This window comes from Ambystoma mexicanum, chromosome 10 (genome assembly GCF_040938575.1).
Source record: "Ambystoma mexicanum isolate Mex_15411 chromosome 10, UKY_AmexF1_1, whole genome shotgun sequence".
NCBI lineage: Eukaryota > Metazoa > Chordata > Amphibia > Caudata > Ambystomatidae > Ambystoma > Ambystoma mexicanum.
This window is the reverse complement of record NC_090932.1, coordinates 636,835,427-636,979,605: the sequence shown is the minus strand read 5'-3', so window position 1 is coordinate 636,979,605 and position 144,179 is coordinate 636,835,427.

Here is a 144,179-nt window from a genome sequence, read left to right as displayed (position 1 = left end):
TGGCCCGAATGGGCTGGCAAATGTGGTATTAAAACATGATCCGGAAAATTGGGCACACGTACTTCTAACACTCTTCGCACGTATTTGTAGATCGGCTTTAATACCAACCTCATGGAAAAGGTTGGTGTTTATACCAGTGCATAAAAAGGGAGATTGAGGCAATGCTGGCAATTACCGACTTCTCTCCATGTTGGATGTAACTAGTAAAGTCTTCATGACACTTGTCCTCAAGGAACTTGAATCTTGGGTCACTAGTAATAGCATCTTGAATTATGCTCAGACCGGGTTTAGACCTGGTTCTGGGACAGCCCACAATATCAGGGTTCTGGACCTATTGATCAACAATACCCTGAGCAATAAAAACGCTACCTTGTACATGCTTTTTGTTGATTTTTGTAGTGCATTTGACCAAGTTAAGAGGGAGACCCTGTGGGACAAATTAAGGAACTTGAAGTGCCCTGGTTGGATACTTCATGCTTTGATGAGCTTACATAGTGACAACAGTGCCAGGGTCAGGCTCAACAATGAGGGAGAAGCCACCAACCCTATTAGTATCAACATGGGAGTAAAACAGGGTTGTGTCGGCGCACCTATGTGCTATAATTTGTATATAGCCGACCTTTTACCCCGTATGGCAGCTAAAGCAAATTGCCCCCCAAAATTGGGGGACACCCCTATTGTAGGGATGTTATATGCGGACGATTTAATACTGTTCGACCGAACACTGACTGGAGTAAGGAGCGTGCTGGAGGAGCTGTCTCTTTATTCAGCGGAGTTGGGACTTACCATTAATCTAAGGAAAACTAAGATAATGGTAATCGCCAAAAGTGGCCCTTGTCGGTCAGAAGTTGTGACAAGCCTAGGGAGTATAAGTATTGATCAATCATATCCATATTTGGGACTTGAATTTGACACCCAACCCAACTATAATCTGATCATCTTGCAAAAAAAGAGGTGGGCGAAACTCCTTACACTGCAGGCTTGTAAATTTGCCAAAGGAACAGCTGGGTTTAGTATTGCAGGGATTATTAGACTCTACCAACAGGCCTTAGCTATACAAGATATGAACTGGCTTAATATACTTGAGGGCCAGTATTGGCGAGCAGTCTTGCGTTTGGGCCCAGCTTGTTCTGTCCAGTATTTTAGGTTAGAATTGGGCTTGACATCCTTGAAAGGCATGGCATTGAGAGCACGTGGTGTGTTCTATTTGAAAGCTATTTCCTCCTTATCCTGCAAACTGCTTAGTTTGGCTGGTGCCAACTTTGATAATGAAAGGTCACCCCAAGGAATAAGATATAAACAGTTAAATGAATCTCTCTTTGTTGACATAGACTGGTCCCATGATAAGAAGCGGCTAATGCCATTTATCCATCAAAAAAATCTTTTATACAAAAAATCAATATATGGGACTGGACCCAAAACTACATACACCTGTCAACTTTGAAGGGGTACGAAGCTGTATCTCATGTAATCCATAGATACAGAAAGCCCCAACAATACCTGTTACTATGCCCAGATCCGGAGGTACGACAATTTATGTTAAGATTGCGGACGAATCAGTTAAAGGTATTAGCAGTTATTGGGCCACGATTATGTATTCTACCGAAGGACAGGAGTTGTCGTATTTGTGAGAAGGGAGAAAATTTAGAAACTACTAGGCATGTCCTGACTATGCGCCCTCGTTTGGGCTCACGGTATATGTGCATGCTTGGAAAGCTGGTAAACAACTATGAGACCATTAAGGGAGACTCCTTTTGGGATTATTGTTTAAATTCTAATTCAATTAGGACTCAACTGGCACTAAACAGGGTATGGGTTAAAGTCAAAAGTTTAATACCGAACCATCCGGTATCAGTGGAATCGTGCAGGGCTCCTTTGGAACCTCTGGAACCTTAGGAATCAGTCCCTATGTTCAAACTCGGAAGTTTGAGGTCGGATCATTATGATTATGATTGATTCCCGGTACTTAGTTCTATGTATCCTTCCGTGCCAGGCATCCCGTGTGTAGAGTTGTATATGGTATGTTTGGGACTGTGTCATACTCACCTTTTATATTCTACCTTTGCATTTGAATTGCATTGTATTAATTTTGTAGTGTATTGTGTTTGATTATGCATATATGTATAATAATTCCTTTTTAAAATTTCATATTTAATTTATTGATTGTAATATGTTTGTATTAAGTCATTTTATGTACTTGTATTTTTTGTGTAAAGTTCAAATTTTGAACTATATCACAATAAATGTATTATTATTACAATAAAGTTTGCTCTCACCTACAGATACAACTGTTCAACAGATGTATACCAACACTACATGAGAAGCTGGTGCTGGTTCCACTTTCAATCTTTACTTGATCGGGTGAAAATCCTTCCAACAGTTTTCATAAAATATCCGAAACAAGTGACTGAAAAAGGCCAAAATCGAGTTAGCCGAGTATCAAGAAAATGAAGCCACAAACAACTATGATGGAATCTAACCAGATGATCCATGGAGCAATACATCAGTACAAAACAACAGGTTTAAATTAAAGTGTGCAATTCTGATTTGATAGAGATATAAATACCCACCATTTTATTCAACAGATTCGGTCGACCTCTGAATCTGTGCTGAAAAAGTGCTGAAGAAATGTTGAATGTGAGGACTGTGTGACGTAGCTCTAGCTAACATCTAGAACGTTTTGGTAAGCCTTGGAAACAAGGAATAATTAGCCTCTTTTCAGGGAAATGTTGTATTTGAAAGTATGCACTCACAAATCTGGATTATGGACCTCATTTATATGTAACTGTGAATTAGGAACAGGATACTTTATTGTTATTTTAAGTAAGCTATTTATTGAGCATGCACCTAGCTTCGGCAAGCAAAAGAGTTCTTTACTAGTCACAGGGGGAAGGACATTGAAAGGAAAGCAAATCACAAGAGATCAATACAAGGGAGCGAGGAGAAAACAACAGGGGTGGCGAGGGTATTCAATTTGGCAGTACGGGGTCAACAAGCAACCAGGCAGGAAACAAGTAGAAGCAGATCACCTAGTCTGAGGTTAAGTGGGTGTGCTGGATGTAGGGACCTAGGTGTTAAGAAAGAGCTCCATCCTGAAATATATTGAAGCAGAGAGGCTGGTTATCATGCCGAGGAGATTCCAGAGTCTGAGGGCATAGACAGAGAAGGCCTGTCTTCTAGTTCTTTTCTTTCCGCACTATAGGAATTCTCAAGACTGAATGTGTTGTTACATGTTCTGGATTTTAGTTCGCTGAAGATGCTGAGCTTCTAAGCTTGGTAGTTCAGGGATTTGAGGGTAATGGCCCTGTAGGTGATTCTACCGATTTGAAGATGATACATACTAGCAGAGGGAGCCAGTGTGGTTCAATGAGGTTTGGGGTGATGTGGTCTAATTTGCGATGTCCTCTGATCAAGGGCGTTGCTAGGGAGGGCTAAGGGGGCTATAGCACCTGATGCTTTGGTTGTAGTTCAAGATAGAATCTCAGAAGCTATAGCCAAAAGACTAGCTAGCCCCCAGTCCCAACAGTTCCAACATCAGCGTAGCCCTGGGTCTTTTCCAGACCTAGCAACTCCCCTGCCTCTGATGAGTTGTGTTGTTGCATGTAGGACACATCTCAGGGATGCCAGGATAGTCACTGTTAGGCCATCCGGGAGGGTCCTGCCACCATCAAGGTGGGAGAGGACCAATCCTTGGACAGCAGATCTGAAGTTGTTTGGGAGTGAGGATGGATCCTTGCAGGACCCCACAGGTGATGGATAGAGTTTAGGTATATCTGTTTCCATGCCACATCTGCATCTGAAGCCAGATTGTTAGCAATGGAAGAGGTTCCTGGCATTGATGTTGGATCGCTATTGCTTTCTCAAGAACATTATCTACGGAGAGAAGATGTGTGATGGGGGTGGATGCTGAGGTCGCCAGCATCCAGTTTTGGTTTATTGAAAAGAGGGAGGACATTTGCAGTTTTGAGGGTTGAGGGAACAGTGCCTTGAGTGAGGGAGTTGGTGTTCATTATCAGGTAATGAAGGAGCACTTCCATGGTGAAGGTCTTGAAAATGGTACAGGTAGTTATGCTTTTTCAAGATGGGATGTGTAGTGTGCCATCAGTTTTGGCTTTGGTTTCTATGTGCTGATGGACCATATAGAATTTGTCGATGAATAAAACAGCTGATGGCAGCAGCTTTGTCAATGGAGTGCTCTATGGGTGTGTCAGAGGAGGGTTGATGCAAAGCCTGATGGCAATAAAGATGACTCTGGCGATGGGCAGTTGGCAGAGAGCAGTGAAATACATGTTCTAGTTAGATTATCTGATGTTTGAGGAGCAGGGGTTCTGGTTCTGAGTCTGCCAACCCAAACAAGTCCAAATAGGAATTGCATGTTTCATCATCTGCCCTCCACTTTGAACTGCCTGGTGAAAAATGGTCTTTCTTAGGATGTTGATCAGATGGAAGCTGTCTGTTTGTGTGTGCAAAACTAGGAATTGCTAGGAAAGTAGTTTCATTGATTCCGGTTTTGAAGGAGCATGCACATGAATTCCGATGGATTACAGAAATACCACTTCCTGCTTTGCAGGTGCAGTTAATGTATTGAATGATGCAACCTGTGGGGATGAGGATGTAAAGAATGCTTGGTGGAGTTGAATTTGAACCACATCTTTATTACGAACAGAGAGGCAAGGCCATGGTCATTCATGAAGTCAGCGATGCCAGCAGATTGGAGTATTGGGCAATGAGCATTGATGAACATGAAATAAGTCCATAGACACCCCTCTGTGAGAACAAACACAGCAACATTACCTGTTCTTTGGGAAGGTACCCACTCCATAGTCCCCTGCTCACTGTACCTTTCACAGAAGGGAAATTTCCATCTGCATATCAGTCTTTGTCCTGCGTGCCTATGGACTATGCCACAGCTCCACCTCACTGATAAGGTACCACAAGGCTGAAACACGTGTATGAGTTGCTGATGGTACTCTTGTTCAGAAGGGATTTGCCATAGCATTTTGGTGCTGGACTGCCCATGTGGGTGGGACAAAGACTGATATGCAAATGGGTATTTCCCATCTGTGAAAGGTACAGTAAGCTAAAGTGTGGATGCAGACTCTCGAGTGGATACCTTCCCAAAGAACAGGTCAATGGGCTGTGTTCATTCTCGAAGATGGGTGTCTATGGACTATTTTCTTATTGTTTAAGGGACTTGGGTTTAGTCACCCTAAGTTTCCTAGGGTCATCCAGATGCAGACCCCTTGCTCACTGTGCTCAGAGAGGCACAGCTCCACCTCACTGTTCAGGTCCAACAAGGCTGACGCATATGTATGAGGTTGCTGTTGGTACTCTTGTCAGAAGGTAATTGCCATAGCATTTTGGTGCTGGACTGCCTATGTGGGTGGGACAAAGACTGATATGCGAATGGGTATTTCCCATCTGTGAAAGGTACAGTGACCTAAAGTGTGGCTGCAGACTTTCGAATGGGTACCTACCCAAAGAACAGGTCAATGGGCCGTGTTTGTTCTCGAAGATGGGTGTCTATGGAATATTTTCTTATTGTTTAAGGGACTATTTTTTCATTGATCAACATGATGTTGCATCACCATTGGTGTGGAGAAGATTGTATTGTGATCAGAGAGATGTGGGTGAGGTTGTGTGGGTTGTACAATCTTGTGTGGTGCATGTGTTCTGGTAGTTCGCAGTACATATGAGTTATGGGATCTGGGCCGATACATGCAATGTGATTGACATGGCAAGGGCTTTTCTAAAGTGTGTCATGAAGATTTGCAGTTCCTAACAGGACCAAACAGGAGTCACCCTGATGTTTGTCTGCACTTTGCTGTGGCTGCCCAGGTGAAAACACCACTTTAGTCTCGGGAGGATAGCTCAGGGGCAACGTGCTCGCCTTGGAAGCAAGACAACACGGAGCACCGCAGGTTCAATCCCCGGCTACGCACTTAGAATCCTCTGGGTATTAAGCACATTATAAATAAACTATCATATCATATCATGGAGAGGTAACATGGCGATTAGTGACACGGGCACATGGTACATGAGAAAACGTGCAGTTGCTAGTTTTGATTGGCCTTCTTAGTTGGTCACATGTACAAGGGTCAGTAACGTGATCTGAGGGAATACATTGACAGAAGTGTAGAGGGTTATTAAGGCCCTTGCAGAACCTGTACCAGAGGTTCCTTTTTGCCTTCATCAACTTGATTAAGGTGTTGATGAATTGTTGACTTGTTGTCACTGGTGGGAAAAATATTATTCTATAAGCCATGTCCCTCCAACTTTTGGAGATCACATTTCAAAACTAATAAATGTATGATGCTGGATACTACTCTTTTCCATGATTGTGTGTATTCAACAATCCTACAAATGCTAGAAAGCAATTGTCTCAGCTACATTGTCCTTGTCAAAGAGTTTCTACTGCAAGATGGGAATGGGTGATTTTTGAGAACCAGACAGAGGTGTTATGAATTCAGAAACTTGTTTTAATTAAGCGATACACCCTGAAGTGAGCTAGCATTACCAGTCAGTTACTTGCCCTGTGTCCAAGTTACAGGCATGCTGAATTCAGGGCCTTAACATGGGTCTCTTGGAGATTATCTGGCCAGTAACACCCACCCAGAAATGTTTTTACATCTAATATTACCCTGGCATACTTTTTGGGTTGTTAATAGCTTTTTATTAAGTTGAGAAATTGAGTGGTTGCCATTTCTCAACTTGAAATGAAACTACAAAAGAAATTTGCTTCCATGGACTTATGGACAAGGGAACTACATGTAGTCCCTTCTCCCTTTCTATGATGGCCTTTGCAATGGAGGGACGGGAGAGACAGAGTTCCTAGAGCCACAAGGATGCAGGTAAGTGGGGTCTGGGTCAGAATGGTGCTTGTCGTAGGCAGAGGAAATGGGAAGGGGGTTTTGAGGAGGGAGATAAATGTTTACCACTGGGAGGGAAGATAGTGGCCTTTCACTTCTCAGGAGGTTCGGGACGTGGGCAGTACCATGAGTTATGGCCTGCATTCTTGAACCCTTACAGGGCCTTTTAAATCAGTAACACCTCATACTCAGGATGGGATGCATAATAACTCATACACCAAATAATAAGACAGGCAAAAAGTCTCGTCCAACTGTTTTATTTTCATTTGTCTAAAACAGGGAGTTACAACAGACGTTGCACAGCATTATCTTAACACATTTCATAAAAAACAGTTATTATCTAGAAAAACTACGGGGTTGTTATTGGCTTAAGGTGAACATCTAAGTATAGTTTCTTTAAGGGATGTGGTTGTGATTGGGTCTCTACAGTCAGATGGACAACTTATTAGATACATGGTACACCATTGGCTATAAGGCCCTTCATTATATGGCCCTCTACTATTGGTTGGCACGCTTGTACCATTCTGGAACCTTCTCTCACTAGCAGCACGTAAGCCAGGTGCCAGTGGGTAGACGTGACCATGTCTCCCCACCCAATTAGCCCAACATCTCTCATCGATTATGCTGTCTGCCATTCAGATTGTCTTTTAACTTGTCCTTGTAAAGTATCATTGCTCCTGAGAATAAAAGGGAGTATAGGCACACTCTTATCACAGTTCAGGTCTGTACTCCCAGCTCCTATTTGCATCCTGGACTCGCGTGACAGGAGACCGTATTTCGGCCTGTTTTGCAGCATTTAATCATCTTGAATTAATAAACTTTCCACTCATTGTGTTCTTTCTTGCACCTTAACAAGGGCTGATTCAGCTTCTCGCATTCTCTGTTCTTCAAGGATAGATAACCGGTTCTTGGCCGCTCCATCCTTTCACACCAGTCCAGACAGCTATTTCAGGCCTTCCCTCGATCTTCAGCTGCTTTTCTTACTGCGACACAGCTTTCCAATCCTTCTTTCTCCACGGGTATAAACTCAATAAATAAGTGACACTGATGTCCAGATTCTATATAATGGTGGCCCTGCCTGCAGTCTATTCACTACGTATGGCCAGCCTTTATCATTACTTAATCTACCTACGTTGCTGCATCTGTACAGTTATAAAACAGCTTGCATTTTCTGCAGTGCTCTTCACACATGCAATCTTCATTCCGCATATGAATGTTTACTCGATCTTTGCTTTGTCATCACATTCTAAAAGGTCAATGCATCTACTTCTTCGACCACTCTTCTCGGCGTGCCTGTGACGTCACCAGCCTCCTTTTCTCTCGCCTTCATATTCCTTCGGGGATCTCCTGCAAGAGATTGTCATCTCTACGCGGATACCTCATATAGAGCATTCTCAATGGATACCTTTTCTCGAAGACTCTCTGTGGAATTGGCACCATCACTGGTGTTGTGCATGTCGTGATTTCCAGTTTCCAGCATACAGGAAGAATGGGGGTGGGACTTCCTTCATTCAGCTGCTCCTCTACACTCTGACCTCCCTGATTGGCTGGAAGGGCCATGACACCCCTTTCTGAGTGCTAATATAAATTGCAGCTAAATAAAACAACGCCTGGTTTCATACATCTTACATTTGCTTATTTCTGAAGGGTGGAATTGAATCCAGTGCTGAAGATTTGTTTTGATGATATATAACACTTTTTTTTTAAACAAAAACCACAATTCATGAAAATAGTGTATACGTAAAGCAACAATGTTTCATTGTGAGGATTTAAAATAACACACCTGATTTCCTTGGGGTGGTCAAGCATTTCCAGAGTAACCTATAATACGTTCTGGAAAGGCATCTGTGCTTGGGGTTACAATGTCACACCACTTTCAGTGTCAGTCATTGATAGAGCCAGATATGCACGTTTATATCCTCGAGTGACAGTTTACACGACACTTATGCCAGTAATACATTGGTTTACCTATGGCAATGTGTGACCATAGTGCTACCTCCTAACAATTGTTCAGTTCAGAGACCAGCAGAGACTGAATTGAAGGTAAAGAATGCATCAAATGCATTCATGCAGCACAGTATGTATTGTAGGCTCAAAGGAATAACAAGCCTTTGTCACACATTAACCTAGGCAGTATCATATACATATTATACATATACATATACATTCACAATTTCCTTCAAATAAACGAAGGTCGAATGCACGCTTTGTGGACGTATAATACTCTCAAAATCAGTCATAAAGGGTGACTGTCCAACATGCATATCAATAAACCAATGTTGTTTTGTTCATGTAATTTCAATTGTATACCTCTGTCCACTTTTGTTAGATAACACTAGCATGCTGCCTTCCAGCTGTTTATGTGCGTTGTGTGCACCACAGAGTGCAACCACTCCTCAACAACCAGTGGCACTGTCAATATTTGTGGTTGTTTTATAGATACTAACACCATACCATTAGATAGTTGTACCATTTGCCAGCTCTTGACATTGTGCGTCAAGATTGTAAGACCATCTGTTGGGTGTTGGCAGGATGTGCTCAGGTGCTCTTATCATAGTGTCATTTATTAATTCGTATTCTTTCTTTTTGTATGATGTATTTCCGGCAGTACAGGTTTTTCATGCCAAGACATGCAATTGTTTGTAAAACAGGTATAAAAGACAGAAAACGATGTTTGTATATACATTATGCACACTTAAAACTATGCTTGAAACCTTTACTTAAACATATGAAAAAGTACTGAAATGCAGGTCCATCTAAGTGTCTAATAATTTTCCTCTACATCCACCAGTTCTCTCTTACCCTTTTGGAGGATTATTAGCTCATACTTTACTATCCAGACCACAATAAGAAATATGCATCTCAACCACCCAGAGCAAAACTAAAATCCACCATTAAATCAGAAAATATGTCAATCCGGCAGCCGAACGACTGACATATTAGTGATAACCTTCCAGGATAAATCCAATAAAAACCACACCATCATCGGAAAATACCTAGCCACCTTGTACATGCTTTACATTTAACCAAATCACACCCTAGGAACTCGTCAAAAGTACTTAGAAATGCAATGACTCTGCCACAGAGTGTGACCCATTAGGAGGCATGCAGAAGCAACCATCACACCACCCGAACTGAACCTATGACCGAATTTGGTAATGTCTCACTTACAGCTGAAATGACCCTGGTCTTCTTTAAATAAGTTGCCATTTGTCCTCTGTAAAAATAAAGCAAATGCAATCCTGACCCACGTTTTCCCCATAACCTAAAACCAACCTCAAATGCCCTTTTTATTGTCTACCAAACTCGCTTGCCGCAACAAGAACACAGAATAAAACTAACACATTTCTGCTCACTTTGAATCTTCATGTTTTGGGTCTCCAAAAGGTGGTCTTACCTGTATCTATTTTGCCTCCCATTTGGTAAGTAATAACTGTAAAGTACGGAAATAAAAGCCTTGTTAATTGTGAGGGAAATAATTAGTAACATACATGTTTACTCTCTGTGCAACTATACCTTATCAGAATCAGTGACCCCATGGATCTGTTATGTAACCCATGCCTGTCTACAAAGTATTTGTGGTGTGAGGTTTTTTGTATGTCTTTTCTCCATTGTGTTTGTACTGCATAATGTCTATATGCTTGGCACTTTGAAGCCACATCCCTGTGAGTTTGTGCCTTACGTCTGTGCCTTATAAAACACTATAAATAAAGCAAATACAATTCTGACTCAAGTTTTCCCATAGCCTTAAACTAACCTCAAATGTCCCTTTTATTGCCTACCAAACTCACTTGCCATAAAAAGAACACTGAATAAAGCTATAACCCCTGAAAGAAGACATTGGGGAATTGATTTACAATTGCACACCAACAGCTCTCCTTCAACTCGATTTAGCAGCTGTGCATGATATTGGAACCACAACACACTAATGCAAAGATTACAAATGGAAGTGGGGATTGAAGGAACAGTTCTGGACTGGCTAACCTATTACCTTGTAGACCATATCACAAGGGTCAAAATCAGAAGATTTAAAATCATCCAATTTTCTAATGATATTTGGCATTCCTCAATGATCCATTCAACTGCACTGATTATCTAATGTTCATGTTAAACCTTTAGCAGGCCCCACCTACCCTTATAGAGTAAATTACGGAGATAAAAGCCTTGTTAATTATGAGGGAAATAACTAGTAACATACCTGTTTCCCCACTGTGCAACTATACCATATCAGAATCAGGGACCCCATTGATATGTTATGTACCCCATGCTGGTATACAAAGTATTTGTGGTGTGAGGTTTTATGTATATCCTCTCCCCATTATGTTTTATACTGTATAATGTCTATATGCTTGGCACTTTGAAGCCATATTCTTTTGAGTTTGTGCCTTACTTCTGTGCCTCATAAAACACGTACAATCAAATATGATCTAGTTACCTCTGCTGCCATTTAATGTCCAGTATAATGTAATAAACTATTATTTAGATAGTATTTTATCAAAACACTTTGCATAAATCATTTTTATATAACATTATCAATACCCAACTAAAGCTCATTCATTTATCTACCACCGCAGGATGAAAGGTAGATATGCAAACCTATGCCCTACTGATCGCACAGAGAGTCCAGCAGCAAACACTTCAGCCACTGTGCGATCCTACTGGCTACTGCATTCACATGATTGGCAAAGCTATCCACAGTTAGCATATTTATTTATTTTAATTCTTATAATGCGCCACATGCCCGCAGGCCTCAGGGCGCACATAAAACAACAACGGGACGCACAAACAGAAAGCAGGCAGGAGAATGGGTGAGCAGAAACTTAGGCCAGTTATTCTGGGCTACGGTTGAAGAGGTAGGTTTTTATGGCCTTTTGAAGAGAGGGTAGTTCTGTATTTGGCATATAGCCACCAGGAGAGCATTCCAGAGAGTGGGACCCTGAGTGCCAAAGCTAATGCCAACGAACTAGGCCAGTTTGAATCTCGGATGAACAAGTTTTGTGGCCGTGGTAGAACGAAGATTCCGATTATTTGGCTTGATCTTAATAAGCTCTGATAGATATACAGAGCTTGTGAGAGACACACATTTATGAGTCAGAGTAAGCGCTTTGTGTAATAGTCTTTGCCTTACGGGAAGCCAGTGTAGAGATTTTCTGAATGTAGAGATGTGAGTGCGACCCGATAGTTTGAAACTGGTGCGCACAGCATTGTTCTGTGTGACTTGGAGTGCCTGTGTATTGGCAGCAGTAGTGCCAGTCAGCAGGCTATTGCAAAAGTCCAGCCTGGAATTTATCAGCGCTGTGGACAGTAGGGCGCAGTTGTCATTTGTTATGAAGGTTTGGATGTATTGTATCCGTTTATTAATGAGTCCACAGCTCGACCCGATATTAGATACTTGAGACTTCATTGAAAGTTCATCATCAAGAGTAACGCCTAGTGTTTTCACTTTTGTTGAGACTGTTATGACATGATCAGCAATCGAGAAGTTAGAATAGTCAGGTGTTAACTTGCTCCGACTATTCTTGGTGGCGACAATCATGAGCTCTGTTCTTTTGTCATTGAGAGCCAATGAATTACAGATCATCCATTTCTGAATAGCACAGTTCTGACGGAAGCCACAAAACCAAACGATTGCAAGGGGTGGGACAAATTGGAATCTCTGTTCTGGAAACAAGTTCTGCATCTCCCTTCTTCCACTCCATTTCCCCTAATTCGCTTTGAATTGGGGTTACTTTCCTTGTACTCTTACATAATTTGGAATTTTGTGCACTGCTGCGAAAATGTCTATTAGGATTAGATCATCCTAATATATTGGGCATAATGCCTAACCATTTATTAGATCGGAATCAGCTTTTTCCTCAAACATGGTGTCAATTTACTTTGAATGCGATGGCGGATGCCCCGATTGGCTTGGAACTTCTTCTAGCCAATTAAGGGCGTGCACAATTGAAGATCTATCAATAGGATTGGTGTAAAAATGAAGCCAAATGTTTACAGTATAAAGATTTTGACTGAAAATTGTTTGGACATAAACCATATGGAACAACCGCAGACTATTTAGTCAAATTCCCTCCGCCAAAGATTTGGTACAAGTATTTTCGCTTTCATTTAAATGTATGGGCAACATTGGATGTGCTGGCCAGAAGAAAACAAATTACAACAGATCAAAACTATTGCAGATTTTGTAAAAATGTAAGCCAAAGAGAAACTCTGGAACATTGCATAGTACACTGTCCCCAGTTGAATTTTCAACGAAAATTGTATTTTAAGAACTTAATTGGACAGCAAAACATGAGTGTGCAGATGGATACATGGCAGTGTATTTTCTTGAGTGCAAAACTGGCTATGAGAGTGGCAATAGTACAGTTCTTGGATTCAATCTATCCAGAAACTGGAAGCCAGATTTGAAAATTAATTGTGTAATTTTATAGGTCAGTTTTATCACTTGTGATTTATATATTTGAAGAAAATTATGATTTTATAATGTGTTTATTTTGGTGCGTAGAAAATGTGTTTCTTTTTATTATGTTTATTGAAATGTATATTGAAATGGAAAATTGGAATGTAATTTGAAAGGTTGATTTTATCAACTAACCAAATAAAAAAAATAAAAAAAAAATAGCACTGTAGATGTTGTTGAGGGTTGCTGCGTCATTCTTGTAATGGCCACTAAGCTGAATAATAGTGCCATCTGCGTAGTTTGAATATACAAGTTACAAAGTAACAGCGACAGGCAAGAGTCCTGCCAACACAAACCCTCACTGTACGTGGTCCTAAGAAGGAGGTGATCCATTTCGATGCCAAGGTGGAACAGTTTGCTTCCTCTCTGAGCCTTGTCCCTAGAAGGGTGTGATCAGCAAGATCGAAGGCTGCAGAGAGGTCTAGTAACATCAACAGAGCAGATTGGTTTTTATCTGCTATGCTTACCAGGGTGGACTTAAGGTCGAGCATAGCAGTCTCTGTACCATGGCGAGCCCTATAACCCGATTGAAGAGTGCCCAGGATGTTATGCTCTTCAACATGAGCTTGGAGTTGGGTATATGCAAGCTTATCAAGGAACTTCAGAATAAAAGGTACATTGTTAATGGGTCGATAGTTATCTTCCTTTGCTGGGTCTAGGTTATCTTTGTTTTTCAATAACAGGGTTATCCAAGCTGATTTCACGGCAGATGGAACTGTACCCTCGTCAAAGGACATGTTGATCAGCTTGGTGAGCCAGGGAATGAGGAGATCTAGTGATTCTTTAAAAATACTAGTTGGACAATCGACACCTGGGCAGGAGGTGGCTTTGAGATACTATATCCTAGCACAGTGGCTACTCCTAGCACAGTAGCAGTGGCAGGTTCCATTCTGCCTACTTAGCCTAGCAGAGCAGTGTTGGATTCTATTAACCCTTGTTAGCAAGGTAATGCCAGATTATGATGTCCAATTAGCAATAAGTACCAAGATCAGTTATTGACACCTGGCACACAATACAACATTCCATAACACCCAGTTTCCATTACACCAACTTAGGACAGAAGAGCCAGGTACAATCATGGCCTGTTGGCACAGCAATTACATATTCATGTTTGCCTTGACATAGTAAGACCACATTCCATTCTTCATATATATCTCAACCAGATACACCCATAGCCAGCAGGAAGCACAATAAGCTTACATTGTAGTGTTCTTGCAATGCCAGAATGTCTCTGGGGGCATATAGTTGAAATGTTGGGGTATGTTTGTCTGTGTTGGTGAGGGCAGTATGCATGTGTTTGTGTGTGTGCGTGTGGGGGGCAGGGCTGCACATGTGCTTGTGTGTGTGTATGGGCAGTGCTGGGGAATTGTGAGTGTCCAATGTAGAGCTGGAGTGATGTGTGTGTGCCTGTGTTTGCGTGTGTACATGGCCTGCTCTAATGGGGTTGTGTGTGTGTGTATGTAAAGTGTTAGGGCTGTGTGAGTGGGCAATGAAAGAGTAGTGTGTGCACAGAAGGGCTGTGAAAGGATACGTTTGTGTGTATGTGTGTGTGTGTGTGTGTGGATGTGTGTGTGCATGCTGTGCATGTTTGTGCACCTGTTTATGGATGTGTGTGCAGTTCTAGGGCTGTGTGTGTGTGGGCGTGTGTCTGTGTGTGTGTGTGTGTGTGTGTGTGTGTGCGTGTGTGTGTGTGTGTGTGTGTGTGTGTGTGTGTGAAGTGTCAGGGCCGTGTGTGTGCACAGTGTTATGGTAGGATTGTGTGAGTGTTCAATGACATAGTGGTGTGTGCACAGCAGTGCTCTGGAAGGCTAAGTGTGTTTGGGACTGCACATAAGAAGTGTTGAGGAATGTTGTGTAAGTATGTGTGACACAGGGCTGTCTGTGATCATATGTGTGTGTTTGTAATGCTAGCGCAGTGTGCATATGCAGTGCAGGGGCATTGTTCATGTTTAGTGGAGTGAGGGCAGTGTTGTATGTTTATGCAGTTCTGAGGCAGTGTGTGTGTGTGTGCATGTTTGTGTAAACCATTCCATGTTATGTGGTGTGTGTGTGTTTGTGTGTGTGTAGGCATTGTTGTAGTAGGCTCAATGCTCAATGCTGGTGCAGTGCTAAAAGAGCATTGTTGGGTCAGGGTGAGAGTGTGTGTGTGTGTGTGTGGGTGTGTGTGTGCATTTAGTGCTATAAGCTGCCTGTGTAGTGCTAGGGTTAACATTCCCAAAAGCGTACATGCACATATTATGGTTATAGTTGTGAAGTGGTGAATACATAACTAATGCATACCATTATCCACCCCAAGGCCCAAATGATTGATTGTGTTGGTTTGTGTGTCATGTTGTGCTTACCATCTCTGTCTGGTCCTGGATACTGGTTTTCTCATATATTTATGGTGGCTCGTTCAGATGCCTCTCTTTTTCCTGACTTTCAAAAGCCTCCCAGAATTACTCACTGCTACATTACCCCAACTCTTATCTGAGCCATTAGGCTGCTGCTCTTGTTTGAGTAGGCAACATCAAGTTTGTTTAGGAGCAAGGGAGCAAGCTGCTCTAAATGTTACACAAACTGCACAATGTTCTCCTGGCCTTTCTGTGTGTTCACAATTAATACCTCTGCATGCACAGTACTGAACTGAAAATACAAATATAGAAGAGCGCAAACTGCAGTGCTTTTCTTATCATCTTTGAGGACATGTTGGAAAGAGAAAGCCGGATTGTTCAGGGATGACTGTTCAATTGCAGTGCACCCACTCGTGCCATAGCAATAGCATCTTCTGAATATCAACTCATATTGTGCTTAATGTCATCTTTTGTTGGCTTTGCTTAGCCTGTGATTATGTTACACAGTACACAAGCAAACACTTGTGTTACTGGGACTTCATGTTTCATGGCTTCCTTTGATCGCATGACATCTTGGCCATTTTAGACAAGACAGATTTCTAATATATGTGAGTGGTAGGTGCATTTTGAGGCAAAAGTTGGGAAACTCATGTTTTGACATAATTAGGGTTTGCTGAATTCGATTAACCCGGTTCCCAAGCCACATCTTCAGTGTTTGCCCTTTTAATTAGCATAAGGAAACGACTGCCAAATTGCATTATTATGGAAATATATGTATTTTATTATATTTATTTAATGTATTCATTTATATACAGGAGGAACAATGCTCTTTTGATCACAAATAAATGCCTAATAGATAAGAAATCAAATTTGAGGGGAAGTAATTAGCATCTTCCAATGGGGTGAGCTTGAGGTACATTCTGACCAGGTTGTGGAGGGGAGTAAATGCAACAGTCACCGGGGACAATACCTAAGTGGACATACATAGATTAAGGATAACCAACATAGGCCATTTTTAAATGCAGGTAGGCAGTACAGCCAGCTGTGCCCCGGGAGGTGACCATGATGGGTGAAGTGCTAGAATGGAGGCAGAGGAAGTGAGAGACAGAGGGAGGTTGGAGGCGAGGGAAAAATGTAAGCAAGTAGGCAGCTGTGAGGTAGGTTAAGAGTGTAATGCAGAGGCAAGGCAGTAGGCTTTTAATTTGGTTTTGAGCAAATCTGTGTGGACTGTGGGAAGAACAGTCCAAGCGAGTACAGTAGGAAGAGAGAAAGAGTGGAGAGCATGGTCACTAAGAAAAGACTGAAGTTCAGATTTCTGAGAAGTGGTTGGAGAGGGGAGGTTAACGTCGCCTAAGAGAATGGGGTGATTTTTCGTGGAAAGGGAATCAAGGAGTTGCCCAAAGACATCAAAGAATTGTCCAGGGGGACCAGGAGGGCGATAGATGGAGATGATGTGAACCGAGTGATGCAGAGTAATAATAGAGATGGTGAATTCAAAAGAGGTAGGAGAGGATGTGCATTGGAGATTTGTGAGGCATTGAGGTGGGTAGAGAGTAGATTTCCAACACCTCCACCTCTGCCAGTCAGTCGAGGAGAGTGAACAAAGGATAGTTTGGAGTTGTGTGGGCTGCCAGAGTGGCAGTGGCAGATGGTGAAATCCAGTTTTCAGTGATAGCAAGAAGGTCTAGGAGGACGAGAGCTGGAGTAAAAGCAGTCAGTGATAAAGGAATTTCTGTTGCATACAGACTGAGCATTCCAGAGTGCAACTTTCAGTGATAAGGTAAGGAAGAGAAGAGAAGTTGTGTCTCAGAGGAAAAGAGGCAAAATAGATAGGTGTTAGAGAAGGTATGGTTAGATTGCCTGCTTCATTTGTTGTAAGAAGGTGGAAGAGAAATGCAGTAGTGGGAGTTTCGTGTTGTATTCTGGGGCTCTTCACAGCTAACTCAGATTACATTTTTTGTAATATATTTTTGTATTGTAATTGTGGCTGTTTTATGTTTCTTCTTAACAGTTGTAAACATGTTCTATTATATTGTTTCCTCTCAACAAGTGACGATGGATCAAGTGGTTTCCTTGATGAGGGGTTTGCCTGTGTATTAGCTTGTGCATATTCTGCCAACCCCATAAAGCAAAAGTTTTCAATAGTACAGCAAGCTATCATGGACATAGTGAACAAAGATAGGATGTTGTCGGATGGCACTATGACCCCATAATTTGTCATGAAATTCAAAAAGTCTTTGTAAAGGAATTGTCCAGTAGAGACGTATAAATATATCTCCAAAGGGCTTTAATCGCAAATTGAATCACAAACAGCCGACACGTATTTTGGCCCTCACGGTCATTTTCAAGGCAACTAGTTCAGTTAAATCAAGAATGTTACTTTCAGAGTCCTCACTAGATATGCGGTCTTGAGTAAACAGGCTCAAATTGCCTCAATCCTTAAGTTCCAAGCCAGATTTCTGGCCGGTCAAAATTCCCCCTTGCTACGACACATGTTTCGGCCCTCACGGCTGTTTTCAAGGCTGTAACATATTGGGTACATGGATAGATATTACATATATGTGATTCATTAAATCCATTCAAGTGTTGTGATACAAAGGAAACACAGTACATTGTCCACTTAGCAATAATAGATACATACCCATATAGGTTTGTTGTAGGAGGGGAGATCAATAGAGGAGAGACAGATCAAAAACCAGACATCAATCAGATTGACATATTATTTCATTTCAAAGAGTAGGCAATTTCATGGATTAATCATTATTACTTCCCCAACACCTTATTATAATAGCCAACTGTGTCGTTGCTAGATTGCCATATGCCAGGACCAAATATTGAATGGTGTGCGTATTTATTACAGATAGCGTGCTTGATCCACTAGCTCCACTATGCAAACGTGACCAACTTTGTGCTTATGCTGATCATGCCAAGTATAAATTGGGTCATAAACGCACATGTCAATGAGAAAAGAGTGTTGTGAACACTCTGTGTATACTAGAACTGCTTAAGGTGAAGGTGCTAGTGCATGCGTTAATGGTTGCTTAAGATTTGTCTCACCAACTGTTCAGTTAAATCTGTTACAATGAAAATTTCCAATTGTCAATGTTAGGACAGTGTTCACTAATTTTGATGCGTTTTTGAATGAGAATAATTTGGTCAGTTTATAACATGCTAACTCTTACCAAGAATGTTTCTTTGAGAATCCTCAGTAGATATGCGGTCTTGAGTAAACAGGCTCAAATTGCCTCAATCCTTAAATTCCAAGCCTGTAGAAGACATATTATAATTTAATATTATGTGTCTGTGTTTCAAAAAAGTCCAAACAGTGCTCTCTAGTACACTTCATAAGTAACATAGTGGTAAGTGAAAGGAGGGGTCAAATGTCTTACCAGATTTCTGGCCGGTTACAATTTCCCCTTGCTATGGTTGAATAATATATGCGCTCAAAGTCCTCTCAAAATAATAATGATCTTCTCACATTAAAATCGGTTCAAATACCTACAGATTTAACTTGATAGCAATTTTGAGGCAAAATTCAGTTGTGCTCATGTTAACTAGTAATTGGCCCTATTGTGATGCTAAAGAATACATATTTCATGTGCTATGTGACGTTTACCAACCAGACCCACACTCACCCGGATTAGGAGTCTTTAGGGTCAATCCCGCATGAAATGTGCCGTCTTTGTACATCCGTGCCATTTTGGAAGTGTTTATATATTATATACAATGCGTGTGACATCATACGCAACGCATGATGTCATGCGCACAAAGTATGACATCATGGCATCAAGTGCCGCGATATTCCCGGCCCTCAATTACTCACAATGGCTCTTGATACCAATTTGTGCAGAATGTAATTGCCACTAAAATCTATTTGTGTGTGTTTGTGAGTTGCCAAATGTTACTAGTACTAGTTGATAATCAGCGTATAGAACATTTTTTATATATATAGATTTTTACATGTATCAAAAAGTCATACACAGACAGATGGTCAATCGAGATTATTCTGATTTCTGTGATGGATAACTTAATTCAATGAAAGTATTAAAAGGTATCATGGTGTATAATAGTTTGATTGTTTGCTGAAAATATTATGGTGCAAGTTAGTTGAGTTGTCAATGATGGAGGTACAATCATAGTAGATAAAGTGTACCTTAAATGTTGGACAGTGCCAAAAATGGCTGATATATTGAAGATCTAATTAGGCATGTGATCTGTTACGATGAACAAGTGCCAGGGTAAGGTTTGTATGGTGGAGTCTGCAGATCACTCACACTGGCAGTTACTGTGACATATTATTATTTTGAATACATAGCCATTTATAAAAACACATTCATCTCATGGTCAGAGTTAAGCCCAACTTTGGTTCATCGTAGGTTACAAATGCTCCTTGCTTCAATTTGAGTATGCGGTCACCTGCCTGCTTGCCTAACTGAATTATTTTAAATCCGAAGAATTTTTGTTAGTTGGTATCATCCATTTGATGACAATCTTGCCAATGCATGGCTAGAGGTAATCTCTGGGCTTGTTTTTGAGACTTGTGATATGTTCCCTAATCCTAGTTCTAAGTTGTCGGATAGCACTTCCTACATAAAGTTTCTTGCAAACACAAATAATTTCATACACCACATAGTTGGTTTGACAGTTAATGAAATCATCTATCTGAATCTTAAGTCCTTGTTTTGAAATATATTCTTTACAATCTAAGTGCGCGTATCTGCACATGCTGCAGGTGCCGCACTTAAAGAAACCTTTAGCAGGTTGTAACCATTGTGTCCCACTTGGCATTTTAGCTACAGTAAGAAAAGATGGACATAGTTGGTTCCTCAATGTACGTGCTTGTGTATAAATGAAAGATGGTTTGTCTTTCAAGTAAGGCAAAAGGTCAATATACATATGTAATATTTTCCAATATTTGGACACAATTTTGTACAGAATGCTGGCATCTCTGGAGTATCTAGTAATGATATCCACATGGTTTCTCATTGCTTTGGTTACTTTTCTTGCAGTGGGATTTAACATACATTCCCTCTGTGGGTGTTCAGTTTTGTTCCATGCCCTAGTGATAATAGAGGGTGAGTATCCTCTTTGTGTAAACCTGTGTGTCAGTAGAGAGCATTTGTGTAGATATGTATTGTTCTTATTACAATTCTGTCTAGCTCTGAAAAATTCTCTCACTGGAATATTTGTAATAGTGGTCTTTCTGTCACAACTCCCCGCATGAAGGGTGGAGTTAACTTCAGTAGGTTTGCGGAAGGTTCTAGTCTCTATCTTACCTTGTTCTATATAAATACAGAGATCAAGGAAGTCTATTGAGGATCTGCTACATTTGCCAGTAAGCCTGATACCAAAGTTATTATTATTAAGAGCTTCAATAAATCTGTTGAAATCACTAGCCGTACCTTGCCATATCATCAAAATATCATCAATGTAGCACTTCCACAATACAATGTTGTTGCTGAATTCATGAATACATGAGACATGTGTCTGCTCAAAATCAGCCATAAAGAGGTTAGCTAGTGAAGGCACATATTTTGCCCCCATAGCAACCCCCTTAATTTGGGTGTAGTATGTGTCATCAAATAAAAAGACATTGGGCCTCATTACACGGTAGGCGGTAAGGGTTTACTGGTACTGGTATTTTACCGGTACCTGTAAATCCTTACCGCCTTACCACGAGGTCCCTTTGCGGGTTGGGGAATTTAACGCATGCTTTTTGCAGGCCTTAAAAACCAACCCGCAAAGCGACCAGTGGAGCTAATTACGGTACCGCAATTTGCGGTACCGTAATTAGCGCCTTCCCCATTCCCAAAGAGCCCTATGGGGCAAAAATGGGAATGGGGAAGGGCAATGGTGGAAGGGGGAATTACCGCCCCGCCAACCTTGGAATGGGGCGGTAATTCCCCTTTCCACCAAGGCGGTGCCGGTATTTAACCGGCATGAACCATGGCGCTAAAAGCGCCATGGTTCTCCGCCTACCGTGTAATGAGGCCCATTATTCTCAAGGGTGAATCTCAGGAATTCTGTCAGCATCTCCAGATGAATATAAAAAGATGCTGAATGATCTTGGAAGGTATGGTCTATAGCCTGTATAGCTGAATCATGGTTGATCAACGTGTACAATGCTGTAACATCCATGGTTACCAGAGAATAGTCGCAAAACAAAAGAGTTGATGGCTGGAAGGTTTAGAATAAATCTTGACCTCTGGCATTGCTCTGGGCAACCCTCCAAACCATCGTTCTTCGCCTGCCAAGCCATTACAAAAGGGGAAAAACCATATGCAAATCAGGCTTGGTCCCACCCCCAAAGGGGTAGTCCAGCCCGAACTGCTAGGTCACATCCCTTTTGCACGAGACCACAAGCATCCCCAGACATGTTTCAGCCTTGTTGGGCGTCATCAGTGAGGAGTAGCTTGGGTCTCTAGGCCCAGCAGGCAAGGGACCCACGTCTGGGCATACCCTTCCCACTCGGGGTGACAATAGCAAAACAAAAGAGTTGATGGCTGGAAGGTTTAGAATAAATCTTGACCTCTGGCATTGCTCTGGGCAACCCTCCAGACCATCGTTCTTCGCCTGCCAAGCCATTACAAAAGGGGAAAAACCATATGCAAATCAGGCTTGGTCCCACCCCCAAAGGGGTAGTCCAGCCCGAACTGCTAGGTCACATCCCTTTTGCACGAGACCACAAGCATCCCCAGACATGTTTCAGCCTTGTTGGGCGTCATCAGTGAGGAGTAGCTTGGGTCTCTAGGCCCAGCAGGCAAGGGACCCACGTCTGGGCATACCCTTCCCACTCGGGGTGACAATAGCAAAACAAAAGAGTTGATGGCTGGAAGGTTTAGAATAAATCTTGACCTCTGGCATTGCTCTGGGCAACCCTCCAGACCATCGTTTTTCGCCTGCCAAGCCATTACAAAAGGGGAAAAACCATATGCAAATCAGGCTTGGTCCCACCCCCAAAGGGGTAGTCCAGCCCGAACTGCTAGGTCACATCCCTTTTGCACGAGACCACAAGCATCCCCAGACATGTTTCAGCCTTGTTGGGCGTCATCAGTGAGGAGTAGCTTGGGTCTCTAGGCCCAGCAGGCAAGGGACCCACGTCTGGGCATACCCTTCCCACTCGGGGTGACAATAGCAAAACAAAAGAGTTGATGGCTGGAAGGTTTAGAATAAATCTTGACCTCTGGCATTGCTCTGGGCAACCCTCCAGACCATCGTTCTTCGCCTGCCAAGCCATTACAAAAGGGGAAAAACCATATGCAAATCAGGCTTGGTCCCACCCCCAAAGGGGTAGTCCAGCCCGAACTGCTAGGTCACATCCCTTTTGCACGAGACCACAAGCATCCCCAGACATGTTTCAGCCTTGTTGGGCGTCATCAGTGAGGAGTAGCTTGGGTCTCTAGGCCCAGCAGGCAAGGGACCCACGTCTGGGCATACCCTTCCCACTCGGGGTGACAATAGCAAAACAAAAGAGTTGATGGCTGGAAGGTTTAGAATAAATCTTGACCTCTGGCATTGCTCTGGGCAACCCTCCAGACCATCGTTCTTCGCCTGCCAAGCCATTACAAAAGGGGAAAAACCATATGCAAATCAGGCTTGGTCCCACCCCCAAAGGGGTAGTCCAGCCCGAACTGCTAGGTCACATCCCTTTTGCACGAGACCACAAGCATCCCCAGACATGTTTCAGCCTTGTTGGGCGTCATCAGTGAGGAGTAGCTTGGGTCTCTAGGCCCAGCAGGCAAGGGACCCACGTCTGGGCATACCCTTCCCACTCGGGGTGACAATAGCAAAACAAAAGAGTTGATGGCTGGAAGGTTTAGAATAAATCTTGACCTCTGGCATTGCTCTGGGCAACCCTCCAGACCATCGTTGTTCGCCTGCCAAGCCATTACAAAAGGGGAAAAACCATATGCAAATCAGGCTTGGTCCCACCCCCAAAGGGGTAGTCCAGCCCGAACTGCTAGGTCACATCCCTTTTGCACGAGACCACAAGCATCCCCAGACATGTTTCAGCCTTGTTGGGCGTCATCAGTGAGGAGTAGCTTGGGTCTCTAGGCCCAGCAGGCAAGGGACCCACGTCTGGGCATACCCTTCCCACTCGGGGTGACAATAGCAAAACAAAAGAGTTGATGGCTGGAAGGTTTAGAATAAATCTTGACCTCTGGCATTGCTCTGGGCAACCCTCCAGACCATCGTTCTTCGCCTGCCAAGCCATTACAAAAGGGGAAAAACCATATGCAAATCAGGCTTGGTCCCACCCCCAAAGGGGTAGTCCAGCCCGAACTGCTAGGTCACATCCCTTTTGCACGAGACCACAAGCATCCCCAGACATGTTTCAGCCTTGTTGGGCGTCATCAGTGAGGAGTAGCTTGGGTCTCTAGGCCCAGCAGGCAAGGGACCCACGTCTGGGCATACCCTTCCCACTCGGGGTGACAATAGCAAAACAAAAGAGTTGATGGCTGGAAGGTTTAGAATAAATCTTGACCTCTGGCATTGCTCTGGGCAACCCTCCAGACCATCGTTCTTCGCCTGCCAAGCCATTACAAAAGGGGAAAAACCATATGCAAATCAGGCTTGGTTCCACCCCCAAAGGGGTAGTCTAGCCCGAACTGCTAGGTCACATCCCTTTTGCACGAGACCACAAGCATCCCCAGACATGTTTCAGCCTTGTTGGGCGTCATCAGTGAGGAGTAGCTTGGGTCTCTAGGCCCAGCAGGCAAGGGACCCACGTCTGGGCATACCCTTCCCACTCGGGGTGACAATAGCAAAACAAAAGAGTTGATGGCTGGAAGGTTTAGAATAAATCTTGACCTCTGGCATTGCTCTGGGCAACCCTCCAGACCATCGTTCTTCGCCTGCCAAGCCATTACAAAAGGGGAAAAACCATATGCAAATCAGGCTTGGTCCCACCCCCAAAGGGGTAGTCCAGCCCGAACTGCTAGGTCACATCCCTTTTGCACGAGACCACAAGCATCCCCAGACATGTTTCAGCCTTGTTGGGCGTCATCAGTGAGGAGTAGCTTGGGTCTCTAGGCCCAGCAGGCAAGGGACCCACGTCTGGGCATACCCTTCCCACTCGGGGTGACAATAGCAAAACAAAAGAGTTGATGGCTGGAAGGTTTAGAATAAATCTTGACCTCTGGCATTGCTCTGGGCAACCCTCCAGACCATCGTTCTTCGCCTGCCAAGCCATTACAAAAGGGGAAAAACCATATGCAAATCAGGCTTGGTCCCACCCCCAAAGGGGTAGTCCAGCCCGAACTGCTAGGTCACATCCCTTTTGCACGAGACCACAAGCATCCCCAGACATGTTTCAGCCTTGTTGGGCGTCATCAGTGAAGAGTAGCTTGGGTCTCTAGGCCCAGCAGGCAAGGGACCCACGTCTGGGCATACCCTTCCCACTCGGGGTGACAATAGCAAAACAAAAGAGTTGATGGCTGGAAGGTTTAGAATAAATCTTGACCTCTGGCATTGCTCTGGGCAACCCTCCAGACCATCGTTCTTCGCCTGCCAAGCCATTACAAAAGGGGAAAAACCATATGCAAATCAGGCTTGGTCCCACCCCCAAAGGGGTAGTCCAGCCCGAACTGCTAGGTCACATCCCTTTTGCACGAGACCACAAGCATCCCCAGACATGTTTCAGCCTTGTTGGGCGTCATCAGTGAGGAGTAGCTTGGGTCTCTAGGCCCAGCAGGCAAGGGACCCACGTCTGGGCATACCCTTCCCACTCGGGGTGACAATAGCAAAACAAAAGAGTTGATGGCTGGAAGGTTTAGAATAAATCTTGACCTCTGGCATTGCTCTGGGCAACCCTCCAGACCATCGTTCTTCGCCTGCCAAGCCATTACAAAAGGGGAAAAACCATATGCAAATCAGGCTTGGTCCCACCCCCAAAGGGGTAGTCCAGCCCGAACTGCTAGGTCACATCCCTTTTGCACGAGACCACAAGCATCCCCAGACATGTTTCAGCCTTGTTGGGCGTCATCAGTGAGGAGTAGCTTGGGTCTCTAGGCCCAGCAGGCAAGGGACCCACGTCTGGGCATACCCTTCCCACTCGGGGTGACAATAGCAAAACAAAAGAGTTGATGGCTGGAAGGTTTAGAATAAATCTTGACCTCTGGCATTGCTCTGGGCAACCCTCCAGACCATCGTTCTTCGCCTGCCAAGCCATTACAAAAGGGGAAAAACCATATGCAAATCAGGCTTGGTCCCACCCCCAAAGGGGTAGTCCAGCCCGAACTGCTAGGTCACATCCCTTTTGCACGAGACCACAAGCATCCCCAGACATGTTTCAGCCTTGTTGGGCGTCATCAGTGAGGAGTAGCTTGGGTCTCTAGGCCCAGCAGGCAAGGGACCCACGTCTGGGCATACCCTTCCCACTCGGGGTGACAATAGCAAAACAAAAGAGTTGATGGCTGGAAGATTTAGAATAAATCTTGACCTCTGGCAGAGAATAGTCATCATGGCAGTCTATTGTTGCTGACGTTTGTAAAACTTGGGGGCTATCTCGTAAGTACGAGGGTATACTCAATACATGTTTGTTAATAACATTATCTATATAGTGCTATAGACCTTCAGTGGCCCAACCAATACTGCTCGTGATTGGTCGAACTTCCAGTAATGATTCATAACTCTTGTGAATCTTGGGCAGAAAGTACATTGTGGGCATAATTGGTTGTTAATTGTGAGAAAAGCCTTCTCTTCATCTGTGAGTAGTCCGATACTGAGCCATCCATCAATGATTAAGTGTACTGTCTGGGCTATGGAATTTGTTGGATTGCCCAATAATTTTCTATAGCATCCTGGTGCAGCCAAATGCCTCTTGCCCATACTAATGTAATCTGTTCTGTTCATGAGAACCACATTACTGCCTTTGTCGGCCTCTTTAATAACCAGATCCGTATCATTTTCCAAAGTCTCTAATGCTGTGTGCTTCTCCCTCGTAAGATTGCCTTTGTACTTCATTCTTCGACCTCTGATTTTGTCTATGTGTTTGTGTAGGTCGGTAACAACTGCCTGCTGAAAAGTTTTCATTGCATTTTCATTAGCAAACTGTGGTGAGAATTTGGATTTCTTTTTAAGTTCTGTGATGGGTAGGTGTAGTGGCTGGATTCCCAAATCCTGGTATAGTTCTGTGATGGGTTTAGCAGTGTTAGGATTAAGAGACATGATCAAATGAGTGGCAGTCAAATCTTGTATAGTAATTGCGCTGGGTGGGTCTTCTGTAGGTCCTGGCATGTGTTGTTGTACTTGTGTCTCAAAAAATGTCTTTAATTTAAGTTTACGGGTAAATTTGTATAGATCAATCTGGACCGCTGTGAAATCAGACCTAATAGATGCAAAATAAAAAATCTTTATTTAGTACACATTCTTCCTGAGCATTCAGAATTCTGTCTGATAGATTAACTACTAATGTGGGTTTGTTCAGATACCCAACTGATTCCTCGAACCCGATCTGGTCAGTATCCCTGTTGGAGTTCTGTTTCCTCCTGTTGCCCCCCTCCTTCCCCTGGAGCGTTGTGCCAAGTGAAGTATCTTGGATTGGTGGTACTCGGAAACTGACTTGTTTTGTGCCTTGTTGATTAAACACGCTATCTGCAATAAATATGCATGCCATTCAATATTTGGTCCTAACATATGACAATCTAGCAACAACACAGTTGGCTGATACAATAAGGTGTTGGGGAAGTAATAATGATTTATCCATGAAATTGCCTACTCTTTGAAATGAAATAATATGTCAATCTGATTGATTCTGGTTTCTGTTCCGTCTCTCCTCTATTGATCTCCCCTCCTACCAACAAACCTACATGGGTATGCATCTATTATTGCTACGTGGACAATTTACTGTGTTTTCTTTGTATCACAACACTTGAATGGATTTAATGAATCACATATGTGTAATATCTATCCATGTACCCAATATATTACAGCCTTGAAAATGGCTGTGAGGGCCGAAATACATGTCATAGCAAGGGGGAATTTTGACCGGCCAGAAATCTGGCTTGGAACTTAAGGATTGAGGCAATTTGAGCCTGTTTATTCAAGACTACATATCTAGTGAGGACTCTCAAAGAAGCATTCTTGATTTAACTGAACCAGTTGCCTTGAAAATGGTCGTGAGGGCCGAAACACGTGTCAGCTGTTTGTGATTCAATTTGCGATTAAAGAACTTTGGAGATATATTTATAAATCTCTACTGGACAATTCCTTTACAAAGACTTTTTGCATTTCATGACAAATTATGGGGGTCATAGCACCATCCGACAACATCCTATCTTTGTTCATTCTGTACAGTTTGGGAGTTTAGGGTCTCTCCCTTTGTAGTCGAGGCTGCATGTGACCAACCACTTGATTTTGGAGAATAGCACACCCAATGTTGGCGACAACCCACTTTATCCCTTTGTATCATGGACATAGTACAGTAAAGGCTGCTGCATGTACCGAAGGATGCTCCAGGACTTGAAGAATATCATTTTCATTTATCGTCTTGAAAATGTGTTAGATTCTTATGCACATGTAACACTTGTGTGGCACAAATTGTGTTATGCTCACTTTACGGACAAGAATACAATTGAACACTTACAGATAACTCAGGCACAGTATTCGAAGGAGGAAGCAGGTTTGTTTGTTTGTTTGTTTGTTTATTTATTTATAGTGCGCGCCAGACCCTGGGGCATCAGGGCGCAAGAAATAAGAATACATTAAGCTTAGTTACATAGATACATGAAATACATCAGGTACATGAATTATATCAGGGATCGTGTAGGACAACATGATTTGCATGAAGATTAAAAACAGAGTAATATGAATTAATATACAGGGTAGGTATCCAATAAGGATGAAAACACAGAAAACGAATCACTATCCAGAAGAAATATACAATGAGGACAGTAGCACAGTCAAGAACACAGTTGGCAAAGTACAAAAGCTTGGGACTGTGTGGTAAAGGCAGCTATACTATGGCTATAACATGGTATTTTACTTATCGTTTTCTTTCAGCCAGTCAATTGTGTTTTGTCTAAATTTGGCGAGGGTTTGATATTCTCTTAGGCCTGGAGGCAGGGAGTTCCACAGTTGAGCTGCCTTAACTGAGAAGCTGGAGGTTATTGTTTTGACAAAAATTGTTAACATTAGGTCACCTTGTGGAGATAAGTTATATCTGATTTGGAAATGTTTCAAAATGTTACCACACATGGTGGAATATATATGTGAACAAGGTGTCATTTGTTTTTTGCATGTTAGATAAGTGTTAATTATGCAAACAGATGTCTGTTACTCTAAAGATAATGTACACCTGGAGGTAGTTTCTACGGACTAGACTCCACCATATCTCCTCTCACGCATACTTTCTTCACATCCATACGAGTATGGGTTACTTATTCTCTCCTTTACTATCCTTTTAAGTACACATGCTCACTTGACGTTCCTCGTTATATTCCGCGCATGAGCGGTGGTTTTGTATACATAAATTCAGGCGACAGTCTTTCCATGTCGTCAGATTCATGACGTATCTCTATTATCATTCATATTTTTATGCTGATTTACACGCATCTTCTCCCATTGTTTAAAAATACGTCTTTACATTTTCTTTACTCTAAATTCAGTCTATTTTCCATCCCGCGCATGCACAGTTATTTTGTTGTCATGGAATTCTGACACCGACTTTCCTGTGTCGTCAGATCCATGACGTAGCCCAATCATTTAGTCTTGGTGTTACGCATGCGCGTAGAGGCGGTTCCCTACGCGCATGTTTTGTGCATACCTCATTCAAGTATCAGCTATTTAAGAAGGCGCACATTGAGTGTACCGCATCCTCCTCTGGTGGGACGCGGCGCACCATGATCGCTTGCACAGATTTTCTGAACAGTATCAAGTAAGTGCAATGACTGATTCTGTCAGTCTTACCAGCATGTTCTCTTGATCTTAATAAGCTTTAGCTTATCATTTTCACCCCCTTTTAGATGACTTTACTCATTTGAAGTACCGCCTACTGAGTGTTATCTTTTAAAAGATTCCTCTTTATCTTACATGGATCCGTCCGTCTGGACATTTTCTGAACTTGTTGTAAGTAGAGACTTTGCTTCTCTTCTCTCTCCTTAGCGTTACTCCTCTCACTACTTGGGGTTTACACATGTTTCATTTCTTTAGCGTTGACACGAATGATCATTCCAGAGCTTCCACTTTATGTTCCATTGGATACTTCTTTTCAACTATGTGACCACCATAGTTGGTAAGTTACATTGTTCAATCCTGCCTCTATTTTGTCAAATTGCTCTTTCTGCCTTCCTAGGATCCCTCTTTTTACAGACACGATTGGTTAGAAGTCACGTCTAAAATCCTCTTAGCAGGATTATCTAATCCTACTGCAGTTAGAAATAGCTGACTGTATCCTACTAGCTTTACCATACTTGTTGAATACATCTGCCATTTAATAAGTTGTTGTTTTTTATCGAATAAATAATGATCGAAATGGAATTGTAATGCACACTACATATGCAGCTATACTAAGATGCACTTTTTTCTATCTTTTTCTAGAATTGTGTGAAATATGATTCTGCCCCTGAAGAAGAGTTTATACTCGAAACGCATTGGGCCTAAAAACACTGTATAAGTAAATGTATGAATTGTTTTCTACATGAAATCTTGTGAGCTGGGAATTTACTCCTACTGCCCCACCAACTGAACTATGGACTGCGTCTAATGCATCAAATTGTTAATGTGAAATTATATATAAATAACACTGAATTACTGATCTGCTTCACAGATACAAGATAGTGTGCTGGGGACGGGAGTTCCTACATCTCTAGGAACAACCACTTTGTGTTCTCTCATTTATCCAACCTAGTTGCCAAGGTTGATTTTTGCTCCCTTGCACCTCAAAGAAACCTTAATCTCTAAAAGGTTACCATAAACCCGTCTTGTGAGTTTTTTCCAAAACATAGGTGTGCCCTGGTGTTTGTGCGTATTTGCTCTAGAGAGAATTAGGCAGCTGTTTTTGGAGAGAATGCTTTACTTGCTATGATTAATTTACACGTGTATGCAGTAGCAGATGCCAAGGAATTGAATTGTTTAGTAAAGTTAAGGGTGTCATCTAAGTAAAAACCTAGGGTCTTCACCTCTTTAGCTAATTTAATCTAATTGCCATCAATAGTGAAGTCAGCATAGTCTGGGCTTAATTTGGATAGGTGGGCTGTGGTGCCTAGGATAATAACCTCTGTTTTATCATCGTTCAGGCATAGTCCATGGGTGGCCATCCATGCCTGAACGATGCCATAAATTCTATTCACCAAAGCCAGGTCCAGGGAGTAGTCTCCAGTAAGAGGTAGTAGGATTTGGGTATCCTCTGCGTAATTCGTGTAGGCGACACCCAAATGGTCCATTTCATCAAAGAGCGGCTTGGTGAATACATTATAGAGAGTTGGTGACACACGGGAGCCTTGGGGTACACCGTAAGTTATAGGGATGGGGTCTGCTGATGCCAAGGGTGAGAAAACTCTCAGAGTCCTATTGCTCAGGAATGACTCATTCCATATTATAGATTCCTTAGAGAAGTGATCTGCGGAGTCTCGGTGGCTGTATAGGACTTTGTGGTCTACCAGGTCAAATGAAGCTAAGAGGTCTCGGAGGAGGAGTAGGGCTGATTGGCTCTTGTCTCTGAGTTCATCTATTTAGGCCTTAAGATCAATAAGTGCTGTTTCCGTACCATGTTGTAGACGGACAGCCGATTGGTGAGTTCCTAGTAAAAGGTTGGTTTCCAGGAAGCTCTGGATTTGAATGTATGCCACTTTATCTATAATTTTTAGGAGAAATGGCACAGTCCTAATGGGTCTATAATTTGTGGGTATGTTTGGATCAAGGGTTTGTTTTTTGAGGAGTGGTAGTACCCAGGATTCTTTCAAATTGTTAGGGACAGTACCAGATGTGAATGAAGAATTAATACATTTAGATAGGAAGGGCGCAAGTTCTCTGGCAGCGTCCTTAATGAGTTTTGCTGGGCATTGGTCGCCCTTGCAGTTAGAAGGTTTGAGCCCAAGTATAACCTTCTCCACCTCAATAACAAGCGTGTTTCTTGTTTGTAGTGTGGCAGCGGTGCTATGCTAGGTATGGTTAAGGGTGCTAGTGAAGCTTTCTTGTGGGCAATTTTAGTTTGTAGGTTGGAAACTTTGTTGGTTAGTGCATGCTAGATGCTGGAGCACCACGTTTTGTCTTTGGTACAGTTTTCTTGCGGTAAGATGGGAGTTTCTATTTCTTTTAGAATAGTGAACAATTCTTTGGTACTAGATTTAGATTGTGATATTTTGTTTTGGTATACGTCTCCTGTTTGGCTAGGAGGATGTCTTTCTTGTATTGGGTTGAGACATTGTTAAGGTTCGTTTTATTTTCTGCTGAAGGTGAGAGTCTCCAGGCAGTTTCGCATTTTCTTTTGAGTAGTCTTAGATTCTTTAAGTGTGGGGTGAACCAAGTATTGAGATGTTTTTTGGGTTTACTCTTCCTTAGTTTGAGAGGTGCAATGTTGTCAAGGGCGATAGTCATAGCTTAGTTGTATTGTTCAACTAGTGAATTAGGGTCCACGTTATCAGGTAAGGAGTTAAGGTTAGGTAGTATGTATGGAAGTAGTTTGTCTACTGTCATGTTTTTTTTGTTCCTTGTGAGAGTCGGTGGGGCAAGCAGGGTAGTCTGAGCTGTAGCCTATTTGGTTGCCAGTGTGAATGACAAAAGATAATGGCCAGTCCAGATGTGGGGAGCAATAGTAGTGATAGTGACATTGCAGTTATACTCGGCAATCCAATCGAGTGTTCGTCCCTTGTCATGAGTGGGTAGGCTAACTTTCTGGGTAAAACCTAGTTCTTTCAGGATGTTAGCAATGTCAGTAGATTGGGTATTCTTTGTATCATTGTAGCCTGAGTTAAAATCACCTAGCACTAAGGTTTGAGAGGTATCTTTTAAATTATAAGACAGAGACATGGAGATGTCTTCTGGGAAGGTTCCAATAGGACCTGGTGGTCTATAAATAAGATGGATATTCAATGTTTGGGAATTTGCAATGGGTATTTTGACAGATAGGTATTCACAAGATTTCAGAGTAGGTGTGGTGACTAATCTCATGGAGAGGTTAGTTTTGGCAATAATTGCTATTCCTCCTCCTCGAGAGACAAGTCTGTCTGCTCTCAGGATATTGTAATTATCAGGGACTGCCACTGAAAGTAACCACTATTCTGTAATGGCTAGGAAGTCAAGGTTATCTGTTGCAGTAACATTTGTGTTGCAGTTGGTGACAGGCCTTCATTTCAAAAAGGGTGCAGCATGTCAACTGAGAAGCATGCACTTTCTGCCAAATCACTGATAGGAAGCAAGACCTTAGCTCATTAATGACAAAAGACATGTGTGATCATATTCTTCTGGTTTCTCATCTTGACATCAAAGTCGGAATTCACAGGGCGGGAGTGATAGATGTCATGGCAGCTGAAGCCAAATATCATCTCAGATGTCTAAGAACATTCACCAGATCGACCTCAAAAACAAAGCAAGAATCATCCAATAAAGACGTTGCTATGATATGGTCATGTAAGAAGCTACATCAAGAAGCTGACGAAGATCACATACTTCTTGCGGATGTCTGGGAAAGGTATAAGGGGTTGGCTGAGAACTCATCTACCACAATGCAACAGTCCTACTACAGTAGAAGCACCATATTAAAGGAAAAGTTGCAGTAACAGCTAGGTAATCATTTTGCCTTCGTCCAACCTATTGACCGGTCTCCAACTCTTTATGGTGTACCTGTCAATCTCCTGCCTTAAGTAACATACTATTGTAACTAGTTACAATATTGCATGTTATAATATATTCATAACAGTATACAATATGGTAAACAATACAATATATCATATATAATAATATATGAAATAATAATGTAAAGTATCATAATTTTATAATATCAGAATAATAAGATTATGTATTATAATGACTATACCATTTGCTATATTTTAACAGAATTGCCTTCACAAGGACAAAAAAATTGTAGTTGCTGAAGGGTTTGGGGAGGAAATTGAGGTCAGCTCGTCAAAAGGGACAACTGATTTAAATTCACTGACATCAACACACAAAGAAGCTGACACAAGGCTGGCGTTTCATGCTGTGCAGCACAGCCGCTTCAGGTCAGTAGTTGTGTCATCCCAGGACACCAATGTTCTCCTGCTTTTGATGTCCTACTTTGAGCGTATACAATGTGAAGATCTTTGGATGATGTCAGGTAGATCACAGAGACAGGGTTATATACCAATCAAAGCTATTTTTGAGTCAGTTAGGTCAGTGAAGGAGCAAGTCCTTTTGATCATTTTCCCATTTATTAATAATTGCATTTTGTTACATCTGTGCTTGAACTATGGACTTTCAAGATGTTTTACGGGTTATAGAGCTTGCCAGAGCCAAGTTGGATGCTAATTGCCTCCACCCTGTGCGAAGAATGTGCAAAATGCTGATAGTTCGGCAACATACTGGAATATTGCCATCTGAAGCACAATTTACAAGTCAGAGTTGCAATATAGTACAGCGTGGGAATGGGAATCTTCCTCTTTCCAATATGTGCTGTCTTGAACATGGGGCGAGAATGGTGCATGGTACAAGGGGGAGGCTAAGGATGTCCACATTAGCTCTGAACATAATATGGCATAGATAATAATGGCATTATTCAGGTACCCTATTCTGCGTTAAATGCCCCTAATGCCCCGGCTGTTCCAGGGGCTCACGTGATTGAGACCGACCGGGCAACATTTCTGTTGCTTAATGCTATTTCTCTCATCAAACATGCCGTTGAGGTGGCCATTTATATTGGGGAGAATAATATTGATGTATGTGCTTTAACAGAAACCTGGGGCTATAGCTCAGCTGGTCCGATGCTGGGTCTGGCAATCCCAGAAGGTTATTGTATTTTATGTCAGAACAGTGTAGAAGGTAGGGAAGATGAGGTTGCACTTATTTTTTAACTTGAGTTGAAAATCTGGGAAGTCAAGACCATTGCGCTTCCGGGCGCAGAACTACTAGTAGTTGAAGATGGGCATCAATGCCGAGACCACCCCTAATGTACTTTTAATTTGTATAGCTCCAGTAGCGGGAAAGGATTTTCTGACTATGTTGAGCACTCTTTTACTACCACTCCATAAATCTCATTCAAATGTATCATAATGGGCTATTTTAATTTTTGGTTGGGTTGGGAAGATGACCCCCATAGCAGTTTCAGCAACTGGTTAAAAAGCCTACACATGACAAGGGGCACACCGTTGATTGGGTGGAGCTTGATATACTTTCTGGCCCGTAATTAATGCCATTGCTGGAGTCTGTGGCTCAAATTTTGTTAATAACAGACGATTTGCAAAACACAACAAATGTACTCCTATGCAGGCATTCTTGACATTTTAGCCCACTTAAGAAAAAGTACACTTCTGATTTACATAATAGTAACAAATTGTTTAACACAGAGCTCCACAAGCTGAAAACAGTAAAACTGAAATTGTTTTATGAACAGAGGAAAAACCAAGGAATAGAAAAATCAGGCAAGCACTACAAGACAGCTGTACTATCGGCAAAAAAGGAAACGGTTAATTAAATAATCTCTAAGGCCGGCTCTGAGTGCAAGAAATTATTTAAGATCCTTACAGAACAAGAACTACTTAAGGGGCCAAACAAGGAAATCATTTGCAGAGATGATGACTGGTGTAATAAAATACAGGATGGCATGGTAGGGAAATTAGTGAATATCAAAAAAGAAATTGATGAGCAGAAACTGTTGTGTAATCAGTCTTTAGATTGCTCAGTGCAGCAAATGCAGTTTAAGGTTTGTTCTCATGTGGAATTTAATCTCCCTCCTATTTAGGAATCGGAATTGCTGAAGGTCATCATGAAGCTTAAGAACTACAGATGAAGTGGCTCATCAATGATAATTAAAACCTGTCCAACTCTGCTCCTACCAGCTATATGTAAATTCGCAAACAATTCTTTCACTGAAAATCATGTCATGGATAGCATAAAAAAGGCGTGATTCTACCCTTGTTAAAGAAAATGGGTCTATGTCCGCTGACGGCTACCAACTATAGACCAATCACTAACACCCCTTTCTTGCTAAAGATATTGGATAGGGTTGCATACACTCAAATCTCAGATTATTTTAATCAACATCAGATTCTGAACAAACTATAATCTGGTTTCAGACAGAACCATGGTACGGAAACTGCCCTGCTCCGATTGAAAGCAAAATTGCTGGATACAATGGATAAGGGCCGAGTATCCCTGCTTATGATCTTAGATCTCTCTACAGCCTTCGACCTAGTGGATCACTCTGTACTTAACACCAGGTTGATGGAAGTGGCTAACTTCTCCAGGGATGCAGCACTTTGGAAAGGGTCTTTCTTAAGTAATAGTCAATGCAGAGTGGTGGGCGGAGATGCTGAGTCTAGACCCTGTATGGGGTGACTCAAGGAGCATGCTTCTCCCCATCACTATATAATCTTTTCTTCGACATGCTGGAAAGTAATGGTATCACCTTGCCCTCCCAGATGATTTTAGGGACATAAACTCAATCGAAATATTGAAAAAGGAATAAAAAATAAATCTTTTTTGCTAAATACAGTAACAGACTATTTTTGATAATTATCTCATGGTAATAATGTGAATTTCATTTCTGTCCTACTAGTGTTGGGAGTTGCTCTTTTCTGTTTGTCTTTGTCAGCGCCCGTAAGCCCTCGGGTCATTGGAGTACAATACAAATTCATATACAATACAATACAATATAATACAATACAATACAATACAATACAATCACCAAGAGGTTTGTCCATGACACTGATTCCGTTTCACGCTTTAACAGGGTGTGCAACCACCTCCTTTTTGCCAATCACACCAAATGCTCACATGCAAGGTTTTCAAAGAGCACCATGAACTGCTGAAGAACTCCGGCATTGGTGAACACATAGAGGAAATTATCAAATCTGCAGAAGCGTTCGTTTGCACAATATATAATGTGCACAGAACATACTCTGTTGATTCAGCACACCATAACTTGTTCTCCAAGACTAGTAAACCAGAAGCAATGTCACCAACAAGGGATGCTATACATTTCCATTTGATGAGAGTAGACGATCAAGCCATAGTGTGGAGAACTCCTTGTTGTGCCATGCCTGACATTCCTGCGCCTGTGGAAATGGGATGGAAACATGGTGATTTAGCAGTAGGACCTATTCTGATGTCACTGAGTGCAATCCCAGAAATATTGCCTCAAGATGATTTAATGTGCATGCCAAAAGCAGTGCACAAGTCTACGCTGCAAATGTCGTAAATCAGAACTGAGGTGCAGACCAACGTGTGTCTGTCAGCAACAACGGTATGATCAGGATCAGACCCCTTGTATGAATGTTCTGTAATTTGGCAAAAAAGGTTGACATTTTGTGTAAAATAACATTGATAATCGTTTGTGATTCATTATTATTATTAAACTTTATCTTACTGATGTCAGTCCTCATGTTTTGTTTGTCTATTATTAATAGGTCTATCGGATTGAATGTCTGTCTCAATATGTCCTGAGCTATTTATCAAACTATAGAGATATATGATTAAATCCATGTGCATTCATTCTGGGCTAAATGTTGTATGGTCGATGTACAATAGCTGTATTGACATTGACCAAACAAGGCAATTTGTCAGCCATTTTCTTTATGCTTTTTTAATGGTCAAACACTCAGAATTCGGTCTTAAAACAGGGCTAATCGAATTCAGCATACGCTAATTATGTTAAAACAAGAATTTCTCAACTTTTACGTCAAAATGCACCTAGAAGCTTATACATAGTCCTTTATTGTAAATCCGTCTAGGCTATTTGGGGTTTCTAGAAATACAGAGAGGCTTGGTGGTGAATTAGCTGAAGCAGACGAGCAGAGCCATGGTTGCCATTTGATTAAGAGGGGTAGAACTATTCTGTGTCACAAATGACCAAAATATGTTGATAAAATCACCACGAAAAGAATCCAAATCTGCACAATTAATTGAAATATGAAGGTTATTGTGTTTTTAGGAACTGTAATACAGAACCCCCGCCTCCCCTTATAGAAAGAGTGTACCTCAGACTGAAGTATCTTTTGGGAGCATGTAATTGTCAGAGAAACTCCATTAATAAGCAAATCCTATACAAGCTAATTTTTTCCAGAATGTGGATATGGTAAAGAAACCAAATATGTTTTGGAAAAATGTGTTTGATGTCTTCATTTTAACTGATAGAGTTAACCTAACATTGAACATTTCCACAATGAAATTGATCAAGGAGCTTCCTTCCCAGTTATTGTGTTTATTTTTCTTTGCCATTTTGGACTTTTACACCTACATTTATAAAGGGAAAGGGAAAACTGCAAGTCCCAGAATACAAAGAAAAAAAACGGACTAGACATAAGTCTAGTTGAAAGCTTTGATTCCAAAGCATTTTGGAAATGTGCGCTTGCTTCACGCTTTATGGGTAATTGAGTTGCCAAATGCAAAAAAAAGCCTCAAAACCACATTTCCTTTCACTTCTCATTACCTCATAATTGAAATGCAAATGGATGTTATGAAGATGAGACTGCAGCTCACTAAATTTCCCTTAGTGCACAAACAAGTGAAAAGTCATTCATGTTAAAGAGCTTGCTAGGGTAATTATTTTAGAAGCAACCAGGAAGGTTACATGTTTTATGTTTGTAAAGATAAAGGATCATTCTTAAACGTACGGTGCATGCACCCTCTGTTGCCTTTGCTGTAATGTGTCACTTTCCGTTTCCAGAGCTATTCTGCCAATCATTTGTCAAAATGTTGTGACAAATCATGGGGCTGGTAGGAGGAAGAACAACGAGAGATGATGGAAGGATTGGAATGGTAGGAGTGTCCATTCAAACCAGGGCTGCCTGACAGTGACATGTTGGGGTCAGCCAAACCATGTTGGACTAATGTTCAACAGGAACGAAACAGCGAACCATGCACACATCTGACCTGTTAAGTTTACAGGATTATTTTCCCCGCTGTTGGCAAGCATCAGATGGCTCAGATAAATAAAACATGCATCACTGGGTCTGTGCTACGGCTAAAGCCCCTTAAGAGGGCAACAAGAGGCAGTAGCTTTCTGGCCCAAAAGACCGTGTACGTATGTGTGTATGTATATATGCATTATAAGTGAGGGTAGGCTTCCATTTGTTAAGATCCCAATTGAGTTCAGTGCCCCATGCCTAATCTCACAGCAGCTACCTGTCCTGCCAGGTTCTCAGTAGGATTCTAATCATATTGTGATGAGAGGGAACCTCTTCCGGGAATCATCTATATCCAGCACTTCTACATTTGAGACATTGCATTAAAAAAGCCAACATGGTTTATGATGAATGTGTAAATAAGGACTAAATTAAAAACTATTATGAAACCTGTTGTTTACACTGTGTAGAGTTTGGGAGAAACCGGTTAGAGAAGTTTCTGACTATTAGCCGTTTAAATTGTGTGTGTGTGTGTGGGTTAGTATGCTGCTTTATATTTCGTCCAGCAGCAAAGGAGAAAGAAGTCCTGTTTGGTCATCAACAGTGATAAAAGAGGTGCCTGAAGCATCTCGACTCATTCAATAAGCTTATTCCTGAACACTAATACAGAAGACACCAACATCAACTTATGCCTTTGACTTTGCAGCACATCAGGATCTTTGAGGCATTATTTACTAACTTGAGCAGAAAACAAACAAGTTTGCAGCATCCTCAATCAACTTGGATTTTTAAATGCAGTCAATAAGTAGTACATGCTTATCGGGAGGATAGCTCAGGAGCTTCGTGCTTGCCTTGGAAACAAAACGACACGGAGCAACACAGGTTCGATCCCTGGGTCTGTGCTTAGAAACCTCTCGGTATTAAACGCATTAAAATACCCTGTGATATCATATCATTGATGTGGGAGATTTGGAACTTATTGCAGACTATCTTTTGGTGGCAAGTTTTGCATCTTTCAGCAACCTTCCAAATCGTCCTAATAAGATATGAACTGGCACTCCAATCACTGTAGTCAGTGGTATTATGGAAGTCTCTAAGCCTCTGTTGGAAATTCATACTGGATGAAGTAGTGCGACCCTTTGAGATTCTAAAAAGAAAGGAGGTATATTTCCAAATGGGAATCCTTGCTGAATGGAAGGAAAGATGCTTAATATGGATGAAGGAGTTGGGAATATCTACTGAGACGTTAAACCACAACCAGGAGTGGGCGAAAAAGAAACTATTCCTACATACCGGATTGCTTCTTAGGAAAAAAGAGCGAGATATAAAATGCCTCTTGACCTCACCCATGAAAGTAGAGCCATTAATCAACTAGCATTCTACCTGAGGAAATTGCCATGTTCGAAAGGGAGAGAGCTATTTATGAGATTACGATGAAACATTAAATCATGGCCGCAAGGAAACAGCTGACCCGAAAACATGCACAATGCAGATTCTGTGGAAAGGAGAACCAAGTGGAGTCAACTAAACACGTGATACTAGAATGCCTGGCATTGGAAAAGACAAGAACTAAACACATGGGTGAAGGGATGAATGAACTGACTACTCTAACAAAAGAGGAGTGGTGGAATATGTTCCTCATAGATGAACAAAACTCACTAATATTTGCAGTAAAGACATTTGTGAAAGAGATTCTAGAGATACATTGAGGGAGGGTAGAGTAAGGATGGAGTAATGAGGTAGAGGCACAGTGGAAGACTGAGGGAAATGAGGGAGGATGCCTTTGCCTTTTTGGTGAGCTTCCTTAGGGGTTAAAGACTATTATCATATGAAGAAGAGCATAAGGTCTTGTTTCTCCCTTCAGGAGCCGATTGTTGGTGAAAGTTTGCTCTAGATTTGACTTTTTAGTACTTTAATCTGAGGATTTACTGAATTGACTAAACGGAGTGATGTGAAAGGAAATCTTAGATGGAAGAATTTGTTGTTTATGAAAAGTTTGTAATAAACTATATCATAATAATAAAAATAAAAAAGAGGATAATCGCAGGGTGCAGGGGTGAGGGAGAAGTGTGGGGGTGACGTGCTCCCAGGGAAGGGGCGCAGGAAGTGCTGGGTGGACCCGGGTGGCAGTGCCAGGGTAAAAGAGGGGAAATGGAGGAAGAGTGTGATGGATAGGGAGGAATAAGTTGGACTGGTCTGGGAAAGGGTGCCCAAGGGCAAGTGCTGGCGAATGATGCTGGGGGGACTGGTAGGGGTTGGTCTGGCCCATATATGACTCTGAGGGGACCAGGCACCAGTCGCAACAGAAGAGGGAGAGTAAGGACAGGCCATTCGTGATGGTTCCGGTGTTTCCACATCCGCCTGCAGGCGGGCGGTGTTAAACCCGCCAGGTCAGACCTGGAGGGAATGACACCTCTGCCTGCAGGACTCATGATCACCTGGTATGGAAACAACGGTGGTGGCGGGTTTACCGCCACCGTTATTTCCATACCGGGTGACTTGTAATGAGGACCTGTGTTATTTGTTTTCTTAATAACTTTTTCATTTCATAGCTTATTCTTCCCAAAATGTGCAGTTTGGAGGGGCACTTGATGAACCATTCATTTTGAAAATGTCATCCAAATCCACCCAGAAATCAAAATATATTAGCAATAGGATTTTGGAGAAAAATTGCTGCTTTTATCATTTCTGAAAAGCGTCTCAGCCTCTGCTGCAATGCACCATGTGATATATAGCGATAATTTTGGGAGAAGGGGGCACCTCCTTCTCTGTCAAATATTTTAACAACTAATCAATGGAACAACCCCAGACTCCTCCTGGAAATCGAGTTAACGCTTCATGACCAGCTTTTTTCGTACCTGGTCCAATTCCATCCTGTAGTTTTCACTATGCAATGTGCAGACATTTTGTAAAAATCTTCTGCGGGGAAATGAATGTGAGTAACCCGAAAACAGTGTTTTTTTTTTTCTTTCATGATACATTTTTCATTTTTTAACCAATATGTCCCCAAATGTTCAGTCTGCGGGGGAGGAGAGGCTGTGACACATTTTATTTTGCAAATATAAGCCATATTCATCATGCATGTCAAAAGTCATTATTCATTCATTTTTCGGGTTTCCTATGGATCTTGATACTCACCTTAACTATATAGTGTGGCAACCGGCTTACTATAATAAGGCAGATTAACCAAAAGCACATATTGAGCAGAGGGGAAAAGAATGATTAAAGGGTTAATATACAATTAGGGGTCAGAGGGAGTCTGCATGTATGAGAAACAGGGAGTTTGTTGCTGTAGCTACCACAATCAGCCAATATCAGAGTTATTGTATGATAGCACAGCGAGTCCATCGCTTGCTTTGACATCTATGTAGATCCTGCTGACGCAGGTTCGAATCCCGGCAGGGCAGAACTCAGTTTTTCATCCTTCCGAGGTCGATAAAGGAGCACCACACACCTTGGGTAATAATAAACAGCACTCAGATACCTGAGGGTTCGTAGCGCCATGTACATTTTAAATTATTATCAGAGAAACAGAAAAAAAACCTTGTCAAAAACAACATTTGGTTTTATTAATTGACAAAGGCATTTTAAGAAAAATACATTTTCACATGGAACCACAAGGACATATGCCAATGGATGGTAATCGGTTCCAACCACTATAGCAGTGTGCACATGATGCTGGTGGTATCATTGGTGAAATTAGAGCATTTGATATGAAGGGGTTGAAGTGCAGAAATGGCAAGAATCATTTGAGCACTGTAACCGAGATTGTGGGACATGTATAGCGGTACCTTCTGGTCAGAGGTTCGGAATACCACTTAGTCTTTAAATGAGAGTAGTGAATTGGAGCACCATGGGACAAGATATCAATCATGCTGCTACTTCAGGCTTAATGTTAGCAGAGTTGACTTAAAGTTGTCCGCGTTTATGCTTTTTAAGATTTCTGTACCTCCTGGAGCATACAGTTTCTGAAAATGGTTTTGATGCCATAGAGGTTCTCCACTAGACCAAAGAGTGGCAAGTCTATGGTATAACAAAAAAGCAACCACAAACCTACAATAAAGATCCCCATCCAATTAAAACCAAATCTCAAGGCAATGTGTGACATGTCATGTTCCCCTCAGATTGCCACAGCTCTAGTAAGAATTTTGGTGTACTTCTAAATACATTATGCTTTCACCGGTTAAATAAATTATTGTTATTCCCCACTATTTACCTGACTCATCTTCATGAACTAGAATAGCATAGATTGTTTTATAGGACTTTAAAACAGATAGTTATTTTCATTCTTTGTTGTTAACTATCTTTCTGTTTGAAACAGCTTGTTTTTAAATAATTTCTTCAATCCTAAAACAGTGTAACACAAATTAATTAAATTAATTCATCTTTTGTAATACGCTTACCGGAGACCAGTCTCTAAGCACGGGAGTGGGATTCAAACGGTTACCAGACATTTGGTCGAAAAAAATTGGTCGACCAGACAAATGGTCGAACCAATTTGGACGAAAACCAAATGGTCGAAATTTTTTTTTTTTTATTTTCACCCCTTTTTTTTATTTTTTTGGGGGGGTCCCGCCCAACCCCCTTTTTTTCTCTAAAAACCCCTTTTTTTAAAAAACGAAACCCCGAAAAATAAATATATAAATAAAAAAAAAAAAAAATTCGACCATTTGGTTTTCGACCAAATTGCGTCGACCAAATGTCATTCGACCAGTTTTGAGTCGACCAAATGACTGGACACCATTCAAACCTGTGTTGCCTTGCTTTCAAAACAAAAGTGTTGCCCACTGAGCTATCCTCCCAACCCACTGCACTAGTTATCTCCCCCAGCACCATGCTTTCGACTGTCTCTAGCAAAGAGATAGATCAGGGGTTGTCTCTTCAGTTTGCCCATCAATCATAAGTAATTTGAGTAATAGCCAAACATCTGGTTCAAGTTAAGGAGGTGTGACAGGTTTTATGATTTGCACTTTCTTTGAACACTGTTTGGGTATGATAAAATACTACACACACATATGAGAAGGTGAAGCTGTTGATTTAGTCAGTGTTAATCTGCTGGAAGGACATACATTATTTAGGCAATAAGCCCAGAGACTGCGGGTCGTTACCACATAAGGTAATGCCCCCGGGGCCCATAGCATAGTTATGCAGTAATGGCCCACAGTCGAGGGGCTTGTTGCCTTTAATACCCCATAAGACCGGGGTACTAAAGGCATTTTTTTTTCTTTTCCGAAAAGCTCCAGCATTTTCAGAACAGAAAAGAAAATAATGAAAAAAAATAAATGGCTTCTGGGGAAGGGAAAACAAAGTCTGATTTTCCATTCCATTGCGTCCATGAAATAAAATGGGAAAAAGTAAACAAACAAAATGGGCACCATGCGAAGGAAGATAGGGACTACATGTAGTCCCTTCTCCCTTTCCACGGCGCCCATTAAAAAGATAGGACAAAAGTAAACAAACAAAATGGCCACCATGGGAAGAGAGAAGGGACTACACGTAGTCCCTTCTTCCTTTACATGATGGCCTGTCACAGATCGGGAGCAAACATTCTGGAGACTGAAGTGTTCCCAGCGCGTCCACTCTCAAAATGGACAAAAAAGAAGATAAGTGGGGGTCGGAGGGCAGTAAGGGAATTCTGTGTATATGGGAGGGGGCTGGGGGTTGCAGTAGACTTACCTGATTCCCCAGCAAGGGGAGATGGTGACCGCCGGCCATGAGGAGGCTCATGGCAGCGGTATTACCATGTGGTAATGCTTGCATTCTGAGCCTGCCCATTGGCTGAGAGGCTGCCACACCCCCCTCGGCGGGTACTAATGTTCAATAATTGACTTGCACAACAGGTCATTGTAATAGACCAAACATATGTGGTTGCTCTATTATGCCTTGCTATTGATGTGAAATTAACAACTGCCCAGTCGAAGGTCACTGAACCCCAGGTTTGTCCACAATATTTAATCAAAACAACAAACACTACCACCCTTCCATAGCTACCATGCTTGATCTTTTTCTTTAAAAATTGATTTAGTTGACATGCAACTTTTTGAATTACAGATAAATCATCTTTAAACTTAAAAATATTGTTATTTTCATTTACAGACTGGTTTTCATTGATACATAAGATACATCTCAACATAAATATACTAGCATCAGATTCACCACCACAAACCATGACATTAGAAAAAATGAGTTATCACAATCTTCCTCTCAAGCCTTGGGGCGGATCAAGTTCTGAACACCATGAAAAATAGAATAACATTAAAATTAATAGGTTTTAAAATCTGATAGAATTAACACTCATAAAATACATTAGTTAATAATTAGGCGATCGTTATAAAATATATTCTACCATCCCTCTCAAAATCTAATGTTCATATCATACAGCAATAGTATTCACCAAATGAAGAGGGACCTAGGACCTGATAACCGGGCTTTAAAAGCCCAAGAGAGAGAGTGGGATTTCCATCTCGGCCTGGGGCAAAAAACAGTAAAGTGTCTAAAATTTACATAAAAACATCTTCCGAGAGCTAGGGAAAAACTATGAATGAAATAACTGTTATAACTTCAGTTTTAAAAGAAAATTAACAGTGGAAATAATCAGAGCATTACTAGAAGCATTAAATACCTCATTCCACATTTGATCTTTAGTTAGCATATCTCTCTCTTTAAAATGCTTCAGAAAATAATTTCTCCTCAGTTCAACCAAACCTTCACATTCGGTGATTAAGTGAGCAGTAGTCTCTTGTTTATAAAGTAATTTATAGAATCTACAAGAAATAGATAGACCAGATTCTTTGGAGTATAATGCAATTCTAGATTGTGTTAGTAATAAAGTAAATCGAAACCGTAAAAATGTATCTGCGTATGTCCTATCCGGAAAGGTTTTAAAGTACAGGGGAACCTCATTTAATGCTTTGCTCAGAAAAGAAACTGCTTTATAAGCATGGCAGCTGGAACATCTTTCACCTGTAACAATTGTAGATAAGTGAAATTTCCTATAAAGTGCTATCATCGACCAATGGACTGCTACTTGTAAAGAGACTAATGCCATTTCGTAGCGAATGAGGGCAATTGGAGTACTCGCAGGAACTGGTCAGACAGTTTTCCAGTAAATGCCTTCTAGAATTTCCCATCTGACTGCTTTATCTGTAATTTTTGTTTGGCTGCCATAGGTAATAATAGGAACAGCTTTTTTAAGATAATACATGCGAGCAGGCAGTAATGAAAATCTCCCATATTTTCTCTGTAGGGCCTTAGCTTGAATTGCCAACATTCTCATTCTCAGGATAAGTTCTTTATTGTACGGTCTCTCTAGTGGATGAGCATTCATATTAACTCCTATATATTTATTGGAATTTATATGCGCTAGAGGTTTTTTTGCAAGTTCCAAGGTAAATTATCTCTATTGTGGAAGTGATTGAATACTAGGATATTAGATTTATTTGTATTTATTTCTAAATTATTGTCATCTGCAAATAGTGTCAATGCTGTTAGTTTTCTTTGGAGACCAATTGGAGTCATATCAAAAAGGACCAAATCATCAGCATATAAGTACGGAACATGATAGGAACATTGCCGAGGGGAAAATGAACGGATATTCTTCAAGGCCTTATCAAAATCACTAATATAAAAATTAAATAAGATGGAAGCAAAGGGGCACCCTTGTTTCAAGCGTACATTTCTCTCAATAGATTCAGATAAAAGGCCCCCAGTTGAAAGTTTTATTTTGATTGTTGTATTCAAATAAAAATGATGCATTAAAAAAATAATATACGAGGGGCACTTAGCTATTAAAAGTTAATTCCATAAAATGTTTCTCAACACAGAGTCAAAACGTTGTTTAAAATCTACTAGCGCCACATATACTGGCTGCTTGTTCTTAATTGATTGGGCTTTAATGCTTGATATTATTATAAGATTTAACACTGTGCCAATACCTGCAACAAACCCAGATTGGTGTGGATCCATTAAATCTTCCTTAATAAGCCATTTGGTAAAATTACGTATTAGAAGCCTTGCAATAATTTTGCCTGGGGCATCTAAAAGCACAATTGGAAGATAGTTAAAAGGATTTGCTCAATCTCCTTGTTTAAAAATTGGAATAACTATAGCTGAGTGCCAGGAGGGCGGGATAGTCTTAGTCTTGACAATATTTTTAAAAATAGAGTTTAATACTTCCGCCCATTCCTCCGGATGTGCTTTAAAGATAAAATGTGTGAGCATATGAGGCCTTGGAGCTCGAGACGAGCTAAGTTTTTTGATTATTATTAAAATGTCTATTGGGTCAAACTTGAATTGAGCTAGGTCTGATATCTCACAGTCTAGATTTCTTTTTTAAAAGGAGTTTTTGATAGTGAGACCTCCAAGCTATCTCATCAATGCTGTTTAGTTGTGTGGACATGCAGGCATTTCCAGAGACAGAGTTTATTGTTCGCCATATCTTACTAGAGGATTTCAAAGTAAAGCTTTGAGCATTAATTCTGCATCCTTTTGTTTTTGTATATGTACAATCTGTTTAATTTTATTTCTACATGAAGTTTTCAAGGAAGTTTTAAGTGTGTTATTCGCATTTGTAGGTAATTTTCTTAATGCCCTTCGTAAATCTTTTTTAAGATTATGGATGGTTGGGTTCCAACTGTGTTTGTAATTAAAAGTCAGCTTGTTACCATCTCTAGTTGATTGCGCGATGATCTGAATATAATCATTATAAAATGTCTGAGCATTTGCTTCTTTGTTTTGTGCAATATACACAACTTTCTGATGTAGACACGAAATTTGTTTCAAGTTCCACTTAATGCGGTTCTGCGAAATATTTGTCTCAAATTCTCCTTTGAAGTATAGCGCTGAATGAGTAGAATGGGGTAACCAGCGTACTTCCAGCAAATTGTGATTGCTAACTTGGTTTGGAATTACTGCAAATGCGCGAATAAGCTTATTGGCATTATTTGAAATAAAAACATAATCGAGGATAGAATGCAGAGAACCTATTGACCTGGTTGTTCGGGGCGGGGAGTCATTCTTATACGTGCCGTTTAAGAAGGAAAATTGTCTTATTTCCCTCAACATTGACCATTTAACAGGTCTAGAATTAGAGCCAGGAGTGTAATTTGTGATTAAATTCATGTTAAAATCACCAGCAATGATGGTCATTGAGTTATTAGAATTTAACTTTTTTGATCTAGTATGTTCTCAATTTTGCTAATGAACTGCGATTCTGTTGGTGATAGCGGATTCCAGTTATATTTAATGACATCATCATTGGAAAAAAGGGTGATTTTTGTGTGCGGTTCGAATAATCACAGGTTGAATACCATGGTTAGGGGATGGCAGGCACTCAATAGATAACTGAGAGTCGATACGTAGAGCGATTAAGAGATCAGCTGCCGGTCTACCCCTGGCAGGTTTGGAAGCCGGAACCAGGGTAACCTGATGATCAGACCACACCGGTACGGACATCATCCAGGTTTCTTGAAGTAAGACTAAGGCCCTCATTAGGACTCCGGTGCTAAACCATAGTGCTATTAGCACCATGGTCCATGCCGGAGTCCGCCATGGAGAAAGGGGGAATTACCACCCCATTCCAAGTTTGGCATGGCGGTAATTCCCCTTTTCTCCATGGCCCTTCCCCATTCACATTTTTGCCCCATAGGGCTCAATGGGAATGGGAAGGGCGGCAATAACGGTACCGCAAATTGCGGTACCGTTATTGCCATCAAGGTCCCTTTGCGGGTCCCTACTTTAACGGCTGGTCCAGACCAGCGTTCAGGTCGTGAGCCGCAAAGTGACCTCGTAGTAAGAATGTTGAGGGGTAAACGGCGCCGCAGCCTTTTACGGCGCTGTTAACCCCTTAACGCCAGGGTCCTAATGAGGGCCTAAATCATACTGATTAAGTAACTTCGATTTGGATGTCAATAAGTGAGAGAACCCATGAGTATTCCAAGAAACCATGGAACACTCATGGAGAGCCAGTATTGGAGTTAGCTAATGATTCTTTGCCTTTATTGTGGAACATGGATTGCCAGAAAGCTTATGATCTGCTCAAGGCTGCATTGTGTTCAGCACCGGTTTTGGGCACACCAAATTATGATAAGGCCTTCGTTTTGTATGTGCATGAATGTGATGGATGCGCTTTGGCTGTGTTAACGCAGGAACATGGAGGGAAGAATAGACTGTGCGGTTATTTTTCCTCCACGCTTGACCCTGTTGCATGCGCTTTGCCGAGATGTTTGAGAGATGTTGCTGCTTCTGCTGCATCTATAAAACAAAGTGAGGGTATGGTTCTGGGTCACTCCTTAACCGTGATGGTACACCTCACTCTGTAGAAGTTCTACTAAACAGAATGCAAATGCAACATCTCACATCAGCACGATTAACAAGATACAAGCTGATTCTATTTGCACCGCATATCAAATTAAGAGAGGTTGCACATAAAATCCGGCCGAACTATTGCCTCTTCCGCAAGAAATTGCTTGCAGTGACAAGATGTCACATGACTGTCTCTATACCACAGAGCAAGAAACTAAAGGCAGGATTGACTTAAGTCACACACCATTAAAAGATACACAAGGGGAGCTGTTTTGCGATGGCTCCTGCTTCAAACCTCCGGATGGTACATCCACTGCTGCCTATGCCATCACTACATTAAGCACTATTGTGGAAACCAAAAGAATTCTGCATAACACCGTGCAGGCCACAGAGATTATTGCATTGACTCGAACTTGTGAACTTTCCGAAGGGCTTAGTGTGAATAAACTTACATACAGTCAGTATGCCTTTGGGGTGGTTCACAACTTCGGTAGATTATGGGCAGAGAGAGGTTTCTTGACCTCACATGGAACCAAGATACAACATGGCACTTTGATAGTTTGGTTACTCACAGCACTTGCGCTTCCTACTCAACTAGCAATAATGAAGTGCGCAGCACACCAGAAAGTAACAGATGATGTGGGGAGAGGAAACGCTTTTGCTGACAGGATAGCTAAACATACTGCCACTGATTTGCATTCTGAAATGTATGTAACGAGAGGAGCCACTAACACTTGTATAATAGACAAAGGAATTGATTGTATAAAAGACATTTAGGCTGATGCCACTCCAGAAGAGCTAAAGCGATGGGCTGAGGGTTTAGCAAGTTTAGACGATGAAGGTTGTTGGGTAGATAATACAAAGCAAAGATAGATGCTACCCGGTGCTTATGTCAACGCTATGGTTATGATGGCTCATGGTCCAACTTATATATGTGCTAGAAAGATTTGTACATTGTTAGAACCTGTCTGGGTGAATGTAAATATCTCGAAAACTGGTGAGTGTTCGGTCCAAAATTGCATGGTATGCTTACAGCATAATGTGCGGAAGGGTATATCGCCACCAAAGGGTAGTTTTGGTCCCCCCTCTGTGCCTTCTGAAGTTCTACACTTTGATTTCATTGAAATGGAGCGTTGTCAGAATTACAAATATGTTCTGGTAGTTATTTGTGCTTTTAGGTTGAAGCTTTCCCTTTAAAAGATGCCACAGCAATGACAACGGCAAAAACCATGCTGAAGTAATATTTTCCTAGGTTTGGTTTGCCGAGAATCATTTGGTCAGACAATGGTCCACATTTTATCACTGCTGTTACCCTGCAAGTATGCCCAGGATTACAGATTGATAAACGGTTCAATTCGGCCAGACAGGCTCAGAGTGCGAGACTTGTAGAACGACATAACAGTATATTGAAGAACAAAATGGCGAAAATCTGCGCCAGTAGCAATTTGAAATGGCCAGATGCCTTACCGATAGCTCTATTGTCCATGCGGACGACCGCACAAATGAAAACTGTGCTCTCTCTCTATGAGATAATCATGGGGACACCAGCCAATATTTGGAATGTACCTAAACCTAAGCAGTTGAAAGATATAGAGCATTTGATCCTTTCTGAGTACTGTGACCAGTCAACTCAAAACTTGTATTTGATTTATCAACAGGTGCGAGAAGCCCTCCCAGTAAAATATGAGGGGCCAGGTCATAAACTCCGACCCAGCGACTTGGTGCTCGTTAAGGAATTTGAAAGAGCATCCCGTCTCGCACCTCGGTGGAAAGCATTGTTTCAAGTCCTATTGGCCACACAGACCGCTGTACGAGTAGAAGGAAAACGACAATGGATTCACACAATGCACATCAAGAAGATACTTTTTCCTCTGCCTCACGATGAAGGAGAAGAGAAGGAAATTGTTCACTCTGTTCCGCATCATATGTCTGTTCTAACCGACACCAAGGGTGTCCCGGAAATCCTTCCTAAGCCTGTGGGGCCTGGGGACACTGCCGTTTTGCCTTCAAGTTCTTCTTCGTACTTTCTGCACCATTGAGCAATTTTGCTTCTGCTCTATCACTTCTTTCAGGAAGCGACAACACTCTGTTCGCAGATCACACCATACCTGGAGTCTTGAGGTGCGATCTGGGTCCGAGGAATCAGACTTACAGCACAGCATCGGCTGTGCTTACAAGGAATCATTATTGAGACAGTTCCTTGTCACTCTTTCACTGGAAAAAATAAATATGAGACAGGGACCGGCAAAGTTACCTTCAAGCAAGATAGGCCACGTGGTCAGGAGTCACCAACGGATGAACTAAAAGAGCTAACTGAGAGGCTTCTAAATGGACTCTGAGAAACAATGTCCTTTCCTAAATCTACTTGTCCAGAAAAAAACTATTGGTCTTGTGGCTGACAAAGAATCTGTACATCAGAGATCATGGTCCCTGAGAACCTATTGTTTTTTAATGACAGTACTGGTCTGCCTAACAATTGTATTTGCGCTTGGGTTATTGTACATTGAAGGGGTGCATCCGCTTGAGACATTGTTACCAACTGAAATTATCTCTACTGTGTCTCCTCCTTTCGTGCATCTGCACACTCTTCCTCCTCGAGACTCCCAACATAGACAGGGTTATCGTAATAACACTCTTCTATTAATCATGAATGCGACCCATGTGATTCTAAACAGAACAAATTGCTGGGTCTGTTTACACTTGCCACAACACGGGGAAAAGGGGTTGCGCTGGTATATTCATCCTCTTCCTTTAACTACTGCATGCTATGGCTCACTAATGGCACTATTCTTTGGTCGTTGGAATGACAGTATGTCTGGGAACTTCGATGGGACTAATCTGAATGAGTTCGAAAAACGAGTCCTGACACCTTTGGGATGTTCCCTCTTTGCAAACAGGAGCAAACTCAATATTGATTCTATCAGGCCTTCTGATAGACTCTCTAGAACTTTTCAATCACTGATTTCTTTCAAGATGCTCCTGTAGGCAACCGGGAGGCCATGCCTCCTTCCTATACTATCAATCATAGCCCCAACTCTGTTTCCTTCTGTATACAAAGGAATGGTTCTCAGCCAATGGGTACATTTGAGGGTTGTACCAACATTGCAATCTAACCAGTGAGGACAGACCTTTGTATGTGGGAGATCATGTTTACTTTGTTTGTGGCAATGAAGCTTATCCTTGGCTACCTAGAGATTGGCAGGGTACTTGTTATTTGGGTGTCTTGTTACCAGGGTATCTGTGGCCAGCACCTCTGAAGTCTCTAGAGCTCATCCAAGGCGGGATGAGACTGGTGATACTCCTTCACAAGTCTTGGATGATGTAGCAAAATCCTTTGTGCCATTTTGGGGACAAATAATGAATTCCGAGAATATTAGAAGACTAGCAAGGGTACTGGAGAAAACCATCAACAGAACCACTGATATACTATACAACATGACACTAGAGCAAAAGGCCATTAGATTAGTGGCCCCTCAAAATAGGATGGTGTTAGACGTCATCCTAGCTGAACGTGGTGGGATATGTAAATTGGTGGGATCTGCGTGCTATGTTTTCGTACCTGACTCCTCCCCTACCATATATAATGTAATACAAAATATACATACCTTGAGTACAGAAATACAGGCCCCCAAGGGAAACTGGAATCTTAGTGCTTGTTTCTGGGATTTGTTGTGTTCATGGGGTTAGAAGCTCTTTGCAGTCCTAATGATAGTTTTCTACTGTTTTGTTGCTGTTGTATACAATGTCTTCCTGCCATATGTTCAATGCTAGGTACATTAGGACCAAAAGTACACTCGCCCAAGAAAACTGCTAACGCTTTTGTAATGAAGGACATTACTATCAGGGAATTTATGGCGATCAATATTTTTGAAGAATGTAATTCAGGATGTACGGACATTGAGACGTGGGGTTTTGAGTAAAGTGAATGTTTGAGTAATGCTCTTGGCTTAGGCCAAAAGGAGGGTTTGTTAAACTCTATTCATATAATACCGCCTTGTTTTGAATATTGGCCTAAAGCCATTCGCATTCCATGGAAAACCGCGTCTGAAATGCTTCGATTTTCTGGACAAATTTGCCGCCATTTTCAAGAATCATCCGCCATTTTGATTTTGACTCCTGCCTTGCTTTCTAAAATGGTGGACTGTGTTTTCAACTTGCAGCCCAGCCGAACGACCTTTGAGTTTTGTTAATGTTTAGGCTGACCGAGAGCAGACTGTTTGTTCTATGCAAAGAAACCTGTTGTCTGCGCTCACAAGCCTCATTCTCATATAAACAACAAGACAATGTAGAACACACTCAGATTGTGTGCTTTTGCTCAACTGCATTGTAGTGATTCTTCAAACAAGGCTTACAGTGGACCAGAAAACCAACAGCATCATTGTAACTTCATTGAAATACAAACTTGTTAAATCCGTTGTACAATATTGTAATATTTGACATGTAAACTGGGCTCGAAAACAAAATTGACACAGCACAGCAATTGGGGCCCTGAAAGCATCTCTAGAAAATAAACTGGATACAGTAATGATAGATGTGGGCCTTCTCCGCCAGGACGCGAGGAACCTAACAGAGAGAGTGACCGTGACGGAACAGTAAGTGCAGCAAAATACGGCAGGGGTTGCGGTAACGCAGACACAGATGTTGGAGGTACTACAGAGAATTAAGGTTCTGGAAAGGAGAGCGGACGACGCAGATGGGAGAGCGCGGAGGAACAACATCCGCATAATTGGAATTCCAGAAGGTGAGGAGGGCAAAGACCCCACTGAGTACGTTGAAAACATGCTCCTCCTGGAGGTCAGAGTAGGTGTACTATCCCAGGGCTTTGTGGTAGAAAGGGCACACAGAGCCCAGACCGGAAGACCCCAGCTGGGTGCCCCCCCCCGAGAGCGATGATTGCTAGGATCATGAACTACAAAGACAGGGAGAAAATACTACCGTTCTCAAGGAGGGGGGGGGAAATCATCAAGAACTCTTCCAAGATCACAATGTATCTGGACTATACGGCCATGGTACAGAGGCAACGGGCACAGTTCGGCCCAACAAAAGAACGCCCCAGGACCGCGGGGGTGAGATACATGCTCCTGTTCCCCGCTAAACTCAAGGTGATACACCAAGGCAAAACATGTTTTTTTGACTCCACCGAAGAGGCCCACAGCTGGATGGACTCACAAGGCTTCCCTCAGCTGAGGCAGAGAAACGCTAGCAATCCTGGAAATAGACCCGATGAGGAGTAACAAAGGCAACCTGGAACAGAGAAAATAAGCATTACGTAAGTTAAAAGAAGCTAGTAGTAAGCATGGAGGAGCAATCAGCCCCACTTTAGCTGTATTGGCTGAGAGAAGCGGCACCCCCGGGAAGAATGAACTACTAGTTTGGATGTCATTTTTAAGGCATCAAGCTGCGGCGAGTCTGCCCCCCTCACAGGAGCATGACGAGAGAAGCGGCAGAGCCCGAGCAGGGGGAGGGTGGCTGGGCTTTAGTTTTCCAGTTTTTGTTGAAGTTAAGGACGTTGAATGGAGTGAATGGGCAGTACAAGGCACAAACTACGGAAGGACTATTGTAAAGGACACTGAAATAATACAGACAATAAGCGACCGTAGTAACATGGGACAGGAACCATGTGACAGCAGCAATGGCTGCATCAAGAGGCATAGATCCAGGACCAGGACACCGAGGGAGATGGGCATGAGGAGACTAAAGGGCAGGGTGCAAGGACATGGCAGTGGGATAATGAAGCCAAGCAAACAAAAAAGATCATGGGACCAGATGAACTGACGATAGCTACCTGGAATGTGAGAGGACTCAATGCGTATGTCAAGAGACTTAGGGTTTGTGCCTGGCTAAACCGGATGAAAATCAAGATAGCGATGTTACAGGAGACACACCTCACAAGAGACAGGCAGGCCAAGGTGGACAAGAAATGCGGAGGACAGATATACAGCGCTACATATTCAAATTACGCACGAGGTGTACTAATATGGATTGCCCCGGGGGTCCCGTTCCAGCTACTCAAGCAGGAGATCGACACAGAGGGACGGCTGGTATTGGTGCATGGCATGGTAGAAAACAAGGAGGTATACCTGGTCAACACCTACGCACCGAATACTGATGCAACGGACTTCTTCAAAAAGCTAGCGCCCAAGTTAGCGCAATATAGGGAGGCTACATTCATCTGGGCCGGCGACTTCAACTGCACCTTGAATCCCCTCCTCGACAGATCTGATAATAAATACAAGAAGCCGGCGCCCCCAGCCAAAGAACTGCATAGGATCCTGGAGCAGCTACAGCTAGCAGACATATGGAGGCAGGTACATGGGGAGGGGAAGGGTTATACATACTACAGCGTACCACATGGAACATTCACACGTATAGACTATATATTCGCGGGCAGGGAATCACTACAAGATATCACGGGAATCACCATTAAAGCACGCACACTCTCTGATCATGCCCCAATAGTGGTGACATGGGCACACACCAATAGGAAAGCCCCTATCCCAACGTGGCGACTTCGAGCAAAGGCCCTGAGAGAGGGTGAGTTTGAGGAACATCTCCAGGAGGTGATCAATGATTATTTTGAGCAAAACAAGGGCATTGTTGAGAGTGGCGCCGTATTATGGGACGCATTCAAGGTGGTAATAAGGGGAGCGGCAATAGGCAAAACAGGAGGCTTGATGGGAGCGGCCATGAGGGAATTGAATGAACTCGAGAGGGTGATCGAATTGAAAGAACAATGAGCGGGACTAGAGGGGGAGGAACCTGGAGAGCATATAGAGCTGCAGGCTAAATGTATGTTGCTCTGGTAAAAAATAGGGAGGCTAAACTATGGGAGGTACCTACAGCAGTTACAGGCGGAAGGGGATAAACCTAGCAGGCTCCTGGCCTAGCTTACCAGACAAAAGAATAAAAAGGATCCCATAACGGTGTTAGAAGACCACACCGGGACAGAGATCAGGGACCAAGGGCACATTAACTCAATGTTTGCACGTTTCTATGAGCAACTGTATGCCCCGAATCCGGAAATAGACCCGGAGGACATAACAGATGCACTGGTAGAAATAGGGTTGCCGAGGCTAGAAGAAGAACAGGCTCAGCTACTGGATGCACCCCTCACGGTGGAAGAAATAGTGATAGTGATCACAGAACTTCCCACCAGCAAAACCCCGGGCCCGGATGGGGTTACAGGGGAGTTCTACAAGACTTACAAGAGCGCAATTGCCCCGAAACTGCTTGAGACATTCCAAGTCGCATATGAGACCATGCGTCTCCCGACAAGCCTGTCGGAATCAATAATTGTCCCGATTCTCAAACCAGGGAAGCCCCCTAGGAAATGCACCTCCTATAGGCCAATATCCCTTATTAATCAGGACGCCAAAATACTAACGGCAGTCCTAGCAGCCGCTTAAAACAGGTAATACCCACGCTGATCCACCCGGACCAAACGGGCTATGTTCCGGGAAGGAACACGTCCTGGAACCTCCGTAGACTTCACCACGTGATAGATGAGACAAATCGACTGCAAGACGAGAGCGTAATAGTGTCTTTGGATGCTGTCAAAGCTTTCGACTCTGTGCGTTGGGAATGGCTGATGGGTGTACTCGCCCACTTTGGTATCGGAGAGGGGTACCTCCGATGGATCAGGTTACTATACAAGGAACCCAGAGCAAGGGTGAAACCTGGCCGATTCATTTCCAAGGAGTGGAAGATACATAGGGGAACCAAGCAGGGGTGCCCGCTATCGCCAATGTTATATATCCTGGCTCTAGAGCCATTTGTGGTATTCCTTAGAGCAGAATATAGAGACACCGGACTGGACATAGATGAGGTGCTCCACCAAATCTCGCTATACGCGGATGATATGCTCCTATTCGTAAGTGAGCCAACCACTAACCTACCCTGCATCCTAGAAGCGATCGGGGCGTACACCAGGCTTTCGGGCATAAGAATTAATAAAGAGAAGTCCCTCCTCTTCCCCTTGGCAGGTCTGAAACACGTCCCCCCACATTGTCTGCCGGACCTGGGTCTGACATGGGCGCCCCTCACTTTCAAATATTTGGGTATAGGGATACATTATGATACCGCTGATACCCATGCATCCAACACGCTTGTAGCTCTAGAAAGAACACAGTGGTCAATGACTTTCTGGGGGATACTACCACTGGGAATGATGGGAAGAGCAGCCATCCTGAAAATGGTGGTGCTGCCCCGCCTATTATACTTCCTCACGAAATCCCATACAGCATACCCAGGGCCTTTTTCACTAAACTAAATACAATAACGCGTTCATTCCCATGGGGGGGAGGGAGAAATAGGATCGCAATAAGGACCCTGCAGAAGGACTACGAAGAAGGGGGTATCAGACTACCGGACTTTGAGAAGTACTATTTAGCGGGGCAGCTGCAATTTGCAGTAAAATGGCTGGGGGGAGACGAAACAATAGACACTTGCACTTTCCAACCTGCACTGAAACAGTATTACCTAAGGGAAATACTATGGCTCGACAAACCCCGGCTCAGAACCCTGCCGAACATGCTCAACATTGCAGTGGACTTATGGAAAAGAGTGTGGAAACTCCAAGGGGTAAAGGATCCGCAGATAACGCAAATCCCTTTAGCGGGTCTCCTGAGAGGGAACACAAATACACTAGCAACATATCGAGCACACTGGGAGGCTAAAGGGGTAGCACAAATTGGAGACCTGAGAAGGGAGGGAAGGTGGGCGGACTTCCACGAAATGGTAGATGAATATGAAATACATATGGGTCAATGCATCCTATATACCGGCATGCTGAGAAACATCATGAGAAGATGGCCAGATTGGGAAGACCAGGATGAGGAAATGGCATTAGATGTATGGTATGACATTGCAGAGGGAACGCACACAACCTCCAGGTTGTATGAACAGCTACTGAAGGCCAAAGACCCACAGGAACAACACACGCGGCAGCGTTGGGAGGAGGAGTTGGGGAGGCCCCTCAGCGATCAAGAATGGACTAGGGCCCTACGATACCCAAAAAAGGTATCCAGAAATGCAAGATTTAGGCAGGTGCAGCTATATGTAACGCACAGAGCGTATCTCACACCCAAGAAGATGAATAAAGTCCATACAGGAGCCCAGAGCGGGTGCCCCTGCTGCTCGTCGGAAGAAGCGGACATGGTACATATGTTCTGGTCCTGCCCAGTGATACAAGAGTCCTGGGACGGATCAGACTCAAGCGGACTTCAAATCCAGGTGGAACATCCTGAAAAGTACCTACTGGGCCACTTCTCGAGAGGGGATAAGCATGAATCACATCTGGCGAAGATGAAAAATTTGATAAGTATACTGGCCAAGAGAAGGATAGCAATGACATGGAAGTCAAAGGAGGGCCCGCGTGTGGAGGCATGGTGGTCAGACCTTCAGAAGTGGGCGCAGGCAGAGACAGTGGTGTGGACAAGAGCAGTGATAAGAGGGGAAGGTGAAACTGCGCACAAGTTGACTGCATGGAACACACTAATACAAGACCTCTTTGGCCACCCGGAGGAAGGAAACTCCGAAGATCCCTCGGAAACAGAGGATCCATAGGTGAAATAGTAAGGCCAAGCACGAAGCCCAAGAATAGAACATTATGCGTACCAGACCTGGTGCTCGACCCCATAGGAGGTCCAGACTGAACTGATAAGGTCGCTGGGGAAACTATGAAACTACAATCGAAGGACAAGATCCGTACGAAGTGCCAATAAGCCATTTATGTTAAAGTTGTTTGTATGTTATGTGTTTTGTTGTTGTTAAAAGAAAACAATAAAGGAATTAAAAAAAAAAAAGATGTCCAGCACTCTCACCTCTCACTGTGTCTGCTGGTACACACTGCGAGGTGTTGGGAGCCAGATAGCTATCTGTTTGCTTTGAATCTGTACAGAATAAAAGATACTTGTATCTTTTTTCGATCCGTGATTGACGTATTTCATTTTGTAGTAATAAAGTCTTGATATTTCTTTGTTCTTTCACCACTTCCGCGATCAAGAAAGCAGCTAAAGTCCAGTCATCCAGGAAAACAGCCTCCCAACAGCCTTTGAAGAGCCTCCCAAACAGCCTCCGTATTAGCGCCACTTGGGCTATATAAAGTGTAGAAATGTTAAATCCAGTCTTTTTCTGGAACATGAACTTGAGCAACTGCTTGCATCCCTAAATCAAGCTTGTTGTAATTCCTAGCAGTTATCCTCCAAAATTGTTGGAGTTGCAGGAATCCGAGGCCTTGCATAGTGCATCCCAATTTCCCCTCGCAATAACTGCCTTCCTTTCAGGCAATTCACTTTTATAATCCCATCACCTCTGCCTGATTAAGTTGATTTAAGGATTGGCTGCTTTGAGGGCATCAAGAAGAGCTCTCTTCTTATATGTGCAGCAGCCAGATAGCCAGGATGTATTCCCCAGGCAGTGGAATCCCTCTATTTGACTTGGTGGTACTAAAAATGTCCTTACAGTTAGCTATAAAAAGAGAAAATTTACCGACACTATTTGTGGGTGTGGAGTTAATATTTAGGCAAGTCCTAACGACATGCCTATTAGCAGTAATCACCTTGCTGGTTTGTATAGTATCATTAACAGTTTTCAAACAGAGTATTGAGCTCTTCTCCCCTTTTATCAGCGGTTGTGTGTACATACACTCCTTGTCAATGCCATGCCCATCATAGCCCCACATGAGTGACAGGGGGGTAATGATCACTGTCACTCAATGAAAACTGACTATTCTAGCCCACCACTTCATTGGAATCAAGATAAACTCAACAATGCTGCAAAATCTCCCTTTATTGGAGGTTTAGATCCTGCTGCATCTGAATGGTATTTATCATGTATGGCTCGATAACCAGTTCCGGTCAGAATGTCCCAAAGCACAACAGTGCCACATTCGTTGCAGGGTCAACAAGATATGGTTCTGAGATAGTTAGGGCTGATCTTCTTCATTATGACAGAATATAACCTCACCTTTGCCCAGGAGAAGGTTGAAATCCCACCCAAAATTGTGGGAAAAACACTTCCTTGTGAATCATGATTGTTCAGCATGAATTCTTAAGTAGCTTGAATTGAATTGCTGAGTCTTTCCCAGTTTTATTATTGTAAGCGCTTACCAAACCAAGCGGTTATTCCTGTGAGCTTTTACCTTGAATTACTGAATATTTCAATTTGCCAACTCCCCAGGTTGTTTAATGTTTCAGCCCAGATTTACTGAGAAATATACTGAAATATATACCGCCAGACCTATTATATGCTAATGTTCAAACATTTCCAGGTCAACCAAATGTGTAACTAAAATGCTGAACCAATGAAGGAAAGCTTTTTTTTTTTTTTTAAACATCACAAAAAAAGAGACAAATTAATTTACTTACATGGTATGAGTATTTTGTTTTACATTTTATTTAACACCATTGTCTACTTTACACCTCCAAAACGTATATTGCTGTTAATAGTATGTGCTAATAGTCTTACAGACCTCAGGAGGGATCATTACCGATTGGGATAATGACCTGTCGCTAAAAGATGCCCCTAAATGGCTTATCAGTGGCCAGTATCATGCAAAAAGGCTATGTAGTATATCATTACTAATAGAAACAATAACTCTTTTCATACAGTGTAGAACATATCTTATCAGCAGTACTGGAATGTATTTATTTAGAATGGGCACGAGAATATATATTTTGTACAGCCACAGTACCTGCCAGCTAGAACGCATTTCTGGCTATTATCAGGGGGCATACCATGCAGCTCCCCTTTGCTTTGTTTCCTCTACTGTGAATACATAGGGTAGAATCTACTGTCATTATTCCTATCTCTTTCCTGAACTAAAGTACACAAATATCTATGAAATTGGATGTGCTCCTACCTTCTACATCCCCCAGGCTCACATTCTTTTAGATGCTGCCATTCTCTGTGCTACACTGAAACGCTGTGTAATGTTTCTGTGAAGCAGAGCAAAATATCATTTGATACGCTTTAAGGAAATCGTCTCTAGATTGCCTCCTTGTAAATTAGATTAATTCACTGTAGAGATCTAGGGGCACATATTATGAAGGTCAAGTGATGTATCACTGCATATAAAATGAATACATGTAACACATTATATGAACTAATTACCTGGACTTTGCACTTAGCATAATTTTTAATTAGTGAAACCAACCTTGCTTTCAATGACATTTTATGCTTTCACATATTAAGCATATGTTATTTTGGTTGCATAGTTTCCTATAATTTGATAAGGAGTTTTAGTAATGTGTGAAACCCTTTAAATTACCATTTATTTAATGCACAATAATAATTTGAGAGATTTCTCAAACGTATGCTTTGTCTGATTAACATGTTTTCCTACCGAAAATAGATGTTTGTTTTAGAACAATTAATTGTGTGAGTGCTGCCCTATACCGGGGGTCACCTGAAGGCACACATACAATGCTTCAGAGCGTTATGTTTTTGAAAATGGGTGCATTTACATAAGAAAAGCCCAGGGTTCTCGTAGCATGGCCCTTTGTGTGTGATAAAGAGAGCATGGGCCCTAATGAGCAATGTGCAGAAATAATGGAGATGATGGCGTGGTGCGAGTATAATCAAAAGAAATAATCAAAAGAGAAGCAATTTAGGGGCTGATTCATGGAATCATTTGCGCTGAAAAACAGGGATTTGTGCGCCATTCTGCCCGCAAATCCCCATTTGTTAAACAGGGATTTGCGGGCAGAATGGCGCACAAATCCCTGTTTTTCAGCGCAAATGATTCCATGAATCAGCCCCTAAATATTTTGCAAAAGGACATTTATTTACTTTGGAAGCAGCCTTTGTTTGGTGTGTTTGGATTTGTGGGAGGAGGAGGAGGAGGAGGAAAAGGTCCGGCTTGACATGATTGTGACGCAAAGCTAAGTCCTTTCCTTGAGGGCAAGTAGCGGCACGATCGGTGAGCAGCCTGATACGCGTTGTGTGCCGCAGAGTTGACTGTCGACTTGGGACCCGGTGTGTCCAGGCAGCCAGGTGTCGCCCCCGGGTCTGATCAAAGCAGCTGTGCAGTAGTGTTATGAGAGTATATCTGAGACGATTACTGAGTCTGTTACTGTTATCACTTGCTCTGCGCTTTTCAGGGTGACTGTGGGGCGTTGGCCCTTTGAGCCCTGTGAGGCCCTGTTTTTGAGCTCTGAGCATTTTTTATGTCCTTCTTTCATCAACAATGGTACAAATAACAAAAGGCACAAATAACAAAAGCACATTTTTGCTTTCCAGGTTGACTGTGGGGCAAAGGCCCTTTGAGCCCTGATTGTCCTACACCAAAGGTAGTGTGAAGTAAGACAGCATGACAACATCACTACAATGGTTGTCAAACGGACTGTAGTGGGAAGGCATAGATTACGCTCTAACCTCTCCCAGTCCAGTGTGGATGGTGAGAAGGAAGGAGGAGAGGCAATTAAGAACTCAGTGACCAGGTCATAGGTCATGAAGGATAAATGTTCTTATTCTTCCTGTTTCACCCAATCTCCCCATAGGTGCCCGCAGAGGACTGTTAGGTTAAGGGACTCCAATGTCTTTAAGTAGTCTGTCAAGCCCACTCCACAAATCTCCACCAAATCTTCAAACATTATAACCAACTATTAGCCCCTACAACTGCCAGCGATCAAGGAGGTGGCCATTGATCTATGCACTGACCTGATGGGGGAACTCATGACATCTGTGCCCTGTCTGGGTTGAAAGTCCAATGAGCTGTTGGTGAACGCAATGATCACGCCAGGTGCTGATCTGTTAAAAAAGGGATTTTGCACATCCCTCAATGAACTTCTCAAAGCCTCCTATTGGGTAATAAGAGGTGTGGCTTCAATAAACAAAGACGTCAGCAATATACTAGTCCTTTTGCAAAAGGAGCCAGCTGGGGCACAAGGTGTGAGGGAGCCACTATGGCAGTGGAAGCAATAACGTTAGTAACTGGCATAATCAGCAGTGGGAAAGATCCCACATCTGGGCATATACGGCCCAGGAAAAGGGCTATCAAACAACCTGTGAGACAGGCCATGATGTACAAGCAGTTAGCTGACAAATAAAGGACAACATCAAAAGTAGGGTGTCAAATGGCTAAGGTGAACCACGGTATTGGGACATGCTCTGGAAAAGTCATAAATGGTTGCACAGAATGTATTAACTGTGTAGCTATAACTGGGGTGAAGGGAACTGGGGAACATTAGGCCCATAAACTCACTAATGGTGCTACTAACATAACACTAATAATGGAGCAGATTGATATGGATGAGGTGACCAGTGGAGTTAGTCAGGTGTGTGCCAAGGTCGATCACAGGTGTTCGGTGTTGCTGGTATGGGTGGGGCCAGGGACGGCCTGACATGTAACTTGGGAGGTACATCTGAACCTACTTGGGCTGGGGAGAAGGGAGATTATGTGGCTAAGGTGGACTTGGGTATGAATGAAGGAAGACGGTTTGCAAACCAACAGCTTCCAACAAGTATGACAAAAGCCTTGCAGCTCAAGAGTCTATTCTGTGGGGGCAACAGCTTCTTCCTAATCCACTCAAGAGTCACTGCTCTATTGCATACTGTCTTGTCCCTACGCTCCATAAACAGTGGAGATATTAGGATTGTGGACAAATGCGAAGACTCTGAGTATGCCACATCAACTGTCCATTTCTTTCATGAGAACATTTTGCCCTATATCATGGAATCTAAGGAGGCAATCTATACATTGGGTTATGATTTTTCTATTATACCTACGGTGGGTACATTGGGCTTAAAATATCCGAAGCCTGCAATTGGGAACGTGCATCTTCCAGCTCAGTGGAGGCAGGCACAAGATGAGGTAGGGGGTTTGCCACCTACATCTATTAGCTTGATGCACCTAACATAAGAGCAACCTGAAATTAAGGATCAGAGAAGACTGGGTGATGAATCCCATTGGGCATGGCTGGATTCCTTGGTAAAATCAAGGGGGATGCCATGCTCTTAGCTAGGGTTTAGGACCTATCCACTTGATGATCAGTTGGAACACCAGGGGCCCTAACCATTTATTTTAGGAAGTTACTTAGACAGTCTCAATGTGATATTACTGCAGGAAACGTGTCTAATGGACCCATTGGTGGTAGATGGTCGGAACTTTATTACAAAATCTGCGAGTAAGGGCTTGTGTGGGCGTCCAAAGGGAGGACTGGCATTGGGAGCGAAGCATCTGTTGGGGATTGTGGAAATATCTGTACCAACCACTAACATTCTTGCAGCAAGGGTGACTTTCATGCAGAGCATAGACATGTTGGACACATAGGAGGTGTTGTGGGTAAATGTCTATGTACCACCCTATGCAAAGGAAGTTGTAGCTACCATGCATAAAGAAGGTTTTTTTGGGGTAAATTGGTCATGTGGGGCCGGTAATATTATGTGGAGACTTAAACGCCAGGATTCCCTTGCCATTAAGACAGGCTATGGATGACGCAGAACCCAATATTCTATTGAGATGGGTGGGAAGCTCTGACAGGCCACTCAGTGGGGAATGGGTTGGGCCTGTCCATTATCCTCCATTGGGTTTAGTGCCATTAATGGTGCGTATCCATCCGATGACCCACCCAATTTCACCAGGGTGGGTAAAGGGGGAAGCAGCAACTTGGATCACATATTTGTTGCCAACCTTCCCGCGATTGTGGAGGATATGTGTGTTTACCAAAGTGCAGAGAACAATCACTATACACATTTTGGCACATTTAAGGCTGCAGGCAGTGTTCACAGACAAAAGAGAGTCTGGGCGACTCAGCATTGATCCTGGATTAAGTCACTGTCCGCTGTTCCAAAGATATGATATGATATTTTATTTATATCGCGCCCATACACAAGTGTTTCAGGGCGTGATGAGGCAAGAGAGACGTACAAGGGAGGAGAAAATAGCGATCTTACTAGGCCCAGTGACATTGAGAACGCGCAAGTGCAGGGGAGATGGAAGGGGGAAAGTTCCTGGGGCAGGGGAAGAGTGGGAAGTGCTGAAAATGTTATCAAAACAACAAAAGGTATTGCCGCCAGCAGGAGGCAAGTGTAAGAATAAGCGCAGACAACGGGTGTCTAATAAATGCGGTGAAGTGGATTGTAGGGTCGCAGATACAGACCCAAGTGCAAAGAGTTGCCAGGAGGCTGTGCGGGTATGCAGCTGGGTGAGCTGGGTGAGCAAGGATCTGGGCGCAAATTCAGATGGTAGCCAGGTGCCAAGTGCAGAAACAGACAGAGATCAGCAGGGTAGAGTGAAAGAGGTTTTGTCTGTGAAGCAAATTCCTATTTTGGTGGGAATTTAGTGTTCACTTACTTTGGCGGTAGTTTTTTAGTGGTATCTTATTTCTGTGGTATAGTGATGAGCATACCTTCTATAACACTGGCCTATGGTAAGACACACCTTTCCTCTTTATAATTATGACACACTTTGGGCTGACGGCAGTCAACCCCCAGGCTTAGTACACTTTTAGGGAACCCAGTAATACCATAAATAATGTCACTTTTTGCACGTAGCTCATGTCAGTGGTTAAGTTACACCAAAGACTTAAGTCCCATGAAGGACACTGCTTCCTCTTTTTGCATGCAAGGTGAAGCACATTCACACACACACACAACTCTTCTATCCTACCTAGACAAATATCCACTTTTATCTGATTTTACCTCAGCTCCATTTTATTTACCACTGTGGTGTGAACACCAGGGGCCTCTAGACTCCTTTCCCCCCTGAAATAGTGATCATCAGATGCATGGATTGAAACAAGAAAAAACAGACCCAGCCTTGTTTCTGCTATTATAATTATTATTATTATTTTCTTTGAACTCAGAGGTATGTAATTAGAAACAAAATGTTAAATTTCATGATATCACAGTCATAGTTTCTTACCAACAGTGGGCACAGCTTCGACCCTCTAAGAGATAAGACACAAACACATGGCAAAATGTGGAAAGCATTTGTCAACGTGGCATGCTGTTCTCTTTAAACATGTACAATGAAAAAACAAAAAGGAAGGAAAAATATGACATTTCGTTTTAAACCTAGTTCCCTATGCTGACTGAATTGCAATGCACTAAGCCCAGGTTCTCCTCAATTATAAACCTCACTTACAATGATTTGGGGAGTTCCTGCGTTTCACCTGGTTAATCTCTTTCTGTCGTGGCTATCTGCGCGGGAGTACAAAAGCCTTTGCACTGCCCCGAGAATACTTCAAAGCCAGGGCGCCACCTCCCCCAGCACTGTCTTCAGATTGCAGCCCAGGAGCCCATCACCGGATTGTGACGCAGACAAGAAGCAGAATCCCAGAATGACTCACTACTCCCCTCCGCTCAACTCCCTATATTATCTCTGTCTGTCCATCAAAATTAGCCCTGCCTTTTCTTTGACACCTCCTGCACTTCTGAACACATTAGCCAATCACATTAAAAGGGCCTTCATGTAACTATTTCCTACGAGAACAAAAGAAGTTTTCAGCCTGCAAAAAGACAGCTCATCTGTTTATTATTTTATTTTTACTGTGCATATTTTCTTCTTCTTGGAAAAACACTAAACAGAATGAACTTCAATCTGTGTTTATCGAACTGCATTACAATGTTAATTGGGACAATTAACTGTTACTGGGCTTTTGTTAATAGGAGAGTTAGTCTGTTATATATATTATTTCCCAATGCAGTACTTCACAGATAGAAATACACTTAATTTGTGTTTATGCACATTGAACCTCTGTCTTTTCTGCATTCTGTTTTTTTTAATGTAAAACCTAATGTGGCATTTTACCTGCTTCAAGTAATTTCCCATCTCTTGGTTACCTTCAAGCCCATTCCATTAGCCTGCTGATCTATATCCCCAAATTGTCCCTACTTGCACTCATTTGCATTTTAAAACGACTGCACACTTTGTTGTGTGTTTCTTAAAATGAGCACTCATTTTACTGGTTTGTTACTGAACACATCTTGCTGAGTGCTTTTACAATGAGCACCTCATTTTACTGGCTGCTATTGAAAAACAAAGCTATCATCTGCACACATTTCACAATGGGCTGCTTTTAAAACACTGCCATCAACATTTACACCCATTTCGTTGCTTCCCTTGGAAACACTGCTATCTATACACATGTTATTATTTGTATGTGTAATGCAATATATCCCTACATATTAGCTAGATGGGCTCAGTAACAAACCGGTAAAACAAAGTGTGCAGTCATTTTAAAATGCAAATGGGTGCAAGTGGGTACAATTTGGGGATATAGATCAGCAGGCTAATGGGATTGTATATAATAAAGAGTTGCCAGGAGGTAGTGCGGGTATGCAGCTGGGTGGGCAGGGATCTGGGCGCAAATTCAGACAGTAGCCAGGTGCCAAGTGCAGCAACAGACAGAGATCAACAGGTTAGAGGCAGAGAGAAGGCAGAAGCAAAGAGGACGGTCTTGAGGTGCTTCCGGAACCGAAGATGGTTCTCCTCAAGTTTCAGAGAGGCAGGGAGGCTGTTCCAGAGGGAGGCCCCAGCCAAATAAAGAGATCTACCACCAACTCGTTGCTTGGAGAAGTGACTGACCCTAAGGGAGTTGGAGGTGGAGGAGTGAAGAGCTCGAGTAGGAAGGTATTTCCGAAGGGAGAGTTGAAGGTATTGTGGACCCAAGCCCCAGAAGGCCTTGTGCACAATGCAGAGGGTCTTGAACTTAATCCTTGCAGCCACTGGGAGCCAATGAAGAGATTTCAGTGCTGGAGAGATACAATCCCTGGGCTTGAGACCAAGGACAAGTCTCAAAGTCGTGTTCTGGATGAGTTGCAGAGGGCAGAGAGTGGTAGCAGGAAGATTTATAAAGAGGCTGTTGCAGTAGTCCAGCCTAGATAGAACCAGAGCTCCTTCCCCAGAAGACAGTGAGCTTCTGGGGAAGGAGAGGAAAGGAAGAATTGCCCTGAGGAGGCGCAGTTGGTAGTTTGACTTCTTAGAGACATCAGAGATATGTCGAGAAAAGGAAAGCATGGAATTGAAGATGACCCTGAGGTTCTTAGCCTCACAAGTGGGAGAAGGAAGAAGGCCAAGGGAGGCCGGCCGGAGAGAGACAGGAAAGAAAGGGGCAGGAGTGCTGATAAGGAGGATCTCTTTCTTACTGGCATTACGGCAGAGGTCATTGGTGGCACACCACTCCGGGATTGCCGACAGACAGTCAGAGGTGAGAGAGGGAAAAGAGGTGGCAGAGGGCAGCCTGAAAACGAGCTGAGTGTAATCCACATAGAACTGAAAGTTGGAGCAGAGAGCATCAAAGCAGTGGCCGAGAGGTGCCAGGTATTGATTTAAGAGCCAGGGAGAGAGGTTAAACCCCCGGGGAACACCAGAGGTGGAGAGTGAGATAGAGGAAAGGAAGGACCAAAGTTGGACCTGAGAGGGTTGGTTGGGGAGGAAAGAGGTCAGCCAGACCAGGGCCAGATCAGTGATACCCAGGTTATCACAGAGTCGGTTGAGCAGGGTGGCATGGTTGACCGTATCAAAGGCAGAAGAGAGATTGAGTAGGATGAAAACAGAGGGGCGATTGGAATCAAGGTGGGAGAGCAGGTCTTCAAAAAATGTTCAGGAGGTTGGTTTCTATGCTACTGGTTGATCTGAAGCAAGACTGATGATCATGGAGACAACCAACAGAATTTGTGTGGACATTAAGCTGGGAGATGGCCATCATTTCCAGGATTCTGCCCAGGAAAGGAGTGATAGAGATTAGGCGATAGTTAGCCGGGCAGGAGGGGTCGGCTGTGGGTTTCTTGAGAAGAGGGTGCACAAAGGGGAGGGAAGGCACCAGTGGCAAAGGAGTGGTTGCAGAAGTCAGCCAGGGCAGGCGCGAGGGTGTCGAAATGGTCCTTAATGGTTTTGGACGAACAGGGAAGAACTTGTTTTCATGAGACTTCCATAGATCAGACCTGTTTAGTAATCTCATCAGGGGAGAACTGTGGAAAAGAAGAAAAAGAGGGAGGAGAGGCAGCTGCAAGGGGGTCGGAGGTAGCAGAGAGAGAGACACTGGAAGAGGAGGAGATGACGAGAGGGTGGACAGGATGTACTGGATTTTAGGGATGAAATGAGAAGCCAGAGCTATGCAGAGGGCCTGGTAGGGGACAGGAGAAGTAGAGACTGCAGCAAGATTGGCCAGCTCCTTTCAGATTTTAAATAGTGCAGCAAAGTTGTTAGATGCCGAAAAGACACAGGCATGGATGTGAGCTCTCTTCTTGGTGCAGACAGAGAGCCAGTATTGCCTTTGTTCAAGCAGCAGGCCAGTTTATCAGAGGATGCACAAGAATCCCACCATTTCCTCTCAGCCAACCTACACTTGCGTTTAAGGGTGATGAGGTCAGAGTCGTACCAAGAGTTGCACTTGGCTTTGGGCTTCAAGTGGATCCTCATGACAGGGGCAAGAAGGTCTAGCATCGGAGATAGCAGAGTGGAGCTTGGAAAGGGCAGTATCAGGATGGGAGTCAGCCAGAGCTGGAGGAGGGAGAGAGAAAGTGGCAGCAAAAGCCTCAACTGACACACGCTTCATGGGCTGGATGACCGAGAAGGTATGTGGCAGCACTGAGGCTGTCTTGGCGTGCAGGGTAGAGAGGGGGAGATGGGAGGAAAGGCGAAAGTGATCGCTCCAGGAGAGAGGAGTGGTGAGAGGGTTAGAGAGGGGGAGGTCAGAGGAGATAAGAACATCCAGAGTGTGCCCTGCAGAGTGAGTCGGGCGAGAGGGAAGAATAGAAAGAGAGAGAGAGTCGCTGAGGTCACAAAAGAGTCCAGAGGATGGACAGGAAACATCCAGGTGGATGTTGAGGTCTCTAAGGAGGAAGAGTTGAGTGGTTGATGCCAGGAGGGAGGAGGAGAGGTCAGCCCACTCGGAGAGGAAAGAAGTAGTAGTCTGACCAGGTGACCAATAGATAGTAGCAATGGTGAGAGAGTGGCCAGGAGAGAGAGAAAGCCTGCAGACAAGGCATTCGAAGGAGGATTAGGCCTGCACAGGAATCACAGAGGCAGGAATCCACTCCGGGACGATCAAGGCTTCACCCCCACCAGGATGGTTGGGTCTAGGCACAGATAGGATTTTGTAGCCATCAGGCAGGAGAGTGTTGAAACACGTGACAGAGCTGGCCGTGAACCATGTCTTGTGGAGACCGAGGACATTGAGGTCGAGTTCTTCCAGGAGGCAGCAGATGTCAGAGGAGTATTTGACAGCCGAGCGATTGTTGAGAGTGGCAAGATCGAGAAGGTTGGCAACTTTGAACGACTTCTGGGGGGGGTCCCAATCAGAGACATGGCCTGCGGAGATGTAGAAGGAGCTTGAGAGGGGGCAGAAAAGGAGGGAGGAGAGGGCAAGGTAGCCAGGGAGGAGGCAGAGGTGGGAGTCAAGGAAGTCAGAGAAGGTAGAGAAGGAACAGCAGGGAAAGGAAAGAAGTTGATAAGGCGCGGGAAGTGTTTATCAAAGAGGAGGAGGTTGGCCTGGGGGCCTTGGACCAGGATGGTGCCGTTCTGCTAAACATTAATGATGACCTTGGAGGAGTGGAAGGAGGCCAGAGAAGAGGAGAAAGGTCTTGCAAAGGAACGAAAAAGGGGGTATTGGTGAGGGTCTGTTTGAAGCAAGTGCTGGTGTAAGTGTCAGTGATGGGGAGACCAGGGTTGGAGACCAAGATATCTTTTGAACTTCATCCCGCCAGACTTAGTGAGGATGGTAGGATAGTCCATAGAAAAACAGTTGGAGAAGATAGGTGAAACACAGCGCCATAGGTTATGAGCAGGTGAAAGGAAAGAGAGAGGGGTGGGGCAGAGGAGGTGGACAAGGCAGAACAGCAGGACAGGGTAGCACAATGCAGTCACTGGGCCAGAAAACACATGCAAATCTGCAACAAGGTGAAAATACAGTTACAGCCACAGGGCTGGCTAGATTTAAAATTAGCGCTAGTTAACAAACACAGTTGCAGACACAGGGCAGGCTAGATTTAAAATGAGTTGTAGGTAACAAACACAGTTGCAGCCACAGGACAGGCTAGATTTTAAATTAGCACTAGGTAAAACACACAGTTGCAGCCACAGGGCAGGCTAGATTTAAAATTAGCACTAGGTAACAAACGCAATTGCAGCCACAGGGCAGGATAGATTTAAAATTAGCACTAGGTAACAAACACAGTTGCAGCCACACGGCAGGCTAGATTTTAAATTAGCACTAGGTTAAACACACAGTTGCAGCCACAGGGCAGGCTAGATTTAAAATTAGCACTAGGTAACAAACGCAATTGCAGCCACAGGGCAGGATAGATTTAAAATTAGCACTAGGTAACAAACACAGTTGCAGCCACACGGCAGGCTAGATTTTAAATTAGCACTAGGTTAAACACACAGTTGCAGCCACAGGGCAGGCTACATTTAAAATTAGCATTAGGTAACAAACACAGTTTCAGCCACAGGGCAGGCTAGATTTAGGATTAGCACTAGGTAACAAACACAGTTGCAGCCAGAGGGAAGGCTAGATTTAGAATTAGCACTAGGTAACAAACACAGTTGCAGCAACAGGAACTGCTATAGGCAAAGAGAGAGGGAGTCCAGGTGCAGCGTAATATGGGTGGGACAGTCAGAGGGGCAGGAGGCAATGGTGGGTAGGGGTGACTAACCCATGGAGATTTGAGGAGTCACGTTAGGTTCAGTTTCATCAGCAAAGTCCAGAAGTGCCAGCACCACTCCAAAAGACAGGGGTGTGGGAGGGCCACCCAGGCCACGGACATGGAGCAGACAGGGGCCTTAGGAAGTGGGCCTTTCAATTGTGGGCTGCCAGCCGGTCCACAATAGGTCCAATTAAATATGCAGGTAGTCAATCAGCTGCAGGGCAGGATGTAAGGAGAACCAGAGCCTCTTGGTGTTAGAGTAAGACGGCAGCCATCTTTAAATTTCCACGTGGCCGGCAAAGAAAATGCTTTCAGATGAGAAGCTGACCCCGGACAGTGTGTTCGCAGCCCAGAGGTGGTGCAATATGCACACTAAGCGGATGGCATGCTGGTGTGCACCAAAATCGTAACAATATCTGATTTTTGCAAATGAGGTTTTCCTTTAGCATTTTCTTTTCTTTAAGATTGTGCAGTCATCCTACCTCGTGAGCAAGTGTGAGGAGGAGATGCACGGGATCAGATGACACATCCAGCGTCTCATCAGGTCTCCAGGCAGGGAGAAGACCACACAGGCTCCAAGGAGGGAGGGAGAGGGAAAAGGAAATGTAATGATCACATGGAGCAAATCTAACTTGACTCCTGCTCTGAGGTTAGTGAGCATTATCCTGGATACATCCTATGCAGAGGCCACTAAATCACCTGCAGGGTTGACTCCAGGAAAGGTTATTTCCCAGTTTGAGGCAAACATGCATGACATACATAGCTAGGACTGCCTTGGGCCCAACCGTCAACATCGCCATCACTATTACCATATCATTAGGGGTGGTAAGAGAAAGCTGAGGGGGGAATTACACATGATAGCAGCCACTGAACAAGTGCCATTAGTCCATAGTGAGAAGGTTAGGAAGGCCAAGTCAATGTATTGCAAATGGCTAAAGCAACATAAATATAGTACAGAATGTTGCAAATGGTGGGAGTTGGTGTTAATGACACAGAACAAAGACAGCGCTGCCTTCTGGAAAATTGGTCGGGGCCGGGAGTCTAACATCAGAGACATAAATGGAGTCACTGAGGCAGAATGGGTAAGTTATATAGCACTGACATTGTATGGAGATATAAAGACTCATATCAAGGGGCAGCTTGTGGAGCAAACTGGGCATATGAGTTACCCAGAATGACATTGAGGGGGTTTTAGATCTTGTAAAACCTTCAGGTCCCCCAACCCGATGGAATATGTATTGGCGTTATAAAGGCGGACCACTGCACTGCATTCTCTTTTTAAGAGCATTGAGGCTCTGCAGTGCATTCCACTTCATGGCAAGACAGCATAATTGTGCCAGTATTAAAAAAAGGGCAGGCACGATGACCCCAAGAATTACCAAATGCTGGCTAAGCTTGATGCTCCAGGTAGAAATGTTGCCAGAATACTTCTTGATCAATTGACACAATGGGAAGAAAGTCTTGAAATCATCCCGCTGTTCCAAAAATATTAACTAATTAGACCTGACAGTGTTTCGCGCTTTGCAGTCAAGGTATCCAAATATTCCATCAACACGAAAAACTGAATTCCTCGTGCATGTAGGTGTCTGAATCAATTGTGCTTTAAGAAATGAGTCCATCGGTATCTTAGCCTAACTTAGATTTGAAGTCTTGCATTCACGAAAATAAAGAGACTGTTACGTCACAATTTGTAATTTTTCCCAATCTGAATACTTTAATAAAAAATGACAATAGTGTGCATTCAGGTAATTATGCAGGTTAAAGAGCAAGTTGCATGTTTACGGTTCTGGTACATTTGGTTCCAATTTGTTGTTATAAAATTAACACTGTTAACATGAATCCTGTTACATCACAGAGAGATTCACATTAACTTAGTGGATTCCAGTTTGTTATAAAATGCTGTCCTCTTAATCACTGTTACTTCACAGTTTAGGATTCCATTTGTTAAGTACCTTGGATGCACAAAGGTGATTGTTGTAGGTCTGAGCCCTATTAATCACTGTTGCTTCACAGTTTTAAGTTATTACTTAACTCAGTTTCGTGCCTTTGAGTTTAAATTCACTCAGTTTTGTGCCATTGTTTATGAAAATACACTTGTGGTGAGACTGTGCCTTGTTGGTCTGCTACCCGACACGTGTTTCACCGTCTAGTTTTCGACAGATCATCAGGGTTTTTTTATTTGAATACTAATTCATAAGGAAAATGCTGATTTGTACTGGTTGAATTAGTTATGGTTGGTCCTGTTTGAATTGCTCCTAATAGGAGTAAGAAAAAGAGAAAAAGAGGGAAAAGAAAGTGATAATTTGAATGAAGCTAAATCGAAACAGGGAAAACATTACTTCTGTTTATTGAAAAAAAGATGCTTTCGAAGCCTTGTCTTAATGTAAAAATTAGCCGAACGGCATATAAATTACTGATTGTCTATTTATAATAGCTGCACTAATTTTACCACGGGTGTTTTGAAAGATAGGGTAGAAAAGAGATAAATAGTAAATGACTCGGTTTGTTAAATGACTGTAGGCACTTACGTAGGGCAGCCCTTTTACGCGGCTTTGCATCTACTTCATTCGAATATTGTGAGGAGCGCCGGAATCAGCCCAAGACTGTTCATTTTTGCGTACATCCCGCTGTTCCAAACTGGTTTTCGGAATAAATCTACCACAGGCATCAATGTGTTGGCCCTAACCACTGCAAAACAACACTCATGATGGTGAGGAATGTCCCAGTCTTTGTGACATTTGTTGATTTAAGTGCAGCATTTGACACCGTTGATCGCAACAGGCTAACCTGCAAAGGCTGGGCATTCCTCCAGGGCTACTTAAGATGCTGGTGCTTTTGTATTCCCAAACGAGGGTCAAGGTAAGGGTGGATCAACATGGAGATTGTACCGCCTGGATACCAACTTACAGGGGACTGAAACAGGGCTGCACCCTGGCCCCAATTTTGTTTATTCTTTACACTCTACTGCGTTTCCACCTAAGCTGGGCACTAAACAACTCCAATGGAGGTAGTAAGGCTCTATGAATACTTGAGAATATGTCTGGACTCTTGGCTGAATGGTATGGTCCAGTTGGATCAGGTGAAAACAAATAGTTACGCTACTCTGGGTGGGGGGTTTGTTCTCTTGCACATAAGGGGGAAGCCATTTAGTGGGCTCTGTTCTCCATCTTTATCAAGCTAAGGTGGTTCCAACGATGACATATGGATTGGAGTCGTGGGCACTATATAAGATTGGAGAACTGTCTAAGTTGGAACGAGGGCTGGTAAAGAACTTGTTGCGACTACCATCTTGTACTACCTTTGAAATTATTCTGTTAGAATTTAATCTCCTGTTTGTTGACCAGAAGATTGTCTTGGGATGTCTATCTTTTTATTGGAAAATGGTTAATGTACCAGCGGGTTCAGCGTTAAATAAAATCCTGGATGCGTATATTCCACGAGCCAAATATATGCTATTTAGCAATCTGGCTAGAATATTTGAAGTAGCAGAAAAATGGCTAAAGATGGCACCAGGTTATATTTTGGGCGAATCGTTGAGGCACCATAAATTAGATCTGAAAGCTATCATTATCGAGCAAGGGGCGGAGCAGGCACTGGTGAACCTAGGAACAAGGAACAATGCTGCACAGTTAGTGCACTATATTCAACAAAGGAGCCACCCTGCAACATACGTACAGTATTTTCTGGGAAATTATTTGATTTGTGACTACCTGAAGATCAACTGTAATGTGGTAAGAACAAGGGAAACAGAGGGAGCTTAGCAAATCATCCATAGATCGGAGAGGGAATGTCGATTATGTGGGGAGGGTGTATTGAGTCAGTCAGACATTTGTTATGTTAATGTGAAGTACGAGGCACCTTAAGAATGGAGGCCGGATTAGCCATTGTATGGGGATCCAACATACCCGAGGAGAACAGTGGGACAGATTTATCAGTGGAAATTACCACGTCTGTATTGTGTTCCTTAGCCTGTTTTGGAGTAAAATCGAAAAAATCATGGACGTTTTATTTTGATGGGGAAGCAGGATGATGCGGACTCAAATGTTTTAGTTGGTGTTTTTAGGATAATTAATGCTTTGTTGAATAAAATAAAACCAAAAAAAGCGGCGATAACAAACGAATATTCGTTTCGTGCTGAGTGATTTAAACATTTTAAGGGCTGTATTAATAGCAGTTTTGGAACCCCTGTCGATCTAATGCAACTCATTTTATATTGAACGGTTGAGTTGGTCTACTCTGTTTTTTTTAAGAAAGCACACATGAAAGGCTAGGGGCTGCATACAAACACATCAGTGAAAGGAACCTACCTCTTCCAACCAGGCCCATTACTGGTGATAACTGTCTGGGCACTGCAAAGTGTTCAAAAAGCTAGGTGAAATGCACATTCATACCTGTCCTGTGTGGGGGTGACTTCAGCACATAGATAGGGCATTGAAGGCCTCTACCCCCAAAAACATCAATGTCCAGAATGATGTGCCTATATACAGGACACCAGGACTTGAGGCTTATAGGCCTGTGAACCAGCATTGCAAATGAACCTGTTATCCGTCTCTGGTCCTATGTGTATCACTCAGGGGAACTTTCTTTCCAAGTGCTCTTCAACAGTTGTGTTGCAGCATCATAGTTACACTTCTGATCCATTCTAGTACTCATGAGAGACCTAGTGACCTTCATGGTGCACTCTCATGCAACCATCTCAGGCATGGTCACTGCCTGGATGTTTACTTCTCTGCTCAATCAGAGACACCAGTGAAACAAATGAATGGGAGCCACCACAGAACCCGCAGTGTGGGGGCCCCACCACAATTTTATCCCTTGGGGGAAGGCACTGTGCAGCTTCTGAGAAAAATAATTTATTTCTAAAGTGTGAGTTTACTGTGCACTCAGACCTCTGAAAGAAATTATCTTTCTGAAGCCTAGACCATTTCTTTTAGAAGCCAAAGTGTGTGCACTCTGACTTAAGAAAGAAATGGTTTATTTTTGAAGTCAGAGTCCACGCACCAACTTCAAAAACAAATACTCTGATTCTGGTGTGGGAAATAGTTACTCCTTGTTGAGCAAGTCATGAGACAGGAAGCTGTCCCTACTTCCTGGCCCCTATGTACACGATGTGGCAATGAAGCTGGAGGCATGGAGTCCCCCGGAAAAGACAGATTTGGGCAGAAGGTAAAAAAGAAAAAGAAATCTTGTATGTAAGTGTGCACATGCGTTGGTTTTGGATGTTTATGCTGTATGTTTGTATGCATGTATGTATGTATGTGTGCATGCAAGGGTGTGTTATGAATTATGTTATGTATTATGTAATGTGTGTGAGTGATTGAGTGAGTGTATGATATATGGATGGCTGAGCATGAGTGACCGTGTGAATGAGCAAGTGCATGTGTGTATGGTTGCACATGTGAATGATGTGAGTAAAAGAGTAGGTAAAGGATACGTGAACGTGTGCCGGCGTGTTGACTTTGGTCGTGGAGAGGGTTATGCACCAAATATTTTTTTTACTGGGCATCTATAAATGCCGTTGTTGCATAACACCCCCAGCCAAACTGGCTAACATGCCCAGTAAAAAAATATGCCTCGCATGCACATATAATCACATTGATTGTGAGTGTGTGTGAGGCACTGGGCGGTCTAGGAGACATGTATGGCATTGTTTACTGTGTATGATCAGTAGAACATTCCATGCCAGTCCCCTGGGCCTCTGAGAACCTTGCATGCAATGCCATGCATGCCCCCTGAGCCATTCAGCAACACACACACACACACACACACACACATAGGGAGGAGGCATAGCAGTATTTACTGGGCATCTAACATAGATGTTGAATAAAAGAAGTCATGTCTGCCCGCCGGGCCTCCCATCACCTTGCATGCATGCTATGCTGGCCCCTTGGCCCCCCAGCACCTTGCACACAACATCATTGATTATATGTGTGTAGGAAACGCTGGGGGCACATTGGCAGACATGACGTTTTTTACTGGGAGTCTCTCATAAATGCCCAGTAAAAAATGTAAACAATACCAAGTCTTCCCTCTGGGCCCCCTAGCACCTTGCATGCACACATCATTGATTATGTAATTATGTGTGCATGTGAGGTGCTGGGAGCCCCAGGGGAAAGGCATGTTTACTGGGTATCTATCATAGATGATGAATAAAAAATGTCATGCCTGCCCCTTCGGCCCCCCAGAAACTTGCATGAATGCTATGCTGGCCCCCTGGGCCTCCCGCGGTGCCTCACATGCATACTTAATTGATTATCTGTGCGGCTGAGGCACAGTGGGTCCCAGGGTGGGCATCTATGATATATATCCAGTAGAAATTGTCAAGACTGTCACCTGGGGCTGCGAGCACCTTACACACACACATAATCACATTGTGTTCATGTGTGTGTGAGGGGCAGTGGGGGGCCTAGGAGGTAGGCCTTTACATTTTACTGGGCATCTATGGCCACCAGAAAATTGCATGGCTGGCTTCCCCAGACACATCACACACCTAATCTGTGCCCTGGGTCCTGCAGCACCTCACATGTGAACATAATCACATTCATAATGACGATAGGGTGCTTGGGTATCACAGCCTATCACTGTGAAGTCCAAAATACTGAGTTTCGAGGGCCCCATTTCACTGTGTATATAGTTGGGGGTGGGTTAAGTTAATAAGAAAGGTGGAGGATTATGGAGGGGCTACAGGGAGCCCACCCCACATATACATGCAGTGAAATGGGGTAAAAACAAAATTGGTATTTTGGGCTTTGAGATTTTATTTTTGAAGTAATCACAAAGATACGTGGAAGTATGGCATTTTTTACCAGGCATCTGTTAAAAAACAAGCATGATACATGTGATTATGTTGCTAGACTGGCATTTGGTGCAGCCAGTCTTGTCACTTCTTACTGCAGCATGACATTTTGTATTGGGCATCTTTTATAAAGCAAGTGTGATAAGTGTTATTATGTAGCTAGACCAGCATGTTGATGCAACCAGTGTAGCCATTTCTTATTTTGGCATTATATGTTGTATTGGACATTTTTGATAATACAAGCATAATAAGTGTTATTACGTGGATACACTGGCATTTTGGTCCAGCAATTGTGGACATGTTTTCTTGCTGTGGATGGCTTTTATAAGGGCAAACCAACAAGAATATGTTCTAACATGGGGATTGTGAGGAATTCCCATCTGGCAAGTGTGTAGGTAGAAGCCCTGGCTTCAAGCCTCCAGATAAGATTCATACCAGGCCTTTTTACCTGTTACATTCTTGTAAATATGACAGCTTTATTATTTTCCTATGTACATTTACACACGTGTTTAGAGCTGAGGGCAGTGCAAAGGTCAGGTCACTTGACAGAAACCAGAACGCTTCTTTTGATTTTTATCTACATGGTTGTAATTGCAAGCCATAAGAAAAGCCTCTGAAACAGAATGGGCCTCATTACGACCCAGGCGGTAAGTTACCGCCTGGGCCGTGACTTTACCACCATGGCGTAAACTACGTTTACTGGTTGGCGGACTTACCGCCCCATTCCGACCTTGGCGGGGCGGTAAGTCCCCAATCCCCATTTACCCTTCCCCATTCCCATTTTTGCCCCATAGGGTATAATGGGAGTGGGGAAGGCGTTAATTACGCCACCGTAAATTACGGTGGCGTAATTAACTCCATGGTCCCTTAGCGCCATGGATTTTAACACCTGCTAAAAGCAGGTGTTAAAAGCGCCATGGCGCTAAGGGACCTCGTACTCAGGCGGTAAGGGTCGGCGCTGTTAACGCTGCCGTTAACCCCTTACCGCCTGGGTCGTAATGAGGCCCAATGTATTTCTCTGAAGCCTTTCAAAAAAATAAAAAATAAATGAAGCTGCACACTGTGTTAAAATGAATGGTTTCTTTCCATTCAGATTCTGCTGTGTTGTGTGTAGAAAACAGAAGCACCGTGCATGTTTATTGTCCTAGCATTTTAGGATTGTAATTAATTTAAAAAGATGGAAAACTAAGTTGCAATTGAGAATTCAACTTTTGTATCACATTATGCTTTTTTTCCAGTGAAAGCAAACTAGTATTGCACAATTGTATTTTTCGGAGTTCCAGTGCTGTGTGCATAATCATGCGGAGGCAGATCATGTTTACACTTATAATTTAATTTACACTCTAATAATAAAAAAAAAATGTGTAAAATGATGGGTATGCACGGTCTAGTTTACATCCATTCAACCTTAAAGTCAATGGGGTACATTATTATAAATGATCAGTGACAGCAGAGTCTTTGCTCAAGGGTGAGTGATTGTCATTATACCAATCACAGGTGTTATAGCCTCTCAAATCTTAAAGACTACAATAAAAAATCCAAATGCTGACTCTCCAGGAAGGGCAAGTACAATTTCTAATTGAAATAGAAACTCAGCAAAACATGTCCCTGTGATAATCCATATAGGTATTTAACTTTATGTCGTGCTTCATACATGGTTTGTCCAACATCTAGGCACTGGGATTATTATACCTCAGTCGATACACAGTTTACCAACGTCTGAAGGAGTTTGGCCAATAAGAAAGCTCATTCGGTTGAACGCTTATTGCTGAGATCTGTGCGTGATCTGTAGGTTGCAGGTTCGAATCTCAGCAAGGCCAAGTCAGCCTTTCACCCTTTCGAGGTCAATAAAGGAGTACTGCCTTTGGTTTGGTAAAAATTGTGATAAATATGTTCTGTGTACAGCGCTTTTCCAAAAGCCCTATATAAATGACCAGTTGACCATGAGATTAGTTTTAGAATTTAGCATGGAGTCCTTTCCTCTTTACACTTTTGTATCATAACTTTGGCATACCATTAGGTAGTGATAGCTCCAGGAAATTAGGACTTTCATTAAACATCAAAAGACAATTCTGCTATCGAACCTCAAAACACACAATACAATTCATGTTTGCTTTATTATGCAATTGGCTAGGTTTTTGTGTTTTCAACATTTAAATATATAGAAGATAGGAAATGGGCAGACCTTAGAGAAATAATAAAATGTGTATTCTGTCACAATGCAGAACGCTGCCACATGGTAATGATTTCCATACCGTTTTTCACACATTGGCTGGGTGCCACATACATTTTACTCTCTTGCAAAGGAGAAAAGGAATTTTTACTCCCTGGAAATCACATTTAGTCTCAAAGTTTAAAAATAGGCAGTAAAATACTCCCACCTCAAAATCTTATCTGGAGCACTGCTTGGCCTTTTTTATTTGTATTAATTAATAAAATTATATGTGTAGTTCCATCTCAGAAAGAGAAATCTGCTGATCAAGATATGCACCATTGTAGCAAAATCTGCATAAGTCTGAGGTTCCTGTGCTTGCAGCATGCTGAACAATAAATATAAGCCATACTTGAGTTAGGGTATTGTGGCCAGCATCTCTCATAGTTATACCAGCCACATTAAATTGATATTACACGTGTGTCAGCCCTCTTCAGCTGTGGAAGGTTTATGTGTATTCCTTCCAGACAAGACTCCCCTTGTCCACTGGCAGGACTGTAGAATTGGGGGATTGTTTCTCTTTGTTCCTTTATAAGGTTAGGTGGCACCCTTTGCCCAGAGACAGCCACTACACAGGAAGTTGGCCTGGGAACAGGAATCAAAGGGCACACCCATTGGAAAAGGGTGTCACTTAACACCAGGGTTCTGCATTTCTAAAGGACTTTGATTCTGGTATGGTATTGTTTATTTACATAGTACCTATACACAGGCACGTGTTTCAAAGCGCTCAAGGAGGGTGGGAACACAGGGGGGGGGGGCAACAGTCGCTCAGAGCCCTTGAAAATGTGAAACGATAATAGTCTGCACAGGCAGAGTAAGTGCATAAAATACATTTAACAGTATAGGATATAGCAAATAGGCCTTATGGCGATTCTGCAATTTTAACAGTACAATTAGGGGTGAAGACAGGGGAGAAACAGACAGACGATCTTCAGACGTGGTGTGTACGGATTGTGCAAGTGCACAGAGGGTCACACGGAGGGGAGGATCAAGTCCACCCCATTGGTTGAGACTGGGGTAAGTGCAGAGAGAGCCACTCTCTAGGGTTAATTTCTCAGTGCATTCAGTGTGGGTGGGGTGTAGGGCCCTGAGGCAAGTGCGAGAGAGGACTGGCAGGGGTGCCGGGAACCAGTGAAACTCTGAGGTACACCAGGCAGCCAGTCAGCGTGATGTAAGGCATAGGAGGGAGAGAGGGAAAGGACAGAGAACTGGGTTAGCAGGGTAGCTGGAGAGGGAAGGAGGAGGAGAAGAGGAAGGTCTTGATGAGTTTCTGGAATTTCAGAAGTTGCTGCTCAAGACGTAGGGCGGCAGGGAGGCTATTCCAGAGGATAAGGATCTCCCACCAAATCTCTGCTTGGAAAACCAGCTCACTCGCAGAAGGTTGGAGTAAGAGGAGCAGAGGGCTCGTGAGGGACAGTATTTAGGCAGGCAGTGTTGAAGGTAGGAGGGTGCCCGGCCCCAGAAAGCCTTGTGAACAATGCAAAGTGTCTTGAATGTGATCCTTGCAGCCAGGTGGAGCCAGTGGAGGGATTTCAGCACCAGAGAGATGCGGTCCCTGGGCCTGAGGCCAAAAATAAGTCTTGCAGTTATGTTCTGGAGGAGCTGCAGAGGGCACAGGGTAGAAGAAGAGAGGTTGAGGAAGAGTCTGTTGCAATAATCCAGCCTGGAGAGAACCAGTGCTCTAGAGGCAGTGAGCCTCTGGGGCAAAGTGAGAAAGGGAAGAGTACCTCTGAGGAGGTGTAGCTGATAGACTTTTTAGAGATGTCTGAAATGTGAGAGGAGAAGGAGAGAGTGGAATCAAAGATGACCCTGAGGTTTCTTGCCATTGAGATTTGAAAGGGGTGGGGTTAGTATAGCCAGACAGACATCTGTACAGGTTGAGGAAGATTCTTCCATCTTGTTGCGTTTTGCCCCTCTCTCTCTTTCCTAACCCCTCAACATTGTCTGGAGCAATGCACTTGAGTGTAATGTTAGAAGGGGAAATTCCACTCCTTTCAAGAGCAGAGATTGGACCCCTAAAGCAGGCTAGCTTTCACAAAATGACGATGGACTTTTGTTTTTGAAAGTAGGGCTCTCACAACACTTCTTTGAATCATCCTTTGAACTGCAATCGTGAAAGAAGATTTCATTGGACCTTGCTGGGAGGAAGTCCTTTCTGGAGACTTCCAGTTGTGAGGTGAAGGCAGGTGTTCCAAGGGAGAGGTGAGCTCTGTAACCTATGCAAAAAAAAATGGTGATGGCTGGAATACATGGAATTAATCCTAACCTCTAGCATTGCTCTGGGCAACCCTCCAGACCATCATTATGTGCCTGCCAAGACATTACAAAAGAGGAAAGACCATATGCAAATCAGGCTTGGTCCCACCCCAAAAGGGGCAGTCCAGTCCAAACTGATTGGTCACATCCCTTCTGCACGAGACCCCAAGCTTCCCCAAACATGTTTCACCCTTGTTGGGCCTCATCTGTGAAGAGTAGCTTGGGTCTCTATACTGCCCCATAGGTAACCAAGCTGCACCTCACTGATGAAGCACAACAAGGCTGAAACATGTCTGGGGTTCATTGCGTTTTCATGCAGAGGGGACCTGGCCTAGCAGTTAGGGCAGTGCTGCTCCCATTGGTGGCAGTACCTTACTGATTTACATATGGCTGGATCCATTTTGCAATGGCTCAGACGGGCTAAAAATTGTTTGTGTGGAAGGTTTCCCAGTGCAATGCCAGTGGTTCTGATTAATTCAAAGCCTTCCACCCATCACGTTTTTGATTATATCTACGTCACCCAACTATCCCCAAGGAATTTGGGGTTATCACCTGATGCTGGACCAAGACAGCATCTCTGGTAGCCATCCTGTTGCCTGGGACCTCAATATGACACAGGACCCCTGAAGGTGTGTGCAGCCTCAATGTTTCTTGGGAGCCCAAGAAAACACTAACCATAGTCCTTGAGAACTGGAGTAGGACTCACAACACCTGGAAGCCAGAAAAGCCGAGATCCCTGTTTCAACATCAACCCACTGTGTGCTATGCTGTGCCACACCATACAAGCTGAAGCACGTTGTTGCCTCAGCTCAAACCAACAATGTTCCGCTGCCTTGCATTGCTTGACTCCCCGTCTGAAGCACCATGCTCTTCATCAACTCTCCTGTAAGTCAATTGACCGGACCCTGTTGACTCTCGAACCACAACCCCTGAACTCCGGTTAGAATTGCCTCACTAGCACATCCTGGTACCTGCTAGACCAATGTCGATCCTCGACCACTTAACCGAACCTGTCTGCACAGCATGAGAAGATGATTCAAGACCTCAGCGACCTTCCAGTCAACCACACCTTCACGCCAGTTTGCCACTGAACCACCATGACTGCCAAATTGTTTAACTGAACAGAACCCGCAATCGATGAAGAGAAGCCAAGAACAATGCTGTCTAATCACCCATACCTTTGGAAAAGGTATTATTGACTAGTATCTGCCCCTGGTTCATCTTAGGTCCTAGAGATTGTATAGGCCGCTTTAATACCTTTTGTAACCTCAAGAACACATCCTATGAACATTTTCTTTTTTTTATTTTCTTTTCTCGCCCGTCCCATTAACTAGAGGTCTGCATCTTTCCTATCTTTGCATATTATGTGTCCTTTCTACAGGGGTGAGTTTTTACAGTGTTTTCTAGTTACTTATTGTACATGGTATGTTTTTATTAAAGTATACATTTGTATGGAACCTTGATTTGCCATTCCTTTATTTTGGACTGTTATATTTTGCTATTTGGGTTGCTACAGAACCACATTCACATCCCTCTTGAGAGTATTGCCTTCCCTTCTCACACATTACCACAAAAGGCGAAGGAGGTATATCTCTTGACTGTGTCCGTTTTACCTTTATGATTGTGTTGACCCTTTGTAGAAGTCTGAGGGCTGAGTGGACTTTTTAGCCTCTACTCATCTTTGCTCTCCTGTAGGGCAGGAGTCAGTTCATAACAGGGATACTGCCATATTTTGTCAGTGACAGCCTGGACATGTTTTCTTATATGCACATTACTGGCATTATGCACAAAGCAAACATGATTGTGTTCTTCTATTGGAATACTAGCATATATTGTTGTAGCCATCATGGACTTGTATGGCCACAGCCAGCTTGAAAATGTTTTTCTACTGGCATATATTGTAGGCAAAGGGATCATGAAAATGGGTTGGAAATGTTCCTGTGCACTGTTGGTGAATTACATGTACTGGGTTTTTGGACATGAGTTACCCAACTTCTCACAGAAAGTGTATTGTATAATGAAACATTTTAAATCATTTTTCAAAAATGTTTCTCAGGGGGCAACCCTTCCGAACCCATTTTGGTTGGTTCCGCTCCCTCGATACACTTGGTCACTTTGGCATATTTGTAGGAATTGTTTACACCCTTCCAATAAAAAAATCACCAGTCGCCACTGGGTAAGTGGTTGGTGGGTGAATGAGTATGAATGTGTGGGTTCAAGGCTTGGGTCACAGGCAAGCACAGGCACTGAGCATGGATGTTGTCTTAAATGTTTTGCTGGTATTTTTGGACAAAGCCAACGTGATTAATGTTATTACATGGAGGAGGGTTTGGGGTGGGAGGTTTATAGCGCTATGGGGCAGGTAAACTGGGCATTTTGCTTCTCAGCAATTAATGTTTTAATCATATAAGGAGCAAGGCCAATATGATGTGTGTTCTTTCATGGCGAGGATAGGGGAACTTATGCACTCAACAAGTAAATGTTTTCTTACTGTAGCATTGCATGTTATACTAGGGTTAAGGGAAAGTCGACATGATGAGTGTTCTCACATTGAGGGTCATGGGTCGAGGTATTTCAGAGCCAAACAACTAAATGGTTTCTTACTGTGGTATTGCATGTTTTACTGGCCTAGAGGTGTTGGTGTTACTCAGTAGCTAGGTACAGCGCCCTACGATAGGTGAAAGATTTAAGGGTTGATTAAAACACATACTTGAATCTTTCACCTGGTGCATTGCACAGTATGCCCCTTGCATCAGCATGAACATAATGTGCATTGTACCTTCATGGTGATCCAGGATGGCATGGAGTGCAGAGCTGAGCGGCCCTCAGCATGACTGAGTTGGGGGCAAAATATGGCTTACGCCACTGCATTTCATAATCAACCCATTCTACTTTTCACTCAATCAAAAGGGAAACGTATCCCTTTCTCTCATTCAGGTCTGTCTCACCTGTGAGGGCTTATTAAGGGGCAGAGGGTAGTCAAGAAATCCCCCTGATCTTCGAGTAACCATGCTCACTAAGTCAGTCATTACTTAAAATGTTGCCCGCCAGGGCTTAAAGGACAACCATTTATTTTACAAACTAATAAAGACTGACTCACTCACTTAGTGACATTCTCCCAGACAGAGACAGGCCAGACAATAGTCACACCAATGTCTCCATATAGTCTACTCTTCTCCCTTTTAACACATACACAACAGCCAATTACAATTTTACTCCTACCCATTTCTGACTGCACCACTCTAGCAGTTGTCATCTCCTACCAGAAAAATACTGTACCTTGGCTGGCAGCTATGGCTACTGGCCTCATGTTTAAAACCCTTCTAAAGTGCGATGTGCTTCCCTGTGCGACCTTCATGATCACCTATAGCTCTTAAAGCTGTTATGTTCATACGGGATGGACTTTGCATCCTCCACCTTAATAATAGTAATGTATTTTACTGGATTATTCATTCCACTTTCAGAGTCACACACACCATAAGTGGCATTATTTTGGCAGTCGAGTTGTCTGCCCCTACCCACATCAGTGGCCATGCACGTGATACATGCCTCTATATCCATCTGTCACTCACTCACATATGAACTGCAGACCTGTCTTGGACAAATCATGCCCTTTTCACAGAGTACACTATCAAATCCCCAAAGTGTCCCCCCTCTCCCCTCAACACTGGCTGAGGTTGATTTCCCCTATCTTAGGCCGAAGAAGAGGGTCACTATTAAGATGTATAGCTCCACCTTCATCCCTCCTAGCCTTGAGAGTGATCCCCTTTCCACCAATCCCTTTTCCAAGTTGGACAGCCTCAAAGGTTAGTTTTGTAACAAAGCAGTCAAAGTGTTCAGAATTTACAAGGAATGGAGTTCCCCTGAGACATGTGTTTTCTTCCCTGTAGCCTCTAATTCCCTTGCAGACAACCAATCTGCCTTGTACAATGACATGGTGGAAGTCATTCAGGACAAGTTCTTTGAACTATGACACATAAAAAAAACTTTCCTTAGATCATGAATATTACCTATTCCATATATATCCTAAGATCTTTACCAAGCAGCAGCACAATACATGTCTCTTTACTCGTCATAGCACTCACCAGTCGTATGGGTTGGCTGGGAATAGAAATCTCTGCATAACGAAAAAGGGAAATCGAGCATGAATGTCATTGGTACATTTCCAAGTTTTTTCAGTACGTACAACTGTGTGACACCTTAAATGTCTTTTAAAAACACTTAATTGAATGGGTAAAAGAAATACCATCACAAACCTTTAAAGTTATTAATTTCCACCAAGAGGCTGAACTCTGAGTAGAGAGTTTTCAGACAGTAAACTGAGTGATGTGGAAAATAGGTTTGCAAGATTTCATTGTTTGCCTTTTGCTTGACTGGTCATGCTACAATTGGCATGTTCTATCATTCTGCCCATGACAGGTGTTTTAACTGTGTATTCAGCATCACAGTATTAGATTTTGGGCCTCATGCCAAGTTTGCTGGTCCGAAAATAATGGTGCCGGTAAACTCACCGGCATCCTTGTTTCCGTACCAGCAAATTACAGGTTTGACTGCCAGAGTCGCTTTGCCCAACAGGTCTACCCTGCCAGGCGCATCGGTCACGGTAAGCAAAGCCGTCACGGAAGCAACTATGGGACTCTATGGGAATGGGTATTCATGAAATTACTAGTGCCTGACTTCCCGCCCACCAGGGAAGTCAGGCGCTGGTCACTTTTTACGGGTCCGGCAGCAACCCGCCAGACCCGTAATGAGGGCCTTTGTAGTAATTTAAGATTTTTTTTAAATGGCGAAAGCAGTCCTACCTTTTGTTCCAACAAACATTTTAGGTATTTTATTTCTTATTATGCCTTGCTAGAACGTCACTTTGATTGCCCTAGCATTTATAATTTTTCTTTAAATCTTAGCGGGTAGGTTATCACGTTCTTATTGGCACAATGCAAAACCTGTTACTACTATATCAAACTGCTTACTTGGTCTTTCAGCCTCCTATGGAGCAAAGTCATCAGCTCAATGCCAATGTATCTCAACAGTTTGAACCAGTTCTCACAAAGGAGCCTTCACCTGAAATGGAAGGTGTCATGGGGTGGAGACCTGCACCCCTCGCTTGCATCGGACACCAACGGAAACATGTAATCTCTGCAATATTAACCTGGAACTGATTCATTAGGTAATGCTCCATGTACATGGACATAAAGAAAAGACTAACCCCTTGAGACAAGTAATTTATTGTTTACGACGAGGTGGAAATAATACACCGGAAGGCCTGGGAAAGTGCTTTTCGACATTCTGGGGGAAATCTATGGGGCAGATACAGGTGCTCATCTGGAGGGCGGGGTGGGTCAGCTGGGTCTGGAATGAGTTAATGCTAGGATGCTGTCTCCTTGTGTTGAAAGACACTCTGAAATAAACCCTTTTTGCTCAATTATAGAAAGGAATGAAGACTATAATTTAATTACCTTTACAGATTGGCACTGCGACTCCTACCTGTTGCGCAACGCAATGGATTGGATTCCAAAGAATCTGCTGTGCACACCGAAGAATAAGGTAGGATTCTTTTTTGCAAAAAACCTCATGAAATCAGTGATCGAAGTGAGCAGGAACGGTCAGGAGCGGTGTTCCACTACTTTTTTCTGTTTACCATTCCTCTACTTTTCACCATTCTATTCGAGGATTGGTCCATTCATGTCCCTGTGCAACTGTAAAGTTGTAATAGGAGCCTAGTTATTAGTCACTTAGACTATTGCAATGCCCCGGCCGCAACACCTTGCACATGTTGCACTATGCTTCCACCTACCCTCTCCCTTGCCAAGACCATAGTTCCACTACTTTTTTTGGTCCAGTTCTACCACTGCAAGGGGATTTATTGGGAGGAGGTGAAGAAGGCTGGCGAGCGACGTTCAGGCGGGCCGCAGAGGGGAGTCCAGAATTATCCAGATATGGTTTAGCCGAAATGGGATTTACTTAGCAGCTATGCACATAAGTGCTGGACAGTCTGGGTTGGGTATGTTGTTCTGTTAATTGTTTTTTGTCTGTTTTAGTGCTGTGGTTTTGGCGATTGTCTACTTTTTCTACCCTAAAATAAATCTAGCAAAACATTGGGATCAGAGGTGCTATGTTCAAAACTTTGCAGATTCCTGATCAATGCGCATGGATTTAGTCCGATCAGAGGTGCTATGTTCAAAACTTTGCAGATTCCTGATCAATGCGCATGGATTTAGTCCGATGTTGATGTTGAACAGACTGTGGTAGGAGAAGGCACTAGATGAGACCTCTCAGTCTGTGTTTCAGGTTTAGATAGTGAATAATAAAAATAAAACAGAACAACTGCATTTGTTTGCTGGGATATTGAAACCCGGAACATAAAAAGGGAAATATGTATGCCTGCATGGTACCTATAGCTCTTCTCAGGACTTCTGTGTGGAGACACTTGTAAAGCACTCTCAGGACCGCAAATCAGTGGAGTCAGAGTAAATGGTACAGGGGTATGTGAACACAGGGCACTCAGCATCTCAAAATAAGGAAAGAGAATGGGTAAGAGGCAGTTGGAGCAGGCGAAAACCCCTCCTAAGGGCTAGCCTGGACACTGCATGCTTATAGCCCGTAAGAGTGTGACTTGGGATGTCCGAGACTCATGATTCTTTCTAACCAGCTATAACAATTATACTGAGTTTTTTATTGATGAGACTTTTAATCTGGATGAATTAAGCAATCTTCATTGTGATCTGGCGTTGGTGACTTGGTTAGAAGAGGAGACAGCAAGGTGAAATGATAGCAATGTGAAGGGACTCCAGGAAGTTAATGACAGATTGCGAGGACAGATAAAGTACCTGCAGGTAAGATGTGTGTAAGAACAATATATGCACCCGTGACCCCTAGATGCTTGAAGAGAAGACTGAAACTGAGCAGGACGATCAGGATAAGAAAAAAGCAGATGATGTGATTGAGTTTTTTAGACATTTATTTTATTTATTTGCATTTATAAAGCGCACAGGATTGCCCTGAGGCATCGTGGTGCTGATACAGAAGGCTTGAGCTTAACATAGTTAGGATGTAACATTCGGTAGAGGTGGTACAATGACAGGTGTTAGGTGGCAGAGGTTATACTTTACTTTGGTTACAGTGCAAGCATAACCGTGCATGTTGGTTTGGAAAACATTAGCAGAATAAAAAAGCATTAGCGGAATGTGTGCGCTGCAGCAAGAGCAGCTCAGAGGCAGGTGGGGCATGTGCCTCAGGTGGAAAGTGCAGATCAGCCGCTAGCAAAACAGTTCCAAACCGGGGAGCCTTCTGCACCGGCAGTGCCCAGACCGACTAACTTGAGAATTATACTCCATCAGTGATGAGGGGAGGCAAAGCAAATGGGGGAGACTTGTGAGTATTCCAAGCACCCTAAAACAAATTCAAGCAGGAATTAACTGGACCGGGGAGGGCAGCAACAGCCCCACTCTGTCACTGTTTATATCCCATGGGCTCCAGGCAACCTGCAGAGCCTAACTAAAGAAGTCCCAAATATTAGGGAGTAACCATAGTCTGTCATAAAGGAATTGAGCAATTTAATCCAGTGTTATAATCCCTCCTGGGCTGATATGAATTAGTTCATGATGGTGGTTGGGCCACCTGAGGTAAGGCAGAGACTGATTGAGTGGTCCTCATGGACACATGCCAACCCAGGCAATGGGGATGTCTTGATTGAAGCTATGGAGAGAATAACTACTGCCATCTCCAACATCTGGACCTGGAAAATCTGTTTGGGCCAAGATATGTAGCTGCAGAGAAAACAATTATGAATCTCTGGCAGGTTTTTCTTTTTATTATTTATTTACTGTTGTTTTGGCTATAGAAAAATAAATGTTTCCAACCTTTCAACAGTTACATTTCACATTATTAACTGTTTGTCTTAAAACTTTGTAAAAACCTATTCACTTCCATTAAATGAATAGCACAGAAATTTAACAAAAATAACAAAAATAGAATGAGTGAACATTCCACAAAAATAGTCGGGATCTAACAATCAGTCCCGATTACGGCTAAGAACAGTATGTACATACAATCTTAATATAACATTCTATAGTTTTACAGCTTTAAGAAAATTGATTATCGCATATTGGACTTATTTTTTTTCTCCGTGTGAAACAATGTATACCATAGCTGTTCATGCATAACTTTGATATGGCCTTCGAAAAAAGGTTTAAACAATTTGCATTTTAGAGCCAACAAATGCACACAGTCAATCAATAAATGTTGCAGAGTCTCTCGATGGTTTTGGCAGATTCGACAAATTATTTTTTCTTTTGGTACTATGTTACGTTTACATAGAAAATCTGCCGTTGGGCACAGTTGAAGCCTAAAACGTAAAAAGGCCAGATGATGCTGGGAGTTGGGTGACCCTAACAAATATCGGGCAGTTTGACCATGTTTTTTTTAATTCAAATGAATTTTCCTCAAATGTTTTATATCGTGTAAATTGTGCATATGTCTGATTCCAGTCGTATTGCCACATCTTTTCCTTGGCTTTACAGGGATTATTGATCAATAGTTGCGTGGATATATCAGCGTTGCTAAGCAACTTTATCGCTCTCAGCCTCCATGTTCTTATAAAGTCATCAAGGATTTCTTCTGCGACATAATCTGCCATAAGACGAGCTAAGCCATTTTGCATCTCACCCATTATGAGCTTACGATAGCCACTTATATCTGCCATGCAGGGATATTAGTCCCAAATCATAGTGGATTAATGGCAACGGCTCAGAGTTGGGTAGCTGCAACATCTTTCTCCAATATGCTCCTTCGATTCTAGCCCAGTAAACATATGGACACCATTTCTTAGTTTTGGTTCCATATAGCAGGACAGGTGTCATTTTCTTTTTATAGTAGGCTAACAAAGGGTGTATCGAGAATTTGCAAAATTTTGCCCTGATGATTCTGGCTTGTGATATGGTATTGTGTAATTTGGCCTTCTTGACTTCCTCATAGGGTAGATCAGTAGGGTGATTGGTTAGCAAAAGGCCCAGATAAGCCCACATATGTCGTGACGATACTTAAGGCACTATTTTGTAGTATCCACAAGTATGTTTGACATCTCTTCCTAGGATTTCCAAATTGAATAATTTGGGTTTTAGTTGCATTGATAGATATGCAGTAGGATTGAGCATATCCATCAAGTGCCTTCAGCATGTTTTTGAGGCCCTGAGGTGTCTTTGACATGAGCACCATTTCATCAGCGTAAAGAAGCCAGTTTATGGGGATTCCCCTAAGTCTTGGTGCATCAGTGTTCAGATTCTTGAAGGCATGACCTATTCTGAAATAAAAAAGTTAAAAACTGCAGATGCTAAGAGGCACCCCTGCTTCAGACCCCGGTCTGTTTTGATGTCATCGGATAACAGGCCATCTCTACATAGGCGGACTTGGATGGTTGTCTCAGAATGTAGCTGAATAATCCATTGCAAAATAGACCAGGGACAGCCCTTGTCCAAAAGCTTCTTAAATAGCAGTTCCCATGGTACGCCATCGAACGCAGTTTGAAAATCAATAAAAGCCATGAAGATTGGCTGTCTTCGTTGTTTATGGGCATCTATAAGAGAGTTCAAAGTAATCAGATTTATTGATGAGCCAAGACCAGCTACAAACCCAGTTTGAAAGTCATCGCTGGGCTGTCTTTTGGTTAGCCACATATTAAATCCAGCCAGTAGTAGGTGCGCAAAGATTTTACCAGGACATTCCAAAAGTGCAATTGGTCGATACTATCTTGGATCAGACCTTGGGCCTTTTTTATATATTGGGACTATTATGGACTTTTCCCAAGATCTGGGAACCTTGCCAGTCTGTAAAGTGTGTTGGAAAATATTATATAAAATGGCTGCCCATCTGTTTGGATTCTATCTTATTATCAGGTTGTGTAAGCCATCTGGCCCAGCTGCACTCGACCTGCTTAGTTTAGAGATGCAATGTAATATGTCATCCATGTCAAAATGAAAGTGTGAATACATCTTTAGAACTGACCAGTTTATTTTGATCAGTGAAAAGGGGGTTTGATAGAGGCCAGTATAGTATTCAGACCATATTGATTCTGCAATTGGATTGGTTTGCATGGCGCTTTGAGGCAAAAAAGCAGCCTCATTAAGTAAAGACCATATGCCTCCAGTCGATTTAGTTAAAATCTGGGACAGCATTCGTTCTCCGTCTTTTTGATATTGCACGGCACGCCGCGCCCGGCACTAATTATTGTAAAGTTGTTTAAGAGTCTTTATCAAATCAATGTTCTTTTTCGACAAATCTAGAGACAGATGTCGTACATCTCTACGTAGCTGGACTTTTCTTTTTTTAAGCTCTAGGTCAAAGGCATGAATATGTCTAAAATCATACTGGCGTACACTGGGCCACCTTTTGCTAAATATTTGCATGGCATGAATATTACATCCCCCTTCCTTGCTTATGATTGGACCATTTAATGCGATTCCCTGCTTGATTAAACTCAATGGATCGCAAATTCTGTTGTATATTTAATTTCACAGGCTGGGATAAATTTGGCCAATGCCACGTTAAGCATAGTTGACTGTGATCACTTACATCTGTCCCACAGACTGTCAAAGAGATTGTAACATCCATTAGGGCAATATCCACATATATATAAAATCCAAGTGTGCTGTTAATGATTCCCTATGCCATGTTGCCTTTGCCGGTATGTCCCCAGGTATGGACGCATTTAGCATCGTAAGATTTCTGTCCTTCATCAGTTGTATCCACTTCGACTCATGAGACAGATGATTTTTAGGCTTACTTGGTAGAAGATGTAAGTTTAAGTCGCCCAAAAGAATTGTATGTTTTATAGTTGCATCCATAGTTAGGGAATTGAGCACATTGGAAATGTATGTAAAGAATAGTTCTGCTGATAATTGCTGCTTTCCCCAATAGACGTTGACAATCGCAGTTGTAACATTCGATTTTGATCATTTAACTACCTGAATGTAAGGCGATGGAGACTTGCAAGAAACCATTCGCAGATTCAAAGATTTATTTGCTGCAATCAAAAGACCTGCCATTGGCCGGCCAAACAGATTTCTGATTGCGGGGGTCATAACAATGCAATACGAGTCCCATACGGGTTCGTTTATGAGCCAAGTTTCCTGGAGAACAACAATGTCAAAGGCATTAAGTTCTCTGTTTGGTGTGTTTAGGAAATGTTTATGGCCACGTGTGTTCCAGGAGAGCAATTTCATATGTTTATCTATCTCGCATTGTTATGAATTGTGTTGATGGAAGTTAGAATCCACGGATGGGTTTGTGTGTGTATGATTGAATTGTAAAATATTCATGGTGTCCGGATAGGGTCTAGAAACTGGCATGGATGATGAAGTAGACATCTCTTGGGTCAAGTCTTGAGTTATAACAAATCCCAGACTGTAAAACTTGGCTCTGGCTTGCCATAAGGCATTAAACGTAATTCCTGATCGCATGAATAACCTGACCCTGGATAAATCACTATGAATAATGAATTATACAAGGTCAATGCCTGTGCTCGATAAACCCTGAAGAGTTGATATTTCAGCACAGATATTCAACACACTCATGCGATTTAAGTCATATTTGACAAATGGATGGGGGCGACAAGACATCACCAAATGATGGCAGTGTGAATAGGCTCCATTAGCAGGGGCCTGCCGACCAGGTCCCATGGATTCTGGACCAGCGGATGTTTTTATTATTTGGTGCTTTGGTATCAACGAAGCCCTGTCCTCTTGTTTGGTCATGGGTCCTTTCAAAAAAAGGGATACATCTGGCATCGATACAGATGACTGTTGGGTCATTACCAGAGATCCCAAGGCTTCTTTGGTTTGTATAATGTACTGTGCTATTGATTCTCTGATTTCATCACGTAAGTCCTCTCTGTTAGAGGTTTCAGTCATGGAGTTCTCTTGCGCTTTGTTGTCCTTGGACTGGACAAGTATATCTTTTTATTTGATGACAGAGGGCACAGTCATTTTTGCAAAGTGCTGTGATAGCGCACCCTTGATTTCATCTCGCACCTCTTCTAAGGAAGGATGTATTGATGAGTTGACTTGAGTCTGATTAGGCTGGGACAATGGAATTAGTGCTTGTTTTGGGCCAGTTGTTGAGTGCTTAACTTCTTTCAAGTTTGAAGCAAGTGGTGCAGAAGTTTGGGCAAGATGAAGGGCTATAGTCTTCATCATTTCTTGACGTATCTCTTCTAATCAAGGACTAGAATGCAAATCAGCACTTTGATGCTCTTTTTGAAAGGATAGGTCACTGTTTCGTGTGTCAGGATTATATATTAGAGCTACAAGCGTATTCAAGGGCTCATGCTCTTCAGGGCAAATCACGTTTCGTTTTTGATTTACATTAGACTGACTCAATTGCATTGCAGCTGAGCCCTGTAATTTGTTCATATCTGGAATAATAGTTTTTATGCAAGCCTTTTTCATTGGTGGAGGCTTCAGAAGTTTGCGTTTGAATGGCAACAGTTTTCTTCCTTTTCACTTGTTGATGCATCATGGTCTTCCCCATTAGGGAAAAAGGATTGGTCAATTTCAAGATGTGTTGTTGTTCTGAGGGTTTGACTTGTTTGAGACACGGTTGATCAACGACGGTCAATGGATTAACATTATCCATGTCTCTCACACTTACTAGGCTCGTGATCAGAGCTGATGTTTTAGTTTGAGGCATTTCAGCATTCTCATGATTTTTGCCTGGACAAGTTATATTTTTTGAAGGTTCATTAGTGTACGTTTGTTTGGCATTTTGCGTGTCCGTTATGCCATTAGGGAGTTTTTTTCCAATCCCCAATGGTTCAGCTATCCCTAGATTTTGCTGCAACATTTGTCCGGTATGCAATACATTTAGCTGATCATCGCGGCAATCAGTTTGCAAAGCTATGTGGTGAGCCTCAGAAACTTTGGACGTCGGCGGAAGGGAAGCCACTCCAGTCAGTTGAGCTGCATCAGGGGCTTTGCCCCTTTCCTTAGTAGTTGGTGCAGTATCTCTGTCTGATCATTCATTTTTGTTTCCAGAAGCTCATATAGTCTTGCTATTGTCATTAGAGCTGTGTTCATGGCACTTAATGTGTTATTAAGAGCTGGTGCTTCCAGAAAGGAGGGACAACCAGCTCGCAGGCCATTAATAAAAAAGTTGTGATCAGGGGGACGCTCATCAAACCTTGTTCCCCGAGGGGTGGGCGCGATGAAGGATACCGAGTTACTAGATGAGCAGGCCAGGGATTTGTCAAACATAGCTGGAGATTTGGATAGTTCGTTGGACAAGGTTATTGCCCCAGTCGCCATAGATTCAGGATTCAAAGGTATCATGTACTTGGGGGACATACCTTTTTGTAATATAGCTATGCTATCTTGTTCCAACTGGGTCAAATCACCTGTGTTGGAACAGAAGTACATAACATCCTTGGCATCTATGCAGGTGGTATTAGATGTGTTCATGAAGCTGATCATGGCCTCATCTATCTCACCCGCAATAATCATGGCCTCATGCGCTGCACATACATTTTGTTGAGCAAGAACGGTGCAGAGTGGCACAGGCCGGTTCAGTGCTTCAATGTCTTTTTCCAGGGCCATTTGTTGTGTTGTGATCAGCATGCAGTAAGTATGGTTAAATCAGAAGTTTCTTTAACAAGTGCTAGAGAAGGTTCATCTGAGGCTCCTAAGGATACTTGCAGTTGAGTACTAGTGGTGATAAAAGTCAAACATGGTATATCAAAAGCTGTACTAAGAATAGTTTCAGTTAAGAAATGAGGAGCGACATTGACTGAGCATGATTCTGACTGAACATCGGCAGAGTTAGCCTGGCACTGCTGATTAGTTGTAATATTACTAGAACTCTTAGCCATGTTAGATGGCATTAATGTCAGGGATTTTGTGACAGTATGACAGCCTATGCCCCAAATGGTGAAGTTGTGTGCTTTTGGTTCACGTGTTGATGGATCACTAAAGCAAAATTGGCGTATATCGGAGGCTAGGGAAACCGAACGTTCCTTTCTTTTTTGTAGACCTCCTATTTTAGATTCAGGGGGCTGCTGCGTTTGCTTTCTGATCTCTAGGACCACAGATCGTTCATCCTGCTCTGCATTTGCATTGAGCGGCATGCCTGTTTTTAGGGTGTGGGATCCGGCAGCCATGTATGTGTTTTTAAAGACAGACAAATATAGACATCATATAAATAAATATACAAAGCAATATCGAAATCCACAAAAGTGTTATATTATAAAATTAGAGCAGTAATATGTCAGTTGATAATTTGCACCAGTAAAAAAAAAAAAAAAAAAAAAGCAAGATTAATAATGAATGTGAAAAATGAGATGCTAACTCAGGTCCATACATAGAATTCAACAAAACCCTTTGGACTCGAGTTCACTGTCAACCAAGACTAAACTGCATGAGCAATTACCCCTACGATTCACTATGTCCGCCAGCACTCGCACCCGCGCTGCGCACCGTGAACAGTAAACAGTACTTCTTCGTACTTCACGGTGCGCGCGCAAGTGGGCTGGCTTGTGGGTACTTGTAGGCAAACAGGCGCGACAGAGTTCAGGGGGCGGAGACACCAGTCGAGCAAGCCTGAAAGTGGAAAGTACGTTTTAGGGGCAAGGCTAATGTTGTTGTAACAAAACACAAGCACCCAGAGATCTTCTCACTTCTTAAAGGAGCTGCAGTAGTTTGGTGTTGCTTTTAAAGCAGGTCATAGAGCAAACTCCTTTTTTGGAGAGACTGTGACCGAAGGCATAATTACAAGAATGTATGCACCAGATGGCAGAGCAAACCTTTAGCAGAGCATGTGGCAGTGGCAAACCACTAGATATCTTGTCAAGAACAAAAGAAGGGCATTTTTGAGGGAAGGGTAATGGTCCTACAGGTGCAGGGACATATGGAGAATTGACTCAATACTGCCCAGAGGGGAAGGATGCCATGAAATATGGGAAGGGGAGATCTGTCCCAAGCTCAGTTGGGAAAGGGAGAGCAGGGAGGAGGCTTTTAAAGACTGGTAGACTATCAGAGGTAGAGCGGACAGCAAGGACAGCTAGAAAAGAACAGCAAGGATTGTTGGTCCAGCAAGGACAACATGGGCAACAAGGGGAATTGAGCCAAACGGCTCCATGAGGACTGCTGAAAAATCCATTAGTCTGCAATTATTGTAAACACTAGGGACACTGTAGGAACACATGTCTCTTTAGACCCAAAAGACCCTAAAGACCCAGGTCAATTAGATAATCAGGGTAATCTAAATATTCCTGTAGAATACCCAGCCACAGTCCCTTCACTGAAACCAACCAGGGAGTGCCTACTCGATTCCTTAACTTGAAAGCTTTGACATTTTCCCCCAGCCCACCTTCCATCCCTAAGAAGAATGACTAAGACCCATTCTGACTACATTAGGAAGTTGAAGCTCGCATATCTTCATATGGATCACTTCCCGCATGTGCCCATATATGGCTAAACCATTAGGGCAGTAGTTATATCCAACATTCCAGCCATATATCTTGTCACTGAACCCCTCACCATAACCTTAGGGTAAGGTTTTACTTTGCAAACTCGGGTGCACCATCTATTGTATACCCAACAGAATATTTTCAGGTGTGTCCTATGCTAATAAAGAGGAGGCCCTAAAGACACTCTAGACTGGCCCCAGAGAAGAATCCCCAGTAACAGGGAATGGTTGATGACCTAAATGTCCTGATTAACTGTGGTCATCACACGATAATGAAGTGAGATACATTCATACAGCAGAACCAGTCAGGATAAAGGTAGATCTGTTCAAGAAACTTCTGTATATTCCCCAGAACCCCTGAAGCCTGAGACACAACAAGGTAGTATTCCCCTTGCTGAGGCCCTCCACAACCAAGGCATAATTATTCCCTCTGTTATTCCATGTAACACTTCGATAGTGCCAGTCAAGAAGCCAGAGAAAACCGCCTATAATTTGTCGAGGCCCTAAGATTTATTAATGCAGTGGTCATCCCTTCTTTAAAAGTTGTGCCAAACCCGGCAACCATACTGTCATATATCCTGCTAGAATCCACATACTTCACAGTAGTAGATTTCTGTTCAGCCTGTTTCTCAGTACCCATAAATAAGCATAGCCGGTACCTCTTTCCACTTTTGCATTGGGGAATGCAGGATACCTAGGACTGTTTGCTCCAGGAGTTTACTGCATCCCGACACCCTTTTCAAAACAATTGGAAAAGAATCTCGATGATGTACATTTTGTGGGAGGGTCAGTTCAGGGCCAATATGTGGGCAATCAATTTATCACCTCACCTTCATGTGAAGCATTTAAGTAAAATATGCAGGCTCTATTGATGGCCATTTCAGTAAAGAGACACAAAGTGTCCAAAATCTAATTGCGGTTATGTAGACACAAAGGGCATTACTTAGGGCAGGATATTACCAGAAAACTTAGATTAATAGCCCCCACCAGGAAGAAGCAGTGCATAAAATACCCAAGTCTCAGACCATTACGCGGATGAGGGCATTCCTGGGTATGGTTGGATATTGCTGGAAATAGATTTTCGGATATTCAGAGATTGTTAAACCCCTGTAGCAATACACTTGAATAAACATAGTGGCTCCATTACAATGGACTATTTAGGCTGAATAAGCGTTTGTTAAAGTGAACACTTGCCTAGCTAATTTTCCAATATTAGGGCTACGTGACTACAAAAAGGGATTCACTTTATACTGACAAAAGAGAAAGGATTTGTTCTACCCGTTCTGGCGCAAAAATACAGCGTACACCATAAACCTGCAGATAATAAGTAAATGACTAGATCCAGTTGCTTCTGGAAGGCCACCTTGCCTATCATTAATTAAAGCTACTGCTCCAGTAGAGGAGCAGGGAGAAAACATCACACTTGGTACATCACCGAAGGATGCAGGACCCCATCCAATCTTTGTTACTCAAGACTAAGGTCTAGCACATGTCTGCATCCTATGCGGGTAAATATGAGATTCTCCTCCTAAATTATTCCAATATTACCCTTACCAGATGCCAGGGGTAGACCATGCAACACTCTCCCCACCCCTGAAGACATGAACCGGCACAATACTAAACCCCATGAATGTTTGTCCATTACTGACTTTTTACTGACACCTCAAACAGACCTAACTGATATACCCCTGAAGCAGCTTTAACTGTTTTTGTTGATGGTTCTTGTTACCGAGATCACAACGGGAAATTGGTCACAGGTACACTTTATGTGAGCCTGCGAAAGTGGCAGAGAGTTGCAGGCCCAATGTCACCTCCACCCAGGTGGCAACATTGATAGGATTAGCATAAGTATGCAATCTAGCGGCACAACAGTCTGTACTGATTCCCGGTATCATGTTGGGGTAGCCCACAACTTTTGTCAACTCTGGAAACAGCGAGGGTTCCTAAATTTGACTGGATCCCCTGTTAAAATCAGGAAATGTGTTAAAGCTTTTTCTGATGCTATGGTACCTGACACATTTGCCATCATTAAGTGCACCACAAACCAGCCCTTAGAAGCCAATGTTAGTTTTGGCAATAATTTTTATGACCCTTCAGCTAAACTTTCTGTGTGGACAGACACCAAGGAAGAATATGTCCTCCCAGTAAAAAACAGCCCTGTGATTTGGCTCTAATGCTTGAGAATGCCCCTCACATTGAGAAGGATAATTGGATAATAACGGGCTGCGTATTACACTATGGACCTCATTACGACTTTGGAGGCAGCCATGCCCTTAATAAGGGCATGGCTGCCTCCAAAATCGTGTCTGGGTTCCCTGAATGGGGAAATACCGGGCCATTCCTAGTATGGAGGGCCCGGTATTTCCTCCTTCAGGGAACCCCGTAGGGCTCAATGGGAATGGGGAGAGAGCTAACAACGGGCCCATTACGAGCGGGCCCGTTGTTAGCTCCTTGGTCCCCTCATGGGACCCGATCTGGACGTCTGGATGAACCAGACGTCCAGAGCGGGTCCTGCAAGGGGACCTCGTAATAGTGCAGAGTGTGTTTAACTGCGCCGGCACCATTACCAGTGCCGTTTAGTTTGCGATCAATAGGAGTCATGTGGGAGCCGAAAGGGGGATGCAGCACTGCTCTGGATGCCATATTTTGCAACAGCTGGAGTCGTGAAGTAAGTGAGCTGGCAAAGCAAAATAGAGCGTGTTACAATAGTCGAGTACACTTATTGCTAAGGAGGAAACCACCCGAGCGTGGAATTTAGTAGGGATGTGGGCAAGAACTTTACAAAGGGTCCTAAGCTTGAAATGTCCTTTTTGACAAGTAGATACCACCTGCTCAGACATAGATAGTGAGGCTGAGATGTTAATACCTAAATCTTTGAACAAGGAAAGGATCCCAGGCTATTGGGTCAGATGTCAGATGTCCAGAAAGATGAAGGGTGAGCAGAACCAATAACCAGTACCTCGGTCTTTTCTCCTTTCAACTTCAGCCAATTCCTTTCCATCCATCCATCCACCGCCTCCAAGCATCCCCTAAGCTGAACTGCCATATCCGGCTGTGACAGATCAAGCCACAGAAAATTCTGTGTGTTGTTGGCATAGGAGTAGCATAGGAAGCCATGGGAGTGGATAATGCCAAGAAGACGCTGGATGTAAATGTTGAACGGGATCGTGGACAGAGGGGAGCCATGTGGAACCCAGCAAAGCAGAGGCACTGGTTGACAGTGGAAAGGTGGCAGAAAGACAGACTTTGACCGTCCCCTCAAAAAGGAAGTAAACCAGGCAAGCACCTGACCAGATAAACCAGCAGATGAGAGATGGGAGACCAGGGTGAGATGGTCCACAGTGTCAAATGCGGCCGATAGATCTTATAAAATCAGAGCTCCCCCCCGCTCTGGTCTAGTAAGCACATCAAATCATCATCATGATCAACTACTGATACCAGGACAGAATCTGTGCCTCGGCCTGTGCAAAAACCTGACTGAAAAGAATCAAAGAAAAAAGTCAATTCAAGAAAAGAACTCAGAAGAGGAGAAATCAAAGACTCAAGTAATTTCATTAGAAACATGAGCAATTTATTTATTTATTTATGTATTTATTTAATTAAATTTGTATAGCGCGCAAGCAGCCCAGGGGCATTGAGGCGCTGTTACTTGCATGAGCTTAGTTACAGGCATGGTATCAGTAAGAGGCATATTACAGATAGGAACAAGCAAGGTTATCATTACAGCTTATGCGGTTGGTCAATACAACTTAAGCAGTGGGTCCTATGGTTGGTATTATGCTGCTGCGAGGGACCTTATGAGAAGAGGGTGGTTTTCAGTGGCTAGGAGGGAGGGCTCACTGTGGATGGTGGGAGGTAGGGCATTCCAGTGAGTGGGTGTGAGATAGGGGAAGCTGGATCCACCTGCTCTGGATCTTTTTACTAGTGGCACAGAGAGCATGTTGGTGTAGGGTGATCTTGTTGGTCTTGTAGAGGCGACGGAGTGGATTCTTTGTGAGAGGTAGTCGGGGGCAGTGAGATGGATGCATTTGTGTGTCAGTGTGAGCGTTTTGAAAATTATTCTCTCCTTTATTGGGAGCCAGTGGGCTAGTTTTCTGGCTTCCGAGATGTGGTCCCTTTTGGCAATACCTTGGGCTGCTCGGAGAGCACTATTCTGGATGACTTGTAGCCTCTCCAAGTTTCTTTTTGAGGTTCCTAGGAAGAGTATGTTGCAGTAGTCTAGCCTGGAGCCGGTGATGGCTCTGGCTATGTTTGTGCAGTTCTCTTTGGAGAGGAAAGGCCTGACTGCGTTGATCAGTTTAGCATGATATGCGGCTGAGGAGGCAATGGCGTTGACTTGTCTGTCCATGGAAAGGTTAGAGTCTAGATAGACTCCAAGAGTTTTGACTGAGTCTGAAACAGGTATTTTGATGGTGTCGATGGTGAAGTGACTGAATTGGGAGTCAAGTTTTTTTAGCGTTTCGGGGGAACCTACCAGTAGGAGTTCTGTCTTGTCAGAGTTGAGGCATAGTCCATTGTCTGCCATCCAGGCTTGGATGGTGTTGTAGAGGTTGTTAAGGGTCATGGAGTCGGTGTCGTAGTTGCCTGTGAGGGTAAGGAGGATCTGGGTATCGTCCGCGTAGTTAGTGTAGGATATACCCATAGCGTCGAGGATGAGGAAGAGGGGTCGTGCAATGTAATGGGACGAAAATTTAAAAGAACTGTGGGGTCAAGAGAGGGTTTTCTAGAGGGGAAATTATCAAAGCATATTTTAGATGAATGATGCTTGACGAAGCTGAGTCATTGGGCCTCATCACGAGTTGGGCAGTATCCCAGCTGTAATACCACCCAACTGTAATAGCATTAGTGCCAACCTGTCCGGCGGTATTACCGCTGGATCACAGGTTGGGCATTAACAGTAAATCCCCATTGAGCCCATTGAACCCAATGAGGAATTTTCAGCGCTAATACTGTGCGCTAATACAGCCGGCGGTAATAGTACCAAAGACAGGTGGCTAAATGGGATTTTCACCTCAAGCTAAAAATTGGAGGTAAAATAGCCCATTTAGCGCCCAAATCGTGATAGAGCCAGCCCTTAAATTAAATGCAGCAGTAATACCATCACCACCATATTTAAGGGCTACCGCCCAACTCCTGATGAGGCCCATTGTCTGCCCTGCCCAGCCCTGGGTAATCTCACCTGACACATGTTTCAAAATAGAAAGCTGGTCGGGTCAAGAGATGACACAGATTTTAACCCTTCAATTGCAGACAGTATGTCTTGAGCAGTGAAGGTTGGAAAAGTAGACCAATCAGCACTAGGTCTGATCGCGGTAAGAGACGATGTAGACGAAGTAGTGTGAAAGCAGGTCGTAGCAATTTTATTGCGAATAACAATAATAGGTGGTGGCAGGTATTTCCCTCCTGAGAGTCACTATGTCACAGACAGCCAAGTACCAACAGGCTCAAGAACGAAGTTTCCCCTTGTTCAAGGAGTAAGAAATTCCTCAGTCTCAACACCAAATCATGCGTTTTGACAGGGACATTCATGTCAAATATGGAGTAAACACTCACCACATCAACTCTTAAAAATACCATTTCTGAATGTTTTCCCCTGAGAAGGTCACACAATTTAAATGATGCAATATATGTATCTGCAGCTTCTGTACCCTCACACATGAGGGAGGGTGTACATCTCAACATGTCCCGCTGCCTCAACCAATGTTGTGGGATGACGAGGAGGACGGCTCCGTTGTCCCCCATATTTCATTGGATACCTCGTTTGAACTTAATGCTAGTTCTGCTATAATGGATCCTTCAAAAGCGGGAATGAAAAAGCAGGAGACAAATGGACCTAGAAAGGCTACATGAGCTTTGGAGAAACAGGAAATACATATGTGTCAAACTACAAATGACTCTGCTCCGACGCTTTCCAGGTTAAATTTTGTCCTGACTTTTTTAGTAAAAGTCTTTGAATCGCTAAAGACAAAAGTATAGTAACATTTAGGTTTTCCCCTTGAACTAATTAAGGATATGGACACCAGTGAAACAACGCTAGTAGTTTTGAAATGAGCTATCAACTGTACCATGGGGGATGCCTTGATGGACCTACGCATGGACTCTAAACTCCGGGCGGAAAAACTTGACTCCCTCCGAGGGCAATGGGAGAGTATAAAGGAAGAATTAAAGATATGAACAGAAATTTGGGAAGGAGACTGTCCATGTCACAGGAGGTGCACAAATGGCTCGGCTAAATTGTCAAAAGAGAGCTCCAGTACTTCCAATGGACGAAACACCACCCTCGGCCTCGACTCTAGAGGAGTTTATCCGCTTTGCCCAGATCCCAGAAGAAATTCAAACAAAAAAATCATGCATCAGTTTGCCGACAATAATGGAAGCAAATCAACCAAAGGAATTTAAAGACTTGCCGCACAAACCAAATGGGACAACAACAAAAAAAGACTGAAAAAGCAAGCAATGATCTTGAAGGAGAGTCAGGTGCCCAGAAAACGTCAGGTAAATAAGATTCCAAGGTTGAAAAAAACAAGGAATTCAGAAGTTACCAAGTTCATTAGAAAATTAAAATCAGTTCACATGGAAGAAGAGTTGGTTTTCAAAGAGGGCACCAAAGAGTCTCCAGAAACCAGCTCCCCTAACTCAAGCCAAGAGAAAGGGAATAACTGCAAACAAGATGGTCAAGGCATTGGAGGTTTCGGAAGAGGGGATAACAAGGTCAACAGTGGGGAATCCAAAGTGATAATCCATGTGGAAACAGGGTGGACTAGTCTGCAATGACCATATGGGGCCTTTGTGAGTACCCAGGCAGATTGCCCCAATCTTTCTGAAAGGTAAACTGGGAGGAAAAACTCGTAGTGACCATACAGAGCTCTTGGTAGGTACATCTAATATTAAGAATTGTTTAACACATGATAAGGAGGTCCCTACATTTCCCCCCAATACAATGCAAAAAGATAATTTTACAAATCGTTCACTTAAGGAGTTCCCATTACTACCCCTGGTTGACATTGTGAACAAAAATGTTGTGGCTTCAACCTTATCATCAAGTCTGGGGGCCCCCCGAGGCAAGGGGCTACTACTTGGTCTGGCTCCTTGGTCGGGCCTGCCGTGCCCTTGTTTGTTTGGGGAAAATTGCAACAGGGTCTGTTACAGAGAAAGGTCCCCAAAATATTTATCCAAAGGCAAAATGCTTACAACTCCAGAAGAAGGCCACTAAATTGGACCATGATGTTGTCAATCTTTAAGGATGTCCACGATTTACAGCACTTTACCTCATTGGACATTGCCTAGATCCTTTTCCCCCATTTTCCTTCTACAGATACAGTGCAGATGGGGCTGAAATCGAAACTGGGGGTGGATGCAATTATGGGAGCAGCCGCAACTTTATCGAGAATGGGCTATAACGTTCTGTTGGACTTGCCAGATAAATGTATTCCCAGTCAAGCCTCTTGAACGGAGGAAATTTCAACCAGGCAAAGTGATCAACACAAAGTGACAGGGCTTTCAAATGTGTAGGACGCAGTGCCAGAAATTGTAGCTCAAATCGTACTAAAACTAGGCTTACCTGAGAAGCCGCTCTAATCAAGGCCAGTGTAAAAGTCTTGGGGTGGAACACTAGAGAATCCAGGTCCTTCAGCAATGAACAAAAGAAGGCCAACATTTCCCAGAGTTTTGATTTGATTGCTCTTCAGGAGACATGGCTCAGGTCAGGCCTGGTGCTGTATGGCTTCTCTATATTCCAACAACTGGCAATGGGCTATGGGGCAGGGAGACTTCTGGGGGCATTTTAATTGCGTAGGAATACTATTTTCTCTACCTCAGAATTGTTGAGTAATGGCCATTTGGGTATTCTGTCCGTAAAAATGGATTTGGGCCATGGTGGTTGTGGGCGTGAATGGATAATTTTTAACATCTACTGGAATCCCACTTGTTCTTCTCTTTTTGACTTCCTTCTTGTATTCTCATACTTATTGGTAAGTTTTTCTGTTCAGTTTTCTTCCTATGAGTTTGTTGTCTTAGGCGATTTCAACTCACAGTGCATAAAAGTAAAAGCCCTGGGAAAATGTTCATGTAAACTTCCGTCTAGTAATGTGACGTTGTGGCATAACTTCATTAATTAATGGAATTTATACATGGCAAAGGGAATATCTCTGGGTATTGTCCTCCCAGGCCCACTTGGAAAAGGGACAAGAGTTACTCTACTATTGATCATATATTCCTTTCCAAGAATCTATTTGATAGATGCACTTGCTTTTCGATTACCAACGGCTTCCCGAGTGATCATGAGATCCTGGAGGCTAGATTACCAGATAACTATTGGAAAGGCTTATTACCCCATGGAATTGAGTGTAAACAAGGGAAGGGACACAGTGGCTAAATTCCAAAGGGGGGAAGGGATCTAATCGATTTACTCAATCACACGATCAATCCCTTGAGGGGCCATGACTTGAAATCCTTGTGTGACCCGAGGAACAGTATGAAGCTCCTATGGGATCTTAATCCTCCAGTGAGGGCAACCTCACAACTTGCAGTAAAATGTATTCATCATTTTGATGATAAGATCTGGATCCAAAAAAGGTAAATGAGAAAGTTTCTGAGATTGTTGAAAAAAAAACATGCGACATGACCAAAAGCATGAAAAACAACTACAGGAATTGGTCTAGGTCAAACAAGTACCAGCGTCTCCAGATAGATGGGGAGTAAATGTTAAATGCCATCTGTCTTAAGAACTCTCACAATTTCTAGTCTCTAATAAACTCGATGATGCCTTGAGCACCACGCTACAAGACAGGGTTATTCACGAGGAAACATGGGTTGCCCACTTTTCCAATTTATATGGAGTTGTAATACGGTTCTTCCCCCTAGTGTGGTACTCTGGAAATGAGACATGACACAAAATGACATCAAAACACTTATAAAAAAATCTACAGTGTGAAGAGCGACTGGACCAAACAGATTGAGAAATCTGATTTTAAAATCTGATCCGGTTCTTTGGTCCCGCTTGCTAGCAGCCGTGTTCAGAGAAATAATAACCACCAGAAAAATACCAGATTTATGGAGAAAAGAAATTATAATTCCCATCTACAAAAAAGGGGGCCGTGTGCTATTCTCCTATATCACTTCTGGATGCGGATGGGAAAATATTTTCAGGTCTGGTTTTAAATTATTTGGAAAGATGGGCCAAAGCAAGGGGCATATCATCTAAACATCAGATAGGTTTCCGTCTGGGCCTCTCAACCTCCCTGAATGGTTTAGATTTGAGTTCCATGAGTTGCGGGTACTTTTCTAAGGGTGGGCCTCGCCTATATGGGGCATGGATCGACCTGTCACAAGTCATCGACATGGTCAAGAGGGGGCATCTTTGGGCAAAGCTGAGGACTTGGGGCATACCAGAAAAAACTGCTCGCTATTGTCATCGAACTTCACATGGACTCTGAACTACAAATAAGATTTGACAGATCTTGCAAACTATCGAATCCTAGTAAAACATACTGGGGGGGGGTCAGACAGGGGTGTAATATTGCCCCTTTCCTTTTCATCTTGTATCTGTCTGATTTGGCACAATGGTTGGAGGAATCAGCATTGGCCAATCCAAAGATTGGAAAAGCTAAAATAAATTGGATGGCTCACGCCGATGATATCGTCCTTTTGGGTTATACACAAATAGGCCTACAGAGAATGCTTGCGGCACTTCAAAAATACACAGAACTCAACCACTTGAAGGTTAATCCCCTTAAGACGAAGATTCTGGTATTTAAATATCCGTTGAAGAATATCGAGGCTGAGTACCCCAAAAGGAAATACACCGAACAGGGGTTACAGAGGAACATACAAAGTACTTTATTTTATACTGAGTCCAGTTACAAAAACAGAGCAAAATCAGATAGCTATCGGCCCTCAGTACAACACAACGAACTCCAGTGTGGTTCAGTGTGTTCAGTGAGAGACGCTGTACATTAGAATGCATTGGCTTTGTATACACTTTGTGGGCTCGATGTCCAGCCCCACTTTGGGTTAATATTCCACTTAATACATCACCGATCTAGGGTTCATGCCAAGTCTCGAACAACTGCATATAACTGGTTTGCCTTTAATACATGTATCAACAAGCCTATACAACAATTGTGTGATCTGGGATTTTCCATGCTAGTCTTCTTAAACATTAATACAATGCAGTTAAACAAGTGTTCTATGTTCAGTATTTGAATACATTGTTTTTATAGTATGATCGTGGATTAGTTTCTTTACACGAGTAGTCCCTTACACACGAGTCAACGAAGGACAAGGTCTCAGTTCACAACCTCAACAAGTGGTCTGCAGGCAAGTTACATATTAGCTATGTATAGAGGTCAAGACGGCCATGTTGTATTTTGGAATGACATCGTCCACCATTTTAACTCACAGGGTGACTTTTACAAAGCGAATCCTAAAATGGTGGATGAACCTAAAATGGCGTCTTACATTGATTTTAAGGTCAGGACCTTGCAACATGGATTCTTTCGCAAGTGACTTTCGAGCAGCTTGGCGTAGGCCAATATACATATATTTATTGCAATAGGAGGCACAATATAATTTCTCTTTTGACAACCAAGCTTTTGAGGTGGGGCATGGACGATCAGATTATTCCGATTGTAAAAGAAGTCACTTACCTGGGAACAATGGTTAGAACTTTCCCAACGAAAGCCCATGCGACAGATATTCTATTCTTGAGGCCAAGATCATGCAGTTCGGCTCTCACATGAAAAGAATTCTGAATACGTTCTGCACATTATCTCTCCTGCCTGTTATCAGATATGTTGTGGGCATTGTTATCCCTGCTCTGCAGTTTGCTTTTGATACCAATCCTCTGTCCCATCTATTAGGTTTGGAACAGATTAGAGGGAAGGATTTGGAAGCGTGTTCTCTATCTGCCCATCTCTGTGCCTATTGCATGTGTAAGGTTTGAATTGGACCTACAGTCATTTGAGTCATGGATGCAGTGGAGGTGGACCTCTCTCCATAGATCGATTTTGGTTCCCCCCCAATTATCCTTATATGAGGATGTGTCTTTTGCTCTTCGTGACTGTTTGAATCAATACTTAACAGCTTTGAAGACGCTCTGTACAAAAGTTTTTCTGGAGGCCGATTGAACGGAAGAGACTCTGATTGAAAATCCGATGAAAGTCAAGGAATGTTTAAAAAGGTGGGATTGGATCAAGACCATGGCAGCTATGCGATGCTCTAAGGTTTCTTCATCCTTAACTGCTATGGACAAACCGTGATACTCTCTTCCAATGTATTTGAAGAAATCTCCTGATCCAAGGGTGAGGTCCGATTTCTTAAGATTCCGTCTGCATCTTTTGCCCACCCGTGAATTATGCCACATCAGATGAAGGGACGAATTTCCCAATGATACATGCGATTTATGTGAAGATGCTTGTTTGCAATCTCTAAATCATCTGTTTGTGAATTGCACAGGTACATTGAGAATGAGTCTACAATATCTGTCCAGATTTGTTTGCCTAGATTGGTGGTTGACCACAGACTGTTGTTGGGCAGCTGCTGGAAATGAAACTCTATTGAAAACTGAAATTGTTAAACTGCTGAAGGGGTTGATTTTGGAGGGACTTGATACGTGATAGGAGTTAAATATTACTTTAAAATGTTTTATGGTTGGATAACCTATCTGAGATTTTCCGGATTAATTGATGAGGAAGATTTTAGAATTTTTTTAGTGAAAAAAATGCTATGTGTTTGTTTGTGTTTTATGCCTTACCAATGTTTATATTTACGTTTGTTTTCTTTTCCCTTTCATTCATTTTTATATTGATCTATATGAGCATTTACGTTTTAATCTTCTTCTTCGTGGTTATATGATAAATTAATTGTATTCTTTTTTTGTATTCATTTGTGAAAAGTCAACTGTTGTTTCGACTAAAACATAATATAAAATAAAATGAATAAAAGAAACAAACATTATCGCCCTCCTCCTTCCCCTTACAGATTGTCTTCCTCTGCATTTGTTTACCCTTCTCCTCGCTCTTTCTGGTACGCCTCGTCTCCTCCTCTTCATCCCTTTCTCCGTCCTCCTCACTCCTCTCTACATATTACACCCACCTCCTTCCTCTTGATAACGGTCCACTTCCACTTCTCTTCACTCCTTCAAAATCCTTTGACGCTGAATCTCACTCCAGGATCCTGTATCTGCTCCTTTTCTCTCGCCCAGTCATCTCCAAATGTGATTCTGCTGTGCCATTCCTTTTCATTCCCTGGCCTTATCTGCTATTTTCATTCAGGAACCGCATTCACCTGTATGTTTATTGGTATGGAGCGTGTGTAATGGCTAGTCAGTATTACAACTAAACCGTTCTCAGGTACCATCATGAGCGTGACATTGATCCCACCTGGTCCCTGAATCTAATATGTTTCAACATTTTACCACCTGTTTAGTTTTGTTCTGTGTGCATGTTTGGAGACACAATTGCTAACTACCTTTTTCAAAGGTGTTTGAGTATTGTTACAGGATGTTCACTTGGTCATCCCTTAAAAAGAGAGTGCACTGTGTTGGACTCGTCTGGCATGCCGCTGCCTCCCATTGACGACAAGGTAGAGGCGGCCATGGTTTCCTTCCCAAATTATCCCCATGCCCAGCATTAGATGGCGAGTGGTGGCACCCATTCCACCTTGGCTACTACACCAACCCCAACCAGGGTCACCCATAATGAACCCTATTATTGTGTCCCCTTTCTGCACAGTTCTCCATTGCTTCACCGCTAAATGTTCATGTTATTAAAGATCCTATGAAGTGTTGACAATGATAAATAAAACAAAGAGCCCTGCCTCTTGAATATCAGAAGGTGGGATGTAGCACTACCAGCACCTCCCCTACCCTACTGCGAAGAAAATGTAATATTTTAAAGAAAATGCTACAAATGCATCCATCTAGATTGGGAACTATTGGCAACGACAATTATGAAAACAGAAAAATTACCAGTGCAATGTATGAAACATTGTGTGCCGGATAAAAAGTAAAGCAATAAACTATCAAAAATAGTTTGAACATTGTTCACAATGACGTTTTGACAAACATGATTATCATAATGTAAGTCTGTCTGCGACCTCCTGTATGCCATTGCAAATATTATTTTTCTAAGAACAGTATACGTTCTTGGAAGGTTCAGTTCATGATTGTATGACATTGCACCTATTAAAAATGACTTTCCTAAATGCAATCTCCTAATTCTTTTTTTTCTCCCCCATGTTTGCTTTACATGTGCAGTCTTGTGTTATGGGATTTATCTAATGAGAAAATGACTCTTTCATCACTATTCATTACATCCAAAATGGACGCTAACCAGAAAAAGATGCCACTTATTGCAGACTCCACCAGTAGCAATGGCGGGCAACTGACCTTTTTCTTGGGTACAGTCAAAGATTGACATATGAGGAGGTGCTCCCCTTCCATGGTTCCATACACTATAGCGCAGGGCTCTTTGATTATAGGACAATAGAAGCCCCGTTCTTTGTGGATTTTAATTGGTGGAATCAATAATTCCCAAATAAAACAGCAAGATAAACGGCTGTGCCCTTTTTCGAAACTCTTCCACAAGCTAATATTTCAAAATGACGACAAACGTATCCTGCAGGCCAATATAAATCAAATAAGTGCTAAGCAATATTCTCTTCATTTTATTGGCAAGAGAAGCATGACTTCCCCAAAAATGCACTTTCTGTCTATTATGCGCTCCAGGTGTTCAGGATTTCTTTTTTTTTTAGGTGGATGGTACTTATTACACTAAGTTTGAGAGCAATGCCATCTAAAGAATGACATTCTCGTTGTGCCTAAAACAGTTTCAAGAGTGCCCCTAATCACCCTATTTGCATAGATTGTTTCTATAAACACGTTCCTTTATCTTGTCACGTTTTGCAAATATGCTCTTGACCTAGCAGTCTTCGCATGTAATATGTGCTGCGCTCTGCTGTACCGTACACCTGCTGCGGCGCACCTCGGGGGAGTTCGGTGCCGCGCTGCAATGAGGTTACGCCGGCAAAGATGCAACGCAGAGGAGCACACGACATAAAAATACATGTGTAATCGTCGACCTGATCAGCAAGCGTCATTTGTTGGTCCAGGAATCTGCAAACCATCATTTATTTACTGTCTTTTTTAAATACAAACTTTCAGTTTTTCTGAGGCCCAAACACGACTTGTCTTCAAAATCAGCGTAACCAGTATGTCATGTTTCCAGAATTAAAAGTGGAGGTTTATTATAGAAATCAGTTAGCAAACATTTCACCCCACAACAAAGACGCAAATACAAATCTCTCAATGTTTGCTTTAGAGTTTCCCCTTTTCACCAGTTAACCTTTCAATCCACAATCACCTCTACACTAGTTACACCGACCTCCAAACACAACCCCACACTTACTCCTGCTAGCAGAAGCACACCTACACCTGCCACTGCGGATACAGACCCCACAATGGATGTCATATGCTCGAATGATCGTGTGGCTAGGAAGTGTAGGGCTGATAGTACTTTGACCAGAGATGTCACAGTCTGTGAGCACATGATGGGTGATACCAGGTCATTCTCTCACTCCCTGACCAGGTCAAGGATGACATGGGGAGGGAAGTGGTATCTTCCATGAACCTCCTCATTGGCATCCCAAATAATGGAGTTCATGGATGGAGTATTCTGGGCCTCCTGCTCACCATCTTCCTCCTTCCATTTCCAGTGCTAGAAATGCACAGTCCAGCTTTGTGGCAATCGTGTGTTCATTGGTGTTGCTTTGCACTTTTATGCATGAGCTTTCAATGCCCTTTGGGCTTTGCAATGAGTATCAGATGGCAATAGGTTTGCAGGATGATTGTGCAATAGTTTCTGGGAATAGGGTTTCTTTAGCACTTGATGGAGCTTGTTTGATATTTGCAGCATACCTCTCTCCTCACACCCATGTTCTTCCTCAATTTCCTTTTGCATGTTCTGCCCCCTTTCTATTTTTTGCACTGGACCTTCTTGCGCCTCTCGCGCAAACATTAGAGTAGAGCGCTAAGTGCGAAGGACCAGCGCAAAGTCTGATCTATGAATCGGAAATTGTTTTTGTGTGGTGCAAAGTGTACTTTTATGGAACTAAGTCACTTTGCGCCACGCACAAATATTTATAAATGAGGCCCATGACGTTTAGAGAAGTCAAATGTTGTAATATTTGATGATGATAATCATGTTTTATTTATATAACACTTACGACAAAGCGTTTTACATAGAAAATATTTAGATACAATATCACCCAATCGAAGTTACTACTCATTTATTGACCTCATAAGGAGGAAAGGCTGAGTTGGCCTTGCCAGGATTGGAACCTGTTACCTGCATATCATGAACAGATCACAGGAGTGTGTGCTCAACCCGCTGAGCAACCTTACCGGCATTTCACTGAACTATGCATACGGTGCCATGTTATGATGTTATATCAAGATATGAAGATATTTTGTAGAGAGTCATACTGAATTTGTTTAGTTTTCCACGTACCAGTTAATTTGGGGCGTGTTGAACTAAAGCCCCAAACAAAGATGAGCAGAGTTTAGCAGAGTTTAGTTGTTAGTTAAAGGTAACATGGTGCACAAACGTCTATAGCAGTGAGATCATGGTAATCATATAATGAGTTAATGTTACTATTACAAAAACGGTCACAATGAGAAGTCTCCACATGTGTGTGAAATGCTTGATTCAGCTTTCTTTTTGAAATCCGAGCGCTCTTCCTACCCCATGACATGGAAGCATCTAGGCTGGAGGCCTCCATGTCATGCGGTGGGGGAGATCTATGACTTCCAAAATAAATATGGCCTTATTATGATGTCAGCAGTAACCCGGTGGGTGACCCTGAAACACTGAATCCGCTGCCTGACTTCCCGGTGCTACCGGGACATTACAAGTCCCGGCAGTGCAGGAAGTCAGCCATCGGAGTTGGCAAGTCCCCATTCCAGTGGAGTCCCATAGAACTCCAGGGGAATGGGGACTTGGAAGCACTGGCACCGTTGTTAACAGTGCCATTACTTCTGTGACAACTCCACCTGCAGGGGCTGTTGCGCCCGTCAGGGTCAGACCTGCCGGGTGCAACGGCACCTGCAGGCAGACTTGTGGTGTGGCAGCCCAGAAACAAGGGTGCTGGTAAGCTTACTGGCACCCTTGTTTCCAGACGTCACACTCGTAATGAGGCTCATTCTTTCTTTTTGAAGTCACTCTGCCTTCATTAAGAAATTATTACCATTATGGTTTGTTCCTTAACGGAAATAATTTCTTTATGAAGTCGGAGTGACTTCAAAAATAAACCATTTCTTTTGAATTTTTAGGGCTACCTTCAACCACACGATACATGCGTGTGTGATTGTATGGAGAATAGGTCCACACTTAAATGAATAGGTGGCTGCCTGTGTGAGTGTATGGTGAAACGGTGCACACTTAAATGTATGGATGGCTGCATTTGTGTGCCTGTATGGTGAAAGGGTGCACACTTAAATATATAGGTGGCTGCCTGTATGATTGTATGGTGAAAGGTTGCACACTTAAATGTATAGGTGGCTGCCTGCATGAGTGTATGGCGAAAGGGTGCACAATTAAATGTATGGGTGGCTAGGTGTGCATGTTGAGTGTATGGTGAAATGGAGAACCCTTACATGTATGGGTGGCTGCCTGGGTGTGCTTGTTGGTATGGTGAAAGGGTGCACACTTAAATGTATGGGTGGCTGCCTGGGTGTTCCTGTATGGTGAAAGTTTGCACACCTAAGTGTATGGGTAGCTGTTGGATATTTTGTGTAGATTTGGGGTCTGGCGGTAATTTTTCCTTTCAGTGACCATTCCTTATTACATTGTATGGAATGATTTAGTGGTATACATTATTGTCGGTGGTTTAGTAGTGAGCATAATGTTCCTGCTTTTTTTGTGCCCCAATATACACAAAAACCTTCTTATTCTTAGACTGTTCTTGTGATCTATAGAGGCCTCAGACTTAAATTCAGAAACAACACAGTTTCACATATAGCATTCTCAATAACCTGTGGTATTATCACTAATTTATATACATTAGTGAACTATGTTTCCATAAACCTATTTGCTGGTTCATGTACCCCCAGCAATGTCTATTGTATTAAATTCCACTCAGACACCATGCACTGAGTGGAAACACGCATACAGCTATTTATCACTGCTAGTGCTATTATTCCATCTGCATGGGAAACATGACACATGTATTACCTAAAAATCTTCCCCCTCTCCCGAGATATTATTCTAAATGTACCAAGAAAAGACAAAATCAAAAACACTCCACACGATTTGTGTACATACCATTTATATTATAAACAGTTGCATTTCAAAATAACATCTTACCCTCCTTACTGCCATATTATCTATAATAAACAGAAGAGAGAAAAGAAATACAGCAACAAGACAAAATTCACTCTGCATTATTTGTAACAAGAAGAAGAGAGAAAAAAAATTACAGCGACAGAACAAACTTCACTTTGTCAATTAAACACAGGGGAATCCCTTGGCTACTCTCCCTGCCTGATATTTATAGAAGGTCATCCGTACAGCACACAATAATCTCAATTCATTTGCATAATTACCAATTTTCTGTCCTCCACGTGACCTCCCTTCGCTCGCGTCCGAGGAATGGGCCAAGGGTTGTCTTCGTAATCTTGAAAGCTTGAAGCGCACAGCGAGAACATGCGGTTATTTGCAGTTCTCAAGCCGGTGCTAAGTGAGACAGGGAATGCCTCCTCACAGCACAGTCTCAGATGGTCCGTGGCAGCAGCTCAGCAAAAAGCAATCTGAACTTTTTTTCTGTCAGACTTTTCCAGCAAAACTCTGTCTGTCCCCCTCTGCTTATGTGGAATCAATGCAGATACTCTGCACCAATCAAATTACAAAGACCATATCACCCTTCCTTCCATAACAGCTCATTTTTTACAGTAAGAAACTGTAGCTAAACTCATTTCCTGGCATGCAGATTCTGTTTTCTGCAAGCACAGTGAACAAAAAGAAAAGAAAAAAATCCAAATGCACGTTTAAAAATGAATCTCAGAACATGTATTTCTACCTCATTTTCCACATGGAGAGCACATTATAGTGTTAATGAGTTAGTATTAGTGATAAGTATTTGTTAATTAAGTCAGTCAATTAGATAGCTAATGTATTCTCCTGTGAATGAGGCATTTCAAGTAAGAGAGTAAAGAAAAAAAAATATATATTTTTTTGTACTTTTAAACCTGCACCCTTTCTCCATTTGCATACCCATAAGTTATGCTAGCAACATAGGGCTGGCTATATGTGTGCCACATTATTGCTGGCAATAATGTTATCATATTCAGTGGAGCGCTGAACTCCAAAATACAATAAATGATACTACATAGCTGCCTGGGTGTGCCTGTATGGTAAACGGGTAAACACTTAAATGTATGGGTGGCCGGGTGTGCATTTGTGTGTATGGTGAATGGAGTGTGTGCTTGTGTTCAGGGGTGCAACAAAACCTAGATTTCTGGGGGTGGTGCTAACCCTAAAAATGTTGGGAGAGGTGCTAACTTCACGGGCGTTGGGGGAGCGACAAACATATTTGTGTGGGGCATCTAACTCCTTTGGACATTCTAATGAGACTATTCTAGTGCAACTTCAATGTTAACTCTCTCCTTTAAGTCTGAAAGCACCCACTTATGGACTGCTGTGACAATAAGAGGTTGCCTGTCCCCTCTCTACCCTTCCAATCACTTCCCTGGCATGAAAGTACTAAACCCACATCAAGATTTCAATTACCTAAAGAATTATGCATTTGAATGCAGAACATAACCGTGAAATGCTTTACATAAGTAATTGCTGGGCCTTTAACAGCGAAACTCAGCTGCCGTTTACCATCTGTGTTCTGTTCTGTCCGGCAAAGTATCTGCAGGTCAGCCAGTTCAAGTCAACATAGCCCAAAATGTCAAGGTGGATTGGTGGGGGAGGGATGAAGCCCAGTGGGCTTGATGATGTTGTGCCACTACTCATGTTTAATATCTTGGTTACTTATTGGTAATCTGCATTAGCCATAGCCGTATTCTTCCTCATCCTAGTACTTGTGTATGAGGCACTTTGACTCATACACAAGCACTGGGATGAGGTAGAGGGACACAGAGGTAATGCCTGGTTTAGTTACCTATAATCTTCTTTACTCCTAGTCCCACTCTTCCTCATCCTAGTACTTACCTATGAGGCAAGGAGCCTCATGCGTAAGTACTGGGACAAGGAAAAGGTATGTGAAGGTAATTCTGGGCCAAGAAGCTGATTTTGGGGTTTGGGGCAGGGGGTGGGAGGGAAAAAATATGTGTGGGGGTGGGATGGTAACCACAAAAGTGATGGGTGGAAGGTTTTGAATTAATCTGTACCACTGGCATTGCTCTGGGCTATATTCCATACCACCGTTTTTTAGCCTGTCTGCGCCATTGCAAAAGGGGTCCAGCCATATGCAAATCAGTTAGGTATTGCTACTAATGGTAGCAGCCCTGTCCGAACTGCGAGGCCAGATCCCCTCTGCACGGAAACACAATCAACCCCAGACATGTTTCGGTCTTGTTGGGCCTCCTCAGTGAGCTATGGCGCAGCGAGCAAGGGACCCATGTCTGGGCATACCCTCTCTCACATAGTGAGACAAACTGTGACCACAAAAGTGATGGGTGGAAGGTTTTGAATGAATCTGTACTTCTGGCATTGGTCTGGGCAACCTTCCACACCACTGTTTTCTTGCCCGTCTGCGCCATTGCAAAAAGGGGTCCAGCTATATGCAAATCAGTCAGGTACTGCCACCAATGCTAGCAGCGCAGCCCAAACTGTTAGGCCATGTCCCCTCTACACGGAACCACAAGCAACCCCAGGCTTGTTTTTCGACCTTGTTGGGCCTCCTCAGTGAGGTGCAGCTTGGTTCCCTATTGCGCAGCGAGCAAGAATCCCACGTCTGGGCAAACCCTCTCTCACATAGTGAGACAAACTGTGACCACAAAAGTGATGGGTGGAACGTTTTGAGTGAATCTGTACCACTGCATTGCTCTTCGCAACCTTCCACACCACCGTATTTTAGCCTGTCTGCGCCATTGTAAAAAGGGTCCAGCCATATGAAAATCAGTCAGGTACTGCCACCAATGGTGGCAGCCCAGTCCAAACTGCTAGGCCCGGTCCCCTCTGCACAGAAACACAAGCAACCCTAGACATGTTTTGTCCTTGTTGGACCTCCTCAGTGTGGTGCAGCTTTGGGGGGTGGAATGGGACAGGGATTGTTCAATAAATCCTAATTGTCATCCATGTCCTGGCTAAGCAGGCATAATCTGAGGTCTTACTGGCTAGAGTGGCCTTTTGGTGTAGCCGGTCTAGTCATTTCTTAGTTTGGCTTGACTTTTTTTAACTGGACATCTCAGATAAAGCAGTCCTGCTAAGTGTAATTACCTGGCTAGATTGGCATTTAGGTGCTGCCAGTCTAGCCATTTCTTACTGCAGCATTATATTTTTTTCTAGGCGTCTGTGATGAAATAACCAGGATAAACATTACTGCTTTGACTAGCATTTTGGTGCAACCAGTTTAGGTATGTCTAAATGTGGCTTGGCATGCTTTACTGTAATATGTTATTACGTGTCTAGACTGGTCTACATTGTGCAGCCAGTTGGACATTTTTTCATGGTGGCATGGCATTTTTAATAGCAAAGCATTATATTAATTAAAGCATTAATGTTCCTGTGCACTGTTGGTGACATACATGTATTGGAATTTTGAATTGGTGTTACCCTACAAAACAATTGCAAACGTTCTGGCCTTTTAGCCAGTTTTTCTCTGAAGGTGTGCTGCACAATGCATTAAAACACATACTTATATCTTTCTCCTAGAGCAGTGTGCAGCATACCCCTGCAGCAGCACGTTCATGCATATTGCGTAAGCCTGGTAATCTAGGTCAGCCCAGAGTGTGGCAAGACCTGTGATTTGTTGCCGAGTTTGGGGGGGCTCTCGGCATGGCTTGCAGGGGGCCCCCAAATTTAGTGTTAGTATGGTCTATCCAAATGACATTAATTATGCTGGCTCCATTCCATCAATGAACATCAAGCAGGTATGGAGAGGCTTCACTATTCCAAGAAATGTCCGACTATAATGATCCCTATACATATATATGGATATATGAACTCGGGTCAGTTGTTTACAAACTACACATTTCATGCAAAATATGTTTTAAAAAAAGATTACAAGAGGATTGTTAAGTATTGCAATGAAATGTGAAAAGGGTATGCCCAGTGGTGATCTAATGTCACCAGTTTGAATCATACATTTGAGTTCTTGTCTTTTTTAAAGGTCTCAATGTCAGGTAAACAATTATTGTTTTTGGAAGGACATTATATTGAATAAATGCCTTCTCTCAAGAGTCACAAATAATATGATAACGTTTGAAGCTCTGCGGAAGACATTATAATTTCCTGCAATGTCTCAAGATGAGCAGGAACACATATGCAAACAATGGGCCAAATTCACAGAAGCGCTTTATAATGGTAAAACCCCATTGGAAAACGTTCTATATATTAATGTTTCTGCTTTTTGTTATAAAGAGACATAAGCTTATTTATTTATTTATTGTAATTTTTGTAAAGCGCCACATGCCTGTAGGCCTCAGAGCGCACAGAAAACATAACAAGACAAGACAACAAAGAAGCATAAGTAAGAGATGCATAACCAGTGTAGATAACAATATAGAATGATAGGATTAGTCCGTGCTAAGGTTAAAGAGATGAGTTTGAATTGCTTTCTTGAAAGAAATGAGGTTACTAGCTAGACGCATAGAGGCAGGAAGAGGATTCCACAGAAGTGGTGCCTGAATGTAAAATCTGGGCTCACCAAGGCGGGCCAGTTTGAATCTAGGTTGGAAAAGAGTAGGCCCCATAGAGGAAAAAAGGTTTCTAGTTTTGTGATTAGGCTTTACACGATCTGACAGATAAGCCGGGCATGAATAAGAGTGGCACTTAATAGCCAGTGTCAGAATTTTGTGAGTAATCCTTTTCTTAATAGTAATCCAACGCAGTGCTTTCCTGGAGATGGAAACATGTGCGTATCTAGAGAGACCTAAAGTCGCACGGACCACATTATTTTGAGTTACTTGCAGAGCCCGAATGTTGAGGGCTGTGGTACCTCCCAACAAGCTGTTGCAATAATCAAGTCTCGAATTGACGAGAGCAGTGGATAGCAAGGCACAGTTTTCAGCATTGATGAAAGGATGAATGTAATGTATGTGTTTGATGATGAGACCAAATATGGAGCCGATGTTAGACACATGACGTCTCATAGATAGTTCCTCGTCAAGAACTACTCCCAAGTTTTTATCTTTCTTTGAGACAGAAATAATATTGGCCGCAATTCAAAAGTTGGAATACTTGGGCAGCAGCTTACTCAAATCTGCTTTAGAAGCAAAAATCAAAAGTTCAGTCTTTTTACAGTTAAATGTTAATGAGTTACACACAATCCAGTGAAAGCTTCTCCATATCTTTTGAACAAAAATCTGTTATGGAGCCTTTATATCTTTAAGTCAACATACTATTTAACTTGGAGGGAGCATGATAAAATTAACTAGATTTGATTTCCTTTACAATTTAAAAAAACGTGTTATAAATCATTTTACTTTGTGTAATGGTTTAAGTCAACGACTGTGATAGCCAGGTGAGCCTCTGCAGTCTTCCACATCACCTAAGAAGACACCATTATTGTAACTGTTTAATATTTTTAGATTAGTGCTCATGGACAGAAGGCACCCAGGAAAAATGTACAATAAAAGCAAATACTATTTGCTTGCATCCACAAGGGTATGAAGAACTGGGCATAACACTGACAATCACATGGTAAATTGCAATTGATTTCGTTTGAGTCTATAGCCATCAGAAGCTACCCCCTTTTCAGAATTATTCATTCATTCATTCAATACGTTTATTCAGATGAACTGATCCATTAAACAACACACAAAAATACAAATTCATAACAATTGACATTTTCCACATTGGCCCATACCAAAAAAATACCACTATAAAACAAATTACAAGAAAAGTCATTCCAGTGCAGATAAGCAGAGTACTAAAAATACAATTGACAGAGCAGCCATGACACCCTTTCTGAGATACAGAGCTCTTTTAAAAAAGGATAACAGTGCCCACGCAACATATGGAGAATCAGCAGGTAAAGGAATGATAATGCAGATCGAAGTTGTCTCAATTTCAAATGTCTAAAAACATGAAGAACAGTATCCTTTCTAGTGTCCATGTAGATGGGGCAAAACAGAATAAAATGATATAGCTCTTCTACAACATCTCCACAAGCTGGATAGCCCTTTAAATCGGAAAAGCCCTTCCAGCTAGCAAAATGTCCCCTCAACAGCAAGCGGTTGAACCGGGCACTGGTAATCAGCCAGCGGTCCCCGTTTTCCGATCTCACAAGGAGATATGGCTGAATGAGACCCACCCTACTGATAGCTACTATGGCTCTCTTTGATGGAATGGATAACGCCTTGCCTTCCCTTTTCTCATTAACTGCTGCTCTAAACATGTGTTTATACTGTTGTAAATGTATTTGTATTTGTATTTATTGTATTTATATAGCGCCTTAATCCGTGTACGTAGCAGCAACGTGTTTGAAGGGAAAGTGCAGAGGCATTATATTTTATTAAAAAGTGACTTACAAAAGAGAGCCATGGAATTTTCTGACAATTATCCCTGGCCAAAGAGGACTGAAAAATAAAATATGTTAGACTTGCCTTCTCATTTGAGCAGAGACGCAACCAGAAGAGGATTTGATACAGCACCCACTGGGCCTCTGCTAAACCCCCTCCCACTTCCTAGTGCACAGCAAAACTGGGAGTGAACCCTGGAAGTCCCAAAGGCCTTTAAGGAATTTTCTTTTCCTGTGTCTGCAAATCAGACATTTTTGTTTAACCCCAAAGAGAGGACCCATAAAGAACAGCAGACTTTGCTTGGGTGCCATAAACTTTCAATATCAAATCTAAAGGTTCACCATGACCCTGGGCTGCAAAAAGGGAAAGCCCACTCAGGTTTTGGGCCATCTTCAATTGTTGCCTACCTAGATGGGCTTTAGCAGTTGCTGAAAAACAAATACCCAAATACTCAATTCCTTGAGTCTTGGAATGATTGCCCCATTACAGACCATAGGGTTAATTTTCATGATCCTCCTCGTGCCAACACATGGCATCACAGCAGATGTTGTGGTGTTATTGAAGATTGAAATCTTAGTATAATGAAGAAAGGTCAATCACATGTATCATACCATTTGTTTACTTAAGCAGGACCAATGCAGTTATTACCATTAATTCCAATCAGATGCCCAAGAAAACATGACCTATGGCAATAAGAAATACTAGATACATTTGAAGCGAGTGAAAATATATTTGCAATGGGTTTGGAAAAATATAAAAAGAATATGATTCAATTCTTAAACTTCAGTTATGCATAGAATGCAAGGACCTTATCCAAATCTGGTACATGATCTTTAAGAGCAGCTGATTCGATTTAATATGTCTTACTATTGAGGAATTACTCAAATCAATCATTGAAATGTAATCTAAATCCCATTCCCATGACGTTGGCAAGTCAGTTTGAAGTAATGGCATGGCCCGATATCTTGGAAGAAATAAACACACACATTGAAAAGTGCCATGAGCAAATACAGAATAGAAACGTAAGTATATAGGGGCAAGATACACACAAGGGCCAACAGTACAAGGTTTTTCTCCAGTTTCGCGGAGCAGCATCCTTCACATAAGCCTTGCAACATGAAGATAAGAAACAGAACGTTCCAGAGTTCCACTGTGGAGGATCAGAATCACTAATGGGTTCAGTGGATGACAGCGCTGCAGTACCATCGTCTTCTATTTAAGCTTCTGCTCCACAGTTTAATTTGATTGATAAGGACTGTCCTGAAAGACCTGCAGGGGAAGAGGAAAATGAAAAAAACAGGAAGGAAAACGTTAAGCCTGATGAGCTAGGATAAGTTCTCATAATGAATATTTCTTCACAAGCCTTATGAAATGTTTCTGCCCTAAAAAAATACGAACGTATGTTACAACTAAAATATAAGATATTATAGAGCTGTTATGCAATGGTATGAAAGAATTGCTTAATGGTATCCTCCCAGAAGTAGGGGACAGGAGTAACATGTTCCAAGTCATCAAAACCTGTCTGAAATTCTAGAATTGAAACCAAATAGTACATTAAGTGCTAAATTATGAACAGTGGTAGACGTAATTGAAAGTGTGGTTATCAGACAGTTCATTGCCTTGTCCTAGTAAGGCTTTAGTGGTAATGAATGCTAATTGTTGTGAAGGCTAGAGCTTGGAAATGTTGAATGGCTGAAATCAATACATGCATTACAAACTATCCAACACCACAATGTGGGAAATATATTGAAGAGCTATGCATACGAATGGATTAATGAAGCCACCAAAAAGCATGTTTAAAGAAACAATTATATCTGTATCTGATGCAATATAAAAGGTTAAACACATCTGAACAAAACCACCAACGCATCCATTTGTTATAGGGATTGGTTCAATACGCCAGCCACTGTCTAAGTATGTAGTTGACTTCCTTCGTCATTTAATGTTCTTTCCCCAATATCCTTACTGCATACCTTCTGATGCCTTTCTTTGCAAGCTTGAATAATTGAAGAACGAGAACAATGAAGAAATACATCTTTTCACGGCAGATGGGAAACCCCTATATTTATACATCCTGTACATATGCTGATGTCCTTACAGAATAAACTGTTGGATCATTCATCCCACAAAGTTCACAACTAATACTATTAAAATAACACTCCAGATTGGCAAACAAGAAATTAATGATTTGGACACGAGAGATTTGTTGTCTGTTGAGAAGTGAGTTTTCATGCCGGTAACACTCCAATTGCTGTGCAAAAAAAGATGTCTTCATCTTTAAATAAGTATATTCAGTGCCAAGAGGATATCATTTTGAGCAAAGATGAATTTTGAACAAGCTTTTGGGACTAAAGGTCTGCTACAACCTGCCCCCCCACACACACACACATATGAAAAGAACTAAAATATGAATGCCAAGAAAAATCTCTCATCATCAGTAACTAAAATAAACCAATGATGGCTACTATGTTTATGATCACATTCCTTCCCCCAATGCTGCTCAAAACACTATCAATCTCTTCATAAAATATCTCCCTGATTAACATTAAGTTAGTATACATTCATCAAGATCAAAGTATCAAAGTTCTAATTGTATCTGACCCTTCACTGCAGCATATCTTCCTTCTGGATCACATACCGATTTACCCAGAGTCACACATACATTTCTTCCATAAAGAATACTAACACATCTTGTCTTAGTAGTAAAGCAGGTAGAAATGTCCTTGTTATATCTAGTGTTAAATATATAATCCATCTAATGAGTGGGTCTCCTGTAGAAAAGCAACATCAGCTCTAAATTTGTAAATATGTGCCAGGACTTTCTTCCTCCTAACTGGACTGTTTATGCCCTTTACATTCCAACTTAGAATTATAATATTGCACTCCATCATGAAGAAAATAAAAATAAAACTAATAAAACTAATATCAAAGGAGAAATTACTCCCCCCCCCAAACTATCGGAACAAAACAACTTTAAATCTGAGTTCTATAGCAACTACCTAACACACCTATGTACACTAGAAAAGTGATATCACAGCACTAACTTGAGTGAGCAAAAAGTTCTGTTCCTTCCAGGTTGCCTATCTAGCCACCTGCAATATGTCCCAAGAGGACAGCAAGCAGGTGGACCCATTAGTACATCTTTTGTCAGATGATGAAGGAGTAGAGGCACCATTAGTAGGTGAAATATGGTAAAGAAAGTTTGCATCGTTTGCTAACAAATTCCTTCACTTTAAGTGGACAAAGCTTTGCATCAGAAACTGGTAGCTTTTCTCAGTCCATTCAATATTCAGTTTCCAATGATTTAGCCACCACGTATCTCAGTGCCTCCCAGGCTACTTCGACCCCTGTTGATTAGGAAGGCAATGTGGTGCCAAGGTCAGGCTCTAAAGCACCTTCTAAGAGGAAACACAGTGAACAGGTGACCAATTGTGGTGCTTCTCCATCCTCTGGGGAGCCCAGGGATCGGATGGTACTGGGACCATCCATGGTGAATCTGAATCATGCACTCTCAAGTCCCTCTGGTTTGGAGGAAGTACAGAATCAGGCTTTCAGAGCCAATGTATTGGCTCTAGACCCATCACCAGGGCAACCTGAGGTAGGTGCCAATCCATGTTGTGTTGTGGATATGTTGGGGAATTATGGTTCACGTGGAGGGGTTTGGATCTGATTGACCAAGGTAAGGGTTCGTCCGGGCTACAGGACAGAGTGGACATTTCCATGGTTTGCCCTGTCTGATTACCCATGGTCCCCCTCTCAGTCAATGAAAGACTATGTGGGGACTTTCCTCAGGTGAACGATAGAACCTTCAGCCAGAAGAAAATGAGGGCTGGTTGTCCTACTCCGTCCCTTCTTATGGCTCAGCCTCTACACCTCTTTTTGACTTCATGATCATTACCTTATTTTCAAAACATGGAATGAATATCTCCAAAGGGGCATTGGGCTTGGCAATTATCCAAAACCATTTGTTGAATATTTCAGGCACCTTGGTTAAGATTCTGGATCTGGGACAGGAAGCCAATATAACTGGGGAGTCACTGGATCTGGTTGAAAATAGCAACTGAACTTAGTAGGATATCTGGGTTCCAGGGATGCCTTTCTCACAATACTGCAGGAGAGGAGGAAGGTCATCCTAAAAATCAGTTCGGTATATCAATAGGTTGTTGGTACACTGCTCTTTGCTCCCTTTCAGACTTGGGAGTCACATTCTGTTATGTTTGCCCAATGTAACACATCATGGTAGGGGTGGAATATCTACGAGGATTCCTCAATGTAGCGGCTGACTGGTGCTCTCGCAATTGCGTGAATGCAAGCAATTGGAGACTGCACTACCCTTTCTTTTCAGGGCTGCAAATGCTGTTGCGTCTGTTCAGTCTTGAGCTTTTTGTATCTTGGCTGACCACTCACCTTTTGGTTTTGAGACCAGACCTGCTTGCCAAAGCAGCAGACACTTTTTACCAGGAAATTGGGATAGGAGAGGAAAATCCTTTCCCTCTGTTCTCAATGATTATCCACACACTCCTTCAGACTCAGCTGCAGGGCACATTGCTCACGTTCCTAACCCCTCACTGGAGAGGGCAGACTTCGTATCCATTAGCTCTGCAGATGACGATGGCACTGCCAGTTCTTCTTCTGGTTTTCACAGTTGGACTCTTTTCTGTGCCCACACGCTATGGTCCAGGGAGATCCATTCAGCTGGTAGGCCGGGTGGTATCTGGAAATGATGGAACCCCACTGGCATTTCAGATGCAAGTTGAGCATATAATAGTGCCTTAAGAGCATGGGTATGTTGGTGCATTCCCTGGGATCTGGGTCTTGTTCATGCCAGATTAATAGAGTTGGTAAATCTTCTGACTGACTTTACTCTTTCACTGTGTTAAAACGCTATCAATACTTACCAATAAGCTTTGTCCTCAATCCATGCTTTGGCAGATGGTCCGGTGGACAACCATCCCCTTGTCGGCAGAGTATTGCATGGAATCTATGTCTCTCATCATCTTCCTTATTCCATGTAATCTGGCATTTGCAATGTTAATGTGGCACGTCCAATGCTCAAGGTTTGGAATTCCAAATCGGATGCATCACTGCAGGTCATGTCTGTCGAACTGGTGATGTTGATGTGTTATAGCTCTTTAATAGTCTTTAATTTTCAGCAGTGAGAATTCATGTTCACCACAAAACTAAATATAGGTCTATGATTATTTCTTTCTCTTCCTTTACAGATTGTGCCCCACTATGTGTGGCTCAGTGTCTCCATGCTTATGAAGCATGGACAGCAGGCCTTAGGGGTCTGCTGATCAATTGTTTATTTCCTTTCATAATCCTTTTCAGCCATTATCTTATCATATGCTGGCTAGATGGGTGCACTCGCTAATGGATCGGGCAAGCACTGATGTTTCATTGTTTGGGGCTTATGCAGCCCAGAGGGCCATGGCATATAAAAAAATGTTGGGCAAGGCTAGTCTTGAAAAAATATTCGGTCAGTTGAGCGTTCTAATGTTTGGCCGTTGCACTGTTTTTTTGTAAAACTATTGTGATTGCTTTTCAAGCCTTGTTTGATGGGCTTTGAACATGCCTAATATTAAGGCTCTGTGCCATGCCATAGAATGTTAATTATTCCTAGCCTGTGAAGAATAATCTTGATTCTATTAATGGCAAGGAGGTGAGTATTATTAACCTTTATTGTCCCTAATGGTGTTCTTGATGTGTTCTCACAGGCAGACTCTACTGTGGCCAGACGTTCTACTTAAGAATATACTGGGTCCTCATTTTGGTCTTGCTTAATGTGGACAACATTGTCAGTGCTGTTCTTTCTTCCACAAAGGACTTTGGAGGATGGGTGATGGTGTTGCAGAAGAAAAGAGGAAGTAGTATTTTGGCTGGATCCATATATATGGATTGAAATTCAGCGATTGGTGGCAGGATCGGTTTATAGTCATAATTTCGAAAAAAAAATGTCGACAAACAAAAATGTCGAAAAAAAAATGTCGAAAACAATAATGTCGACATCCTATACTTATAATGTAAAAAGTCATTTTTTAGAAAAAAAAATGTCGACAAAAAAATTTCACTTAGATCTATCAACACCTCACCCAACACCCCCCTGCAAACCCCCCCACACCCCCCACCACCACCCTCCCACCCCTCATACTCAACACATACTAATTATATATATATTTATTTATTTATTTATTCAATAATTAAATAAATTAAAAGAGTATCATTTACTATGGGGGTGTCTCCACCAACCCCTCTCACCCAACACTCCCTGCCACCACCCCACACCCCCCACCACCCCTCATACTCAACACATCTAAGTTATATATATTTATTTATTTATTCATACAATAAACAGTCAAAATTTCGAAAAAATATCGAAAAAATGTCGACATTATTGTTTGTCGACATTATTTTTTTCAACATTTATTTTTCAAAATTTTGACTGTCGACATTTTTACTGTCGACATTATGACTGTCCACCGGCAGGATCAATGCAAAGTAGGAGCTTGTGAGAACTGTGTTTTTTTTGGTATCTAGTTCTTCTGTGGAGCAAAAAAAAGAGCTGTATGCATAATACTTGCCTATGTACCAGTAATAACATACTGACTCTTTTTCACAGGCTAGAAATAATGAACATTTTACAAGATTGCTGAAGAGCTCCAGAAGCAGATTCCATTCATAGAGCTATGAATCTGATGGCACAAATTCTATTACCCAAATCTCTTAAAGATTTTGAAAAATTGAATGAATCATGAATAACGTGAAATTTCAGGTGAGTTGCGGTTCAGTCCAAATGTATTCACCCAGGCCTAAGGGCTAGATAAAATGGGAACATCATAGTCAAACAAACAAGTGTAACATTAATGACAGAGCTACAATATTTTCACTATTTGTAATAACAGAGGTGCACAATTGGCAGGGGTTGATAGATTATAGGGATGGTTGATGCTTTGTTTGGGGATCTTCTTTGAGGGGGGTCATTACGAGTGAGGTGGTAAGGGGTTAATGGCGCCGGTAAAGGTGCCGGATCTGTCAACCCCTTACCGCCTCATTACGAGTCTTATCGGGGGAACCCGCTAAGGGCGCCTGGTTTTACCGGGCGCCGTTAGCGGGTCCCGCAAGCAGACCAGGGTGCTAACAACGGGCCCGTTATTAACAGGCCCATTGTCAGCACCCTCCCCATTCCCTTTGAGCCCTATATGGGCTCGAATGGGAATTGGGATGTTCAGGGTTTGGGTTCCCTGAATGGGGAATTACCAGGCCCTCCAAGGTCGGAATCGCCCGGGAATTCTTCATTCAAGTCAGCCGGTACCCGGTAAGGGGGTAGCCATGCCGCTAATAGCGGCATGGTTACTCCCTACCTTGTAATGACCCCCAGGGTGTCCTATTAATAAGTAATACTCAAAGGAGTGGTCTCCTTTGCCAGTAATTGCCCATGGCCAAAGTCCTAGGTCTGTGTGAACCTAGTGCCTTATTTTCAGGCCACTATGCTACCCACTGATCCAACCCATGGGGCCAGTATTATTGCTATTAGCAGCTCCAGGGCCAACTGCAAAGTGCTAACACTATGTTTTGTAAAACAAAAAAGAAATATGAAGCTCTTCAGTATTCTCAAAATGTCTGCAATGGTGAGATGGTGGATGGAGGATTAGAAGGAGGGGCTGTGTGGGAGGTGTGGGCAGAGGGAGTGTGTGGGGAGTGAGATTGGGGAATACAAGGTAAGGCAGAACAGAGGAGAACCAGTAGTCACAGATGGACAGCAGCAGGGAATGCGAGTTTAGATCTATACATTCAGCCATCCTTCGTTGTATGCTAATTGGCCGGCTGCCATTATACAGGTGCTAATCCGAGTTATTTTGATAAACATAAACAAGGTATGTTCTTTTTTTTTAGGAGAATCATGAGTAGGTACAGCTTGTCTATAGTGGGTGAGAGAGCACAGACCGTCCAGCACCCTTGCCCATCATGGAGGAGCCTCACCAGCACAGTATACAGACTGAATTCTCCCTCAGCTGTTTGCTGCAGCTGAGTGAGCACTCCTGGGCTGGCTTAAACTGCCAATGGGAAACGTTGTTTCCTTTTGAAAGTTTAATTCTCCAAAGTGCATTTCGATTTTGACCATGCAAGCCCAGGGGCGTTTTGCTTCCCCAGCCTTGCAGGGCACATTTGGGATGCAAGCTCGCGAACTGCATGTCTGGTACTCCTGCCGCCTCCAACACATTCAGGCCAATTGAGGAGCTGATTATGGAGTATTCTGGCACCTAAGCACATGTGCAGGAAGCAGGAGTGCTCTTTGCTTCTTCGGTCCTGTTCATGCTGCATGTGAGCCAAAGTGCTTTTGTGGAGGTGCCAGAAGAGCGGAGCAGAGTCTGGACAAGGGCTGCAGGTAACATGAATTTTATTATATATTAGGTTTTGTATGTGTGTGTAAATGATTAAGTGTGTGATGTATGGGTGGCTGGGTGCACGTGTGAATGAGCGAGTGTGTGGTGTATTGGGGTGTAGGTGTATAAGTGAGTAAATGCAGTATGTGGATTAGCAAGTGAAGGTTGTCCGAATGTGTGTGTGTCTTTTGTTTTTACTGGGTCAGGGAGCTGATTATGGTTGACTGAGCAGAGGGCCGGCGGCGTTGCGTCTGCTGTGTCATTTTAGTTGGCATGTATGATAAAGTAAGCATTATAAGTTTATTAAATATCCAGACTGGCATTTTGGCGCAGCCTGTCTAGCTATTTTTAACTGTGGTATGGCATTTTTATCTGGACATCTAAGATAAAGTAAGGATGATAAGAGTGTTAACTGGTGCAGCAAGTCTTGCTATTTCTTACTGTGGCATGACATTTTTTACTAGACAACTAGGGTAAACTAAACATGATAAATGTTGTAACATGTCTAAACTGCATACATTGTGCAGACAGTCTGGACATCATTTCTTATTATGGCACAGCATTTTTAGGGCAAAGACAACAGGAATGTGTTCTTAGATGGGCATACTGCCACATATTGGCAGAGCCAGCATGGACATGTTTTCTTACGGTAATATTACTAGCATTATGTGACAGCAAAGATGAGTTTGTTCGCATATGGGATTAATGACATACATTGGTGCAGCCAGCATGGAAATGTATGGACACTACCAGCGTAAACATTGTTTTTATACTGGCAGATATTGTGGGTAAAATCATCATGAAAATGTAATGGGAATGCTTCTATGCAGTGTTGGTGACTTGCACCCATGGGATTTATGCATTGTAGTTACACCACACAACCAATTGAAAACAATGTCTCACATAATGGGGCTGATTCATGGAATTATTTGTGCCGAAAAACGGGGATTTGTGCGCCATTCTGCCTGCAAATCCCCATTTGTTAAACAGGGATTTGCGGGCAGAATGGCGCACAAATCCCTGTTTTTTGGCGCAAATAATTCCATGACTCAGCCCCAATGTGTGCTGCATAGTCCACGATTTGAACCCATTATTCAAACAATTTTGCTGGGAGAGGGGAATTTCCCAGAAAAACCCTTCGTAGGTTTGGGATGTCTCGCTTACGCTTGGTCAGTAGGGCATTTTTCTGGGAAATGTTTAAACCACTCAAATTAAAAAAAATCAATAGTTGCCGCTGGTGATGAGCTCCGCTGAGAAGTTCCAGACGGTTTAAGGAACTGAAGCTGGTCATATGGATGGAGGTTCTGAGGGAGAAGTGATTAACTGTGTTAATGCAGAGTTACATGCTGGAACCATGTTTTCTTGATGTCAGAGGGAGGGAGTTTCAGTGGTAGGGAGATAGCAGGGTAATGGTGGGAGACGCACCACGGGGAGGGTGGAGACATATAGATGAATTACAAAATTAGAGTGCCAGGTGCAAAATGGGCAATATCAGAATGTAGAGTTAGCCAGGTAAGGGAGGGTTATCCCCATATTAAGAGGGGACATTTGTAGAGGAATGTATTATACTTACTGAGACAGCACAGAGGCAGGAGCATAACATGGGGCGAGTTAGTAAGGTGATAGAGTCGAAGGTTTAAACATTATAAGTGTATTTAGGAGGTTAAAGGGGTAGACAACATAGCCCAAGAAGAGACTTTAACAGTAGAGTGGCCTGGATGCAATAGTACAAAAAATAAAATCCCATGTTTGAGCAATGCTTAACCATTGCAGTACACTACCACTCAGGAACAACTACACAACATAGGAGTACGAGTAGTGCAAAATGTGCACTGCTTAAGCGTCAGTCCAGATGAACAAATCCCTAATGCCCATATCATCAAAAAAACTTGTGCTAAATCAAACAGTTAGCTGTGCAATTTTTGTTTGCCAATCCCCAAATGGCCCTTGAATATTTCAGCATGAACATGTATGATCACTATTTTGAGATGTACACAAGAGATCGTCTCTTTGCAATGGTTAGTTCGGAGTTAGTGGAGTTAACCTTGTAAAATGGAGACAATGTAAAAAAAGAGAGATGACTCCAGTTCATGTGCTCTCTTTGGCTGCCAAACTGGGCAGGTGCAACAATATAAGCCCAACAGAATGGGGAGAAAAGCAAAGCTCGTAACTCGTTTTGCCTTAGCTCTGCATGCAAATTCAGCGGGAAGACTAGGTTACACAGATTCAATTCACAGCTTGACAAAGCTTAAGAGAAATGTGGTCTGGCACCAGACACAGCAGGCCCCAGCTTTGTTAGCGTCATCAGCACATTACAGCTGTTTCACAGTGGAAGGTGTCAGCTATTGTGAAATGACAAGAAACACAAATGCTGCGTGGGTTGTCGGAATTGTATTTTTTCTAGGGTTCATTTATTTCTTGTGGTTAATGTCTTTTTTTGTTCCTTTGTACTGAAATAAGGCATGCCCATCTACAGGAATTTCCCTTGTGACTTCATGTATTGCGGACTAAGTCGACATCATTATTACAGGCACTCACATCACATGCCCGCGTCTGCCATCGATGGCTGAAGTACTCTCATCATAAGACAAGTAATACTATCAAATGTGTTGGGCATAGCATGTCAGGTATCGCTGTCAAAATCCATGTACTCACATCGTATGTTTTATGCTACTAGCAAATGCCCAGGAACTCACATTTCAAGTATTGCTGTGGCATGTCTGCTGTGCATATCGTATGCCACGCATTCCCATTAAATTCCCAAGTGTTCTCATCACACGTCCGGTGCCCACCTAAGATGCAACGGCCACACACCATTTCCTGGGTATTGGCATTACATGCCATGTGCTCAAACCGTTGGTCAGCTATTTCTGTTAAATGCAAGCTACTCATATCAAATGCCAACTATTTCCCTTAAATGCTTAAATACTAACATCATATACTCGGTGTTCCCTCCATATGCCTAGGTATTCACATAATAAGGAAGGTATTGATTTCATAAACTGTGTATTCATACAATATATCAGGTATAACCCTAATTTGTCCAGATACTCACATCCTATGCCAGATATTGTCATTAAAAAAAGGTGTTAACATCATGTAACAGGCATTCCCATCAAATACAAAGGTACCTAGAGCCAACACAGGTATTACCATTAAGTGTCAAGTGCTTGCATTATATAGCAATTGTCCAAGTGCAAGTATCATATGCCAGATAATGTCATCCATTGCCAGGAACATACTTCACCTGTCAGATATTGTCATCATGGTCCAGGTTCTGACATGTTGTGTCTGATATCACCATCAAATTGAAGGTACCCACATAGTATGTTATATATTTCCAGTGTGGCTACTCACGTGATGTTCAGGGTATTACCATGATTTGTCCAAGTATTGCAACAATAACATAGGTACTGACATCATATGTCATGTATTCCCTTAATGGTTTGAGCTATTCCTGTTGCATACTAGAATTTGCCACTGACAACAAGGGACATTTGGTAAATTTTGCATTCACACATCATATGTCATGATTGCCATGAAGGCATTTCATGCAAAGTACTCACATCAAGTGCAAGGTTTGGTTATCAATCACTAGTTATTCTGTGGAAACAGAGAAATTGATATGAGGCCGGGAAGCCCAAAAGGAAACACACCAACACAGGTTACAAAGGACATACAAAGCGCTTTATTTCAAAGTTACAAAGTTACCAAAGTCAATTGACATGCGAATAGCTATTCGGCCCTCTGACTAACACGCGAACCTTCAACGTTAGGTTTGCACTGAAAGTGGGAGAGACCGATCATCGGGATGCTCGGGCTTTTATACATTTTGTACTGCATTGGCCAGCCCTCTTGCAAGTTAACCATTCTTGGAACAACGGCTAGGGTTCGTAGCCATGTCGAACATGCAATTTCCATATATTAGATCAGTTCCGCTGATACAGTTACTTATTTACACCTAGGTTAAACAGAGGACAGGGTCTTAGTTCATGACCCTAACAAGTAGCCTGCGGACATATTATTCATTCACGTGTGCGGAGGTCACCATAGCCGAAGTCTTACTCGAAATGTCATTCGGCCTCCATTTTGTGATTCGAGGTGACTTTCACACGGCAAGAGTACCTAAAATGGCGGCTAAATCCAAGATGGCAGCTTTCACGATACATTAAGGTCAAGACCTTGCCGCGGAACCTATGTACATAATATTCTTTAGACAGCTTGGCGTAGGCCAACATACATTTAAACGATGCGATTGGGGTCACAATATTATATCGATTTCCACAGACCCTCCTTTTGGCATATGCCAAGTGCTAAAACATTATTTCCTAATACTCTTAAAAATACTTGAAGGCATTATCATTCATAGGTTCCGCATCATTGTCTGAAATGTCAATGGCCATAAAGTTGTTCATAAGAACTTCTTGCAACATGAATTCTTTAGATGCTGTCTTCGGGGTATATATTCTACGCCCTATTGCGCTCATAACTTGGGCACAACATCCCCCTATCATTCCGCATATACTCGGGAGGCATTGAAAACAGCAGCAAAGAAATAACAGAGTCCCTAAAATACCTAAAATAACAGAAAGCACCTTCCACCCCCAAGATCGTAGAGAATCCCAAAACCAAGTACTAAGGCTCCAGTCTCCTACAGGGATATGGACTTCAGAACTAAGAGTGTGTAAATTCTGAATTGCTTTAAATATTGTTGATGAAGAATCTGGTACGAAAACACAGCAAGCGGACCCCACTAATTTACATACTCCACCTCGTTCAGCTAAAATGACATCTAATGCCATTCGATTTTGAAGTGCTACCAATCTTATCGCCTTTTGCTCTAAGGTCATATTGTAAAGTATGTCCGTGGTCCGGTTGATCGTTTTCTCCAATACCCTCGCTAATCCCCTAATGTTTTCCGAATTTACTATTTGTCCCCAGAAGGGGACTACTGATTTGGCTATATCCCCGAATACTTGTCCAGGGGTATCTCCATCATTATCCCGTCGCGGGCGAGCCTTAGATACCTCTAAGGTACTGGCTATAAACACACCTGGTAACAATATCCCCAAATAACAAGTCCCCTGCCAATCCTTGGGCAACCAGGGAAAAGCTAAACTACCACAAACAAAATAAACGGGTCCCCCTACATACAAAGGCCTATTTTCCCCAGTCAAATTTACAATATTTACACAAGGCTCGAAATCTCCCATTGGCCTAGTGCCATTTCTTTGTACACAGAAAGGGACAGAATCAGGATTGTAATTTACAGAATAAGAAGGAGGCATGGCATCCTTATTGCCTATCGGAGCCATCTTAAAAGAAACTAGATTTTGAAAAGGAAAAGAAAGTTTATCAGACGGCCTAATAGAAGCGATATTAGGTCTACTCCTATTTGCGAAAAGCGAGCATCCCAGGGGAGTCAATTCACGTTTTTCAAATTCATTCAAATTAGTGCCATCGAAGTTCCCTGAGATGCTATCATTTCACCGGCCAAAGAAGAGTGCTCTAAGAGAGGCATAGCAGGAAGTCGTTAGAGGTAGGGGATGTATATACCATCCCAGTCCCTTGTTCCCATGTTGTGGTAAGTGAGTGCAAATCCAACAATTACTCCTATTAAGAATAGCATGCGTAGCATTCATTACTATCATCAAAGTGTTATTATGATATTTCTGTCTATGCCGAGAGTCCCTAGGGGACAGAGTGTGAAGGTGTACAGAGGGAGTCAAAACAGTTGGTACAATTTTGGTCGGTAACAGAGGCTTCAAAGGATAAATTTCTTCAAAGTACCAAAGTCCCACGGCAGCAGTTGCAAAACTAACAATAATCAAAACAAGAACACAACAGTACGTTTTCAGGGCCCAGGCACATTGTCCATTGTTCGATTCGGTCACCCCCTTATCTAATAGTTCGATACGAGGAGCAGCGGTGAAGGCGGCAGGCATCATGGTTATCCCGATCGTCGGCCCCAATGTTCGTTGCTGGCGGCACTTCGGCCGCGCGACTTCTTAGTCCTTCCCAACCCTAGCCAACAGAACCCTCGTTTTCCTTTGTTCCAAAAAAAGGAAAGACGATAGTATTTCGATCACTCCTTCTTCCTTTCAGATGCACTATACTCGTGCGGCGCGTGGTCGAAGGTTGTACCTGATGGTACCCAAGTTTGCTGAATCCAAAAGCAAAGTATCGTCGCTCCCTGAGGGGAGCGTCACGTCGGTGGCGACGGAAGTCGCAGAACTTGAAACAAGAGTTTCCGGAAGTGATCGATCAAGAGAGTGTGGAGACGAGATGGACGGCTCCCCGAGCTCCTCGGGCTCAGAGAACTTCTCCGACGCACTCACAACGCTGCCTGCTACTCCGAGATCAGAGATCGTAGCATCAGCAAGGGGTTCTGTTTCTTCTGTAACGTGTGGCGTCGGGTGAGGGATCTTCTTCACATGCGTTGCATGTACCCAGTTCTTCTTTCCTGCCACCCGCACTGCCTTCCTGGTGACCAATAAAACCTGGTAGGGTCCCCGCCAGCGAGGCGCGAGACAGGAAGACCTTTCGTAGGCCTTTACCAGGATCCAGCTGCCGGGCAATATATCGTGTCCTGGGCCCGTAAACCGTACAGGTAAGGCGGCATTCACCTGGTGGTAGATGAAATACAGGTTTTTAGTCAATTGATTACAATAATCTACGAGCAATACATTCTCCACATCCCTCAGGGCTTTAGGTTTAGGGAGACCCCAAATATTAGCAGGCCTTCCCATTACTACCTCGAATGGAGAAAGCCCAGTTCTAGTCTGGGGTGTGGTGCGCATAGCTAACAATACAATGGGTAAAGCATCTGGCCATTTTAATTTAGTGTCGGCACATGTTTTTGCAAGTTTGTTTTTCAAAATACCGTTGTGTCTTTCTACCAACCCCGCACTTTGAGGGTGCCTAGCTGAATGAAAACGTTTCTCAATCCCTAAGGCAACACATATTTGCAATATTACAGCTGCGATGAAATGTGGGCCATTATCCGACCAGATTATCCTCGGGAGCCCAAATCGAGGAAAATATTCTTTCACCAAGATCTTTGCGGTAGTCATGGCGGTAGCATCTTTGACAGGGAAAGCCTCGACCCATTTGCTAAAAGCACAAATGATAACAAGAACATATTTCAAGTTATTACAACGTTCCATTTCAATGAAATCAAGGTGAATGGTTTCAAAGGGGACAGAGGGGGGCCCGAAACTTCCCCTTGGAGTCACTGTCCCTTTACCCACATTGTGTTGCAGGCAAATCATACAGTTTTCAACGTATCTTTTTGCAGTTTCCAAAATTTTGTCATTCACCCAAACCTGCTGTAATATCTTCGCAATTTGCTGGGCACACACATGTGTTGGACCGTGTGCCATTGTGACCATTGCTAATACATAAGAATCAGGAAGCAACCATTTCCCGTCAGATGCGTCCACCCAACACCCTTCGTCATCCAATTTCCCCATGCCTTCAGCCCATTTCCTAGATTCTTCAACAGAGGCATCAGTCTGAATATATCGCACAGACCCAATGCCTTCATCTATTATACAACCATCTCTCACTTCCCTCGAGGTATACATGTCTGTGCTAAGGTCTATGGCTGTTTGTCTAGCTATCGAATCTGCAAAAGCATTTCCCTTGCCCACATCGCCTATGACCTTCCGATGTGCTGCACATTTCATGATCGCTAGTTGTTCAGGGAGTGAGAGTGCTGAGAGTAGTTGTACTATTAAGGGGCCATGCTGAATCTTGGTCCCATGTGAGGTCAGAAACCCTCTTTCCGACCACAGTTTTCCGAAGTTGTGAGCCACCCCAAAGGCGTACTGACTATCCGTATAAATGTTAACTCTATGCCCTTGGGAGAGCTCACAAGCACGGGTCAACGCTATAATCTCTGCGGCCTGCGCGGAGTTATGCGGAATCCTTTTAGTTTCTACAATCTTATTCAAAGTAGTAACTGCATAAGCAGCTGTAGATGTTCCATTCGGAAGTTTAAAACAGGAGCCATCACAAAACAGCTCCCCTTCCGCATTCTCCAAAGGAGTATCTGAAAGGTCTATTCTGCCCTTTGTTTCTTGTTCGGTGGCGTACAGGCAGTCATGTGATCCATCATCGCCGCAAGCAGAAGTTTGCGGGAGAGGCAAAAGTTCAGCCGGATTGAGAACACAACACCTTTTAATTTGGATATGAGGAGCAAATAGAACTAATTCATACCTGGTCAACCGGGCAGAAGTAAGGTGTTGTGTTTGAGTTTTATTCAATAGAATATCAACAGAGTGAGGTACCATCAGAATCAAATCGTGGCCTAGGACCATCCCCTCACTCTGTTTTACAGACGCAGCAGCAGCAGCAACAGCGCGCAGACATCGCGGCAAAGCGCATGCAACAGGATCGAGGGCGGAGGAATAATAGCCGCACGGCCTATTCTTCCCTCCATGTTCCTGCGTTAACACAGACAAAGCACATCCATTACATTCATGCACAAACAACACAAAGGCCTTATCGTAATTTGGTGTACCCAGAACCGGTGCTGAACACAGCGCGGCTTTGAGAAGCTCAAATGATCGTTGATGTTCCGATTCCCATGGCAGTGGCAGAGAAATGCCCTTCTTCGTCAAAGCCAACATCGGTTTTACCACTAGGGCAAAGTTCGGGATCCACAGTCTACAGTAGGACGCCATCCCTATCAGGGCTCTGACTTCCTTCTGTGTTTTTGGGACAGACATGCCAGAAATGTGTTTTATTCGTTCAGGTGTCAATCTTCTCCCCTCCTTTGACAGGAGGTAGCCTAAATAGGCAACCTCCTGGCAACAATATTGAAATTTCTTGAGTGAAGCTTTGTGACCATGTTCAGCTAAATGAACAAGCAACAATATAGTGCCTTCTTTACAAGCTTTCTCAGAGTCTGCAGCTAGGAGCAAATCGTCTACATATTGAAGCAGCGTGCAAGTAGGTGGCAGTTCAAGGGTGTCGAGCTGCTCTTTTAAGGCTCTACTATAGATACTAGGACTTTCAGTATACCCTTGAGGTGCCCTTGTGAATGTAAATGAGCGTCCCCCCAAGGTGAACGCGAACAAATACCTGCTCTCCTTGTGTATCGGAATACTAAAGAAGGCGTTTTTCAAATCTACGACACTAAAGTGCGTAGCCGTAGCAGAGATCATTGTTAAGATTGTTGTTACATCAGGCACGATTGGAAATTGTGGGGCCACTACCCGGTTAATAGCACGAAGATCTATTATAAACCGGTACGGAATTGCATTGTCGCCTTTCTTATATACCGGCAAGATCGGACTATTACATAAACTACCTGTAATCTCTTCGATCACTCCACGATGTACAAAATCGGAGACAATGCATTTCAGAGCGCGCTCGCCCTCAACTGAAATTTTATATTGCGGAATGCGCGGTAGCTTAACCCCATGTTTCAATACTATCTTAACAGGGTCGATGTGCAATATCCCGACATCATTGTCGTCTATTGCCCACAAACATTCTGGGACAATGTCAAATTCGGGAGGTAGAGGTCGGGTCAAGTATTGGGAGTTAAAGGGTTGCTGTGGTGAAACTGTTAATCTTATTCCATCAGAGGAACAATGAATCACTGCGTTCAATTTCTTCAACAAATTCAACCCCAGCAAATTTTCTCCACAGTTTGAAGTAAGAAGAAAAGGGCACTGGTCTGTAAAAGGGCCCAAAGAAACGGGTACCGGTGCAGAAACCGGACAAACAGTTGGTATACCAGAGAACCCTATAGAAACATTTGTTTGCCCTGACAGGGGGATGTTTGGAACCCGGGAATGGTCGATGGAGCACTTCTGTGCTCCAGTGTCGATCAAGAACTGATGTTTCCTATTCCCCACCAATAATTCAACATAGGGGCCCTTCTGAATAACGGGAATAGGTAAAGGTTCCAAACGCTGCTTCGGGCAATCCTAATAAGGCAGAACTTCATCAAAGGGAAGTTCCTCAGAAAGATAGGCGGCGGAAGGGTGATCAAATATATTTCTCGAGTCCATACTCGGAGTCTGATTTTCCCGTGAAAAAGGTTGCTGTGGATCTTGTAAAAGCTGACCCCTATCAGGGCCCCCTGCTCCAGGGCGGCCCCGTGGTCGCCTACCCATACCTCCGAATGTGCCTCCTGACCTCTGACGGAGGGCAGGGCACTGTGCTCGCCAGTGACCTTCCTGGCGGCAATAAGCACACTGATTAATATTTATAGAATTTAGAGGAGTATTTCCTCTTGGAATGTACTGACCTCTAGTTTGTGTCGTACCTCCTCTGGGGTGTCTGACAATTTGCTGCAACAATACCTTAGTCTTTAGGTCACCCCTTCTTTTTTCGATAACTCTGTGGGGCAACCAACCTTTTTCCTTATACATTCCTCCTGTAAATGCTGTACCATCACTTGGATCACCTTCCTTTGCATCTCTACCGTGTATTGACTATATGTGTCATATACCTCATCTGGCGGTATCGATGAATCCGAGATCCACCGAATCGCATCTCTGGTACAAATCCGTACTTCCTCAGGTGCTGATCTTCGGCACGAAAGGAACCGTTTCTGCACATATATCCTATCGTCCTCATCATCCTCGTTTTGTAACCTTTCAAAATCCCTTCTAAACTCAAACAACTTATCGACATGCCCATATACTTTCTGCTCTGTATCCCTCGAGAGTGCCAAGGCATTCAGATCTCTCACCCCTTGTGGGAGATCCGAAGTCTGCAATCTACCCCACATTACACATAAATGAATCCCCAGTCCTTCAATAAAAACGTTTTTCTCGGGAAAATCGTGCAAATTAGATAATGTTGAAAATACATCAGTTTGATCACCTTTTTCCATGCAATGTTTAGCCCAAGCAAATAGTTCCTGTTTCCTGCCTGCAGGAACAGTACTACGAGTCACTATTCTCGACCCTGCACCGGGATCTGATTTAATGAACACAGGACTCCCCGAAATCGAAAGTGTAGGTGAACCTAACATGGGTGCAGGGGAAAGAGGTAATGTAACAGACGAAATAGACGGAGGAGCGACAACTAAAGAACTAGGGGTAGTAGGCTGTGTAGGAGGAGTAGGAATAGCGATAGGAACAATAGCAGGAATGGGAAGAGCGCCCACAACGGGAGCATACGGAGGTGGCGCTGAAGAATCAGGCCTCCGTTCGTTTAATATTTTCTCAATAAACTCCTCGGAAACATGGAAATCTTTAGAAGGGTAAATTTTCTGGACTCCGAGCGAAAAAGCTCTGTCCATTTTCTGGGTTTCATCTAATCGTTTTTCCTTGTCATACAACATTTTCGGCATTCGTTTTATGACGTCGTGCATGTTTATCCCTACTTTTAAGCTGCTGTAATGCTTCCTTTTTCCAGTTTTGTAACACATCAAAGGCTGCTGGCCTAGCCTTTTTCTTAAGCAAGATCGACTCTAAGTATTCGATACGGGGGATCTCAAAACTACCATTGACTGGCCACTGAAATTCGGAGGCATTTCTGGTCTGTCTGTGCCAAATGTCATTAAATACAATACTACCAATGCCATACTTACAGTACATAGTACACGCCGGCGACCCCTCCTGTGGTGCCGGACGGCTAAATTCCAAAGATTGTCGATCGCTGCGGAATAGAGCCCTAAAACAGCTAGACAATTTCCCAGGCATTTCTCAAAGAATTGGTGTTACCTGGTCCAATAATTGTGTCTGCAGATACAATACGCCAAATTCAAATTGTCAGGGTTAAATTAAGAGCCGGGTCACGACTACACCTGACCAAACCTAAGGAGGACCGTACGGTTTACAAAGGACTTCAACTAACACATTTTACCTGCGTTCGGTGGTTTCGGCAAATCTGCCCGCCTCGGAATTGGACCCTCGTCAAGATGCCGTGTCAGACCGCACGACTATCGCCCAAGGATCGGATCGTGCAGCGCTGCCGAGGTATCGCGTCTCGATCGGTCGGGCCCGCAGAATCACACCGTCCGATCCCAATTCGATAGTCTGCGTCAACCTTCAATGATCCGGCATCAATCTTGAGGGTCCCTATTCGGGCGCCAACTGTGGAAACAGAGAAATTGATATGAGGCCGGGAAGCCCAAAAGGAAACACACCAACACAGGTTACAAAGGACATACAAAGCGCTTTATTTCAAAGTTACAAAGTTACCAAAGTCAATTGACATGCGAATAGCTATTCGGCCCTCTGACTAACACGCGAACCTTCAACGTTAGGTTCGCACTGAAAGTGGGAGAGACCGATCATCGGGATGCTCGGGCTTTTATACATTTTGTACTGCATTGGCCAGCCCTCTTGCAAGTTAACCATTCTTGGAACAACGGCTAGGGTTCGTAGCCAGGTCGAACATGCAATTTCCATATATTAGATCAGTTCCGCTGATACAGTTACATATTTACACCTAGGTTAAAAAGAGGACAGGGTCTTAGTTCATGACCCTAACAGGTAGCCTGCGGACATATTATTCATTCACGTGTGCGGAGGTCACCATAGCCGAAGTCTTACTCGAAATGTCATTCGGCCTCCATTTTGTGATTCGAGGTGACTTTCACACGGCAAGAGTACCTAAAATGGCGGCTAAATCCAAGATGGCAGCTTTCACGATACATTAAGGTCAAGACCTTGCCGCGGAACCTATGTACATAATATTCTTTAGACAGCTTGGCGTAGGCCAACATACATTTAAACGATGCGATTGGGGTCACAATATTATATCGATTTCCACAATTCAAATAATAACCCAGATATTCCAATTAAATGCCCAAATAGATAATAAATAAGATAGTTCAATCAAATTCCAGGTCTCCGCACGCTGCTCCTAAAGTAGCTCTAAATCAGGGCTTCACAACAGATGCATTTTTATACTGAGGTACCACCAAACAACATCGAGCAGTCAGGTCCATCTAAGAGCAGCTGAATGTCTTGAGAGCTGTTCACGCTCTTTCTGTTGAACAGGTTGGAAATAAAGCCTGCCCTATTATGTAAGCATTTCTTTTTTGATTTTAATAATTTTTTTTTATTAAGGTATGTAATATACAATCATAAAGTCATAACTTCATAAACATAATGCAGTGAAACTTTTACATGAGAATAGATTAAACAATGGTAAAGTGGAAGTGTTCCAGTAGAGCAATTAATTAAATACACTGTGTGCAATGTGAAATTGAGCATATAAGGAAGCATTTCTTAAGTTCTGAGGTGGACACCCGTTTATGAAAGCTCAAACGGTCCTGAGGTTTTGTTCTCTAAAGTATCAGAGGCCTGGGATTCATAGCAGCTGAGGGGGCACCAAGGCCACGCTCCTAACATCAGCGTAGCAGCAGATGCTGCCTTAAGGTAAGACCTGCCGGGCCCAAAGCCATCACAACCAACTTCACCTTTGTGCCCAGGGAATGAGTTCCACCCAAAAATGACTGCTGCCATTGCAATGTTCTTGGACTCCCATGCCTGCAGCCCGACTTGCCCGCCCTTGCATCCTGAATGGTGGTCTCTTCTCCCTGGCAACACAATACATGTGTGGCAGCAGTGCCACTGCTGTTCCCTCTTTCGACATCAAGTAGCATCTGCTGGCACCATTGAAAACACTAGACCCATAGACACCAGATACCAAAGACTCTTAGATGTGTACTTGTAACCTGCAGCAACATATTAGCATAACTGCAGTCAGATCAAAAAAGTATAAAGTCAAAAGCCTCTGGAGAGCCGTAGGTTGCCGACCTCTGAACTAGGTACATGCCTGCGACGCCAAAGCCTGACACAGAGCAGGGCGAATCCGTTCTTCACAGAAGTATGTTCCTAACAGGCAAGATACGGGAGTATGTTCCTAGCACCCCCTCGTGTTTCTAT